At 43.3% G+C, this 141,361-nt stretch overlaps 9 protein-coding genes, 1 long non-coding RNA gene and 3 pseudogenes across 17 annotated transcripts; 8 read left to right on the top strand and 5 right to left on the bottom strand.

The window, feature by feature from the left end:
- Positions 1-6,053: 6,053 nt before the first annotated feature.
- On the bottom strand, positions 6,054-7,218 carry LOC130135715 (L-type lectin-domain containing receptor kinase IX.1-like; annotated as a pseudogene).
- A 23,378-nt stretch (positions 7,219-30,596) lies between these two features.
- Positions 30,597-34,171, bottom strand: LOC115677246 (G-type lectin S-receptor-like serine/threonine-protein kinase At1g61370). 2 transcript variants are annotated; one of them, XM_056305531.1, is made up of 8 exons: positions 33,113-33,259; positions 32,644-33,011; positions 32,458-32,568; positions 32,136-32,347; positions 31,843-32,053; positions 31,509-31,746; positions 31,198-31,345; positions 30,597-31,126 (listed from the first exon to the last, which is right to left on the bottom strand). In XM_056305531.1, the coding sequence occupies exons 1-8, from the start codon at positions 33,124-33,126 to the stop codon at positions 30,824-30,826; spliced, it is 1,605 nt and encodes a 534-aa protein (XP_056161506.1). In that variant the 5' UTR covers positions 33,127-33,259; the 3' UTR covers positions 30,597-30,823. The 2 variants fall into 2 exon arrangements, with proteins under 2 accessions (XP_056161506.1, XP_056161505.1); XM_056305530.1 differs by having other exon boundaries at positions 32,644-34,171.
- Positions 34,172-38,218: 4,047 nt separating this feature from the next.
- On the bottom strand, positions 38,219-40,484 carry LOC115677079 (L-type lectin-domain containing receptor kinase IX.1-like; annotated as a pseudogene).
- Positions 40,485-41,313: 829 nt separating this feature from the next.
- On the bottom strand, positions 41,314-47,201 carry LOC115677002 (L-type lectin-domain containing receptor kinase IX.1-like; annotated as a pseudogene).
- A 6,652-nt stretch (positions 47,202-53,853) lies between these two features.
- LOC115664810 (polygalacturonase-like) lies at positions 53,854-57,034 on the top strand. The gene is made up of 4 exons (XM_030586700.2): positions 53,854-54,545; positions 55,010-55,299; positions 55,707-55,935; positions 56,578-57,034. Exons 1-4 carry the CDS (start codon positions 53,889-53,891, stop codon positions 56,800-56,802), a joined length of 1,401 nt encoding a protein of 466 aa, XP_030442560.2. The 5' UTR covers positions 53,854-53,888; the 3' UTR covers positions 56,803-57,034.
- A 3,072-nt stretch (positions 57,035-60,106) lies between these two features.
- On the top strand, positions 60,107-61,942 carry LOC130135707 (2-alkenal reductase (NADP(+)-dependent)-like). The gene is made up of 5 exons (XM_056305320.1): positions 60,107-60,537; positions 60,636-60,813; positions 60,974-61,140; positions 61,249-61,331; positions 61,433-61,942. The coding sequence occupies exons 1-5, from the start codon at positions 60,310-60,312 to the stop codon at positions 61,809-61,811; spliced, it is 1,035 nt and encodes a 344-aa protein (XP_056161295.1). The 5' UTR covers positions 60,107-60,309; the 3' UTR covers positions 61,812-61,942.
- Positions 61,943-65,016: 3,074 nt separating this feature from the next.
- LOC130135813 (uncharacterized) lies at positions 65,017-67,421 on the bottom strand. Of its 2 annotated transcripts, none has more exons than XR_008815036.1 (5): positions 66,904-67,421; positions 66,681-66,755; positions 66,392-66,469; positions 65,800-65,889; positions 65,017-65,677 (listed from the first exon to the last, which is right to left on the bottom strand). It is a non-coding gene; the product is annotated as an uncharacterized LOC130135813 (long non-coding RNA). The 2 variants fall into 2 exon arrangements; XR_008815037.1 differs by having other exon boundaries at positions 65,017-65,649.
- Positions 67,422-68,689: 1,268 nt separating this feature from the next.
- LOC130135811 (2-alkenal reductase (NADP(+)-dependent)-like) lies at positions 68,690-72,142 on the top strand. Its single transcript, XM_056305587.1, has 5 exons — positions 68,690-69,174; positions 70,185-70,362; positions 70,811-70,977; positions 71,417-71,499; positions 71,618-72,142. The coding sequence occupies exons 1-5, from the start codon at positions 68,935-68,937 to the stop codon at positions 71,994-71,996; spliced, it is 1,047 nt and encodes a 348-aa protein (XP_056161562.1). The 5' UTR covers positions 68,690-68,934; the 3' UTR covers positions 71,997-72,142.
- Positions 72,143-75,079: 2,937 nt separating this feature from the next.
- Positions 75,080-77,487, top strand: LOC130135812 (2-alkenal reductase (NADP(+)-dependent)-like). Of its 3 annotated transcripts, none has more exons than XM_056305590.1 (5): positions 75,080-75,441; positions 75,612-75,789; positions 75,957-76,123; positions 76,698-76,780; positions 76,899-77,487. In XM_056305590.1, the coding sequence occupies exons 1-5, from the start codon at positions 75,163-75,165 to the stop codon at positions 77,275-77,277; spliced, it is 1,086 nt and encodes a 361-aa protein (XP_056161565.1). In that variant the 5' UTR covers positions 75,080-75,162; the 3' UTR covers positions 77,278-77,487. The 3 variants fall into 3 exon arrangements, with proteins under 3 accessions (XP_056161565.1, XP_056161564.1, XP_056161563.1); XM_056305589.1 differs by having other exon boundaries at positions 75,081-75,394; positions 75,631-75,789; XM_056305588.1 differs by having other exon boundaries at positions 75,082-75,390.
- Positions 77,488-84,423: 6,936 nt separating this feature from the next.
- Positions 84,424-139,753, top strand: LOC130135744 (2-alkenal reductase (NADP(+)-dependent)-like). Of its 2 annotated transcripts, XM_056305401.1 has the most exons (6): positions 84,424-84,548; positions 136,473-136,688; positions 137,844-138,021; positions 138,376-138,542; positions 138,923-139,005; positions 139,124-139,753. In XM_056305401.1, exons 1-6 carry the CDS (start codon positions 84,528-84,530, stop codon positions 139,500-139,502), a joined length of 1,044 nt encoding a protein of 347 aa, XP_056161376.1. In that variant the 5' UTR covers positions 84,424-84,527; the 3' UTR covers positions 139,503-139,753. The 2 variants fall into 2 exon arrangements, with proteins under 2 accessions (XP_056161376.1, XP_056161375.1); XM_056305400.1 differs by lacking the exon at positions 84,424-84,548 and having other exon boundaries at positions 136,080-136,688.
- On the top strand, positions 92,413-95,778 carry LOC130135745 (2-alkenal reductase (NADP(+)-dependent)-like). Of its 2 annotated transcripts, none has more exons than XM_056305403.1 (4): positions 92,413-92,717; positions 93,727-93,904; positions 94,353-94,519; positions 94,960-95,046. In XM_056305403.1, the coding sequence occupies exons 1-4, from the start codon at positions 92,478-92,480 to the stop codon at positions 95,044-95,046; spliced, it is 672 nt and encodes a 223-aa protein (XP_056161378.1). In that variant the 5' UTR covers positions 92,413-92,477. The 2 variants fall into 2 exon arrangements, with proteins under 2 accessions (XP_056161378.1, XP_056161377.1); XM_056305402.1 differs by lacking the exon at positions 92,413-92,717 and adding an exon at positions 95,161-95,778 and having other exon boundaries at positions 93,721-93,904; positions 94,960-95,042.
- LOC115667856 (2-alkenal reductase (NADP(+)-dependent)-like) lies at positions 115,495-117,952 on the top strand. 2 transcript variants are annotated; one of them, XM_030589394.2, is made up of 5 exons: positions 115,495-115,808; positions 116,029-116,206; positions 116,372-116,538; positions 117,094-117,176; positions 117,291-117,952. In XM_030589394.2, exons 1-5 carry the CDS (start codon positions 115,581-115,583, stop codon positions 117,667-117,669), a joined length of 1,035 nt encoding a protein of 344 aa, XP_030445254.2. In that variant the 5' UTR covers positions 115,495-115,580; the 3' UTR covers positions 117,670-117,952. The 2 variants fall into 2 exon arrangements, with proteins under 2 accessions (XP_030445254.2, XP_056161372.1); XM_056305397.1 differs by lacking the exon at positions 115,495-115,808 and adding an exon at positions 115,832-115,953.
- Positions 124,581-126,901, top strand: LOC130135743 (2-alkenal reductase (NADP(+)-dependent)-like). The gene is made up of 5 exons (XM_056305399.1): positions 124,581-124,869; positions 125,090-125,267; positions 125,435-125,601; positions 126,119-126,201; positions 126,320-126,901. The coding sequence occupies exons 1-5, from the start codon at positions 124,642-124,644 to the stop codon at positions 126,696-126,698; spliced, it is 1,035 nt and encodes a 344-aa protein (XP_056161374.1). The 5' UTR covers positions 124,581-124,641; the 3' UTR covers positions 126,699-126,901.
- Positions 139,754-141,361: the final 1,608 nt, after the last annotated feature.

Below are 141,361 nucleotides of genomic sequence, written 5' to 3'. Positions count from 1 at the left end.
AAGGGGCCAGACAAGGGTGAGGCTGAGGCTGGGGGCTGAGGTGGTCGGCGGTGAGGCACGGTGGCCGGCTGCGGTGCTCCGGTGGCCAGCTGCGGTGCTCCGGCCAAGCTTGGCCGAGAGAGAACAAGAGAGGGAGAGAGATTTCGGGAGGAGAGAGAGAGAGTGAACCGGCCAGAATGAGGAGGAGAGAGAGTGGGCTGGTCCAAGCAGTCAAATATGGTGAACCAAGGGCGCCGCGTGTCGCCGATCCGGGAGATTTGACCAAAATACCCCTAATCCGACGGTCCTCGATTAATCCTATCCAATAATTGAGGGCAAAGTGGTAAATAGGGCCAATAATTCAGCTGATAATTAAATTTAATTATCCCAAATAATTTCCCAAAATTCGGACCAAAAATAGCCCAGGGGCAAAATGGTCATTTTTCCGGTCTCGGGGCGAAATTCCAATTTTTGGCTAGATCAACCCCAAATGAGTGTGGCCAACATAATATGGCGTCAGAATTGCGAAAATAGCTTCTTAAGCCCTTGAAAATCGACTGCCAAGTTCTGGGAATAAAATAATATTATTTTTCCAATTTTTGTCGAAATTCCAATTTTTGGCCATAACGACTCCTGGTATGCGTGGCCACCCAAAAATGGCGTCGGCCTCGAAAAATAACCTCATTTGGCCTCGAAAAGCAACGCTGGCGTCCCGAGGGGCAAAATCGTAATTTTTCACCCCCGGATCGAAATTCCAATTTTTACTCGTACTAACTCCAAACATGTGTGGCCAACGTGATATGACGTCAGATTCCCAAAAATAGTCTCTTAAGCCTTCGAAAATCGACATCGAAATCCGAGCCCAATTCCGTGAACAAAATTCGCTAAACTTTCAATTTCAGAATCTCTCACTAACGGGCGGCAGTTTAGAGGTTACGCGTATCGACCTAGGGTTATCCGTATCCTAATGGTCTCGATCATTGAGAGAATGAGAAATTATCACTAGTTCCAGAGGTCACGATCGTTCGGTTCAAGTTCAGGACTGATTGGCCACGTGTACTTTCGGTCTTGCAGAATCACCTGCGTCCCTATTGTACATCGTAGGCCTTAGCCAAACCCAATCCATTACCCTTTCCTACGATCGGCCCACGTTGGCTCAAAATATTCCCTCAGCGTCTCTCGTGATCGGTGTCCGTTTCACGATAGGGTCCCTGGTCCACGTACCATTTTCTAGTTAGCCATACCCCATTGGTTAGTATCCCGGGAGTGATCAGCTCCGGGCGAGACTTACTAAAATGAAATGCGAATTAATATCAGTTTTATTAATCCCGGAACTACATCGAAATTCGGGCTGTTACAGAATTCCCCAAACTCCAGTAATTTGATGGCGCTACCAGAGTCCCTGCGATCTGAAACAAGATCCTACTCTTGCACGGCCCGGTGAACACCACCGGGCCCAGCACGAAGTTGCCCTGCAGGATGTAGACGGTGGCCGGCGTGGCCGACATGCAGGCCGACGACCACGCTCTTTGGAACGCTTGGGTCGAGTCAGACCTCCCGTCCGGCTTCGCTCCGTAGCTCAGCACGTTATACACGGCCGCTTCTGATTGTCTTAGAGACGTGGCCACAATGAGAGAATGAAACTAGGAGAAGAAGCCATGAACTGTTTGTGGAGCTATTAATCGCGACAGACGACGTCGCCATTTTCTTGAAGATTTGATGGGAAGTGTCAACGACGAGTTAAAAGAAGAGGAGGAGGCTACTTATAACCCACGGTGTGGTATGTCATAAGATGCGTCTTCACATGTTAAAATGCTAATATCGCACTATTATTATGGATTTTTATATTTCCATCGATGGTGCATGTATATAATGAGTAGAGTGCAAGTGAATTTGATGCTACGCTCACGTTATTACGTACTGGACGTAATTGCATGCGACGTACGGGGGTTCTGAGCTGTCTTTTCTTGCATATATGTTCATGTGATATGTGCTTTGAGGAAGTCCATGTGAGTGAGCTGTATCAAATAAAATGGCCAAGACAAAAGTTTGCGAACCGAGCATTGATTGTTGAAGGCAAGAACGTGATGCAAACTCGGAGAAGCACATCCTAGAGGAATTGGCCGATGAAGTTTGAATATTGTTCAGGAATAACGATCACAAGGTGTCACAGATCATAAGCCATTTAGACAGGACGATGCGGAATACGTTTTATATCTTCAAGCTTCCACGCCTAGCACTTGATAGGGGGACAAAACCTTAAAATGCACCTGATACATGTTCGATATGAGGATTTGCGGAAACCAAAGACACGGAAAGAAGCGAATCCATATACAGATAGAAGGGTTGAGAAATCGACCTCGACATGCTTGTCCTAGTACCATCCAGGAGTAAAGTGCGTGGCGCGGCGGTTCGTTTCAAAAGTTTGAAGTTATCAGAGAACGACGGAGGACACTTGATATCTCTGGTCCTGGAGACAAGGCAGACAACTGTGTGAGAGGTTGCTTAGCATCGGAGTTTCTTGACATCGCCAAGGAATTGAATGCGCATGTTCTAGTGTTCCTTCGATGATGAATCACACACCCATGAGCTCACTTTTGTATATTCAGACGTTCATGTCCGTGTAGAGGAAGGCCATGTGAGGCATGAAAAGATTCCGGAGAAGAAAAAGGAGCGCCAATCTTTGCAACCGTACAAGCCACCATATAAAAGACATTTTGTTTTTTAAGAAAAAGGGGCAAAGCTCGAGCAATACTTTAATACTTGTCTAACAAAGCTTAAACGGGACTGATCTCCTATCAACGGGGGAATCAAATCTAGTGGTGACCTATCTAATGCCGGAGTGACATTTACATCGCATGACTACGAATGATCCAATTTGCTAACCAATCTGCGCACGGATTTCCTTCCCTAAAATACGACCTTTTTAACTAAAATGGGGTGTTTAATTGAGGCAATGAAATATCTTATCAACCTCAAAATTAGGATAAGACATAAATCAAAGTCCGGCTGGATGGCCTAAACATGAACTGTTTTCCCTTGAAGGTTTGTGAAATCAAACCCTTTGCCGTGCGCCTAATCCATAAATACTATCTTATCAACCTCAAAATTAGGATAAGAAATAAATCAAAGTCCGGCTGGATGGCCTAAACATGAACTGTTTTCCCTTGAAGGTTTGTGAAATCAAACCCTTTGCCGTGCGCCTAATCCATAAATACTAATATTTTCCTCAATCGTTGCCTCAGTAGTTTGTATTTGACAGTCGTAATACACAATGTTGACTTAAACAAACAGCCTGGGGTGGCGCTTCGGTGATGATTTGTACACCTACAACTGGACTCAGCAGTTACGGCTCAATTCAAACATTTTGTGCGAGTGGCGAACTCTTATAGTATCCCTTAAAGGGTTACATTGATCGTCCCCACTAACCCCTTTACTTAATTCAGTTGGACCGGTGGTTTCATTTGGGCTTATATGAGGCTCATAGTCATAGCTCAAATACATATGATGGGTCACCTCTCAGCAAAAGCAAGAAAGAGCCCATTCTTAGCCCGTGCTAAACCATTTCTTTTTTGTTCTTGTTCTATTGGTAAAATGAGTAAATAGTTTTTTCCCCCCAGATTTTAGATTTTAACCCTACTTCAAATTTTTTAAATTTATAGATGTTATTCTAATCATGCTGACGTAAGCACATCGATCGGATTCACAGCCAATCTTAGAAGATTTTGAAATGTCGATCCGTTAAAATCGCGGAACCTCATTGAATAGTAAGATTCCAACCTCTTCTTTTAATTTAAGTTGAGCTCTTTGTGAAATGTGGTAAAATCACTAATTAAACTGTGGATCTTGATTTGCCCAAAAAAAAAATTTAACTGTAGATCTCGGGATCTCAGCTACAGGCTAACCCACCTCTTCTTTGATTTAAGTTGGGCCAAGTGTCCTTAATACTCCAAAGACTCAAGCCCACTTCATGAAAAGGGAAAATGGACTTACTCATGAAGAGTTGACCTAAACATATTCTTGCTCCATATGAAAGATTTTTGGATCATATGGCAAACTTGACGAGTATAACAAAATTGATGAAAGTAACAAGGACAATGAGAGGTTTTCTTACATCGATATGCAAAATCAATTAACTGAATGATCTGTCAGATTGTGGGTGGACCTTTAAACAATAACTAAGAGCAGTATGACATATAACTTAGTATACTACTTTTGTAGACCAATCTTAATTAAAAAAATATTTCTCAAATAAAAATGCCTATGATAAAAACAAAAGTGGACTGTGGACAATATTGGTAATGGGTTATTATAAATCTATATATGGGTAATGTGCATAACCTATGACCCACTAAATAGAGGCATGGTTAGAGGAAAATATTATAATTGCTTATTAGTGTTTTTTATTGGTGTGCATTTGTTGTTGTTGTTGTCGTAGGCGCGCTTTCAAGTTTCAATATTATATGAATTTTAGATTCCGTTTGTTTTACAAAATATTAACTTTGTTAGAATGTATTTTTAAAAGAACTTATTTGAAAGGAAAACGACTACATTTGGCAATACTTTACAAATAATATGGAAACCATTTTCTGACGTTTGTTACCGGATAATTATTAAGCACTAGGCGGGGAACCGGGCCCGTTCATGCCTATGCAGACAAAGTGAATTAACTTTCAAGGATTACATTACAAGATTATTATAGTAACCAATACCTTAAATATTAAAAAATTGAGAATGTCCGTTCATATTTATGCAGGTATTCTATTGTTGTTGACACAAAAAATAATCCAGTCATCGATAAGCACATGCCTATCACGTGAATGAGAACAAACACTCGAATAGCTCACGAATATGGACAATCACGTGCATGGTACATGAGTGTTATTGCACATATGCTAGCTTATCGACAGACATAGAGATTAACATGTGTTGATTGACATCGGATTTCATCAATGCCACGTATCTAGTTATCTAAATGCGATGACGGATAGTCAGTAGCCACTAATGTAAGCAATGGCGATGAATGATTATTGGAAGGACATTGAAACGCCGTTTTGAAACTTAAAATCGGCAAGACAGTTGAGGTCAAGGGCACACATTTTTGGTGGGAATGGTTATCGCTTAAAAGCAGGTTCGTGGGACAACCATCGTTACAAGAAAAGAAGATCATGGAGCAGTTCACATACGGCAGGACAACCATTTGAAAACATATGAAGGAGACTTGTGGAGATATAGGAACGTGGAGGCAACTGACGGAAGTTACTCAAGGAAATGCAACCGCAGGAAACCAGGCAGCTACTTTAGAACCATTTTAAATACCACCAATCGTCCATCAGAAGAGTCCCTTGCACAAATCAAACAAAATGTTATCTTTCAATTATCTTTGGCTTTCCTACATTGTACTTTAAATTGCCCCTAGCTATAGTTTTTAGATTTATGTCGTCGATTAAATTCCGGCGTGTATTTTTAGCCCGGGTGTTACGTTGTTGATTAAATTTCGGCATGATATCATAGTGTATTAAGGTTTTATCATCGATTAAATTCCAATATATTTTGTTTACATTTGTAATTACTTAACTTTCTAAGCCTTCTTGTCGATTAAATTATGGCACGGCTTGCGTGCCTACAGTTCACTTTGAAGTGAAATTGTTGATCCCCTAATTTGCTTAGATATTTCCTATCCGGAATTGTCACGGGACCTGTTTCCTTTATTTAGAAGCCGAAGAACGACTTTCGGTAAAAGATATTTCGTCGCGGGAGAAATTCCGACGAAACAGTTGTCCAATCTTACGGATGTGTCTATTTCATCAACTTCTAGCCACGAATTGGGCAGAAAATATATATAGCAGGTGTTAAGACAAACCATATTCCCCCAAAAGCTTTTCAACGAGGAGACGGGCTAACAACGCATTTATAAGACAAACGACCGGAGAAAATGAACAATGAACGAGTAGAAATGGTCAATGCCCCGAGTCTTATTTACGGGTAAAAGGACTGTGCAGGAGGAACCATTTCACTGGCTCTCAGGTTAGTCCTCCTCCATCCACAAATCCAACATGTGTTGTCGTGTGGCTTTAGGAGCCACGGTCTATCTTGCTTAACACAACTATTTCTTGACTAGAAGAAGAAGATCCTATTCTTAGCGCGGGTGGCTGGAATAATGTGGGAGCCTCGAATGCGGCGAGTGGAAGCTCTGGCGCCGGGACTTCTAGCTGAAGAAACCTGATAACTTGTCCTGGCTTTCTCTTGGGATCTGGATGCGCACACCACAGTCCCACCGTCATCAAGCATTCCATTTCCTTTCTATCGAAGCTCGAGCCCAGCTTCTCGTCCGCTGCTTCAAGCATATTTCCAGCAAGTTAAAGCTGCCAAACCCACTTGTATAGTGGGGCATGAAATTCTCCATCCTGATAGGTCTTCCTACCGCAAGCAATTTCTAGAACCACGACCCCAAAGCTGAACGTGTCAGACTCTCTAGTAGCCTTTCGTCCATCAAGATATTCTGGTGCCAGATAACCGTATGTCCCCACCACATCCGTCGTTTGAGTCCTGAATCGGGGGTCGATGAACTCAGATACACCGAAGTCGCCGAGCTTAGTGTTGAAATTCTTGTCTAGCAATACATTGGCCACTTTTATATCTCTGTGAAGAATGCATTGCTCTAGTTCTTCATGGAGATAATTAAGGGCCGATGCCAGGCCTAGAGCTATCTTGTTCCTTACATCCCAAGGAAGAACTTTTCGAGCTCCGAAGAGATGATTATCAAGGCTACCATTTGGCATGTATTCATAAACGAGCAAAAATTCACCTTCCTCTTGACGCCATCCAATGAATTGCACCAGATTTCGATGTATCGCACGGCTTAATATCTTCACTTCGTTGATGAAGACCTTCTCGGAATGTTTGGATTCCATGAAGATTCTCTTGACACCAACTTGGCAATCTAAACTGTTCACAAGTCCTTTATAGACATGGCAAAACCCTCCTTGGCCGAGTCTTCGATCCTGTGAGAAGCCACTTGTCGCTACAACCAACTCTTGATAAGAGAATTTGAGCGGCAATGCTCTAATCTCTTTCTCAATGTCGGTCAGAGCTCAAAGCTCATATTTTTTCCTCATTTTGATCATATATAGGCAAGAACCTGTTGAAATAATCAGCATTAGAGTTGCTATAGGAGCCGTGATAAATGTGAACAACCTATAGATCCTGTAGTTTGCCCACAACCTATAGTTCCTGGAGTTTGGCCCCTTCAGATCCTGTAGGGCCCACAACCTTCTCGGAATTGGTCGATGGGTGGCGTACAACATCCAAGTCCGAAGTAAACCCCTACGAATTGATGATGTGTCTATTCCCATGGATGCCACAAGAAGCTGAAATCCCAATTACTACCGATTCAGGAAGAACTTTAGCAAGGTTGAGTCGGTGAGATCAAGCGAGGGGCTTTGCTTGTCCGAAGAAACCGGCTCGCCATCAAACGACCAGAACACGCTAAGATTCTTGCTAGTAGAATTATAGGTCACCGCAACATTAGTTGCATTACCTCCGTGTGGTTCGGGATCCCAACTGGAATGAACAAGTGAAGAGAGCGAGTTTATGTTGATTCCTGTGTGCCGCCCGGAGGGCCAAAATACTGGTTCACAAAAGTATGGAACTCAACCATCACGATTTGGTTCCAAGGCCCATCATTGACTATGCTGGAATTGAACAATCCGAGGTACCCACCAGCCGAGTTGGGTGGGAATGTGAAGCCAGTAGGAGCAAGAAAAAAGGCCAAGCCGTCACTGTAATTTTTGGAATGGAAAGGTTCGATGGTGAAAGAAAAATGGGTAGAGAAGTCTGCTTGTCTCCCAGTTACAGAATCCCCTATATGGATTGGTTTGGAATACTTAATGCGGCCTACCTGAAACAGCTGTGGATCGTCTCCCTGGGGTGTTAGGTCAACAATTCCATGCGCTTCCGCAACTCCTTCGTAGATTATGTCGTTTGAGTTGCAGTCAAAACTACTTATATTGAACTGAACGGGACTGACAAAGGGGATAATAGGGTAGCAGACAAGGAAGAAGACAATGAAGCGAGCATGACGAGAAAGAGAACAACAGGTCGCACGCTGCATGCTACACATGGTTTATGCAAGTGCGAGGACGAGGTCCGCACTCAGTTGCTAAACTGGTTTGAGATCGGCGCATTACCGGGGTGCTTTATAGCGGACCAAATGTTCGGAACAGCCGCTTCGACAAGGTGGACAGATCGATGACGGCTTCTTCGCTGTTTCCGCTGAAGATTCTTTGTGGACAAGGGAGACCTTCTTAATTATTTATCCAACAAGATAGTTTTTTATATCAACATGGTCTCTGTCATTTTCTCATAACTACATTATGCTTAGGGCCGTCCTACGAAAGTTATTACTGTCATCTTGTCAATGTCTCTCTCTTGAGGGATATTACAGGACCGTCGAGACGAAAGCTGACCAACCCGAGTTCAATGAGTCGGCAGACCATGGATTGGAGACGAAGGCCGCGGAGATGCAAAGTCAATTTGACTTTGATCTACTATGAAACATATGTATGTCACTATCTGATCTAATCTAAACTCAGCATTACCATTGCTTGGATGATTGCCAAGGTCAAAGAAAAATTTTCCCTTTGTGTTCCTTTCTTTTTATTTTTCATTCTTTTATTAAGTTCTGGCCTTTTCTTTTTGTTTGTACCCCCACATTCGATTAATCGGAATAAAATTAAATTTAAAGGAATTGGAGTAATGCCAAGTAATCGGACTGATAAATAAAATTAGAATTACCATAATCGATAAGGTTTTTGTGATTTGAAATATGATTTCAATTTACAATAACAACAAGCAAGTCAATAGAAATTTATCTCAAAAGTTGCCAAAGAAGAAAGTGAAAAAAGGAACGAGAGAACTATTGTGCCATTTCGACCCCACAAAAAAAAAAAACAATTGTGCCATATTTCTTGATTTTGTTGTTTTCTTATTGTAACTATTCTTCAATTTATAAAAAAAAATCCATTTTTGTTAAGTCATAGACAATCCTTCTTATTCATTCCCATGCTCCCACACTTTAGTGAAATGGTTAATACCACAAAAAATCCCAAACTGGTACTCTTGTGATAAATATAACCAAAACTAATTTTTTGGCAGCCAAAAATCCCAAACTAGTACCTTTGTGAGAAATTTACCCTCCGTTAATTTCTGTTAAATTAGATTTATACCACAAAAGACTACAAACCGATACACCCTTGACAAATGAAAGGTAAAACACTAAATTAGTTCACCCGTCAACTCCCACGTTTCATCTAATTTAGTAATTTGAAAGTAAAATTTAATGAAAACTAACGGAAGATAAATTTGTCACCGGTGTACCAATTTGAAATTTTTCGTGATAAAAAACTTAGTGTGGAGTGAATTGATCACAAGTGTACCAATTTGAGATTTTTCGTGGTATTAACCTTTAATGAAAACATGGTAACGAAGAGTTTTTCATTCTCAATTTCCATTATCAATTCTTCTTATAGTAAACATGAATAAGATCGCATCCCCATTTCACTCTTCTTTTCTGCGAGGTGTTAAAAGCCAATTGCCTTCTTATGTTTCTCATTTTTCTCGGTTCTTTTTCTTTGCTTCTCTAGCATATAATGTTATGCACGTCTTTGATTATCCCTTAATGAAGCGGAAGCTACACTTATTTTAACAAAAAATATATGTAGGTATACATTATCAAAACATATCGTTATGTGTTTTAAGAACTGCAGGGAAAAAATCATTTGCATGCTACTCCAAACTTGCGTGATTTACATTTACTGAAAAGTGTAATACAAAGATAACATAACTTGCACTAAAATCCAAAAGAAAACAAGATCCAGTATTATTTATGACAAGAGCATAGGAGTTAAAAGCCCAAGTTAGGCAGCGTAAATCCCGAGTCGATAAAATATTGCATTAACCTCATAGAGTCGATAAGGCATAACTCAAAGTCCGGTTGGATGGCCTAAATCATGGATAATTTGCACTTGGAGGTGTGTGACATCAGACCTTTGCGTGCGGCTAATCCACAAATTCTAGTCTTTTCTTCAAACGCTACCTCAACGGATTGTATATGACTGTCAAAGTCAAAATTGTAAATGCATGCCGCGATTGTCAATCACAATCTTATACAAATAGCATGCGGTGGTGCTACGGTGGCTCGCACACCTATGGATGAAGTCAGTAGTCTTGACTCAATTTAAACATTCTATAACGGGAGACGAAACCCTTATAGTAAACCCCCAGAGGGGTACGTTATTCGCCTCTACTCACCCTTTTATTTTATGAAAAATATTTTGTTGACACCCAAAATTACCCCTGGTGGAAATGAGTCATCCACAAGTTACAGAAGATATAAAGTACGGCCCACATGGGAAAAATATTAGAAAGGCCGCAAGTCAGGCCCAGAGGCAGTTGTCGACAGGACACGTCATAAGGTGTCGACAAGTTTAAAATCACGAGCTTTGCACGTGATGTCGACAAATCTAAGCCTTGCACGTGACGTCGACGAATCCCAGATCATGAGCTTTGCACGTAATGTCGACAAAGTTCGAAATCGCGAGTTTTGTGCAAAATCATGGTAATACATTCATTTACACGTGTCAAAAGGTAAAGACACGACCGTGGGCATCAAGAATGACAAGAAGTAAAGTGACACGTGGAAGAAAATTAGCTATTACGTGAAGCCCAAGGAGCGTAAGCAATATCGACAAGTCAGGAAACAGTTAAAGCACGAAACATAAGGAAGTGGAAAACGACTTTCAAGGAACGGTTGCCAAGCTGCTCTATAAATACTCAAAGACTTCCAACGTAGAAGGCACTTCTTCAACAATACAACACATCATTTATTTAGCATTTATCTTTAAGCACATTAGGAGTAGCATTAGTCATAATCTTCAGATTCTGCGTCGTAGATTCAATTCCGACGAGGGTCTTTATCAGGTTCAGCATTGTTGATTAAATTCCAGTGTTGAGCCATTAGCTCAGTGTCGTTGATTAAATTCCGGCACTGTGCTTGGGGTATAGCTGTTGATTAGATTCCAGCCGTATTCATCCAGGTTACGTCATTGATTAAATTATGACGTACTTTGAAGTTGTGTCGTTGATTAAATTCCGACATAGCTTAATTTCAACAGTCGTTTCACGTCAAGTTCGACATCATATCGAGTCAGGGTGTAAGATCTACATTGGGATTAATAAATGCATTTGACATTCTCTGTCCAAGCTTAACTCAAGACCCTTGTCTCCTCTAATAAAATCCGAAACGCTGCGTTCGGTGAAAGATTTTTCGACGGAGTAACAAACCGGCGAAACATCTTTTTGGCACGCCTGGTGGGACCACTATTGAGTTAAGTCGAGAGAGTGCTATGCCACGCACCCGGAGTAGAACCAACTCGAATAATACTACTGACGAGCAAGCTGTATCGATGGCGGAAGATAATAACCGTGCTGAGACATCATCTGCTCAATTTCTTCATACCGAGGTGGCGAACCAGTCTCGAGAAGAGGTCGCCGACATACCGAGGCAGCGTGTTGACGAAAGAAGGCAAACCGAGCTCACACCAGTTGCGCTTTCTACCATGAGGCGAACTATTGAGGAAACTCAGAATGAGCTTGCTGATTATGTGGTAAGGCGTATGACTGAAGTGGTTAGGCCTTTGATCATTAACACTTATCATGAATGCACACAAGGTCAACATGGAGGGTCCATTGCACCAATCCAACTGAGAACAGGGTCCCCATCAGCATTGGGGGGTCCTGCTATACAGTTCGAAACGGTGATGCAAACTACTTCTACAATCCCACCCGTTCGTATATTACCAAGAGGTGAAACTTTGCCAATAGCAACCAGTGAAGGATTATTGCACGCTAGTGCAGACCCGAATGGAGTAATTGCTCGACAGTCGATGATAGACGAAAACCTCCAAAGAGGACATCAGGTTGCTCAGACACAAGACCCATCTGCTATCCAGGTAAGTCCTCTACTTGTAGTCCTAGATGCTCATAACCTTATAACGCCATTCCCTAGGGGGCAAGAACAAATTCAACAGATAAACATCCAACCACAACATCAGGCGCCCCAGCCTGTGGTGCCTAACGCGAATCAGCATTTTCCACTCCCTATGGGTCTAAATGTTCAAGTCCAGCAACCATTGCCAACACAATTAAACCTACTCGTTAACCCACCTCTGGTCGCTCATAACGTACCACCCCAACAGCAGCCACAGTTACCACAGCAGCCGCTCTACCAATTACCTCACCAAAATCTAAATCAGCCATTGCAACCCAATTATGTGGTAGCTCCTGCTCCCGTCGCTGGTCCAGTACGAAATCAATTGGTAGTGGACCCTGTAATGAGGGGATATGGCTATGATGCGGGATACCTCCAAAAACATTTATAGGAAACCATATCCTGATTGGATGGATACAATACCATATCCAAGAGGTTTTAAAATGCCAGAATTTACATTGTTCACTGAAGAGAAAGACCAGTCCACTTTTGAACATGTTAATCGTTTTCTGGCTCAATGTGGTGATGCGGCTCATGCTGATTATTGGAAATTGAGGTTATTTCCTTTGTCCTTGTCAAAAACCGTTTTTACATGTTATACTGCTTTACCTGCGAATTCGGTTACGTCATGGGAACAAATGAAACGGTTATTTCATTGTCAATTTCAAAGGGCCGTGCCGGATTTGTTTGTAGCTGACCTCTCAACCATGAAACAATTAGCTAATGAGTCTGTCGATCAGTTCATTTCCAAATTTAAGAGGGCAAGGAATAAGTGTTTAGTCCCTTTACCTGAAAAGACTTTTGCGAACCTTGCTTTTAATGGATTAAAGTTTGAAATCCGAGAAAGAATGGTTGGACAACCATATTCGGATCTGTTCCAGTTGTCAACCATAGCTACTAAGCATGAAAGTCTCCTCCAGGAAAAAGATAACAGGTATGGTCAACGGGGTGAAGTTCGTTGGGCCGATGCTGATGAGAGTGAGGATGAAACCGAATCAATAGATATAGCGGATATGGCTCTCGCGAAAATGGTGATTGATAAACAGTACATCTGCAAAGCTCTAAAACCAGCAAGAGTTAGAGAAAAATCTAACCTCATGTCAAAGGCTAAGGAACCCATTTTTTATTCTTTCGATATCAACAAAACAGAGGAAATATTCGACTTATTATTAGCTGATGGATAGATCAGGCTAACAGAGGGTCAGGTTTTACCCACCAAAGAGGAATTAGCGAGAAAGAAGTATTGCAAATGGCATCATTCGTGGAGCCATGCCACCAACGACTGTCTTGTATTTAAAAGAAACGTCCAGGAAGCTATTAAACAAGGGAAGATAAAATTCTCTGAAGATAAAGGCAAGTCCCCAATGGAAGTTGATGTCGATCCTTTTCCCGTAATGGCAGGAATGGTATCATTAAGAACCAAGACCAAGGGGCATCAGCCACGTCGTTTTTGCGAAAGGTGTGAACGATTTTTGGAACAAGAGAAACATTGCTCCAGAAGTCAAAAACGTCCGCCTAGTAAGATTGTCGACGAATTTCGTGATTTGACACTCATTGATTCGCATGATGGACGAATACTTTCTAAGGGTGCTAATCATCATAGAGCTCGTCGAGCCCGTAATAAGGCCATTAAGTCATTTAAGCAAAGGTACGGGGAAGGTGATCCGACTATTGGTACCTTGGGAGAGCCCAGTGGTAAATATGACTATTATGTAAGCTATACTCAACCACCTTCATACAATGCGAAGATCGAGCCAAGTGGATGGGGTCCTGATTTCCTTGATCGGGAAGATCTTCGCAAAGACTCTCACCCACCATATCGACGAACTCTGAAGGTGCCAAGAGACCTACTTGTAGATCAATGGTATGAGGCCATCCAAACTCGAAATCACAGTTCAAACCTAACGCAGACTCAAAAAAGGAGAATGTTGCGGAAAAGAAAAGAATATCAGCTCCAACAGCAAGTAAATCAAGTTCATATCAAGCAGGTGAAACCAGTCTTGATTGCCGAGCAAAAAGCCAGGCCAAAAAATCCTAAGCGGGGAAATCTAGTCTGGAAACGAAAATCAGGAATTCAAGCGTCGATATCTTGTCAGCAACCTTCACCAGAACAAGATAGTGAGTCTGCACGGTACGAACCTCAGCAATTGTCAAGATCAATCTCATCATTGAGTTCTTGTATGGTTCGAGTATGTCTTCCATCGAACCTTCGAGTAATGACAATGGAATCAGATCATCCGCCAGAGGGTACCATGAAAGAAAAAGAAAAAGCAGAATTCCACTTTGACATTGAGGAGGTAGTGGAATTTGAAAAACCTCCACCCAAGAATTCAAATCATTTAAGGGCTCTCAATATCAACGCAAAAGTTAATGGTCGACCGGTGTCTAGAGTATTGGTAGATGGGGGATCTACACTGAACCTCATCCCATATCGTTTCTACAAGAAACTGGGAAGACGAGATGAAGAGATTATCCCGTCAAACATTCAATTGTCCGACTTTACTGGAGAAATCTATGAAGTTAAAGGTATTTTCATAGCCGACTTGACCGTGGGTACCAAAACTTCTAGCACGTCTTTTTGCGTAGTTGATGCAGATGGATCTTACAATTTACTATTGGGCCGAGATTGGATCCATGGTAATCAATGCGTACCCTCGACCCTCCATCAGATGCTAGCATTCTGGAATGGGGATAAGGTAGAGTATATCAAAGCGAACACCAAATCACAGGTAACTTATGCATCTCCAATTCGTCAATCAGCACAGGAAGACAGTATATCCATCAGCAAGCCACCTCTTGTTGACCCCAATAGTATTGCGTTCTGCTGTTTTGACAAAGGGATCGTTGAGTGGGTCCCAAAAAGTCAACTGGCAGCACAATTAAATGAGGTTGTCTATGGAGAACCTTATATTATCAAAAGACCTCATTGAGAGGTACTCGGCCTATCGGGCCGAACTTGCAGAGTAATCCGCAGAAGTTGTTGACGGGATCCTTGAATTTGAAGAATCACCCATAAAAGAAAGTGAAAAATCGATTGAAGCTCAAGACCCGTTGCAAGAAGTCAATCTTGGGATAGGTAACGAACACCGTCCTATTTACATAAGTTCATTTATCGATGACAACTTCAAAGCTCAGTTGATAAGACTCTTGAAGAAGTATAAGGACTGTTTCGCTTGGGATTATAAAGAAATGTCAGGATTAAGCAGAGATGTCGTCGAACACCGACTACCCATAAAAAAGGGGTTCAGGCCTCATAAACAGCCACCCAGGCGATTCGCCTCGGAAGTAATCCTTAAAGTAAAAGAGGAAGTCGAGCGATTGCTGGTAGCAGGTTTCATTAGGACGGCCTGGTACGTGGAATGGTTGTCTAACATAGTCCCGGTAAAGAAAAAGAATGGGAAGCTGCGTGTCTGTATTGATTTCAGAGACTTAAATGCAGCTACTCCCAAGGATGAGTATCAGATGCCAATGGCGGATATGCTAGTTGATTCAGCTTCTGGAAACGAAGTTATGTCATTAATGGATGGTCATTCAGGCTACAATCAAATATTCATTGCTAAAGAGAACGTCCATAAAACTGCGTTCAGGTGTCCTGGGGCTATTGGTACTTTTGAATGGCTCGTTATGCCATTTGGATTAAAGAACGCAGGAGCAACTTATCAAAGAGCCATGAATTTTATTTTTCATGACATGATTGGAGAATTTATGGAAGTCTACATCGATGGCATCATTGTCAAATCATACCAGGTATGTCATTTAAACTATTTAGAGCAAGCTTTTATTAGGATGCAAAAATTCGACCTGAAAATGAATTCATTAAAATGTGCTTTTGGAGTAAGGGCTGGCAACTTCTTAGGGTTTCTGGTTAATCAGAGAGGGATTGAAATCGATAGGAATAAAGCTAAGGCTATCTTAGAACTGCCACCCCCCACGACCAAAAAGCAACTTCAAATAATTTTAGGGAAGATAAATTTTTTGCGTCGATTCATCGCTAACCTGTCAGGAAAAATTGAGGTGTTTTCCCTATTGTTGAAGTTGAAAAGTCATGAAGAGTTTGTATGGGAAGACAAACATCAATATGCTTTTGATCAAGTCAAACGGTGCTTGGTTAATCCGCCAGTCTTGATGCCGCCAAGAGCAGGTCAACCATTGAAATTGTACCTGGCCGCCACCGATACTACCATCGGATATATGCTGGCACAGGAGAATGGTGAAGGCAAAGAACAAGCGGTGTATTATTTGAGTCGGATGTTGAATGATCCTGAAACAAGATACACTACGATTGAGAAGCTATGCTTGTCATTGTTTTATGCATGTACAAAATTACGCCATTATATGCTAACGACTACGGTACATGTGATATGTAAAACAGACGTGATTAAGTACATGTTAACTCGGCCTATTGTTAAAGGCCGAATTGCCAAGTGGGCATTTGCTTTGACCGAAATAAATGTGGTCTATATGCCACTTAAAGCAATAAAAGGACAAGCCATAGCAGACTTTATTACGGAATACCCCGGAGCTCGAAATGAAAGCTGGGAGGGAGACGTTCATGTGGTCCCATGGAAGCTTTACTTCGATGGATCCAGTACCCCTGGATCTGCTGAAGCTGGGATCATGATAATATCCCCTCATGGACAGAAAACAAAACTTATGTTCAAAATGAATTTTGAATGCTCCAATAACCAGGCCGAATACGAAGCCTTAATTGTCGGCTTAATATATTGGCCGATATGAAAATACGTTTCGTCAAAGTTATAGGGGATTCTCAATTGGTGATAAAGCAATTATCTGGGGAGTACCAGTGTCTTAACGAGAATATCATATCTTATTATTCACTGGCCAAAGAGCTCCTAAATCACTTTGACGATTTTGAGCTGATCCATATTAAAAGAGAGCATAACACGGAGGCCAATGATTTGGCACAAATGGCTTCCGGTTATAAAATATCAAAAGAGCTTGTTGACAGCATGATTACTCAGACCAAGGTCTTACCATCAATGGACAATAGAGTCATGTTTACACAGTCGACAGAAATTCTTGTCGACGACATAACTGTCGACAAAATGGTAATCCAAGATTGGAGAACCCCATTTATAGAGTATCTCAAAAACCCAGTCTCTACTGATAGAAATTTTAAAAGAAAAGCCTTCAATTATTTCATGATTGGAGACGAGTTGTATCGTAAGACTGCGAATGGGCTATTACTCAAGTGTTTGGGATGACAAGAATCTGTGATAGCAATGGCTGAGGTTCATAAAGGCATATGTGGGGCCCATCAATTAGGGATAAAAATGAAGTGGTTACTCCGTCGGCATGGTTATTTTTGGCCAACTATTACCCGAGATTGCATAAGTTATGCTAAGGGGTGTGAAACTTGCCAAAGGTATGTACCTATTCAACATGTTCCTGCAGCCGTAATGAAACCTATTATCAAACCTTGGCCGCTTAGGGGCTGGGCTATGGATATAATAGGAAAAATCTACCCCCCTTCGTCAAGAAAACATAGCTTCATTCTGGTTGCTACTGATTATTTCATCAAATGGGTTGAAGCGGCCTCGTATAAGAATATAACACAAAAAATAGTGAAAGAGTTCATCAAGGAGCATATTATTCATCGATTTGGCATTTCAGAGTCCATAACTACGGACCAAGGCGCGGTTTTTACTGGGCAGGAGGTGATTAGTTTCGCCAAGTCTAGAGGCATTAAAATGATTCATTCAACTCCTTATTATGCCCAAGCCAATGGTCAAGCTAAAGCCTCCAACAAAGCTATCATTGCATTAATTAAACGACATTTGGAGGATAATCCCAGAGAGTGGAATGTGTTGTTGTCAACTGTATTATGGGCTTATAGAATGTCTAAGAAGACTGCTACCGGAACTAGCCCATGTATGCTTACTTATGGACAAGAAGCAGTTCTCCCTGTCGAAATTACGATTCAGTCTTTACGAGTCAGACTTCAGAATGACTTAGCCAAGGAGGAGTATGACGAGTTAATGTTTGCCAACGTCGATGAATTGGGGGAAAACAGAGCGATTGCCTTAGAAAAGCTAATCCTCCAGAAAGATAGGGTCGCTAAAGCATATAATAAACATGTAAAGTGTAAACAGTTTGAAATTGGCGACTTAGTATGGAAGACCATTCTACCGATGAGTTTGGACAGCGAAAAGTTTGGTAAATGGTCACCAACTTGGGAAGGGCCATTTATGGTCACCGAAGCATTTGTTGGAAATGCATATCGACGGAAAGGAATTTCCTCGTACTATTAATGGCAAGTATTTGAAGAAGTATTATCCTACTATGTGGGAAATGCGAGATATGAAGGAAGAGGAGACTGAAAACTCTGAGTAGGTTTCATTCATAAGCCAAAAACATATTTAAAAAAAACCCTGCGTCCATTTTCTTCTCCCTCTCTTTCTTCCTTCTTTTTCTCCTTCTTCTTCCTTCTTCCTCTTCTTCTTCTTCTTCTTCCTTCTTCTTCTTTTCCTTCCTTCCTTCTCTCCTTTTTTCCTTCCGAACCCAGACCTGCTAGCCATCCTCATTCTCCCAAGCCGAGACCGACGTGCTCTCTGAAACGGACCACGAAGTACTACATCCGCTCCTCTAAGCGCTGATTCGCCACTTCGGCCCGCTCTTTGGCCTCCTTGAGTTTGGGGAGCATCTCATCCAGGTTCGACAGCCGTTTGTTGAGCTTTCGGATAACTTCAAGGTGAGACTCCACCAGTTCATCCGACTTTTCGGCCATTCGGCCTAGGGATGTGGAAGCGGAGGTGATAAAGGTTTCGCAACGAGAGTCCATCGAGACGTCCATCTCGAGTTCATCCTTTTCAGGGCTGGGAATTCCTCGCCTCAGTTTTTTCTCCGCTCCTCGGATCCGCTCAACAAACGGCTCCTGGTATTTGTTAAGATGTTTATGGGAGGAGTGAAGTTGGCCCTGCGCGTCACAAAGTGTGTTGTATACCACATTGGCATGCTGAGCTTCCTCCTTGATGCTCTCGGACAAGCGGTCCATAATAAGGTACATACGGATGGCCCTCCCATTGTCCTGGAACTGGGACACCCCGTGCTCGAAGACAGTGACGAACTCGTCATAGTCAGTCCGGAAAGGATGATCAGGGGGCAGGTCATTGGGTCTCCCCTTGCGAAGCAGCTTCTCGACCTTGGTTACCGCCTGGGGTTTGACCACCAGAGCGGCATAGGTCAGGCTCAGGTAGGAGATGATCTCCTTCCATAAGGCCTTGAAATTCCGAGCACTCAGGCTTGGTGACGAGGCGCTGGATTCCATCGATGATCGGCACGACGAAAGAAAGGGGATTTTTTTGCTAAAGGCTAAGGGGTTGAAATTCAAAGTCGAATGGTGAAGTCCTGATCACAATAGGCGCGTTATTTATAGCCCGCAACTCGAACCCCGAATCATCACGAATCGGTACGAGAAGATAGACTGACGTGACGAATATCTCGGAGGACACGATCGTATCCGATTGATCAGTTCAAGATATAGGGATTGGAACGTTGTGAGTAATGGGTATTTACTCTTTGAAAATTACGAAGCAAGATTACAGGAAAAACGTGCCGATAACTACTCGTAGCCATCCGATGATTTACACGTGTACCGATGGGATTTAAATACTACTCAGACGGATATCCATACGACGGCGGAAGCAAATCACACCGATATAAAGTGATTACGTATTGTACTGATTCATTGAATGCAAGTACAGAAGATTGTGCACAGACGTCTTTTCAAAGATATAAAGAGAGGGTAGTTTGGTCAATAGTGCCATACAGATCATCAAAGCATGTGCAGACTATGATTATTCGAATAAGAGGAGAGGAAAAGCTGAGCAATAAAGATATTTACATCAAGGCCATTCTCGGCATTAATGACATGGGAAAGGAAAGCAACAGGTGACACTAGTCGAAAACTAAGTGAAATGTTGTTCAAGGCCTAGAACAAAGCCGTGAAGTTGGACTTCTCGATCACAGTTTAATTCTAGAATTTCATTCTTTCTGGCTTGACTGTCCTCCACCTCAGTGCTCAGCTACTTTATGGTCGCTTCGAGGCCTAATATCGCCCTGCTTTGGTCAAAGAGCGTCGACAGAGAAATATTTTCATCGACACGGAGTGCCTCAAAGACCTTGCGGGCCTTGACTAGTTCTTCTTCTTGAAGACTCAAGGTTTTCTCTTTGCCCTCGATGAGATTAATGTATTCAAGCCCTGCCTTAAAAGCCTTTATAGTCATATAAAGTGAATTAGATAATTCATGGAGTGCGAAATCTAAAGCTCTACAAGGTAAAGGGTATGGTAAAGTAGTCAGATAGTCAAGCAAGGACCTGACTTTGCTTTCTACCTCCGGGACGTCGCAAATGACGCCATACCCTTCCTTTAGGAGCTCACAAAGTTGAGCCCCCTTCGAGCGGACTTCATCATGATTGGCAAGGGGAAAAGAGTTGCTTACCAAACGTTTACCTCCAATGACTTTAATATTGTTAATTTGAGGAGTTTTAAAGGAAGAATGATCCATAGTAGAGCTCACTTCATCTATCGATTCGCCTAGAAATTTATCCACGTCGGAAAAAGATAATGATGGCGTGCTCGGATATAAGGGTATATCTGACGTAGGAAACCTCCTGAAAGGATGAAGCAACCCCACTGGGAGCAGGGTTATCCTCGACAAGACAGAATCTAAGTCTTCAGGAAAAATCAAGATCTTGTATTCATCCCACCATTGATTAAATGATATCGAACCATACGGAGTGCCAAAATTGTCGACAAGCTTGAACTGTCCGAGGATATATTTGACGACCTCATGGTAGCATGATAGAGCATCATTCTGAGGAGACGGAAGATAAGGGAAGTTCATCGAGTAGACAATTGGCATGGGAATACCCTGCACCAATCCAAATTGACGGGCACAGTAATGAGGGTTGTATGCCTCAAAGCCAATGGAAAATTTTCCCCCAAAAGTGAATTCCAGTGGAAGATCGGTAGGAACAAGGATGCTCGCCCAAAATATCGAGGTATCATGTTCCACGGTCGATGGATCACACATGAAGTTCACGCCAAACTTATGAAAAGTAAAGTCCTTCAGGGTAACCAGAATACCCAGAAAGTATTCTAAGACCGGAAGTCCTCCAATTGGCTGGAGAAAAATGCTGCAGAACTTCTAAGGTCCAAAAACAGTTTCAATGGGCTGCTAATGTGCATCATACCAGTCGACGGGTGTAGAACCATAAGATGTGAACAGATGAGGAAAATATGATCGAATCCAACCGTGCAATATCCACAGCGGACCAATGAAAGGGTCAAGATGCACACTAAATAATGAAGATTGTGCGTCAGTTAGGCCCTTGTACAAAGCGTACAAGGCCATTCAACCTAACCCCACATCGACACCCTGAGTAAGGGCATATGCGATGTCCATAAGTCCGAACGATACGGAGGCAGTACAAAAGATGTATCGACAGAGCCAATAAAGTAGGAATGCAACATGTTCTTGAGGTGTTACGGGTCCGTTTGGCTTGCTAAATTTCTTGATGAAATCAGGAAATGAGAGATTAACGAAAGAGGAGCCATAAAAATCTGGACATGACCATGACTTTTGATTATAAAATTCCACAAAAGGTGATAATCCAGTCAATGACCACATATCAAGCAAAGTAATGGTTACCGGACCAGGGGGTAGGAAAAAACAATTGGTCGATGGTGACCAAAGACAGCAAAGAGCTCCGATAAGCCCATATTCCACAAGATCTATGGAAAGACAGCTTAATGACAAGGCCTCCTCTATCTTTGCCGCTTTCCAAATGTTAGACATTTCTGGTTTCATTCTCTGGTACCACCAAGAAAATTGTTCGTCATAACACGGATACGAGTTGAAGCGAGTATTTGGCGTTGTCCATGAAGAGATGCTAAGTCGAGATCGACTAATGGAAAGTATCTCCTTGAAATGACGTGGAAAATGCTCGGTAAAGATAGATGGTGGGGGTGTTGATTTGAGGTACGGACCAAGGATCACATGGCGAGCTTTTGCGTCATAATCCATGAAGGATAATGAAAGGCGCCCTTGTCGTTCGAAACTTCGAAGTTTCTCGAAACAATTCAGGCGAAGGAGAGCTTGACCATTGGTTGGGGAAAAAAATAAAGCTAGCCATTATGATGAGCCAAGTGACGAAACTTGCCAACGACTATCAGGTATTTATACTAATCCATTTGGCCAATGAGTTAGGCCCACTAACTGGGGACGTGCACATAAATGAAGGCGCAAGACTCGGGATCCATTATTGAAATTAGTTATAAATGATCGTGACACACGTAGGACATTCGAGGAAAATAAAGATATTTTATTAAAGAGAAGATTTATCCGACAGAAAGTCATGAATCCCTCGTTGGAGCGAAAATAGCTGGGATTCTAATCTACTCATCTTTGAAGTACATGCGTCTTTATTTTGATGACGTTCTATCACGGAGTTCACTATTCGTACGTGCTCTTGTTGCTTCAAACTCTTCAAGACGCCGACATGGTGACGCAGTTCTTGCTCAATTTCTGCCTGTTGACGAAGCTTCGCCTCCCGCCGTCGACGGGTCCCTTCGAGGATTTCTGTAAGACGTCTTTCCTCCTCGACGAGGACACTTTCTTCGTCCGCAATAATCCAAAGAGACTCACGGCGAGTGCTTACTGTTTCACTAGCTTCCTTCACAATATCAGCTGGCTCTTCATGTACTTCGGTGGGAATGGACGCCTCTTGTACGTGGCCCAAGAGTTGTTGATACTTATCGAACATAGTCTGAAACTTTCGGGAGAAAACCCTGAGTTGTTCTCTGAGTGCTGAAGGAAGAATAGACCCAACTTTAGCATTGTCATTCCCAAGACGCTCAACGAGGAGTTTGAATTGCTCTAAGGTAGCAGCATCGTATGACATCCTCGCAAATCCTCCTATAGAGAAGTCTAAAAAGCGCGTCAACTCCATCTTCTTCTTGACAATGGCCAGTTGTGATTGGCCAGAATGAGGCGATAAGTCATATGGATTGAATGCCAGAATAAATTTAGCTTCATTTATAGCATGTATTGCCTTGCCCGTATAAGCAGTAGTCGACTGATGATCAGGAGTTGGTGAGACAGACGTCGACGATAAAGCCTCGGCAGAAGTAGTCGTGAAAGCCGAAGTCACGAATACTGGAGTAGACATCGACGGAGAAGTCGTGGAAGGATTGACCATAGTGGCTAGAATAGTGGTCCGTTGAGCCATAATACTCGTCGACGGGCCGCATGCTGTAAAACCGGAATGATACATTAGTATCAAGATTAGAATTGGAGACAAAGTAATGTTTGAAAGACATATACAAGTCTCAGGCATGGTTGTCCCACGTCCGACCATATGAGGAGCAACAGTGGTCCCTACGGTAGAATCAAGAATCGGGGCAGAAGTGGAAACAATAACTGGAAAGAAAAGAAGAATAAATAAATCCAATAAACAATACGAGCAGAATATACCAGACAACAACAAAAACTTATCATGAGTCAGAAGAGTAGATGAACCAGGCTGAGAAAAGAGATGTACTCGGGATGCCATCGAACTGGTAACAATGCCGTTGGGAGATATCAAGGTAGCTGTGACTGGTGTGGTGCTAGAAATACCAGTCGATGGAATTGAGACATTAATAACTCGCTCGATGGAAGGAAGGCCAATAGATGCTGAAAGGGTAACAGGATTCTGAATGGGAACGAAGATATTATCCCTTGGACCTTTACCTTTACCTTTATCCGAAGAAGCAACAGCTTCTGAAGAAACTACATCGCGTGCGACCAGCTCAGCAGACGGCTCGGCAGATAAAGTACTGGACTTCTTTCTCAGAGGGGGAGGAGATGATATTTTCCTTTTCCTTTTCAATGATGATACCATCTCTTCCGGTGTCTCCTCTTCATTTATCCAAAAAAAAAAATCCAACAGGGACAAAGACCTTGTAAATAACCAATTAACACAAAGAAGGACAAAGTGGGCTGGCACAGAGAAAGAAAGACAGATTTACCATCAGTAGGATTTTCTGCAATGTCGACATCCTCTGCATCAGAATCTTCTCCTGTTTCTAAGTTAAGAGATGGAAAATTAGAAGATGTACCAGAGTGAAACTGAATAGGAACATAGAGTGATGATGTCTATACCTTGAGCAGTTGGTTTCTTAGAACCACTCCGTTTCACACGACCAATCGCAGACCGGAGAGCCTCTTCGTATGTACTCTCAAATGCAAAGGAATACCACCAAGTCTGCCATTCAGCAGGGTGTCCTGGACGGGCTCTGAAAACATTAAAAAGGTCCGCACTATAACGGGTACGCATTGTGTTGGAAATTTTAATACAACAGAGAAGTGGACTTCGATTCTTGAGAGAATATTCCTTCTTCTTGGTTCCTTCCGAGAAGCCCATTGAGTAAGGAATTGGCATGAGAATTGCTTGCCATAGTCCAAATTGCCTGGCACAATATTGCGGAGAATATACCTCAAACCCAGGATAGAATCGACCCTTCAATGAAGTCCATATGGGAAGATCTACTGCAGACAAAGCACAAGTCCAGAAAAGCCTATAGAGGTTGAATCGAGTTGGATCGAACAAATAATTAAATTCTCTATGGCCATACTTAAAGAAAATGACTTGGTCATGATTCAATTCAAGAAGAATCCGAAGATAAAAGGTAAAAGGAGGTGCTGAAGAAGAAATATGTCGAGGAGAACGACTCAGCAATCGACAGCCCAGAGGTAAAGGCGTAGGTTATCTATACCCTTGCAGAGACAGATGGGGAAGATGACGAGTGTTTTTATAAAAAGAGAAGGGAAATGCAAAGCCATCCATGCTTGAAGTATCCAAAAGGCGCTTGAAATGGTACCAGAATCTCCGAACTTCATTGCTCGAAAGGCGTGGGTAAAGCCTCTATACAAAACTGCAAGAACAAGAAGGGCCAAGACAAGACGTTATCCCATGGCTAGAGCTACGGGAATTTGCAAATAGTCCTTACAAACTTTAAGGGCAGGACTGATAAACACATATTTTGATAGCCAAAAGAGCAAGAAAAAGAGACGCTCATCTTGAGTAACAGGACCCGAAGCTCGGTAAAATCGAGACAAGAAATTGTTATACGCCAAAACGTCTTCAGAGATGAAAGAAGTGGACAGTACGAGCAAATCCTCGATGGTATGACCGACCAATTCAAAGCCCTCTATGGCAAATACATCAAGCATAGTGACGGACATGTGGGCCCAAGGGAAAAAGAAACAATTGCTAGAAGAGGACCAGAAAGTGATGGCGGAGCCCAATAACCCACGTTCCAGGTCATAAGATGACATACTGACCTCAAGAGCGATGTCGATTCCGGCAGCTGTCCATAAAAGCCGAGTCTCTTGGTTAGCCTTCAGCCGAATAAACCATTTGTGAAAATCCTCTTCGTAAAAAGGGAAACTTCGAAATCGAGAAGACCCGGTGGACCACACATCCGTAATAGAAGAATGTTGCAGTGCCAAGGTCTCACTGTGTTTATACGGGAAGTGGAATTGAAGATTCACAGGTATATTGAGATGGTCCATGAAACTGGGACCCAGAGAGAAACAGTTGCATTTACCCTCGACAGCTTTCAGTAAATGAAAGGAGCAATTACCGGCACGCGGATCATCTTTAAACTTATCAAAAGCTGTGATGTAATCGCTGGATGAATATTCGGATTTTTTGGACGCCATGAGAAGCGATCAAAAAGGATCAAGAAAGAATTTTTAGGAGAAGATGCGACGATGAAACAAGGTTTTTACCAGGAGAAAAGATGAAGAAGACGATTTGAAAAGCCAAAACTTTTCGAGGAAGATACGAGGTGATGTGTCTAATGGGTATTGGATGAAGAATTCGTAGAGACTGCTCGAAAGGACGTCAAAGGACAGAAAGGCACGATCATCGCCTAGGGATTCGTACACAGACAAGGTACACATTTAAAAGAAATAAATTCAAATTTATTCCTTTTAAAAGGGGGCATATGTTGACACCCAAAATTACCCCTGGTGGAAATGGGTCGTCCACAAGTTATAGAAGATATAAGGCAAAAGGACACTATTGGTGCCATAACTTGTGTACGGAGATCACTTTGGTGCCATAACTTTTTTTCGGATCACTTTGGTGCCAAAATCGGAGAAAAAAGATCACTTTAGTGACTCCGGCCAAAATTCCGCCCAAAAAAAGAGCTACGTCAGATTTCCGGCGAGCCATGTCAGCATCGAAAATTAATAAAAAAAGAGCCACGTCAGATTTCCGGCGGCCATGTCAGCATTGGCACTAAAGTGATCGTTTTTCAAAAAAGTTGGCACCAAAGTGATCCGAAAAAAAGTTATGGCACCAAAGTGATCTCCGTACACAAGTTATGGCACCAATAGTGTCCTTTTGCCGAAGATATAAAGTACGGCCCACATGGCAAAAATATTAGAAAGGCCGCAAGTCAGACCCAGAGGCAGTTGTCGACAGGACACGTCATAAAGGTGTCGACAAGTTTAAAATCACGAGCTTTGCACGTGATGTCCACAAATCTAAGCTTTGCACGTGACGTCGACAAATCCCAGATCACGAGCTTTGCACGTAATGTCGACAAAGTTCGGAATCGCGAGTTTTGTGCAAAATCATGGTAATACATTCATTTACACGTGTCAAAAGGTAAAGACAAGACCGTGGGCATCAAGAATGACAAGAAGTAAAGTGACACGTGGAAGAAAATTAGCTATTACGTGAAGCTCAAGGAGCGTAAGCAATATCGACAAGTCAGGAAACAGTTAAAGCACGAAACGTAAGGAAGTGGAAAACGACTTTCAAGGAACGGTTGCCAAGTTACTCTATAAATACTCAAGGACTTCCAACGTAGAAGGGACTTCTTCAACAATACAACACATCCTTTATTTAGCATTTATCTTTAAGCACATTAGGAGTAGCATTAGTCATAATCTTCAGATTCTGCATCGTAGATTCAATTCCGACGAGGGTCTTTATCAGGTTCAACATTGTTGATTAAATTCCAGTGTTGAGCCATTAGCTCAGTGTCGTTGATTAAATTCCGGCGCTGTGCTTGGGGTGTAGCTGTTGATTAGATTCCAGCCGTATTCATCCAGGTTACGTCATTGATTAAATTCTGACGTACTTTGAAGTTGTGTCGTTGATTAAATTCCGACGTACTTTGAAGTTGTGTCGTTGATTAAATTTCGACATAGCTTAATTTCAACATTCGTTTCACGTCGAGTTCGACATCATATCGAGTCAGGATGTAAGATCTACATTGGGATTAATAAACGCATTTGACATTCTCTGTCCAAGCTTAACTCAAGACCCTAGTCTCCTCTAATAAAATCCGAAACGCTGCGTTCGGTGAAAGATTTTTCGACGGAGTAACAAATCGGCGAAACAGATTTTAATCATACACTTAATGTTGTTGAATCTAGATGGGGCTAGCCAGTTCAACTAGTTTGAACCGACACTTCTATTCAATCTAGTTAAACCTAGAAAAACAATTTGTCTAGACCGAATCAATTTCAATTGGATCGATATCTCCCAAGAAAATTAATGTTCAGGCTCATTTAGGCTAATCCTAGGCTCGTAGTCATAGCTCAAATAGATCTGATAAGACCACTTCTCAGCTAAAATAAGAAAGAGCCCCATAATTATTCACAAGAGATGCCCCAAAACAATCCCCTTTCTGCCGTGTAAAAAGATATCGATGGAGTTTGAATATACCTTATAGATATTAGAATGTTTAATTAAATTTTTAGCAAAACACCAACTGTATACCGGGCAAGCCCGTCAGCTCAGCTTCACTTGGTCTGGATGGGGAAGCCCGAAACTGGCGACACGACTAAGCACGTGCCAAGTAAATGAGCTCTGTTCTATTGATTTTTTTTTGGTCGAACTGTTCAATTGATTACTTGAGTTAATAATAGCTTTCAATCTTATTTCTTCCAAATTTTTCAAACTTATGAATAATTTCTAATCATGTTGACATAAGCACATTGGCCCAATCTACAACCAATCTTTTTTTTTAGGTTGAAGATCCACAACGAATCCACAACCAATCTTCGGAGATATTGAAATGTCAAACCGTTAAAACGGTTGAAACTGTAATTAATTTAAGTTGGGCTCTTTTCGAGATGAGGTAAAATCTATAGTTGAATTGCGGATCCTAAGATCTCAGCTAACAGCTGTAAAGTAAGACCAAGAAAAGGTCTTGCTCCAAATGAAAGATACTGGATCACATGGCAAACTTGATGAGGGAAAACAGCAATGATGCGCGGTTTTCTAAGATTGATCTGCAAAATTTACTAAATAATGTATCAGGCTGTGAGTTAATCTTCAAAAAGTAAACATCACCTATTAAACTACTTTTATAGACCATTTAATCCAACAAACCATGCATTTTGCTGTAGTAATCGAATAGTACACACTACGTCATTTTGTAAAAATTGACCATCTTATGTCCTCTCTCTTAATGCCCTTTTCTGAGGGAGGTTTGAACATAATTGTAGCACCAGTCACCTTTTCAGAACCTGGATATGAGGAACTTGATCCCTCCCTCACCTTTCTGACTGGACCGCGCATTTGTTGACTAGCGGTGCTGCGGCTTCAATCCCCCTTTCAAGAGCTAAATTCGAGTCTCCTCGCATACTTAACGCGGAAAAAAAAAATTTCTTTGGCAAGTAGATTTTGAAAGCAATAAAAGTAGAAAGAAGATTTTGACCAGGAAAAACAAAAGAACTTTGGGCAAATCTCACTAGGAGTGAGCGGTTGCAGGTTTCTTACAGGTTCAACCTGGAACCTATCTTGTCATAGGTTCTAGGGTGGGTTCCAAGATCTAACCGGTTCTTAGGTTTCAGGATTTAACAAGTTCTTTTTTTTTAATTTCATTTTTAGTTAAATAAAACAAAAGAACACAATAATACTAAATAAGCTTGTCGTTCACTAAAGAGAAGCATTGCTTGATGATAAGATGCTGAACCAACTTAATTTTATTTATTTACGGTAACTATTGGTCGTCAAAGAGGACAGGGCAAGCAGTTGTAGGCTTCAAGGGCAGAGTATTTGGCACGCAACAGCTCTTTTGATGTGGTCTTTCAGCTTCTCTTTTAATGGGTCTACACTGTGTAATATTGTTCGCTTTGGGCCTAAAGTGAACAATATTACACAGTGTAGACCCGGGGTGTTACAGATTGTATTAGAGCCGACTCTCGACCGTGTGTGGGGCCACAGCGAGGGCGCTATGCTCGTAAGGGGTGGAGAGTGTGATGACCCAGGCGGCAGTGTGCGGAAAGGAAGGAAGGCAGTACGTCCACGCCTCGGTCCTCGGACGTGCGCAGGGAAGGGGGGAGCCTCCTTTGTCCCACATCGTCTAGGGGGAAACCTAGACTAGCTTATAAAGCTTGGAGTTCTACATCTGTGTAACGCGTTTTAAAGCCGTGAGGATCAGTGGGTCCAAAGCGGACAATATTACACAGTATAGACCAGGGTGTTACGCGAGAAAAACTATACTATGACCGTGATAGACGAGGTTCAGTCGGTAGAACACCTTTTGATGTGGCTAATAATTCACCAAGTCAAGTCACTTGGCAACGGAGGAACCGCTCGACTGCATCTTCAAAGGTTCATTTAATTCCTCGCATTTCAGTGATAGTGCTTCGCGTATGATGATACAATGAAATGAAGCAATAATTGATGTTTTTCCTTCTTTTTAGAAAAATGCTTGAAGGAAAATTGTTACTGTAGTTGCTCATGGTGATCTTAACAGGATTGTAAAAGTGTTCTCATTTCGATTGTGCACTTGAACTGGAGTAGTGGTGCTTACAGGGCAGCTCTGCTTGAACTATCTATGCTAATTTACCCACCTGTTTCCTTAACGAAATCGAAGTTAAGTTTAGGTTTTCGATTCAAACAATTTTACATCAGCCTTAGACAGCTTCAAACCAAAGCCACTTGATCATGTAGCTGTTTAAGTGGCAAATCCCACAAAATGAATTTAACCCCTGCAACTGGCGTTCAAAGTTGACTTAACCTTCCAGTGCGCAAATAGTTTATGAGGGGTCGAAGCCACTTCCGATCAAATTTTGTTGATCATCTGTTTCTGTCAATGCAATAACGCAAGTTTCAGGTTCAGCAAAGCTAGATTTGATACTGGTTCCAAGAAAAAGGGTAACTCTTGAATCCTTCAATTTAAGGATAGTAGCTGACATTATAGCCTTCCATCTTCATGCGAAGCTTGTCCGAAATGAATTGTTCAGTCGTTGAAGCTTTTGGCCACTTTCTGCTTTCTTTCCTCTTGTTGGATAACCGAGAATTATTTTATGGCTGCGAGGCAGCAATATAGTTCCCATAGACATAGACAACTCTTATGATCAAATCTGGAGAAGGTAAATCGCATCTGTAAATCATACTGAAGCTGGAAATACTTTTGCTGTGCCAATACTAACGATTCTTATTTGGGAACTTTAGTCTAGCTTTAATAATGACGTCTTTCGTCTGAAATGCCATAACATAAAAATCTTCATAACGCAACTGTGATGAGACCTGAAGATGATTACTTGTTAGTTCTCCTTCATAATACCAACAGTTCCGGCTATTCCAAGCCCCTGCTTTACAGCCTAAAATCCATGTAAAAGTGGAGCAGTTCATTCAACCTTTTGCATAGAGCAGACTAAAGCCATTCTTGAATCGAATAAACACTGATGCCTTGGAAAATAACAACAAAATCATCTGCCAACAAAGGAAAATAAAAATTAAGAAAGATAGCCATCATCTTCCTTCGACCACTGTATTAGTGACAGTGTTAACAGACCAGATACTTGCTTGCTGCGATGGAATAGAACGATTTGGCATTTCAGTTTGGAAAGTGAATATAGGCTGTCTCGGCTGAGGAGGATCTGATTCACCACTTAGCATCAGAACCACATTGGTCATGTTTGGTCTATCCATGGCATGGTCCTGAACACAGAGAAGCCCGACGTGGATGCATCTTGTTACCTCCAGTGGAAAGCTAACAGCAATTGCTTCATCCATTAGGTCCAATGCTTTGCCTTCACTCCATAATTGCCATGCCTACAAGAGAACACTGTCATAATATTGCAGGGAACTTACAATATCGATTAAGGTTGGAATTTGGCACTTACGTAGGAAAGGAGATTGAGATGTCCCTGGTCATACAGGGCCGTGTTCTTTCTGCCACTAATGATCTCCAGTAGCAACACTCCAAAGCTATAGACATCGGACCTCTCGGAAAATATCCCGCCCATGGCGTACTCAGGAGACATATAGCCACTGCATTGAGTTGAACATATTTTGTACTCTTTAATTGTATTGAAGGACAATGGGATGAAACATATATAAAGTGACAGAGTCATTGTGGTAAATCAATCATTTCTGTCTACTTCAAAAGATTGACTCAAAGGATTGATAATTCAAGTAGGACTAGAGAACTTACAGTGTTCCAACAATTTTGTGAGTGTTCACCAAAACTTGAGTGCCCTCGAACATCCGTGCCAGCCCAAAATCCGAAATTTTTGGGTTCATCTTTTCATCCAAGAGAATATTGCTCACTTTTAAGTCACGGTGTATGACCCTAAGGCAAGAATCTCGATGGAGGTAGAGAAGTCCCCTTGCAATTCCCTCAATAATTTGGAATCGTTTGCCCCAGTCGAGTTCTGCCTTCTTTCTTGAATCTAACAAACATGACAAACAAGAACAGTTTTCAAGTTTTAGTGCTGTTTCGAAAATTACATTACCAAAAAATACTTATTCGGAGAGAAAAAGCCAACCAAAAAGAAAGGTGTCCAAGCTTTTGTTTGGCAAGTACTCGTATACCAAAATCTTTTCATCTCCTTCAGTGCAGCAACCAATGAGTTTAACAAGATTTCGATGTTGGAGTTTCGATATTAGGACGATCTCATTCTTGAACTCTTGAACGCCTTGGGCCGAGCTACTAGAAAGTCTTTTCACAGCTACCTCTTTCCCATCATCCATCTTTCCCTGTTTCGCAATTCACATAGCTTTTAGACCTTGAATTATCTCTATATTTTCATTTAACGAATGTCCTGCAGAATGGTTTTACCTTATAAACAGTGCCAAACCCTCCTTGCCCGAGTTTACTTGTCGTGCTGAACTTGTTTGTAGCAAGTAGTATGCTATCAAAACTGAAAAGGGTCAATTCCAGTGCATCATCTTGCTTCAACTGCTCTTTCCATGCATTTCCTTGTAGCAGTTCACCTGGCTTTTCAGGTTTATCTACCGAGTCAAGGGGCCTTGAAGTTTTTCTGAAGTTTCCTGTGTTTATTATTGGTGAAGAATCAGCTAACTATCTTCATAGCGATCGAAGATTAAAAAAAATAGAAGCACGATCCTCTGAAAACACTGATGTGGCTCTTGAATAGTACCTCTTGTCTTAGCTCTCCATTTGCAAAGACCAAAAACAAGTACTGCAAAGAACATCATCCCGGCAACAGTACTCAGGCTGATGATAACTACTGCTTTCTGTGGCGATCCTCCTGAAATGGGAAAGAGAGTTACATAAAAGACGATTGATGTTGACTCAAACGCATCTCAATGAAACCATTTCTAACCTTTTTTTACATGTGCAACTCGAACAAATAGATCTTCTCCAGCTGTGGAAAGTTCCTCAAGATCGATTAAGTCTTCTTTAGTCCAAACCATACACCCGATGGTGCTGACATAAGAATAAGCCAAGCAAGAACAGTTGCTCAGGCACCAGCTTAAACATCCTTCTTGATCTCCAATGTCTGATAAATAGTCCTCAGAGTCAGGTAGTTTCATCCGGCTCATTTGCCAAAAGGCATCTTTCTTTACGGTTGTTGAAGCCAATGTGCTTGTGTCTTTCTGGCAATTCAATGGTGTCTCTCTTACACATCCTCCGGTCCAGTTTCCACTGTTCCATTCTTCATTTGACTTTGGCACAAACCCATTTAAGCATCTGCAAATAGGCAAAATCGTTGAGTTACAAACTCCAAAAGGACCACAAGTTCCATAAATCTCGCAAGTATTGTTCGGTCCTGCCCAATCTGTCAACCACACCTTAGCTCCATCATCCCACTTCATTATCTTCAGAGATCCTCCAGGCGAAACAAACATGTATACAAAGAATGGGCTCTTGAAAAAATCGATAGAAAGGTAAGTGGTCCCCTGCTGAATATCTTGCTGGACATTGATCGCACTCGAGTATGATTGGTCCATGTTTTGTATGCCGATAAATTTCGATTTGTCCCATTGCCCGCCTCTCCAGTAAGGGGTTGAACCATTCCAAGTGAAAGGTTGAGGCGGCGTCTCCGATGTCATCCCAGTCAAGAAACTTCCAGGGGACGGATCACTGTCGCTTCTCCAGGAAATTAAATAGTGTTTCTCCCCAGTCCTGGCATTTACTCCCATCTTCATGCCCGGAAGAAGAGTGTCTGTCGGATCATCGAAGCTTCCCCATATTTCACTATAATTCGCATCTTGCAGTACAAAATTTCCACTATCCAATAGCGCCGCTGACGTATAATCAGACCGACCAGAGGCATTGGTAGACCAAACTATATTTTGTTGTCCATCCACGAGCTTCAAATTCCCATCGCTGCCTATCGTTAATTTCGCAGACCGATCCGTGTCCACGAGCGGCAAATCCCTATTGGCCACCCACACGACTTTAGAAGGCGTGAAGTTCTTGTACCATATCCCAACATACTGATTTTCTGAGCCATCCGGCGTAAAGAACCCAAGCTCGAATATGTGGCCAGAGGAGACAAGAGTTTGGTACGGGAAGAGTGGCTCCGATGTCGTGATATTGTAAACCACGCCGCTGGCTATTTGACTTGCCTGAAGTAGGATGAAGAAGACCAAGCAAGAACACCAACGAATCATAAGTGGCATAATAAGATGACTGAACGACCCTAGCGAGTTCTGTGGGTCGGTTGATTCTGCAGTTCCTGGCCGGAACAAGAATTGATGAAGAAGATTTTCTGAGAGTCAACCCTTGGTGCTCTAGGTAGGACGTCTTTTAAGTCCTTTTTCTGTGTTTGTTTAAAGTTCATTTCGTGCACAGACTAAGCACGATCCTGGGCGCCGATAATGCCTGTCTCAGATTACAACTGCATGCCCAAAATGACCCAGAAGATCAAGATTAACATCACAATCATTTGAGTCAAAAGGGCGGCTAAAAAATCAATCTTTTCAGAAGCATTTCTTCATTGACTAATTCAACGAGGGATGGTTCCTCGCCACTCTTCAAATTTGACTTGGCCTCTACAGTTGAATCTTCTTCCTCCACAAAAAGAGCTGCATTACGCGTGAAGACCATGTAAGAAGAGAGGAACTTGGAATTCAAAGTTCAAGAAATTTGCTACAAAAAAAGGAAACCAACAGCTTCCAAGCTTTCGCTGATGCAACCATTAGCACAAAGATGATTCGTTAATTTTCCGTCATTTTAGAAAGAAGTCTCATTGACATCAGAAATAAAGAGGCATAGATGCGAGGCAAAAATTATGCTTGGACGATAGTCAACGGTGAGTGAAGGAGCGCGAGATTACGAAGCCGCCGATGGCGATGGAGGATACATGCGATTCGTAGATGTCGTGTAGAGGAAGGACTTCAAAATCGAGCTAATTTGGTAGGATTACTACTATTAAGTTGGAGAGAGAAAGTAAGAGAGAAGAGGTAAGTTGAGTTGATAATTGACTAAACTTTTAGGATCCTTTTGTTTTATGGAAAATGAATGATTTGAAAAATATTTTTTTAAACTTGATCATTTGTATTGCTTATAAAAATGTATAAACGACAAATATTTTCATCGTCCACGAAGATGTTTAGACTTATGAGTAATGAAAATATTTTTATTGACTAATTATTTTAAGAAATGCAAGCAATCATTTTGAGGAAAATATTTTCCAAAACGCGAACTCCTCGCAAAACAAACAAACCCATAAATTAAAGGGGTTTATAAGTCAATTAATAATAACATGGGTGTTTTGGTCAACGAAGCGGTGGAAGTAACCCCACCCTTGAACAAATTCCAATATTATTTAGGGATAAGTGCACCAAAAGTTTTAAAACTTGTCAAGAAAGTGTAATTGAGCCTTAAAACTTTTAAAAACTGCAACAAATTGGTTTAATCAAACTCTTCCGTTAACTCCGTTTAACTAGGCTTAGGGAAAACGCTAATGCGTCTTCTTTTATTACTTTCATAAGACATGTGGTGACGATGTGGCATCCACCAAGCGCTATGATAGAAAGATATTCAAAAATTAAGAAGAAATATAAACTAAATTAAATTAAAAATATGAAAAGTTAAAAAAAGAACAAAAAACACAAACTACAAAAAAAGCAAACTAAATCAGAGCCCTTGCCATTGGCCGCCGCTGCCATCCATCACCGAAAAGGGCTGACCGAGGTTGCTTGGGCCTCATTGATGGCCAGCGAGGGTTGCCGACCCCGTGCAAGGCCCCGTTGGCCCTCGGCGAAGGCTTGCTAGCCCAAACATGGGGGAGGGTGCGACCCTCGGCTTAGATCTAACCGAGGGTCGCGGCCTCCCCCATATTTGGGGCAACAGGCCCTTGATAAGGGCCAGTGAGGGTCACCGAGCTTCAACGAGGCCTAGGTGACCTCCGCCAGCCCTTTCTAGCCATGGGCGGCGGCGGCCACTAGTGAGAGCTTGTTTCTCCTTTTTTTATTACTTGGTTTTAAAAAAATAATTTATCCTTTTTAATTTATTTAATCAAACATAAGTAAAATTTGATAAGAAATTAATGAAAAGTGGAATATAGGAGAGAAATAGCATTTTCAGTTTGCCTAGTTGGACGGAGTTAAGAGAATGACTTGATTGAATCAATTTGACAATTTTTAGGACTTGATTGTAATTTTCGAATGTTTTAGGACTCGATTGCACCCTCGTGATAAATTTTGGGAATTCCAATGCATTTATCCTTATTATCTAAAAAAACTTGTCATGATTTTGTTTGCGGGACTTCTAACTCCACCCGGATCAAATTCATATCCCGTTAAAATCGAGGTGCGTGGATTTTATTACTTTAGGTGACATTTATATATTTATAAATGACTTTATGCTAATTACTTGATCACTTGTCGAAGTTTTGAAATTTGATAATATATAAAACAATTTCTTTTTTTTTTTAATCAGGCTTTAACCCTGGGTAGCCGGAGCCGAACCGATTCAAACAACTTCTAGTGATTTAGGGCTTGGCCACTGATCGAGCCCTAATAATTTAGGCTCGACCTGTTTAGGCCCAGTCAAAAATCAGCGCGAGTTGTTCGACAACGAAGGATCTGGCGTCGACCAGGGTGTCTCCTCTGTAACGCTGGCTCCATTACCCGTACGTAACCCGTCATGGCTTCAACGCGCAAAGGATGACCCCGATGAATGACAGACCAAGATTCGAGACTTGACTGTGCAGAACGAGCTCGAAAGATCGCGCGGCTGCGAAAGTGTCGAGGGTGAGATTGTTTGAAGGTGGAAGAAGAAGAAAAGAAAGTGCGAGAAGAGAGAAAGTAACGGGAGAATAAAAGAAAAGGAGGAGAAATTTGAAGTTTCTGAAGAGTGGGGCTCAGTGGGTACAAGTGTCCATGTATAAAAAAATAATCACAATCATTAATGGTGTGGCACATAAGTGAGTCCACATGATCAACGACGATAAGATCAACGAATCCTTTGGCTGGCAAAGCAAATCCTTCGTAGAGTATGTCGCCTGAGTTCTTGTCAAAGCTAGTTATGTTGAAGTGAAGGGGACTGACAAAGGGGACAACAGGACAGCAGACAAAGGAGAAGAAAACTAAACGAGTGCGAAAAGAAAGAGAACAAGAGGTCGCACGCGGCACGCTGCACATGGTTTTGGTTGAAATTGCATTTATACAAGCATGAGAACGAGGTTCGCACTCGTTTCTCAACTGGTTGAGATCGGCACCATTCGGGGGTTGCTTTATATAATAACCAAATGTTCCCAGCAGCCGCTTCGACAAGGTGAATAGGCCGACAGCTTCTTCTCTGTTTCCGCTAAAGATTCGATATGGACAAGGAACCTTCTTCATTATCTAGCAAACAAGAAGATGATTATAGCAACGTGGTCAATTGGAGTGATCTTTTCATAACTGTATTCTGCTTAGGGCCGTCCTATGAATGTGACTCCTGCCATTTGTCCCTTGGGGAAAATTACAGGACCGTCGAGACAAAAGCCTGAGTCGAACGAGTTGGTAAATCATGGAGCGGCGACGCAGACCGCGGAGATGCACAGTCCTTTGCGACAGCACCGTGGAGAGAAAACCAACATGCAGCACTTCAAACAAACAGAATCGGCAACCTGAAAGATAACATAACTTGCTTCGTCATCAATCGTACCTCGACCGGCATGCGCGAGCACTTTCTAGACCGATTGTATTTGACAGTCAAAGTCAAAATTGTAAATGCACGTGGCGATTGTCCATCGCAATCTTAAACATATAACATGTGGTCGTGCTACGGAGACTCGCACACCTATTGGTGAACTCGGTAGCTATGACTCAATTAAAATATTTTGTAACGGGCGACAAAGCGCTTATTGTAATCTCCTAAAGGGTTACATTAGTCCCCCCAACTCACCATTTTATTTTATGAATTTTTTTTAATCAAACACTTAATGTTGCTGAATCTAGATGGGCCAGCCGGTTCAACTAGTTTGAAATCAGAAAAAAGATTTTGACCAGGAAAAACAAAAGAACCCTGGGCAAGTCTCGCCACTGGATGCTAGGAGAAGTTGCAATGACCCAAGGTGATGGATAAGAGTGTTGAACAAGCACTTTTGCACGATGTTTTTTTTCTTTTCTCTTAACTTGCACAAAGTGAATTAACTTTAAAAGAATATGTAAAGAATCGGCGTAACAGGCAAGACCTGAAATGTAGAAAACTAAAAATGCCCGTTCATTCCTATGCATGTGTTCTGTTCTACGATTTTGCCAATGTGTCTGTATCATCGACTTCAACTACTAATTGGGCACGCAGGAGAAAATATACAGAACAGATGTTAGACAAGCTAGCTTTCTCCCAAAAGATTGAGCTGCAAGGAGACGAGCTAACGATGCATATAACACATTACTAACAATGGGAATACATGAGGAACAACATGAATTAGCGGAAATGGTCGACGCCCCGAGCCTTATTTACGGGTAAAAGGACGGGGCATGAGGAACCATTTCACTGACTCTCATGTTTGTCAGCCTCCATCCACAAAAGCAACATGTGTTGTCGTGTGGCTTTAGGAGCCATGGTCCATCTTGCTTAACACAATTATTTCTTGACTAGAAGAAGAAGAAGAAGAAGATCCTATTCTTAGTGCTGGTGGCTGGAATAAAGTGGGAGCCTCGAATGCGGCGAGTGGAAACTTTGGCACAGGGACTTCTAGCTGAAGAAACCTGATAACTTGTCCTGCTTTTGGCCCTCTCTTGGGATCTGGATGCACACACCAGAGTCCCACCATCATCAAGCATTCCATGTCCTTCCTATCGAAGCTCGAACCCAGCTTCTCATCCGCTGCTTCAAGCATATTTCCAGCAAGGTAAAGCTGCCAAACCCACTTGTACAGTGGGACATGAAACTCTCCATCCTGATAAGTCCTCCTACCGCAAGCGATTTCTAGATCCACGACCCCGAAGCTGAACATGTCAGACTCTCTAGTAGCCTTCCGTCCGTTGAGATATTCTGGTGCCAGATAACCGTATGTCCCCACCACGTTCGTCGTTTGAGTCCTGAATTGGGGTCGATGAGCTTAGATACTCCGAAGTCGCCGAGCTTAGTGTTGAAATCCGTGTCTAGCAATACATTGGCCGCTTTTATATCTCTGTGAACAACGCATTGCTCTAGATCTTCATGAAGATAATTAAGGACCGATGCCAGGCCTAGAGCTATCCCGTACCTAACATCCCAAGGAAGAACTTTTCGAGTTCCAAAGAGATGATTTTCAAGGCTACCGTTAGGCATGTATTCATAAACGAGCAAAAATTCACCTTCCTCTCGACACCATCCAATGAATTGCACCAGATTTTGATGTATCGCATGGCTTAATATCTTCACTTCATTGATGAAGACCTTCTCGGAATGTTTGGATTCGGTGGAGATTCTCTTGACAGCAGCTTGGCGATCTAAACTGTTCACAAGTCCTTTATAAACACGGCAAGACCCTCCTTGGCCGAGTCTTCGATCCTGTGAGAAGCCACTCGTAGCTACAACTAACTCTTGATAAGCAGCAATGCTCTTATTTCTTTCTCCATGTCGGTCAAAGCACAAAGCTCATATTTTTTCCTCATTTTGATCATAATTAGGCAAGACCCCGCTGAGATAATCAGCATTAGAGTTGCTAAAGGAGCGGTGATAAATGTAAACAACCTACAGATCCTGGAGTTTGCTCCCTTTACTGATGAATTGGTCGACAGGGGGCGTACAAAATCCAAGTCCAAAGTAAACCCCCATGAATTGATGATGTGTCTCTCCGCAAAGCCGCCACAAGAAGCTGAAATCCCAATTGCTACCGATTCAGGAAGAACTTCAGCAAGGTCGATTTGGTAAGAAAGCGAGGAGCTTTTCTTGTCCAAAGAAACCGGCTCGCCATCAAATTACCAGAATACGCTAAGATTCTTGCTAGTAGAATTATAGGTCACCACAACATTAGTTGCATTTCCTCTGTGTGATTCGGGATCCCAACTGGAATAAACAATTGAAGAGAGCAAGTTTATGTTGATTCCTATGTGCTGCACTGGAGGGTCATAATCTGTGTTCACAAAAGTATCGAACTCAACCATCACGATTCGGTTTCGGGGCCCATCATCGACTGTGCTGGCATTGAACAATCCGAGACACGCACCAGCTGAGTTGGGTGGGATTGCGAAGCCAGTAGGAGCAAGGAAAAAGGCCATGCCGTCACTGTATTCGTTGGGATTGAATGGTTCGATGGTGAAAGAAAAATGGGTAGAGAAGTCTGCTTGTCTCCCAGTAATAGAATTCCTTATATAGATGGGTTCAATCCCTTAAAACGGGTGGAACCGTATAAAATTGTAAAATTCCAACCTCTTCTGTAATATAAGCTCGGCTCTTTTCTAAATGAGGTAAAATCACTAATTGAACCATAGATATTGAGATCTCAGCTAACCACCAAACCACCTCTTCTTTAATTTAAGTTGGGCCAAATGTCCTTAACAATCCATAAAGAATTGACCAAAAAAGAGTCTTGCTCCAAATGAAAGATATTGGCAAACTTGATGAGGATAACAAAATTGATGAAAATAAAATGCGAGGTATTCTAACATGGGTCTATAAATTAAGTTACTAAATGATGTGTCAAGCTATGGATGGAACTTGAAAAAATAACCGGTAACAGTTTGACATACCATCTGGTGTACTACTTTTGTAGACCAGTCTTAGTAACTCTAGCATTTCTCAAAAGAAAACACCTTTGATGGAACGATGCGGTTAGTGAAGAACATTGCTAATGGCTTATATCTGTTTTTATGTATATAATTTTCATAACATATGACGCACTAAACAGAGGTATGACTTGTTATTATTATCATTATCTCGGTTGCAGGAGTGCTTTTAATATTATATTGACTTTTAAGCTTCATATGTTTTACGACAAATGAACATTGTTACAAAGTTTAAAAAATTAGTTCCTTACCAAAAAACATTGTTACAAAGTATTTTCAAGAAAACTTATTTTATAGGAAAATGAACTTTGTTACGTTTGGCGGTCCTTTGTAAATAATATTAAAGTCATTTTACGACGTTTGTTACAGGATATTAATGAGACAGTAGGCTGGTAACCAAGCCTGTTCATGCCTATGCAGGCAAAGTGAACTTACTTTAAAGGAATGTGTTACAGCATCGGACTCCAGTGTGACAGGCAATACCTGAAATGTCAGAGAAAATTGAGAATGCCCATTCCTGCCTATGCAGGCGTTCTGTTCTACAATTTTACCGATGTGTCTGTATCATCAGCTTCAAGCCACTAAGGAGGATGCAGGAGAAAATATGTATTACAGGTGTTCGACAAGCCATTGTTCCTCCAAAAGCTGGAGCTGCGAGTAGATGAGCTGGAGCATATAACTAGCCATCGGGATACATGAGGAACAAAATGAATGAGCAGAAATGGTCGATGCCCTGAGTCTTATTTACGGGTAAAAGGACTCTGCGAGAGGAACCACTTCATTGACTCTCATGTTTGCCCTCCGCCATCCCAAAATTCAACATGTGCTGTTGTGTGGCTTTAGGAGCCACGGTCCATCTTGCTTGACTGAACTGAATCTTGACTGGAAGAACAATAAGATCCTATTCTTAGTGGTGATGGCTGATATAAAGTGGGAGCCTTGTATGCGGCGAGTGGAAGCTCCGGCACTGGGACTTCTAGCTGAAGAAACCTAATGACTTGTCCTGCTTTTGGCCTTCTCTTGGGATCTGGATGCACAGACCACAGCCCCACCATCATCAAGCATTCCATTTCGTTCCCATCGAAGCTCGAGCCCAGCTTCTTGTCCGCTGCTTCAAGCATATTTCCAAAAAGGTAAAGCTGCCAAACCCACTTGTAAACTGGGACATCAAATTCTCCTACTTGATAGGTCCTCCTACCACAAGCAATTTCAAGAACAACAACCCCAAAGCTGAACATGTCGGACTCTCTAGTAGCCTTCCGTCCATTGAGATACTCTGGTGCCAAATAACCATATGTGCCCACCACATCCATCGTCTGAGTCTTGAACCAGGGGTCAACTAGCTTAGCTACCCCGAAGTCACCAAGCTTAGTGTTGAAATCCATATCCAGCAATATGTTTGCCGCTTTTATATTTCTGTGAAGAATGCATTGCTCTAGTTCTTCATGAAGATAATTGAGGCCAATGCCAGGTCTAGTGCTATCCCATACCTTACATGCCAAGGCAGAACTTTTCGTGTTTTGAAGAGATGATTATCAAGGCTACCATTAGGCATGTTGTAACATCTTGAATTTCGACCTATTTCCGGGATCCGACGAAGTGGATATTATTTCTCATTTGATTTTAGTACGTCTCGCCCGGAGCTGGCCCCTCGCGGGATACTGACCAATGGGAAAGGCTAACTAGGAAAACAGTACGTGGACCGGGGACCCGATCGCGAATCGGGCGCCGATTCCGAGAAACGGCAGGGAAGTATTTTGGGCCAGTGTGGACCGATTCTAGGAAGGTGACGAATCTGGTTTGGCCAACGACGCACGATCAGATCGCAGGTGATTCCGCTCGACCGAGAGTGCGCGTGGCAAATAAATCCCGGACCTGAACCGAACGATCGTGACCCCTGGAATAATCAATAATTCATTGCGCTATCCCGGTAATCGAGACCGTCACGACTCGAGTGACCCTAGGTCGATACGCGTAACCCCTAAACAGCCACCTGTCAGTAAGAGGCTCTAAAATTCTGAATTGAGCAATTTTGATCACCAAATTGGACTCGAATTTCGATGTCGAAATTCTATGGGTGTTTGCGACTATTTTGCAAGGCCGACATCGTTTTGGTGTGGCCACATACATTTGGGGCTAGTCCAGCTGAAAATTGGAATTTCGGCCGAAATTGGAAAAATTATGATTTTACCCCTTTGGACTCCGACGTCGATTTTCGAGGCCGTATGAGATTATTTTTCAAGGCCGATGCCGTTTTAGGGTGGCCACGCATATCTAGAGTAGTTACGGTCGAAAACTGGAATTTCGGCCCAGAAGTGAAAAAATTACTATTTTGCCCCTCCAAACTTTGCAGTCGATTTTCGAGGGCTTAAAAGGTTATTTTTGCGAATCCGACGTCATATTATGTTGGCCACCCACATTTGGGGTCGGTACGGTCGAAAAATGGAATTTCGACCCGGGACCGGAAAATTACTGTTTTGCCCTTATGGCCTATTTTTAGGGTTTCAAATTTTGGACAATTTTGGAAAATTATTGTGGATAATTATGAGTCAAAATTCAGAATTATTGATTGACCAAAAGGGCCATCAATTATTGGATGAGAGTGATTAATGGCCATTGGATCAAAGAGTAGAATGGTCAAGTGTCCAAGTTTGTGACAAATGTCTTCCACCTTTAACCATTTGACCACTCTCTCTCCTCCTTCATTCCATCTTCCACGGCCACTTTCTCCTCCTCTCCCTATTTTTGCCGTTCACTCTCTTCTTCCCCCTCTCTCTCACGCCTCACTCTCTCTTCTCTCTTCCTTTGGCCGTAAGGGGCAGCCACCGCCAGAGCAACCGTCGCCGCCGCCGTTCACCGCCAAGCGCCGCTGTGAGGACGCCGGAGTGCTGCCGCTGAACCGGTTCAATCCAGCCACTGTTTGGCCCGTTTTTCCCCTTGTTCAGCCCACTTTTGAAGCTTAAATCTAGTGAGTGGAAATCCTAACCCTTAATTAGGATTAAGTGCACTTTGGACAAGTTTTAGGGGTTAATTAGTGGGGGCTGATTTGGGCTGATGTCGTGGTGATTTTAAGGGCCTAATGTGATGATTTAGGGATGGTTTTAAGGCTGTGGAGACTTGGTTTAGAGGTTATATGAGCTGGATTTGCTTAATGGTGCAAGTTTAATGATTCTCGGATTACTGATTTTACTGTACCTCTACGCTTTGTTATTTTTTTTATGATCATTGTGGGCCGAATCTAAAGAAGTGTTCTTCATAAAAATTGTTCCCAACATCTTTAATTATAACATACTTTAATTTGGGAATTTTTGGAAATCATTTGAGGCCATTCGAAAGTTCATCTTTGGACCGAAATGGGTCTGCCCGATTTACTGTTCACCCGACCTTCGGGTCTGTTCGAATTTTTATAAATTTTTCCAGGCCTATTTTCAAATTACTTCCTTCACAAAAATTGTTGGGAACATTTGTGGGTATAACATATAAAAATTTCAAAGCTTTCCAAAATGATTTGGGTACTGAATAAGTTATATTTTGATGGCCTGAGGGGCTGTCCGAGCGAATCGGATTTTGTCCGACTTTGAGTGTCAAAACGAGGTATTTACGGTTAGAACTGGGTTTCTAGTTCTTCACGGAAGATGTTCATCGAGATGTTTTGTACAACATATCCAAATTTCATAATTTTTGGAATTGATTTACCATTTATTTCAAATGGACTTCTGTCACTGTACAACTGCCCAGTTTGGACCCGATTTTGTATATTTCCGGTTTTTCTCTCTCTCGGACTGATTAGTGGCTGTCCTCTTTGGATCCGAATTTGATTAAAATGGACTAAGTTGAGGTTAATCGGATTCTTGCCATGAATGGTCCGAATTAAGCGATTCAGTGGCAATTTGGTACTTGATTGGATTCCATTGTGTGGTGACACGTGTGTATATTTGTTGGCCAAGATTGATAAGATATTAGTGGGCCTTGATTGCGCAAGTTTTTGTGTGCACCAATGTTGTGAATTGGGTGCCGTGCTGAATTATGTTTAATTGAAATTGGGCATGCCAATGAAATGCTGGTTAATTATGTTATGGCACAATTGAGTATGTTGGTATTATGGAAGTGCATGCCCGTATTTGAAATTGGTGCTCATTATGCATCGTGTGATTACCCGAGTGCGGGAATTTGCATGGCTACGCATTTTGTGTGTAGAGAATGAGCATGTGTGATCACCCTAAATGCCCAAATGCGTTTACGCGGGGCTCAGATAAAATTGGCAATGTGCCGTGTGATCACTTAAGGCCTTCGGGTCGTGGCCTTCGGGTCGTGCCGTCCTGATGCGTTTACGCGGGACGATGCCGGTTCGTCCGGATGATTAAGGAGATCGGTGTTGCGCCTGAGGCGTTTTACGCGGGCTAGAGACATTGGGCCATATGTGCTTCAGCGCGGGCCGCGGAGTGTTGTGGGCCTTCGGGTCGTGGCTTTCGGGTCGGAATATTTATTGGCCTTCGGTCGTGGCCTTCGAGTCGATTTACAAAATTGTTAAAATGAGCCGCATGCCAGAGTGCATTGCTTGAGGTAGTTCATGAGCATGGCAAATGTGTGCCAGAGTATGTGACTAATGTGTGTGCCGGTGATTTGTGTGTGAGGCAGGCACTATTGAGCATGAGCATGCGTGTGGCGTGCGTGTGACCAGTGTGTCGCGTATGTGCCGTGCTTTATACAAAATGCCTAACCTGCAGGGTCAGCGAGGTAAGTGATCCGGGCTCAAGGGCCTAGGTCATTTGATTGACGTTATTGTCCGTTGTTGCGTTGATTTGCTTGTCGGGAGGTGCATGTTAGCCTAGTTTCGGTTTAGGAGGCCTACTCACTGAGATTCGTCTCATAGTTGTTTAAACCCCGTTTTTCAGACTCCTGATAGAGGTTGCCTGGTGTACCCGATCCATATGAGAATCCGGAGCCCATAGAGCAGGATCCCGATCAGGTTGGCGAGATCGAGCAGATGGATTCGGAGGATGAGATAATCGAGGCTGAGTCCGAGTCATCAGGATCTGATCCCGATTAAGTTTCTTAGGATCAGCCTTAGCCTCCCTTAGGTCGGGCCAGTAACCCTTCTGATTATAGCCCCACCTTAGACTGCCCCTTGGCCACTTAGGGATTTTGTTAGTAGTGGCCGTTGACCTGCTTTTGTTTGGAGATTTGTATTGGTGTATCGTGGACATTGTATATGTTTTGAAGTTCCATGCAAGTCTTGATTATTAGGCTTTTAATTGTTCGTCGTTCCTGCTACCCTTGGTCATGTATTGTTTTGTACGGGTGTTTTAATTATTGCTTCCGCATGTGCCTTATGCTCTGTTTTGGGAGATGGGTCGGCGACGCGTCCTGGGACGTCGCATCAAGATAGACCGATACGTGGGATGATCGCGCTTCGAGGGGTTCGGGGCGTGACACATGTATTCATAAACAAGCAAAAGTTCACCTTCCTCTTGGCATCATCCAATGAATTGCACCAGATTTCGGTGTTTCGTGCAGCTTATTATCTTCACTTCATTGATGAAGATCTTCTCAGAATGATTGGATTTGGTGAAGATTCTCTTGACAGCAACTAGGCGACCTAAATGGTTCATAAGTCCTTTATAAACTTGGCAAGACCTCCTTGGCCGTGTCTTCGATCCTGTGAGAAGCCAATAGTAGCTGCAACCAACTCTTGATAAGAGAATTTGAGCGGCAAAGCTTTTATCTCTTTCTCAATGTCAGTCAGGGCACAAAGCTCGTATGTTTTCCTCATCTTGATCATATATAAGTAAGACCCCGCTGAAATAATTAGCAAGAGACTTGCTACAGGAGCCGTGATTAATGTTAGTGACCAATAGATCTTGGAGTTTACACCCTTTACGGATGTATTAGTCGATGGGGACGTACAACATCCAAGTTCGAAGTAAACACCCATGAATTTATGATGTGTCTCTCCCCATGGAGGCCATGAGAAGCTGAAATCCCAATTGCTACCGATTCAGGAAGGACCTCAGCAAGATCGATGGGCTGAGTAAGCGAGGTGTTTTTGTTGTCGAAAGAAACCGGCTCGCCATTAAACGACCAGAACACACTAAGATTCTTGCTAGTGGAATTATAGGTTACCACAACATTAGTTGTGCTTCTGTCGAGTGATCCGGGATCCCAACTGGAATAAACAAGTGAAGAGAGTGAGTTTTTATTGATTCCTATGTGCCGTCCTGGAGAATCATCATAACCTTGTGGATTTTCATAAGTATCGAACTCGACCATCACAATGTGGTTTCCAGGCCCATCATCGACTGTGCTTGTATTGAACAATCCGAGGTACCCACCAGCCGAATTGGGTGGGATTGTGAAGCCAGTAGGAGCAAGAAAAAACGCAATGCCGTCACTGTAATTTTTGGGATGGAAAGGAATGATGTTGAAAGAAAAATTGGTAGAGAAGTCTGCTTGTCTCCCACTAATAGAATCCCTTATATAGATGGGTTTGGAATACTGAATGCGGCCTACCTGAAACTCCTTGTGGAGCGGTGCCTTCGGGGGTGAGATCAGCGCATCCTTGCGCTGGTACGGCAACTCCTTCGTAGAGTATGTCGTTTGAGTTCTTGTCAAAGCTACTTATATCAAAGTGAAGGGGACTGACAAAGGGGATAACGTGATAGCAGACAAAGGAGAAGACTATTAAACGAGTGTGAAAAGAAAGAGAACAAGAGGTCGCACGCTGCATGCTAGACATGGTTATGGTTGAAACTGCATTTATAGAAGTTTGAGGACGATGTCCACACTGGTTACTCTTCTATTTGGGATCGGCACTATACCCAGGTGCTTTATAGTGTAACAAAAGTTCCTAACAGCAGCTTCGACGCATTGAATATATCGACAGATTTTTCGCTGTTTCTGCTAAAGCCTCAATATGGACAAGGGACCTTCTTAATCACTGCATACATTTGCTATCTAGCAAATAAGAAGATAATTATATCAACATGTCACTCGGTGTAGATTTTTCATCAATATATTATGCTTAGGGCCGTCCTAAGAAAGTGACTCCTGCCATTCGTTTAATGTCTTTCTTGGGGAAAATTACAGAACCGTCCTGACGAAAGCCGACCAACCTGAGTTGAATGAGTCGGCAAACCGTGCAGTGGAGACGAAGACGGCGGAGATGCAAAGTCGCTAGCGACAGGACCATGGAGAGAAAACCAACATTCAGTAATTAAAATGAACAAGTCGACAACCGGGATCGATGTTTTCGACTCATCCGGGGAAAAAGTCGATCTAGAAATACCAAATCTCTCTGCAGAAACCAGATAATTTTCCCTAAACACACAAAAGAGTTTTGTCGCTCGCCATTCTTCTGGCTCCAGCCTCACAAGTGCGTCTTCTTCTTCCACTCTCTCTATCTCTCTCTCTCTCTCATTATCCGATTTTGTTGAGCCCCATGATCTCTTCCGCCCTCATCCATTTTTGGGGGAGGACAAGATATAATGCTTTCTTCATATTTATCTGCTCTCTACTGTTGGTTCTACAGATATTGTTGGAGCCGGAAGATCAAATTGGATTTGTGATGCTTGTGATAGCAAGCCTACTAACTTCTTGCCAAAATTTCTCAAAGAAATCTGACTTAAAATCACGGTGATTTTGCTATTAGTCGTGTGAATTGGAGACGCATCTATCCAACACAAAACTATCAAATGAACAAAAACACAAATCAATTTTCTACTCCAAATGGCAGAAATCATTTTCCAACTCGTTTTTGGATTTGGCCCAACACGGGAAACCATCGTCGTTTTCCTAGAAAATGACTTACTTAGAAAATGTTTTCCAATTGCATTATATTTTTCCCGAAATAAACAAAGCCTCAAAGTAGTCTCTTGAACTCTTTTGAGTCATGAGCCCTCTTCTTCTTCTTTTGTACGTTCGTAGGTCGTTCTCTCTGCTTTGATTTTCATAATTTTATGATAGAACGCTTTAACAACTTTTGGCGTGGAGACACGAGTAAAGAGATCATTTGTAGGTCAACTATAAGGTTAAATATGAAATTTGATCATGTCGATAAATCTTGAGATGCTTATCAGTTATTTGACACAATATTAGGTGATCAATTTATTTTTGTCAATATGTTATATCATTGGTTAATATCGTATGCCACTTGAAAAACCCATTTAGGTGTCTATACCTACGAATTCACACAAGATTAAGGTTTTCGGAAATAGATCGAGCGATAAGCCAAAATAACGTAGCCACAAAATTCATCATGTAACGGTCATGTAATGATAAGTGCACGTGTAAATATAAATTTTTGTGGTGCCGATGCTAATTGCTCTAAAAGAAAAAGCTGCTGAATGAATGCGTGATTTAATATTTAAAAATTCTAACACTCCCCATCATGCATAGACTAGACTTTTGACATAAGATTAAGCGTGAAAAAATATGATAAAGGAGACAAATACAGTGCCTAGAAAATTTTTAATTCAAAACAACTTGCTCTGATACCATGTAAATTTCTAACAATATGGATTCAAATCCAAAACAATAAATTTTCCCTTAATTTAATCCATTCTTTTTTTGTTGTACTCGGTCTCGGTATAACAATTCTTTTTTGGACTGAGTTATGACCTAAAATAACGGGGATTAGATCATCTCTAAAATTTGCGGGCACCCATTATAATCTTATGATTTTACGGTCCAATTTTACAGCTAGCGAACTTATTTTCAAAGGGTGTTTTTTAGCAAACCTAGCAACGTCTGCTTATCTTCTACTTATAGCGTTGAATAAAGGAGGACAGTTGATAAGGTCAGCTTTTGCTTTGGAGTTAGGCCATCAAAAGCAATGCATGTCCGAGTACGAAGTCTCTGCGGCTCTTATCTTGAACCCTAAGCACTCCTTTCGGTGTATAATATGGGGTGATTAGTGCTTAATTAAGTTAAGTTAATCTCAGCAGTCATCCCCCAGAAAAGTCAAAATGATTTGGAAGAAATACAAATTGACCCGTTTTTGGAGGAAGGTTTTGAAATGATTGTGTGATTGATGATTTGCTACGAAAGCAATGGGCAAGTACGTCGGTCGTACGCACGACGACTATCGAGGTCTTTTGATGGCTTTTTCCACATATCGATGAGATGATAGAAATTTGCCAAGGAGGGTTTGGTTCTTGAATATGTCCTAGATAGCAGACACGTCACGGATCTTGTTTATTTTGGTCTTAGGCTGTGCTCGTTTGCGGAAAAATATTTTTCCGGAAAATATTTTCCGCGTTTTCCGGTGTTCGGGGGCGGAAAATGTTTTCCGCTTTCCCCACCCCCAAATCCTTCATTGTTTTGAGGAAAATGATTTCCTCTTTTCACAAAGAGGAAATCATTTTCCCCCAAATTGAAGGCAAAATTGCCCATGGGAGGGAAAATATTTTCCGTGGGAGAGGAAGTTGATCGCCGGTCGCTGGCCGCCCGCCGCCGCCGCCGGTCGCCGCCCGCCGCCGCCGCCGCCGGTCGCCGGTGAAAAATATTTTTCGAAACTTTTTCATATTGATCGCCGAACACCGGAAAATTATGTTCCGGGAAAACATTTTCCAGAAAAATGACTTCCGGGAGAATATTTTCCGCCAAACGAACGGAGCCTTAGATTATTATAAAGTCTATACATAAAAAGCGGGTTTTGTAAACAAGTTCCTTGTGGCACTTGCTGAACACCTAATTAAGAAAGCTTATTATTTTCAATGACCGTCTATTTCGTGTTATGTGTAATCGGTGTTATAATAATGAAAGCATTTCTTTAAAGGGCGTCATTAATAAGTGATTCAAGAATACTGATCAACATAACCCATAAAAATTATTTATATTGTGTAAAACTAGGCATAAGGCTTCTGATCCTAGGTGTTGTAAATCCCTAGGAACTAAAGATATTTTCAAACACAAAAATGTATCTATGTATTTGAATTGCTCCGCTTTAAAGGGAATCTATAATCAACAAAAAAAAATACTAGTTCAATACTAAACTTATTGTGTAGACGTCAATTTAGTCGTAAAATTTCTAATTTGGCCAAAATAATCCTTAAATTTGCACTAACTTCCAATAAAATACTTCAAACCAATTGCCGTCGAAAATCGCTCATGCGACTATTCACATAGGTTGTCATGTCTAGTAAAGTTGTTTACATTAGCGTATCATATAGAATGACGGGTGATAATTGAACGTCACGTTAGTCGTTAGGCCAAAATTGATCGGAATACCTACATCCGAAACTTATAAAAAATGTTTAGGATTATATTGCAAAATTTGAAATATTTAGAACTAAATTGATATTTGTACAATAGATTTAAAACTAAATTGGTCATCCCTCTCTCCCTCCCTCTCTCTCCCTCTTTTACGTTTCAACGTTTCTCCGTCTCTTCAAATTCTGGAGGGGAGAGATTTGACCTAGATATCTTCCTCCCCTCCCTCATTGTTTTTCGTTCTAGTTTTTTTTGTTTCTTTCCTTGCTCTCTCGATCTAGTTTTAGATTTGGGAGTTTTGCTCTCCCCATATTAGATCTGGGAGCTTTTCTCTCATATCTAATTCTAGATTTAGGAGTTTTAATGAATAAGTACTCCGCCTCCAATTTCAATGGTGTTTACAACAACTTTTATGTTAAATTTGTGCTTATTCAACGTGTTTTTGTTAAAACCTTCGGAGTCTCGCACTTGCTAAAAGGCTTGTTCTCACAGGTGTTCAGATCTAAACTTGTTCAACATGTTTATGTTGACTTGTGATGGTGTTGGAGACGCCGAACCTTAACGCAAACCACCAAAAAGCAAAACCGTAACTACATATAGAGATCTCGGCATGTACTCATCACTGATGAAGATGTGTGATTTGGTGATCGGCTACCGATCCTTTCGCTTAAATGCAGTTGCAAATCTGTTCTTGAAAGAAGAGCTTGTGATTATCTTTGTCAACTATGCTTTGATGATGTACCTTGATTTCTGATTTTTGGTTTGTTTTGGAGTTTTACAGACTTGCCTTGTTATGGTGGCTTTTGAGATTTTCTATGGATCATTTCATGTATTATTTTGATAATGAATAGAAATATCTTTTGACAAAAAAAATTCCTAACTTTCAATCTGAATGGAATAATTATATGTCACACGACATCAATATGACAAAAAAGATCATTTAGAGAGATATTAGTTTTCTTCCACGCATCGCAAAAAACGGGCATGTGATTGTCCATGGCCATCATTTATAAATGAAGGAATTTATTTGAGGTCTCTCAAAATTCATCGACTTTCATGGGTTTTGAACCTAAGTTCTATTGTGGACCTAATAATTTATTTCGTTAATTCTAGATGTTGTCTATGAACCAGGACCAATTAGTGTCAAGTCACTAAACATACTTATTTGTTTCATATGAAGACGGCTTTTGACATTTGAGTCTTGTTAACAAGTGCCTCCAAAGAAATTTGCAACCTCATTTGATGGAAAATTTAAGATATTGATTGTACATATCACGAGAGCAATCAAGGGCATTGATTCAATGCATTGAAAGTTATGATATTTTCCCGTTTGGCCGCTTAACAAGTGGCTGCACACATCTTTTTTACGAAATCCTTGATAATTTTAACAAGAATCGATCCGAGAGAATTCTCCGAAAGAAAATTCCTTGCAAAGTCCAATTCCAGCATTAATGACGCGGAAAATGGCGATGATGAAGCAAATGTGGCTCCCTTGGGGTTTTGAACTTAATGGTGGGAAGCTGCTTACGTGTCGTCATTTATGTCCATTGGATCCAGGTTCCAGCACGCACATTGAATGGGACACATCATTATGTGTGGATTTTGCTGCATAACTAAGTTGGATGGATATTGGGATGAAAATTGAATTCGAAGAGTCGATCTCTTGATTGAGCACACACTTGCGGCGCCGCCCGAAGAGTCAATTCACGTGCCGACTTTTGCTACGACCCATCTTCGAATAATCTCACGTTTCATCAAACGTGCGTCTGTGAACGAACCATCATGACAAGGACGAGAATGCGCTTGATGTCCTAATTTCGGAAATCATCCGTAATTGGAGAAAAGTAATTTTTTTTTAAGAAAAGGAAAGTTATGTCCATTTGAACACGTGGCCTCTTTTTTCTATTGTGATGGTTCGCGTTTTACCCTTTTAGGACACGTGTCCAAAAGAGATGGTTTTATTTTCTTTTGGGTTAATATCATGAAAACATCTAAACTAGTACACATGTGATAAATTTACCCCGAACTAATCTTTTTATCATCAAAAGCTCTAAACTGGTACACCTGTGATAAATTTACTCCAAACTAATTTTTTAATCACCAAAAACCCAAAATCGATACGCTTGTAACAAATTTACACTCCGTTAAATTGGATTAATATTACGAAAAATCACAAATTGGTAAACCCTTGACAAACAGAGGGCTAAAATCCAAAACTAGTATACACGTAATTTGCTACGTGTCATCCAATTCAGCAATTTGACTGTAAAATTTAACGGAAATTTACGAAGGGTAAATTTGTCACAAATGTACCAATTTGAGGTTTTGCATTGTTCTAACCATTTTCTTTTCATGTGAGTTACAAGTCTCACGCGAGGAGGAGAAATTAGCTAGTGCAATATATATTTCAGGGTTTGCCATATGAATTAATAATGATTATTGATCCACAAAAATATATCCTCGACTAACAACTAATTATATACCTCTACCGCCTCCACTCTTTGCAAAGCAAAATCAATTTATTGAGCACTTTATGGGGTAATTTTTCTATGTCATGTACATATTAGTATTGAAAGGTTTTTATTATATTTTTCATGAAATTGTAAAGTATTCTATATCCATACCATTAATCTAGACCTAACAAACGATATTCTATCAAGATTTCAATATAAACTGATAAATATAATGACAAAAGAAAAACACGTAGCTCATTCGAGTACATCCACAAACATATCGAGTTGTCCATAAAATGTCACGTGCTGAGATCGATTGTAACTCTAGCAAGCTCAAAAATTGAACGGTTTTCTGACAAAAAAATATTGAACGATTTATCTGAAAAGATCTCATCCGGTATCTGTAGTTCGATTAATCAACCGTGCCGATCATTTGTGCATCTCGCACAAGGAGCTAAACTAGCTAGTACGACCTTAGATCTCGATTCTCGATTGCTTGGCATATTCCGTGTTCTATCATCTAATTAATCAAATAATTACCGTGAGGGCTCACTGACAAATTAAAGAGCCTAATCGGAGCTAAAAAGAGGATTAAAGTGCCCGGAAGTACAGTGATGGCGCAGGTACGTCCTTGTGGACCATAAACGCTAGCAAAGTCCTCTAATTTCTTCGTTTTTGGACCAATAGCAAAGTCCTCCCGATTCAATCAATTGATGAGCAGCTTTCTTGAGTCGTCAACTTCATGCAATTCAATGCACTTAAATCCTTCGTCCAAAAAAAAAATGCACTTAAAATCCAATTCAAATTCCTATAAATCCCCCAAATTAACCGCCTCTCTACTCCCACTACTCCCACTACTCACCTCTCTTCCAACTGCCATCAACTCCCTCACATCTCTCTCTCTCTCTCTCTCTCGCGGCCAAGAGGAAATGGCATTAACGATGAGTAGCCATAGCACTCTCGGTGTGGCCTCGCTTCTCTTCATGGTGTTCTACATTGCCATCATCATCAGCTCGCAATCAGCCGCAATTGCCGTGGCCACGGCCGAGTACGACGTCATCTCTCTCGGGGCCAGGCCCGACGGCATCACAGACTCGACGCAGGCCTTCGTGGGCGCGTGGCTCAACGCTTGCAGCTCCGAGAGGCCGGCCACAATCAGTGTGCCGCCAGGGCGGTTCCTAGTGGGAGAGGCCACCTTCAGCGGGCCGTGCAAGAACAACGCCGTCCGGTGGCGGATCCAAGGGGTCATCACGGCTCCCGCAGATTACAACGTGCTCGGGAATGCCTGGACGTGGCTCTTATTCCAACACGTGGACGGCATGTCCATCTCCGGCGGGGTCCTCGAAGGGCAAGGCGCCGCTCTGTGGGCTTGCAAAGCCTCCGGCAAGAATTGCCCCACTGGAGCCACGGTACATACATATATATGTCTTTATTATAGTCGTTTGTAATTTCATTTGAATCACACAATAATATTGACATGAGTTTCTCCTAGTCTATATTGATCTCCATGATGCTAATGTTGCTAGAGTTATTTTGTCCAAGTATACTTTTCTAATACGTTCCAAACTTGCACAATACCAATCATAGCAAAGAACACATCCATAATCTTTTACAAAATATTTAATATTTTATGAACTCCTAGACCAATCATTATTTCGAAGATAAATAGATAAAATAATTAGCCTAAAGTATAATAAACAAGCAAGTGGTTTTAAGAAATAACCATCACAATTAGGGTTTTTCCTGCTTGTCAATCAAATGTGCTCTCTTTCGAGAAACTTACGTCTTGACTTTGTGGTTGTTTCACGAACAAATGATATTTTTTATTCTTAATTACTTGTTTTTGGGTGCATGCACACGAACGACTCTCTAGACAATACTCTTCAGCAACTCAAGGAACATTGCGGTGAGCAAACTGATGTCGCTCAACAGTCAGCTGTTTCATATTGTCATCTACGAATGCCAAAACGTGAGGCTGCAAGGAGTGAAGGTTTTCGCCTCCGGCGACAGCCCGAACACGGACGGCATTCACATCCAATTTTCTTCCGGCATCACGATCATGAACTCGAGAATCGGAACCGGCGATGACTGCGTCTCGGTCGGCGCCGGCACCACAAACCTCTGGATCGAAAACGTTGCGTGCGGCCCAGGCCACGGAATCAGGTAATTATACTCGCTAAACCCCAGAAAAAACCACAACTGGAGAATATTAAATTTGATAATTAACTTAGCATTCACGAAAGTAACATGTACCATAAGGTGAGGCCAAAATGTCAGGCCTGTTTGAGGGATTTTGAATCTTGCTTTAACTTTCTCGCCGAGACCAAAATATCGTATCATATTTAGAAAGAAAACATGAATGAATAACACGTTACTCAAAATAACTTCAAATTAGAATCTTCTTACATTTTGAGCATTCGAGTCCTCCCAATTTAGAAAAAAATTGAAGATCTTTAACACTAAAAGTAATTAATTGATGCAAGAAAGGTTGTGGTTTAAGTAAAAGATGGTAATTAATTTTATTTTATTTTGGAATTTATATAATATATTGGTTCATGAATTGTACACAGCATTGGGAGCCTAGGGAAGGACCTTGAGGAGGCAGGGGTTGAGAACGTGACCGTCAAGAACGTTGTGTTCGGAGGGACACAAAACGGGCTGAGGATCAAATCTTGGGGCAGACCCAGCACCGGATTTGCCAAGAACATCCTCTTCCAACATGCCATCATGTCCGACGTTAAAAACCCGATCGTCATCGACCAGAATTACTGCCCCAACAGTATAAATTGTCCTGGTCAGGTATGTGTTGAGGACATTAATCAATCGATCGATTAATTTGTTGTTCGCGTGTAATAAATGTCTAAAGAGTCTTTTCTTCATTAATTCGAAAGTTGACATGGATTACCCTAGATTTGGACAAGTCGTATTGGGTTAGATTCATAATGACATATATATTTGGGTAACCGTCGTTATGAACAATAATGCCTGCGACCTAGCAATGATCCTAGGGAAAACAACATGATTGAATAGATCATAGCTAAATCGAGATCGATTCGTTCTACCGTGATTTAATCATTGCGAGAACTCGTTTAATAGCTAGTAGATTAGTCCAAAGGACATGCAACTACCATCAAAACCATCATAGAGTGAGATCATGCAAGTTATTCTCACCGTAAATCCATCTATATTTACGTCAGTAAGAAAATGAAACAACCAATTGATTTTCATTTTTTACCAATTTTACTACACCGATCACAGTTCTAGTGTCATTCAAAACCCCGAAAATGACTAGCTCAAATGCTCCGTTAAACCGAAGTTCATTGCAATGAGCCCACGCATAATTTTGCTTTTCTTTTCTCCATTTTTCCGCGTCCATTTTTGGGGTTTATATATACAGTTTGTCTATTCTTACCGCTTCTAACATTGATGTCATCCAAACAGTTTTCGGGCGTGAAAATTAGCGACGTGACGTACCACGACATTCATGGGACGTCGGCGACAGAAGTGGCCGTCAAATTCGACTGCAGTCCGAAGAACCCTTGCACAGGAATAAGATTAGAAGATGTGAAGCTCACCTACAAGAACGATCAACGACCGGCTCAAGCTTCCTGTGTTAATGCTGGTGGGCTGGCCTTTGGCCTGGTCCAACCCTCCAGTTGCTTATAGTGCAAAACATTGAACATGATCAATCTGAGTGTTGTAATATATGTACTGTGGAGAAGTAGAAATATATAGTGGTAATAGATTGCATGTATCTTGTGAATATTGCTTGAGCCTGTGGCTGTTTCCCACCTTGATTATGAAAAGGCCGGTCTGAAGCCTGGCCTTGCAATGTTAGCTTTGTACTAATTGTATGCCGTATTCAACTGATCGATGAAATACACAAGGGTTTAAGTAATAGATACTGTTGAAAATGACCCCGGAATTATTACGAGGACTACACAAGATAGTGACTATCGATCACGAGGATGATATTGTTTCTGAGTATCATACAATACCCTTAAGTTCCCGTTTCATGTCGCACGCACCTAAGGGCATGGGGAATGACTTGACATGAGAAGTTGCGAGACAAGACCGCGATGTTCGGGTGAACACTAGTCGGATCTCCACGCATTGCTCTGAGCCTGTTTATGATCGTAATATTCTGTAAAGGTACATGAAATAATTAGCGGATCATAGATTTATATTTTAAGAAAATGAAAAGAAAAATTATTTAATCTCTATTATGTTGCCAGCCAAAAATAGTTATAAGTAGGATCTTATGAAGAAACCAACGAATTTATGAGAAGTTCTGCTACTACCGATATTAATATCGTTTAATCAGTCTTATGATTACATTGTTTTATCAGCTTAAGTAATTGACTCTCTCGAAAGATAATAGGATACTTTAATTATTCAATTACGTGTATCACAAGGCATAAATCATAACAGATGCTGATTAAATACTTCAATTAGTCCAATAAAAACAAATCAACACTGAAGGACGGCTACTTGCAATTCGTTAGGATAAAAGACATTTAGCTATCTAAATCTCTACACCTGTCCAATTTACGGGCTAAAGATCAAGGTCAATTTATATGCTCACTATTGTTAATAACACTATTTCACTAGCATGTCATAGAAATAGACTAAATTAAATTGAACATGTAATGTAAATTTGGTGGTAAGTAATTTGATAAGACCCATTTTGTGTTAGTTTCGGTTAAATTCGAACACGACTATATTCGCATATAATAAGCAATTAGCATAAAACCTAGACATCAATTTAAAGTTTCATAATAGTCATTAATAACAAAAGAAACATAGATTGAAAATAAAATAAACCTTGCTCATAAAATTAACCTTGCTTTTTTATCAAAAGAGTGGCCGTACTCTCGTGATTTCATTATAGTACACAAGCAGTATCACATCAACTCTTTAAGAGGAACAGCGGGCTGATAAAAGACTGCTTAACCACCCAATCCTTGGGGCATGGGCTAGGGTTAATCTCTGAAATTCATCCAAGAAATCTTTACAATCTCTTACAATATTCCTCATCTCCCAGGAAACTGCGGTTGTCTTTGAGGATGCACTTGTCTAGGGTAGAGTTATCTGACTCGAGGAAAGAGGTTAGTTTGCTTTGTGCCACCAAGAAAATCGAGGGTTTCAAATAAAGCGCAAGTTTCTGCTTGTAACGGTGAAGAGTAGTTGACAATTTTTTTCCATTGATTAGAACACCTCTCCGGTCTCTGCAGATGATTGCCGCGGCGCCTGGCTGAATATCTCCACGAAATGCAGCATGGAAATTCACTTTGATCGAGCTCATCATCGAAGGACGCCATGCAGCAGGAGGATCACTTCATCGAGTTTGAGTCAGAAAAGTGGCACAAAGGGACATCGAAATATCAGCAACTGAGGCAGCATCTGGTGTGGTGTCTTTGAAGATGAAGGTACTTCCAGCCTTCCATATATACTGTTGGGATTTTGGCACCAAAATCCCATAGAATTGAATGAGAAGTGTGTGGATGAAAGTGTCCCACATAGGGTAGAAGAGAGATGGGAGATGGGTTCAAATAGTTGAGCCTCACAAATGGGTTTGGGCCCCAAGGGGTACCCCACTTTTGTGGAAGAGAGAGGACCTACGTCAAGCTAGGTCAGTGCATGCGCCGCCGCCGCCGCCGTCCGGCCGGCTCGGTTCCGAGTCCACTCTCTATTAGTTTTTTATTTTTTTCAAACAGACACGTTGTTTAGAATTTATTTATTTATTTTTTGGACAAACAAACATGTCTGTTCGTGAGGTTCGGTTCGCCCGAACGGAAAACCGAAGCCCTTCGCGACTGTTCACGAACCGAACCGGTTCAAGTGAATCTTCGCTACTGTTCACGAAAACTCGCAACTCTTCATTTTTCGCCACTTGAATAAGACCGAACAGTTTAGTTCGGAATAATCATCACTTCGTGGCATTCATTTTTCCTGACGCACTCTACGCATATTCACTTCATCATTTTGTGCGATTGTTCTGCAAAATTGCGTTCGAAGGAGTCCTCCGGATACGTGCCGTTTCAGGTCTAGCTAAGAAATGCAAAAGCGAGTTTGTAAACATAGGAAAAGTTGACAAATCAAAAGAAAATAAAAAACCAAGTAAATGTCAATGAGTAACTCGAATGAGAGTTGATGATCTCATACTATGTAATAATTTAATAGGAAAAATTAGCGAGCCACGCTAATTTGGGTTGATAATTTGTAAAAAGATATAGTAAATGTAAAGAGTTGCTAAATAAGGCAAATAAACTTTCATGATATATAAAAAAAATTAACTAAATGCCAATAATTAACTCAAAAATGATAGTTTGTGACTCAAAAAAAGTTGATAGCTTAATTTGACAAAAGTTGATAAGACACCAAAATTGATATAGTTGATTTCGTATAAAAATAAAGTAAACTTGAAACATTAGTAAGTTAAGTGAATAAAAATTGGTAAGCTAGCACAAAATTGCTAATTTGCAACTATAAGAAAAGATTAGTGATTGCAAAAAAGTATTGATAAATCACCAACAGTCTATCTGGAAAAAAAGTTACTAGTCATTTTTTTGTACATATAGTGTTTTTGACTCTTTCCAACATTAATTTAAATGTAACGGCACGAAAAGAAATCCTTATTTTTGGGCAAGGACCAACAAAAATCCACCTCCGAAAATTAAATTTTTGGGGTAAACTAGTCTTCTAGCTGTTGAAAACTATTTTGTTAGGTTATTTTTTGGTAACTCTTAATATTACGTTATGTGATGTAAAGTTCCAGTCCCAGCAGCACATACGCACGCGATTACGTTAAAAATTAGCACTGTTTAATCAATCATCTACAGTCGAATCAACTATGGTGTTGAAGTGTACGATTTTGTTTTCATGTGGAAGCTGCCATTCATTACTTTTCGAAACAATTAATCTGAGTTTTGACCAAATTTTTTAAGCTGCCATTCGATTTGTACTCTGATGTTATCCACGTAACGATGAACTCATTCACCCATTATTACTCAAGCGCTGACGTAAACATGCGGCTGCTTCATTCATCCCTATAAATACACGCACGAAAGGTAAACAAGAGGCAACCAAAAATTTAGAAAGAAGGCCAAGAGAAAGAGACATTGTTTTGCAGAGTTGAACTTTGGGAAAACAAGATTGAGATAGAGAGACAGAATGGAGAAGAACAGTACAGCTTCGTGTGAAGTGATCGTGAGGAACAGGCAGGTGATATTGAGGGAGCATGTGCGAGGTTTCCCGAAGGAGGTGGACATGGAAGTGAGAGATGGCTCGGTGAAGTTGATGGTGGAAGATGGTTCATCGGGCGCCATGTGGGTGAAGAACTTGTACCTCTCTTGCGAACCCAAAACCCGCCACCTCATGGACACCATTCGCCCCGGTTCTGTAAGTACGAATAATGATGTTCTGTGTCGTAGCAATAATCGCAATTGTGTGTTTGTGCTTAATTTGATTCTGAAGTTGTATTGGCGCGTTGAATGTAGCCAATCACTGGATTTGGAGTGGCCCGAGTTGTGGACTCTGCGAATCCGAAGTTCAAGAAAGGCGACCTGGTTTGGGGGATCACCGGATGGGAGGAGTACAGTCTAATTGCTTCATCGGAGACTTTCTTCAAGATCGAGCACACCGACGTTCCTCTCTCCTACTACAATGGCCTGCTCGGTATGTTATTGCTCAGCTCATGTGGTTTCGTTCTCAATGCTAGTTTATGACTAAGGCCAATAAACCTATCTGAGTTTGTTCTTCACATATCGGTCCTCCAACTCTCTCTTCACCGTCCTTTTGCTTGTCATGTAATATCCAACTTTTATCGATTCCGCAGGCATGCCAGGTTTGTCTGCTTATGTCGGCTTTTTTGAGCTGTGCTCTCCTAAGAAAGGAGAGTCTGTTTACATATCAACAGCTGCAGGAGGAGTAGGTCAGCTCGTCGGGCAGTTTGCGAAATTGCTCGGTTGTTACGTCGTAGGCAGTGCCGGTAGCCAAGAGAAGGTAAATCATTTGCACATCATAACATGAGTCCTACCGTGCAATCTTGTTAGCCGGTCTCTTGATTCAATTCTGTTTAAATTTTTCTCTGCATTATATTACACGAAACAGGTTGATTTGCTCAAGAACAAATTGGGGTTCGATGAAGCTTTCAACTACAAGGAAGAAGCGGACCTTGATGCAGCACTGAAAAGGTCATTATTTGCATATGAGTTAAATGATATATTCTGAATGATGCACAAACGTGTATTTGATATACTAATTTATCGTCAACTTTTCGGTGTTTCATCTTTAGATATTTCCCCGACGGGATCGATATCTACTTCGAAAATGTAGGGGGAAAGATGCTGGACGCAGTGCTGCTCAACATGAAGAGCCACGGCCGAATCGCCGCGTGCGGGATGACCTCGCAGTACAACCTCGACCAGCCTGAGGGCATACACAACCTGATGAATCTCGTCCTGAAACAGGTCCGGATGGAAGGCTTCCTGGTGTCCAGCTACTACCATCTCTACCCAAAGTTCCTCGAGACGGTCTTGCCTTACGTCAAACAAGGAAAGATCATATACACGGAGGACATCGTTGAGGGGCTCGAAAACGGCCCCGCAGCTCTGGTAGGGTTGTTTTCAGGTCAGAATGTCGGGAAACAGGTGATTGTGGTTTCTCGAGAATGAGTCACTTAAAATTGTATATTCTGTTTTGTTGGGTATTGTATGCAAGGCTTCTCTAGGATGTCGATTGTGAATGCGTCTCCTTGTTCCGGGCCATATTACCTATAAATAAAACTGGCTTCAGATGTACCAAACAGCAGTTTTTTCCTCTCCGAGCGTGTGCACATGCACGGATGAATGTGCATTGACGATGTCCTCCTGTAACTCGTTAAGGGAAGAACTTTAGTGATCCCCGTAACATATTCAAACCCTGAATTTGGACATACAGCTAAACTAGCCCGCAGGGATGAATGTGCATTGACGATATCCGCCTGTAACTCGTTAAGGGAAGAACTTTAGTGATCACCGAAACATATTCGAACCCTGAATTTGGACATACAGCTAAACTAGCCCGCCAAATCAACCGTGGTGGCAATCCAAACATTCAGTAAGCTTGAGTCTGTTTAGCATGCCCAGAGTTACATTCTGCATCCTTGAAGAAGAGATCTGAATTCGGAGACATCTGCTTTCGAGCATCTGCGTAAGTTCCACCAAGAGGTCACGTGCTGACGTCGAAACACAAGCACAAGCACCACCCTCTCGAATTTCAAATCAATGTAATGGCATTTTCCATACCATTCTGTATCCGGAATAGCTAATATGAGATTCTTCAAACGATAAGCTAGGCGGTATCAGTGATTAGAAGTGTGCGAGGTTGAGTCCTGAGGCCAACCACTCTATCTTCCTATGTAACTCCAGTTGAGAAATATAGGCGCTACACAGTTCGTGGCCAATTAGAGGTTCAAATGACACTGCATTTTCACAAAGCATTCTCAATTACTTCCCCCACAAGAAGAGTACCGAACCGACATGAGAAACGCAAATCAGGTACATGGAGCGGGACAACTGAGGGGAGATACTCTCAGAGTGGACCATCTGGTGTACTTATTTCCCGGGTTTGGTAATAGACATCTCGTTCTCGCCTTTACATGAGTAACCGATCTGGAATCTCTGCTTGTACTATTCCTCTGCTTCAGCACTCAAACTTCTGCTTCGATATTTTACCTGTCCATCGTGCATTCTAAGGCTTCCTACTTCTCATACCAAATTAATGTGAGGTGGTGTCAACTGTCAAGTTAGCTATAATAAGCAAGTCGTCTTTGGATTGTTTGTTATGAATAAATTAACCGACAGGATTGTGTTTAGATTGACTTATACAATAATATGCACTTGCCATGACGTGGAATAAAGACTGATTATGAACACTGATGATGCAGAGTCTTTCCCAAGCTCCCTTGGGCTGGCTTGAACCACTTGTGGACTGGGTCAAACCATGCGCCCTAAGCAAAGGAAGCCTCGGAGACTTGGATTCAGGAGGACTTGCCGTTGCTTAAATCAGCAAACGAGGAATAAAGAAGGAAAGAAAGAGAACTGTGACAGAGAATTTATCTAGGGAAGAGAGGCAAAGGGGCAAAAATGTTCGACAGATCGCGTGGACCAGAAACGAAGATAGCTCATCGTAACTTAGTTGTAGAGGTGATCATGAACCAGATGGTCCAATGTAGCCCTTCGGGCCTAGTAGGCCTGAACCGCACAATGAATGTAGCCCTTTGGGCCTAGTAGGCCTGAACCGCACAATGGTCATGTCTAATTAAATTGCTCATTTTTCGGTTTGGCTTGGCTAGGCCTAGTTAGATCCGTTCGGACGCAACCAATTGAAAATTTAATATTTTCTAATCACGGCTCGAGGACATAAAAAGAAGGGAAAATTTCATTTTGGTACCCAAAGTGGGGGCCTTTTCTCAATTTGGTACCCAAAGTGGACATAGTCTCAAATTAATACCCAAAGTGCCCATTCGGTCTCAATTGTGGTACTGAGTTGTGGCGGCCGATCAAATGCTCACCAAATTTCTAAGAAGAAATTTATCGTTCGGCTCACCTGGAACAGATTATTTTTTACTTTTTTATTTTTTTTCTTTTTTCCTTTTTCTGTATTTTTTCTTTTCCTTTTCCTTTTCTTTTTTTTTTCCTTCTTCCTTCCGCTGCTATAGCTGTGGCCGGCGGAGGTCGCCGGTGTCGGCCCTCGCCTGCGTTGGGCGAGGGCCGACCCTGGCGAGGGTCGAGGATGCACTCAAGAAGCGAGAGCGATGGGCGAGAGAAGAGAGGAAGTAGGAGAGGCAGACAAGTGGGAAGCCACGAACCGGTCCCGCTCGAGCCCCATGACGATGATCCGGGCGTGCACCGGTGGATGTGGGCGGAGTTCTTGCGGGACTTGAGGAGGGTGACGATGGACGGCAGCTTGGCGGAGGTCGCCGGCGAGGGCAACCCTCGCCAGATCCGGCGAGGGCAACCCTCGCCAGATCCGGCGAGGGTCGGCCCTCGCCCCCCCAAGCGAGGGCGGCCCTCGCCCGACGCCGGCGACATCTGCCGGCCACGGCTATGGGCGGCGGAGGGAAGAAGGAAAAAAAAAAAAAAGAAACGGAAAAGGAAAAGAAAAAAAACAGAAAAAGGAAAAAAGAAAAAAAATTAAAAAGTAAAAAAAAAAATACTGTTCCGGTGCCGGCCGGTGAGCATTTGACCGGCCGGCGAACTCAGGCACCAAATTGAGACTGAATGGATACTTTGGGTACCAATTTGAGAAAAGGCCCAACTTTGGATACCAAAATGAAATTTTCCCTAAAAAGAACAATTTACCCAATTCATTATGCCAACACTAAGTTATGAACTCTCGTGTGCGTTGGGCTAATCAGGCACCAGTGTTTCGTAAGTATTTTGAAGAGCTCTCTGTTTAGGCTGAACCAATGAGAACAGGAACATCATGAAACCTTAGCCCAGACTCACCGGGACCCGCTTATTGATCCCAGGGTTTTCTTTGCATCTCGTCGTTGCTAAGGTTCGATTTTTTGTGAAAACTTCCGCAGAAAGTGTAGTACCACACAAACACTTGAAAATCAATGGTCATGGTTAGGGGTGAGCGGTTCCAGGTTTCGGGTAGGTTCCGCCTGGAACTTGGAACCTACCCTCGGGTACAGGTTTCTCAAAATGAGGAACCTGGAACCTACCCGTCGAAACGTGGAACCTGGAACCTACCCTGTCACAGGTTCTAGGGTCGGTTCCAGGTTCTAACAGGTTCTTTTTTTTAATTTCGTTTTTAGTTAAACAAAACGAAAATAAACGCACAATTACTAGTTATTGGAAAGCAACATTTCGCTTAATAGAAAGGGGATAGAACATACAAATAGTAATTGTTGGGATGCAACACATGACTTTAATTCCAATGCATGATTAGAGTCACTTCATTCATCCAAGCGGTGGCTACAATGTTTATATAGAAAATTCTCCATAATCTCTCTAAAATCTACCCAGTAATGACAAACCACACAAACACTTATAAAGTGCAACTGACTTGGATCTTAAGTGAGACCATATAATTTTAGGCGATGTCAAGGTAGGTCTATCATTTGGCAGATAAAATGAGCCAACTAGAGTACATGGAAGCAATTAAAACGCATGCACATATCGCAAAGGAGACTGGTAATGAACAAAGTCGAGATTTGTCTGTAAATCAAGCATTCTTTTCAGGCTATGCAGGCATGATCATATGGCTAAGATAACAAGAAATAACATATGCTTGTCAGTGGACTTGATGATGAACAAGTCTTTTTTTTTGGTATCTTCCATCCAAAGATCAGTTTGAACAGGAGGGACCTTCTTATAGTTAACATCAATGTTAAGCATTCCAGATTATCATGTCTGGCCAACAGACAAGTTACTTGAAGAAATTAAATCATAAAGCTACACCAACCTGCCAAAATAGCAGATTCCCCCCATTACCAGTGAGAACAGGGTAGCGCAGTCCCATCTGCAACCATAATGCTGCCCATCAACACCTACGAAAGTACAAAATGCACTTCAAAAATGTGCCTCATAAATACTAGTAAGGAACTATGCATCTCAAGAAAAAATTTAGCATGAAAACCAGGAGGAGAAAAGCTAGAGTGATGATCCATACAGCGGAATGTCGAGGGAATTTGTTAAAATATCTGAAGAACGAGCCACATAAGCAACGAGGAGGGCATAATAAATGAAAATGTACGGCCAACTGCGAGAATGAATGTAAAAATCAGAAAAGCAATATAATAAAGTCATGTATATATTTAAATACATGTTTCTAAGAATGCTAAAATCACATGGTCTATCATCACTTGATGCCCTCTTATTTCAGGGTTTGTACCCAGTCGAGTTTACAAGCTAGTGATGATAACGTTTTAAAAACAATAGTAGCATTATTAGAAATAAACCTCCTAAAACAACATAATGGAATGGTGTGATGGCCCAATAGATAATCCCCTATCTGAGCTCATTACAAAAACATGAATAGTGCCACATACATAAAACGTTTACAAAGACCAATAAAAGAAATCCTTCCTGGCCCATAACCATTTTGTTGTGGTACTGTTTTATTAATACAGAGACAACTAACAATGGCAGGCGGATTTTATGTTAGTATCAAACACTTTGTATACCAAGATCATCTAAAATACATTGACTTCACTTGCTAAGACATAACTCAAAGTGAAATCATAATAAGACATCACTCTCACCGAAAGAGTAGCCAAAGAAATTCTTTACCAAGCGACTTGCACTCCAAACTTCCCTATAGTTCTCATGGCTATTGATACCTGAAAGTTTTTTTGCATAAAGTTAATTGTAATTTGTATAAAAGTAAATAAAGCAGATCAATGTTCTGAATGCTGCAATAAAGTATGTTGACATTAAATGTCATAGATCGATCCAATTTCAAACTTCTTGCTGGGTTTGGGATAATCACAAGAAATTGCGTCAAATAAAAGCTTTTTTGGATGTGCAAGTGGTTACTCAAGAGCGGATTACCAGCGATACACCACCAGAACCCAGTTCACAGATTGTGTTCACATTGACTTCAGCAATGAGCAGCCCTGTTGCAACCTGCAATGTTTCAACACCCAAGAATTGCGGCCGTGAGTGATAATTTGACTAGCTTGTTGTCAATGATGAATTGACAATGGTTCATAAAAGAAGAAAAAGAAAAATTCACAAGGTGAATATGTTTACAAAGTATCACACAAATAATTACCATGAAGATCCAACAAAAAACACAGGTAACTGCGGAAGCTATAAATCCAGATTCTCGTGTCACGGCAGGTATGGCAACAATCCCAGCTCCTACGTATCAAACTTCGAATCATCAAAGCGAACATCGCAGCAAAAATGAGCCGCTAGAATTCCTTGACAAATACGACCAGACTTAACAAGCAATTTGTCATGCCCAGAATTTGGACCGGGCAGTAAGAGATCAGATTATCAGAGAGTCTGTGATCCAGACAAAATTGAACATAACCTACGTACGAAATTCACTCTGCACGCAATGTGACGCTAACTTAGGCCAGTCACTGCAGAAATCGCACACAAATTGGTAATCGAATCCTTACCGTAGGGCCTGCCACCAGAAAAACCGCACTGGACAAACTTCCTAAAAACAGCAAAACAAGAACACGAACGCCGTCACACTAGTAAAAAGCAACATCGGACAACGCAGCCACTAAGAAACGCGAGAGCCGCGCGAGGTCGGAGGATACCGTACCAGGTTCCCGGTTGAGATTCGAGAATAGCCGCCCCCCTTCGAGTTCGAGCGCACTCTCGTCGGCCGATGGCCTCTGCGAAGAGAATCTGAGCCTCACCATCCTCAAAAGCTCGGAAGAAGAAGAAGAAGAAGAAGAAGAAGAAGAAGAAGAGAGGCGGTGAGGACGAACGGACGGTCCGCATCCGGGGAACTGCGAAGCAGGGGGCGAGCGAAAGGAACGGCGGTTTCGGGGTTGGACCGAGAGAGAAGGCGATGGAAGGCAAAGAGACGAAGACGATGATGGCGCCATCGACGGCGTCTCCTCTCTTCTCCGCTGTGGTAAGCAATGCGAGGAGAGGCGAGAGGGTCTCGTCGAGTCGTGGGTGTCGGGAGTGGGAGAGAGAGCGCAATGGAGGAGCGACAGAGCGTGGGGAAATTTGGGAAGAAAAAGAAAGTTAGGGTTCTTGCTTCCGGTTCCGATTCCGGGTCCGGGTCCAGGTCCGGTTCCTATAGGAACCGGGAACCGGAACCGGAACTGGCGGTTCCTAAAATATTAGAACCGGGAACCGGAACCTTCCACCTTGGAACCGGGAACCGAACCGAACCCGCCGGTTCACTTCTTCAGTTCTCAGTTCTACCCTGGAACCGTGCTCACCCCTAGTCATGGTGCATTGCTGCAATACATTATGAGAGAGTCATGATATGGAAACAACCTTGATTATGACAAGCATAAGAAATAATTGTAAAAATAGACCTGTGAAAATTACATAGTATGAGAGCTTAAATTTGAGCTTGAGCTCGATCTCGATTTTATTCATGAGTTAATGGTAATTGAGTTGAGCTCGAGTATTTGTATTTTCAATCTCTAATCGAGTCGAGTTCAAACATAAATATCAATACTCAAGCGAGCTCGAGTAGAGTTTGAGCACCGAATGTATGACTCGGCTCGGCCCAATTACACCGGCACTTGAAGACCGTCTCTATGACCAATTATTAATCACCACCCCACTACTCCCCACGTCGCTAGCCTCCAATGTTTTTCGTCTTCTGCATGAATCTTTCGCTTTGACCTTTGTCCTTCTCTCTTCCCATAATGTCCTTCTGCCTATAAAACAGAAGAAATCATTCCCATTTCCTCTGGACATGAATCGTTATGCGAAAGTGTACTTTCACACCATTCTGGGTCGTCTCCGTGTTCATTCTCTCTGCCATGCTCGACCCGGCGACAAAAGCAGAGCCTCCATACAGCAAGAAGAGCGGCGTTGTTAACAACGGGATCGCTCTGGAATACGCCAAAACGTTGTCGTCTTCCTCCACACATCGCTATAGTCATCGTCATCGTCACCCGTCAACTCTTCCCACGTACTCGGACAGACACAAAGCAGAAAAAAAAGGGTCCTCTTTTGTCTCGCCATTCAAGGCCTCTGCACCCGCGTTCTCGGCTCAGTCCATAAGAACGGTACGCCATTCGCACACCACAACACCTGCTCGTCTTTCTCTCTTCTGGGTGTTACGCGTTTCGTCCAAAAGGAGTGGCGGAGAGCGATGGCTGGTGGGGATGGCGAGGGAGTGAGGAACAAGCAAGTGATATTCAGGGGCTACGTGAGTGGTTCCCCCGAGGAGACGGACATGGAGGTGCGCGAATCCACCGTGGAATTGCGAGTCCCGGAGGGCTCCAGTGGCGTTCTCGTGAAAAATCTCTACTTGTCCTGCGATCCTTACATGAGGATTCGCATGAGGAAGCTCTATATCCCCGGTTACCGCGATTCCTTCGAACCTGGTTCGGTGAGCAAGCCTAAGTCTTTTCGTGTCAAATTCTTTTCTTTTCCAAAACAGACTATCGAAAAAGAAAAATGGGTCATCCACTCGGCGTAAGCCGGTCTTCCTCGTTGTTGAAACTGGGGGAGGTGCTGAACAAAATGAGCTCCGAATGTCGGATGATGTGGGTTTTGTTGAGTATGATATTGTGTTGATTTTTTGTCCTTTTTTTTATTTTGACCACTTTGCTCTGGGGATTGATTATTTTGTTTCAGGAGAAAGTTGTGGTGTCTCTGCTGGTGATTATGTCAAATTGTGCTGTTCAATATGATTGTAGCGACTCTGTGCTCTATTTCTGTTCATTCTGCCTATCATGGCTAAATCTTTTTTATCTCTGTAAGTGCGATCCAATTGGTGGTGCCTTTGAAATTGTAGAAATGGTTTGCGATGTCGCCCAAAAATTCAGAATATGGATTAAAGAGCTTAGCGTGTCGAAAGAACCTCACTTATGCTATTTGGCATAGAGTTTCACATGTCTTTCGTTTGCACAGCCACATAAATCACGGTGTTAAACGATGTGAGTTGCTTAACCCTTCCATCTATGTGTCAGCATGATGAATGGTGACAGATAGCTTGCACGTGAAATAGGACGATGAGATGTATTCATTAAAAGATAAAATAAACACGGCTCTGGAATAAGCAGAGTTTTGTTTCCATCCTTTAGCATATTGCTTCGGATTCTAATGTATTGCCGTGAATTTCACTTCTATTCCTGCTGAGATGTTAAAATTATGCTGCTCTTCTTCTAGGTTTGTTAGAAGTTATATTAAGTGTTTAGGGAGCTGCATTTGACTTAGCTTACTTCAATATGACTGGAGCTGCAAACTTTTAAATTGAAAGGGTTTCTGGTTATTGCAGCGTATTTGATTATGAAATTCTTTTGATTTCCAATCATCCTTCTTGGGAGTTCAATGTCTATTTGTGTTTGCTAAATGTGTTTCCACTTATATTCGGAAGTATTTAACACATTGATGCAGCCTATTGCTGGATATGGAGTAGCTAGAGTTTTGGAATCTGGTCATCCAAATTTCCAGAAAGGCAACTTGGTTTGGGGCATCACTGGATGGGAGGAGTATAGTCTAATTACTGTACCAGAGACTTGCTTTAAGATTGAACACACCGATGTTCCTCTGTCTTACTATACCGGCCTTTTCGGTATGCTCTTTTATCATCTAATGTTAAATGTATGCTCTTTATTCATCAAATGTAATATATCTTTCAATGTTAATGAATAAGGGCAGTTCGATTGTTAAGATACTCTGTCCTGTATCATTCAAGTTTGGATAGCCTCCGGCTATGCAAGAAAAGAGTGTGCTTCCTTTGTATTTTTCTTGTAGGGATCTTCCTTGTTGATGAACCATATGCCCTTGTTGCATTGTCTAAAGTTAGAGCCCTGCAAACTGTCTTTACGCATTGAAAGAAGTGTGTAAATCGATTATTTCTCAATGAAATAGTAGCTTTCCTTGAGGAGTCAATACATTTCTCACGGGCTTCACCTATGGACAATAATCGGATCATTTGGGATGTTGCCATAGCATAACACTCCTCTTATGCTTCAGCAAATCTTGTGACTCGTCTAATTTCTACAAATTTAAACTTTCAGGTATGCCAGGCATGACGGCTTATGCCGGGTTTTTCGAGGTATGCTCTCCTAAGAAAGGAGAGACTGTTTTCATATCGGCAGCATCGGGAGCCGTTGGTCAGCTTGTTGGCCAGTTTGCAAAGTTGTTGGGTTGTTATGTTGTTGGCAGCGCTGGTAGCAAAGAGAAGGTGATTATCTCACATTTGTCGAGTCTTTCCTTGAATAGTAATTGTTTAAGCACAAGTACGCTGGCCCCTCCGTCTCTTTCATGTAGAAAGAAGCAGGTAATTGGGCAAATGTCAATGGTTCACCAATATATTTGGTTTCACTTTTGTTTCATACTAGAGTTACTAGACAAGTGTTTGAAATAGAGTGCATGTCCATGTTCTTACAAAACTTAATGGCTTAAATAGGCGTCTAGTACATAGAATTAGATCTAAAAGATGCACTTGAGGTATGATGAGTGCTGCATTTCTCAAATTTGAGAATGCTCAAGAGAGTGATGCAGTTTTGAATGTGTACCCTCATCATTTCGCTCAACATAAATGTTAAAAATACAGTCTTATCAGTCTCTTCCAAGGTTAATCTTAATTAAAGTCTTCTCGTGCTGTTATTTTTGCAAAAAAGGTTGATTTGCTGAAGAACAAGTTTGGTTTTGATAATGCTTTCAACTACAAGGAGGAACCGGATCTGGATGCAGCACTGAAAAGGTGAGCCATGTGTATCTTAAGGATGATTGAGCAAATAAATGACTGCTATACACGATACAAAAAATGTACCTGCTCCTGGAGACAACACGAGTTAACTTTTTCTGCCATAAATGTTTAGATGCTTCCCTAAAGGTATCGATATCTACTTTGAAAATGTCGGCGGAAAGATGCTTGATGCAGTGCTGCTCAACATGAAACTTAATGGCCGAATTGCAATTTGTGGAATGATCTCACAGTACAACCTCGAGCAGCCTGAAGGTGTACACAATTTGATGAGCCTTATCCTGAAGCGGGCTCGAATGGAAGGTTTCATAGTGTCCGATTATTATCATCTCTATCCGAAGTTCCTGGAGACGGTGTTGCCTCAGATCAAAGAGGGGAAGATTGTGTACGTGGAAGACATCGCCGAAGGGCTCGAGAATGGTCCGGCTGCTCTTGTCGGGCTGTTCTCCAGTCGCAATGTCGGGAAACAAGTGGTCGTGGTTTCTCGCGAATGAGTTAGCTTTCTGTTCTTCTTCATCGGCATAGTCTCTTTTTGCCTCGTGCTTTGGAAAGGAGTTGTTTTCCTTTTGTCTTTGCCCTGCCGTTCTGTCATGCGGGAACATAGAGCGGTTTCTTTGGTTTGGTGATGGTGCAAAGGACATTTGAGTGTAAATGTGTCTCTGAGATTTCGATGTAAATGCGTCTTTATGTACCCTGTCATCGGATATAAATAAAACTGGTTTGAAATACCAAACTGACAGGCTAACGTGGGAACATAAATAAACAAAAAGAGTGCAAAAAAAAAAAATAAATATAAAATAAAAAGTCGAACATACTTAATTTACGTGGCTCGGTAGCATGCCTAAGCCAAGAGAATAAATTGACGAGATATGCTATTATAATCAGCAAAAATGAGATTACACTAGCTTTTTCTTTTTTTTTTTTGGTATTGAAATGGGCTTTACAACAGCACTCGTCTAACGAAACTCAAACCAACCTCATCTCCTATCAATAGAGGAATCAAACTTCTCAGTGGTGTCCAGCACTAAGATGTCATTCGCATCACAAGAATCAATGACTCAATTTGCTAACCAGTCAGCACATGAGTTACTTTCCCTAAAATTATGTAGCATTTTAACATGCTGGAAACACCTTAAAAGTTTCTGAATCTAAGAAATGAGCGTGTCGCCAAAGTTGAGAGCAGGAGATGATCTCTGAAGCAGTGAAATGGCGACTTTCGAGTCCACCTCCACAATAAGTTTAGGTATGCCCAAAGAAATTGCCATTTTAAGACCCAAAAGGATACCCTATAGTTTTGCTTTGAGCAAAGAGCACAATCCCACAGTTTGAGCAAATCCAGCAAGCCAATTACCTAATTCGTTAATCAAAACCCACCTACTGAGGCGAATCCTGGGTTGCCTTTAGACGCCCTGTCGAAATTGAGCTTTACCCAACCAGTCGGAGGGGTAGTCCAACCCACAAGCTTATCTCTTTTCTCCCTTTGAGGTGACAATCTATGTTCTGCCAGTAGCGTTGAAGCGATATCTTTCATATGGCCTAGAATCATGCACAAGGGTTCGTTGGTGAGACAAAAATCCTTCTCAAATAATCGTTTATTCCTCTAGTTCCAGAAATGCCAACAAGCAACTGTAAAAATAGGTGACCAGTTATCCTGAACCCTAGTTGATGAACCATATAGGTTCAACATCAACCATGGGAGTAGATCTTGGGTGAAGAACTTGCCCAGAAACTAGCAGGTAGAATCTCCTGCCAAACTGCCTTTGCATATTTACAATCTCTGAGAACATGCATAATTGTCTTCGAATAGTGTGGGCACATAGTGCAGCAAGAGTCCGCTGTGAATCTACATCAAAATCTTTCATCATTAGTGAGCATGCACTGATGAGAGATCAACCACAAGAAGCTTTTGATTATTTGTGGCCCATCCCATTTCCATACTAAACTCCAAAGCGGTTAGTCATACTCATTCACAAGTGTTTTTTAATTGGAAAAATGATACAAATGATCTCTGAACTTTTAATTTGTTCAATGTGGTCTCTAAACTTTAGCTCAATGTGCAATGTCATCTCTAATCTTTTAGATTGTTCAATGTGATTCCTGAAATTTTGATACATGTTCAATTATATGAAAATATTTAATGTTATTCCTAACTTTGAAATAAATATTTTTATATAGTTTATAGACTAAATTGAATACATATCAAAAGTTCATAAACCATACTGAATAAATTAAAAGTTCATGAATCACATTGCACATTAGAGTAAAATTTAGGGACCACATTGAACAAATTAAAAATTCATAGACTATATTGCATACTGGGCAAAAAATCATGGATCATTTATATCATTATCCCTTTTTAATTCTAAGTTAATCTCGAATGCACAAGAATCAATATGAAGAAACGAATTTTCTCACTCTCAAATTCTCTTAGATGATGGTTCTCAATGTTTTTTTGGCTCTCTCGCAAGTTTCATACATATTAAGCGCACTTACCATGCACACCAAACGAAATTCAACAATGGAATAACTATAAGCACTTCTCCTACACCAACTTACACTTCATCTTCAACGAGGGAAAGAGGTCTCACGGGAAATTACATCAACATAGACTCGATCTTCAATGTGGGAAAGAATTCTTATTTTCCTTTTTGTATGACCCACGATGCCCGTACCTGCCTTTAAAATCCTGATTTTAACCGATTTCTTCCGAGCTATCTTATTTAAAGTTCATCTCTTGCTGTTATTTTTGCGAAGATAGTTGATTTGCGGAAGAACAAATTTGGTTTCGATGATGCTTTCAATTAAAACGAGGAATATTTTTATATAGTACAAGGACTAAATTGATCATGTACCAAAAGTTCAGGGACCACATTGAACAAATTAAAAGTTCATAGACGATATTACATATTGGATTAAAGTTCAAAAATCGCATTAAACATACTTAAAATTCATGGACCATATTGTACGTTAGGTCAACGTGCAATGACCATTTATGTCATCAATCCTTCTAATAACGGATGAGTCTAGATCAAAACTTTTACGCCGGCCCATTTAAGTTCATCCATCCCATCATTTGTTCTTTCAATCAAGGGTTATAATTTTCACCACCCCACTGTGTACGCACAATATTACGCTCGAATCAAGTCAAGGTGCTCAAATCCAAAATACCCCTCTCTAATCAACGTTTGATTATGAAGGATGAATGAAGCTCTTTTCTGGAAAGAAAAAAAAAAGTCAGGGTGCTCAAGGATGCGTGGAAAAGGGCAACTGACGAGTGCAGAGCTTACTTCTTAAGAAAGGCATGATTTTAGGATTTTCTTCAAATTCTTTGCTTCCACATAAAAAAATTCATGAAAGTTCTACTGCAAATCAGAGAATTTTCTAATGATCAGAATTCAATTGGCCACTTTGATAACCTTTTATGTTTCCCAAGGAATTATTCGAATAGTATTCCACCGATGACACAACGGCACACGTAAGCACGCATACAGATGACACATGGGCACACGTCAGCAACGTCTGCATATCTCATCACCCCCTATACATAGCTATATATACCCCGTGCAGTGTTTGGCTACGTTTCCCACCAATCAAATCCAAGAGCAAAAAAATCCAAGAAAAGAAGGGGAGAGAGAGAGAGAACACAGCTCTAGAGAGAGAATGGAGAAGGTGAACAAGAATGCTTCAGTGGAAGTGATGAGCAACAAACAGGTGATATACAGAGAGCAGGTACGAGGTTCCCTGAAAGAGGCCAACTTGGAAGTTAGGACGAGCTCGGAGAGATTGAAGGCCGACACCGGTTCGGGGGCCATCGCGGTGAAGAACTTGTACCTGGCTTGCGATCCCTACAATCTCAACCTCATCAAGTACTTCACTCAGCTCGGTTCCGTAAGTACCACCATCTCTCTCATTACATTTACTCGATTCATTATGGCGAGAGTAGGTTATGAACTCGCACGAATAAATCGAACTCAAATTTGCGACAAAGTACACTCGACAAGTAACATTCAAAGGGAGCAAACTCTCTCCTACTAGTAAGTTCAATGTCTATTCGCGTTTGCTAAATGTATTGGCACTTATATTCTGAAGTATATAACACAATGGTGCAGCCTGTTCCTGGATTTGGAGTAGCTAGAGTTTTGGAATCTGGGCATCCAAACTTCAAGAAAGGCGACTTGGTTTGGGGCTTGACTGGATGGGAGGAGTACAGTCTAATTACTGCGCCAGAGACTTGCTTTAAGATCGAACACGCCGATGTTCCTCTGTCTCACTACACCGGCCTTTTGGGTATGCTCTTTAATCATCTGGTTTAATATCTCTTTCAGTGTTAAAGAATAAGGGGAATCAGATTGTTAAGATACTTTCTTCGGTCTATTTCATTCTCAAGTTAGTACGGACAGCCATGACGGCTAATTTCGTGACTCGTCTAATTTCTACAAATGTAAACTTTCCAGGTATGCCAGGCATGACGGCTTATGCTGGGTTTTACGAGGTATGCTCTCCTAAGAAAGGAGAGACTGTTTTCATATCGTCGGCGGCGGGGGCTGTTGGTCAGCTTGTTGGCCAGTTTGCAAAGTTGTTGGGATGTTATGTTGTTGGCAGCGCCGGTAGCAAAGAGAAGGTAATCATCTCACATTTGTCTAGTGTTTCCTTCCTTGAAGAGTGATTGTTTAAGCACTAGTGCGTTGACGACGATCCCCTCCCCCCCCAAAGAGAAGGTAATCATCTCACATTCGTCTAGTGTTTCCTTGAAGAGTAATTGTTTAAGCACTAGTGCGTTGACGACGATCCCCTTGCCCCCCCCGCTTTCTTCTCTCTCTCTCTTTCTCTCGTGTTGAAAGAAGTACATAGTCACGTAGATGTTAATGGTTCACCCAACATGTTTGGCATCTGCAATTTTCACTATTGTTTCATAATGAGTGACTAGACAAGCGTTTGAAATAGAGTGCATGTTCATGTTCTCTTAAAGGCATAAACAGTCGTCTACTCATATAGAATTAAATCTAAAAAAAGCACTTGGGGTTTGATGAGTGCTGTATGTCTCAAATTTGAGAATCCTCAAGAGAGTGATGGCAGTGTTGAATGCATACCCTCATCATTTCACTAAACACAAATGCTAAAAATACAGTCTTAATAGTCTCTTCCGGATTTTATCTTACTTAAAGTTCTCTCTTGCTGTTATGTTCGCGAAAAAGGTTGATTTGCTGAAGAACAAGTTTGGATTCGATGATGCTTTCAACTACAAGGAGGAACTGGATCTGGATGCAGCACTGAAAAGGTGAGTCAGGAATATGGTAACGATGATTGAGCAAATAAGTGACTGATGTACAGGATATAAAATATGTACACATTCTGAAGCCGACTCGAGTTGACTTTTTTCTGTCTTAAATGTTTAGATGCTTCCCCGAGGGGATCGATATCTACTTCGAAAATGTCGGCGGAAAGATGCTTGATGCGGTGCTGCTCAACATGAAACTTCATGGCCGAATCACAGTATGTGGAATGATCTCACAGTACAACCTCGAACAGCCCGAAGGCGTACACAACTTGCTGAACCTCCTCCTGAAGCGGGTTCGGATGGAAGGTTTCTTGGTGTTCGATTACTATCATCTCTACCCAAAGTTTCTGGAGACGGTATTGCCTCAGATCAAAGAGGGGAAGATTGTGTACGTGGAAGACATCGCCGAAGGGCTCGAGAACGGTCCGGCAGCTCTTGTCGGGGTGTTCTCCGGCCGCAATGTCGGGAAACAGGTGGTCATGGTTTCCTGCGAATGAGTCAGCTTTCTGTACTTCTTCATCGGCATAATCTTTTTTTTTCTCGTGTTTTCAAAAGGGGTTGTTTTCTGTTTATCTGTGCGTTGCCGTTCTGTCCTGCGAGGTCGTTTGTGTATAGATGCGTCTCTTATAACAAGGGACCAGACCATCTGGTTGGGTTGTTTTCCGGCAGCAATGTTGGCAAACAGGTGCTTGGAGTTTCTCGCGAATGAGTCTAAAATATTATGCTATGCCTCTCTAAGATGTCGATGTAAAGGATCATCGCCTCTCATAAAACTGGTTTGAGGTACCAAATTGTTATGAATGCCGCGGAAACGTGAACAAATAAACGATTTGAACAAGAAATAAGTTGTAGAAATAAATTCTGAAAATAACGAATGTATGTGGTTCAGCGATGTGTCTATTCCTACGGGAGAGATAGACGGGATGATTCCATTATAATTGGCGAAGATAAGATTACAACCACTCAATCACGGTCACTCATAAGTGTTTTCCGATCCTAAAATGAATCCAAAATCGCAAGAATTAATCACAAGAAAAGAAGTTTTCCCACACTATCAACTCTCTTGTACAAGGCTCTCAATACTCTTTGTATCTCGCGAGTTTCGCACGTGTTAAGCAGACTCGCGATGCACACGATTACGCCTAGAGATACTTAAACATCTTCTAGAGATATTTAGAAGATATTGAGGGTATTATTAACACACCACACGAAACTTGACAAAAGAATATTTATACGCAACAAATTATGAGACATTAGCTGACATGGGACTTTATCTTCAATGACGAAAAGGGAGTGTTTTGGGAATCTCTCTTGCATTACACACAATCCTATAGCAAAAATCTACTTTGGGGCACAGGTTACCTTGCGATTCAGGTCCTGAGCATGATCTTAAAAGGTTTAAGGAGAGACAGGAGAATGAACTCCCCAATATGACGGAGGGACCTCCCTAATAAGTTCTCTCTATATTCCCTCTTTCGGGGGAAGAAAAATATTTGGAGAGAACTTAGGGAGACCTTGGGTGGTGGAGATAGATACTACGTCAGTTTCGACTAATTATTGCCGAGTAAGGCAGGCAAAGTAGCTTCCCGCGCCTAGAGTGACAAGGGAGTGTTTAAGCACCTATGAACTTAGTTGCTAATGTGAATCAACCCGCAAGACTAGGACTCCGTAAGCCCGGTTGATGACTTCAAGCCATCCTCAATAAATCTCCACCTCGGCAAGAAGTCCAACTTCATCCTCATGATTGTCGTCGTCCCCGACCCCCTCTGGGCTCTTGACCTGCTACAAACACTAACCAAGTCCGACTCATGCTAGAACTTGGTCATTAGTATGTCTGTCTGTCGTGTGCACATTCTCAACAGATGCGGTTCCCAATTGGACAATATCACGTACAAAAATAGTACCTAATATCAGTGTGTTTCTGTTCAATCACGATACATTCAATTTTTTATTAAATTTATTGCAATCTGATTGTCGTAGTAAACAATAATAATCTCCTACTGTAGTCCCACGTCACCAAGCAAACCTCTAAGTCATATTACTTCCTTGATTGCTCGATTGACGCTACGAACTCTTTTTCAGTTGTCGGCAAAACAATTATCAACTATAATTATGCCTTCTAGCTGAGAGCAATACCCGCAAAACTGAACACGTATTTTATCAAGGACCTCTGGGAGCCCGTCTCTTCACAAAATGTCTAACAGACGTCCATTGTCCCTTTAATTTCATAACTTCTTAGGGCGCGAATGATAATCATTTTATTTCAGAAATTAATTTCTAGCCAGAAATAAATTTTTCTATTTCTATTGCATATACGAGTTTTTGAGCTAAAATAAGCATTTGATAACGGCACAAAATTTCTATTTCTAAAATAGAACTTCGTTTGATAACGACACAAAATTTCTCCCTCCCGAGCGACCGGCGATTTGGAGGCGACGGAGCAAGCGATTGCAGGAGGCGGCCGGCAACGGGAGGCGACGAAGCAGGCGATTGTAAGAGGCGGCCGGCAACGAGAGATGGGCAGCAGCTGGAGGTGGCTGGCATTGGGCGACGGAGGAGGACGGCGACGGGAGGCGGGCGATGGGTGGGCGACGACGGGAGGCGGGCGATGTTGGGTGGCGATGGGAGATGGGCGGCGATGGGAGGCGGCCGACGTTGGGCCGCGACCGAAGGCAGCCGACAATGGAGGACGGCCAAAGGCGGCCGACGGTGGGAGGCAACCGGAGTCGGGCTGCGGCAGAAGGCAGCCAGAGATGGAGGACGGCCAATGGAGGCCGACGATGGGAGGCAGCCGGAGTCGGGCTGCGGCAGAAGGCAGACAGCGACGGAGGACGGCTAGTGGCGGCCGACGGTGGGAGGCGGCCAGCGCTGGGAGGCGGAGGAAGGCAGACATTGAGTGTAACAGCCCGAATTTCGATGTAATTCCGGGATCAATAAAATTGACAATATTTCGCATTTCATTTTGGTAAGTCTCGCCCAGAGCTGATCACTCTCGGGATACTAACCAAGGGGGTATGACTAACTAGGAAACGGTACGTGGACCAGGGACTCGATAGTGAACGGGACACCGATCTCGAGATATGATGAGGGAATATTTTGGGCCAACGTGGGCCGATCTTAGGAAAGGTGATGGATTTGGTTTGGCCAAGGCCAACGATGTACAATCGGATCACAGGTGATTCTGCAAGACCGAAAGTGCACGTGACCAACCAGTCCTGAACCTGAACCGAACGATCGCGACCTCTGGAACTAGTGATGATTTCTCATTCTCTCAATGATCGGGATCGTCGTAATTCGAATAACCCTAGGTCGATACGCGTATGTCCTAAACAGCCACCCGTTAGTGAGAGACCCTGAAATTGAAAGTTTAGCGAATTTTGTTCACGGAATTGGGCCCGGATTTCGATGCCGATTTTCGAAGGCTTAAGAGACTATTTTTGGGAATCTGACGTCATATTACGCTGGCCACACACGTTTGGAGTTAGTACGAGTAAAAATTGAAATTTCGGTCCGGGGTTGAAAAATTACGATTTTGCCCATCGGGGACGTTAGCGTTGCTTTTAGAGACCAAATGAGGTTATTTTTCGAGGCCGATGCCATTTTAGGGTCGCCACGCATACCAGGAGTCGTTATGGCCAAAAATTGGAATTTCGACAGAAATTGAAAAAATAATATTATTTTATTCCCAAAAACTTTGCAGTCGATTTTCGAGGGCTTAAAGGGCTGTTTTCGCGATTCTGACACCATATTATGTTGGCCACGCACATGGAGGGTTGGTACGGGCAAAAATTGAAATTTCGCCCCGGGATCGGAAAAATGACCATTTTGCCCCTGGGCCGTTCTCAGTTCCGAATTTTGGGAAAATTTTTGGGGTAATTAAAAATGGATTATCAGCTGCATTATTGGACCTAAAGACCATTTTACCCTTCACTTTTTGGATAGGGATGGGTTAGAACCGTTAGATTAGGGGCGTTTTGGTCAAATCGCGCGGATCGGCGACACGTGGCGCCCCTAGGCTGCTGTATTTGACCAGACCAGACCCATTTCTCTCTCCTCTATCCCCCCATTCGGCAGAACCATCCCAGACTAGCAGCTTCTCCCCCATTTTCTCTCTTTTTCTATCTTGGTTTGGCTTGGCCGGAGCTCACCGCCGGCCACCGGAGCGCCGCCGCCGGCAGCCGTGCCTCGCCGTCGACCACCTCAGTCCCCAGCCTTGCCCTTTGCCCCCTGTCCGACCCCTTTCTCTCTCTCCCTCTCTCTCTCTTTCTCTCCCTTTTCTCTCCCGGAGCATCACCGTCGCCGCGTCGGAGCCTTGCCGCCGCCGCGCCGGAGCTCGGATCGCCGTTCCGTCGCCACCCAGCCGTCCAGCCACGCTGTACGACGCCGACCGTACCTGTCCGTACAGTATCCCCCCATACGATCGTACTGTATCCGTACAGTCGTACTGTAGCGTCCGTACGGTCACTGTTCACCGACATCCGTACGGTCACTGTTCACGACGTCCATACACCGTCGCCCGGAACGCCGCCGCCGGTTCCACTGTTCACCAGTGATTGGCCGCCGTTCCTCGTCGTCGTGACCTTAGATTAAGTGAGTAAAATTCCTAAACCCGGATTAGGACTGATAGTGCGTTTTTCTGGACTGGTTTAGGTATTATCGGTGCATTTTGGACTGGCTTAGGTAGTATCAGTGTATATTTCAGACTGGGATGAGGACTGATTGGTAGGAATTATTATTGGGAAAATTTAGTGGATTAATGAGAATTATTTGGGGAGATTAATTGGATTAAATGACCAATTTAGGAGCCCATTGAAAAATTACCGGGTATGTCCGGGTTGACTGGTTGTACGTAATTTGTGCTTAATTGTGATTGACTTCGTACTGCCATGTCACATGTCGTGTGGTTGAATTATGTGGAGTGCGATTGGCCAATGATTGGTTTGAAATTAATTGTTGATTTGTGATTCGCACGTTAGGCCACACGGTATTAATTGGGTCAATTGAGCACGTGTTGTGATATTGAGTGTTTGAATTATATTGGCGCTCGTGGTGCATTGCATTGCATAACATGGACACGCATTGTGTATGCCAAGAGTGAGGCATGTGATGAAATTGTGCGAGAATGCGTGCCTGCCATGAGCATGTGATCACCTAAAATACCCCGAAGCGTTTTACGCTGGGTTCAGATAATAATTGATTGTGTGATCACCTAAGGACCTTTGGGTCATGACCTTCGGGTCGATACCGTCCTCATGCACTTTGAAGCAGACTCTGGTTCGTAAGGAGATCAGTGTTGCGCCTCATGCACTTTGAAGCAGGCTAGAGACACTGGGCCAGATCGGTTGCTGCGCCTCATGCACTTTGAAGTAGGCTAGACGCACCGGGCCGTGAATGTTGTTGACTCGAGTCGTCGTAATAAATAATAAATTGGGCGATTGCCAGTGTGGGCCAGTGGGCCGGAAAATGCACGTGACCTGTCGACGACATTTGCATGCATGAACATGCATGGACTGGCATGCGAGTGTGTGAGACTCGGTGCATGAGCATGTGATTGGCGTACGTGTGATAATGTGTACCACGTATGTGCCGTGACTATTATATGTTGATCTGTCTAACATGCAGGGTCAGAGAATGGTTTGATTATTGTTGTATTGTGATTTAAATATTTGTTTCCGGTCAGGAGATTGCATGCTAGCTTAGCCTAGGTTTAGGGGTTGAACTCATTGAGATTCGTCTCACGGTTGTGTAAACCGAAACTTTTCAGACCCCCAACCGTGAGGATGGAGAGACCACCGACTCTTTTTGGGATCCCTGTACAGATTCGGCAGTATACCAATACCTACCCCTCAGGTAATGGGGAGGCTTTCGTGAGGTATCGATCAATAGTATATGTGGAGATAGGCGAGTATTTTTTTACCAGAAGCAGGAGTACGTGGCATGGTGCCACCGGGATGCCGATGGAAATGTGGGAGAGCCCCTCAGGACCTTTGATATCCCGGTCGATGATGTTGGGTTGATGCAGCCAATTATAACTGATGGTGAGGTGATCGACCCTGAGGTTACACCCGAGTGGATGATGCAGGAGGAGGAGGTGAATGAGGAGCCTGATGTACTAGCGGAGGACCCCAAGAAGATGGATGAGGAGGAGGATGAACCCGAGGCCATGGAGCAGGACGTAAAGGAGGACGGAGAGGTGGCAGAGCTGGGATCAGATGAGGAGGGGTTCGAGCTTTACCTTGACCCGGAGTTGGAGCCGGACTCCGAGGATGAGCGAGCCCAGGCGATGGATTCGGAGGAGTCAGAGTCTAGTGAGGACGCCTTCGAGGAGTTGTCAGAGAATTCTTCCGAGTCGTCCGATCCTGATTGGGAACCTTAGGGTCACCCAATGTCCTTAGTTAGTAGTGGGGGCCATTACTTTTTGGACTATAGCCCTCCCCCTGAGTTTTAGCCTGATCTCCCTAGCCACTTATCCCTTTTTGACCAAGTGGCTACTGATCATGTGTGCCTTTTTGTTTGTACTTGTAAATATTGTACAAAGGGTTTTTAATAGTAATATAAATGTGTAATTATTTTCTATGATGGTGTTTGATGTATGGCTATCCTTGGCTCATATCGTAGTTGTCTGAGTTTGTTTATTTTATGCTTCCGCTTGTGTTTGATCTCTGTATGGGTGTGGGTCGGCGATGCTTCCTGGAACGTCACAGTCAAACGATCGAAGGTGGGATGCTCGCGCTTCGTGAGGTACGGGGCGTGACATTGAGCGGCAGGAGATGGCGGCGGGAGGCGACCGGCGGCGACGAGGGGCGGCGGGTGGGTGGCCAGCTAGTAGTGAAAGCAAGTGATGAAAAGAGTTTTATTTCTCATTTCTGTTCTAGAAATAGACAAGTAAAAAAAAATTTACTTCTGATTTTATTTCCAAACCTATTTCTGGAGTAGAAATTTGTTCCAGAAATAGAAAAATGAAATTGCGTTACCAAACGGATTTCTGTTCCAAATCTGTTCCGGAGAACAAAAAAATAAAAGAACAGAGAAACATAATGATTATCATGAGCGCCCCTAGTGTTTTCTTTCGAGATAATTCATGTAATTGCTCGCAATACCAATAGTATGCGAAAATATCTTGCATAGCACAAATCATAGCACGCGAAATGCCAACAACACTAGAATAGATGACACACGAGAAGTATAGAGTCTCATCCTCTTACCGTGGTTCAAGATTAAAGTTTAGTTTAAATCAAAGTTCATGAATCACGTTAAACAAATTAAAATTTGGAAATGACGATATACGTCGGGTCAAAATCCATGGACAATTCGAGTCATTTTAGCTCAAGAGAAGGTGATTCAGATCACCTCGTAGAACCTTGGAAGGGCCATGATCAATCTCGGCCACATTCGAGCCGACGATGAAGGAGAAGCCCCCCACCGACCAAGAAGAGCGGCGCCGTAATGACCAAATGATGTCGTGTTCCTCGCGGTGCATCTCCAGAACCATCTCGCTCGCGCTCCTCATCATCCTCCACACGCGCATCTCCATCGTCGCCGTCCCCCTCGACAACCGTTCCCACCGACCGACACGCACGTAAGGTCAACCTTTTTTCCTTGTCGCGCAGGCCTCCTCACGCGTTCCACGCCCAAAGATCCGAGTCGCTAAAGCGGTACCCGCATTCACGCACTCCATAGCGCCCGCTCACCTTCTCTCTCCTTCCGGGTGTCTCGAGTTTCGACGGAAAGAGCAACGGAGGGAGCGATGGCGAGCGAGAGTGGAGAGGTAAGGAACAAGCGGGTCACTTAAAATTGTATATTCTGTTTTGTTGGGTATTGTATGCAAGGCTTCTCTAGGATGTCGATTGTGAATGCGTCTCCTTGTGCCGGGCCATATTACCTATAAATATAACTGGCTTCAGATGTACCAAACAGCAGTTTTTTCCTCTCCGAGCGTGTGCACATGCACGGATGAATGTGCATTGACGATGTCCTCCTGTAACTCGTTAAGGGAAGAACTTTAGTGATCCCCGTAACATATTCGAACCCTGAATTTGGACATACAGCTAAACTAGCCCGCCAAATCAACCGTGGTGGCAATGCCAACATTCGGCAAGCTTGAGTCTGTTTAGCATGCCCAGAGTTACATTCTGCATCCTCGAAGGAGAGATCTGAATTCGGAGACATCTGCTTTCGAGCATCTGCGCAAGTTCCACCAAGAGGTCGCGTGCTGACGTTGAAACACAAGCACAAGCACCACCCTCTCGAATTTCAAATCAATGTAATGGCATTTTCCATACCATTCTGTATCCGGAATAGCTAATATGAGATTCTTCAAACGATAAGCTAGGCGGTATCAGTGATTAGAAGTGTGCGAGGGTGAGTCCTGAGGCCAACCACTCTATATTCCTATGTAACTCCAGTTGAGAAATATAGGCTCTACACAGTTCGTGGCCAATTAGAGGTTCAAATGACACTGCATTTTCACAAAGCATTCTCAATTACTTCCTCCACAAGAAGAGTACCGAACCGACATGAGAAACGCAAATCAGGTACATGGAGCGGGACGACTGAGGGGAGATACTCTCAGAGTGGACCATCTGGTGTACTTATTTCCCGGGTTTGGTAATAGACATCTCGTTCTCGCCTTTACATGAGTAACCGATCTGGAATCTCTGCTTGTACTATTCCTCTCCGTCAAAGACTCAAACTTCTGCTCGATATTTTACCCGTCGATCGTGCATTCTAAGGCTTCTTACTTCTCATACCAAATTAATGTGAGGTGGTGTCAACTGTCAAGTTAGCTATAATAAGCAAGTCATCTTTGGATTGTTTGTTATGAATAAATTAACCGACAGGATTGTGTTTAGATTGACTTATACAATAATATGCACTTGCCATGACGTGGAATAAAGACTCGATTATGAACACCGATGATGCGAGTCTTTCCCAAGCTCCCTTGGGCTGGCTTGAACCACTTGTGGACTGGGTCAAACCATGCGCCTAAGCAAAGGAAGCCTCGGAGACTTGGATTCGGGAGGACTTGCCGTTGCTTAAATCAGCAAACGAGGAATAAAGAAGGAAAGAAAGAGAACTGCGAGAGAGAATTTATCTAGGGAACAGAGGCAAAGATGAAGGGACGTATCGAGAACCGAAACAGAACGATCACGTAGAAAATCAGAGAAAAAATAGACGATGCACAAATTTACCCAGGTTCACCCTCGATTAGGGCTACGTCCTGCAAAGAGATTTCACTATGTTTTCGGTTTACAGCCACTCAACTCGTTACAATGATCAAAAAAACGAGCAAAATATATATATGCCCCAAACGGGCCCAAAACCAAAACCTATATGAAATCTCTTAATCTCGCACTATACGGGCCAGCCCAAACCCGTTGAGGTTTCGGGGGCACTGCCCCCGAGCCCCTGCCCGCTCACCGGCGAGCGGGGCAGCCGTCCGCTGACCGGGCAACGGAACCCCCGTCGGGGGGCGCTGCCCCCGAACCCCCGCATTCCGCACGCATAGGTCACATGTCGTCGGACAACACTTCAGTTTCCCTAAGTTCACGTGGGCGTACCCGGTGTGAGAAACAAGGGTCCCCGAAGTATTCGCCAACTCCAACATTCTCCCACTTGGTGGATACTTCGCGCAAATGAGGGCCTTTCCAATATCATTCTTCTTCAATCCAATCGCAGTAGAGCACCATTCAAACTTCGCACCTGTGACGGCTTTAGTAAGGAAGTCAGAACTATTTTCTACCGTGTCGACCTTTACAAGCCGAACCTCTTTCTTCTCTACCTTTTCTTGGATGAAATGATATTGTATATCAATGTGCTTTGTGCGTGAGTGAAATGCTGGATTCTTAGCTAAATAAATAGCCCCTTGATTATCACATCTCACCTCTATGGCACCTTGCTCAAAACCGAGCTCCAAGTACAACCGCCGTAACCATATGGCCTCTTTTCCAGCATGAGTAAGAGCCATATACTCAGCCTCAGTAGAAGAAAGCGCTACCACGCTTTGCCTCCTGCTCATCCAACTCAATGCAAAGACCAAACAATGTGAAAACATATTCGCTAGTGGACCGTCTACTATCAATATCTCCACCCCAATCAGCATCTACATGGCCTACGATATCAAACATGTTTCCATTCCCCGTACCTTCAAAACATAAAGAAAAATTTAAAGTTCCACGAAGATACCCGAAAACTCTTTTGATCGCATTCCAAGGTGTTCTCTACCCGGGTTAGACATGTATCGACTCAAGACTCCCACTGCTTGGGCTATATCCGGACGCGTGCACACCATAGCATACATCAAGCTACCCACTGCACTCGCGTATGGAATTCGGGCCATCTCTTCAGCTTCTTCATCCGTTTTTGGACATTGTTCCGCAGATAGCTTGGTCCCTAAAGGTATAGGGGTACCAACAGGCTTGCAGTCTATCATATTGAATTTCTTCAATATTTCTTTTATGTATTTCTCCTGCCCTAGCCACAGCTTCCGTTTCTCACGGTCCCTCCTAATCTGCATGCCCAAAATAAAATTTGCAGGCCCCAAGTCTTTCATTTTGAACTTTTTGGCCAGCAAACTCTTCACAGAATTCACCATCTTCACATTATTCCCGATCAACAACATATCATCCACATATAGCGTGAGAATGACAAACTGATCGCCCGTTCTCTTCACATAAAAGCAATGGTCAGAATTTGAACGCACAAAATTAAGCTGGAGCATGTACGTGTCAAACTTCTGGTACCACATCCTCGGTGACTACTTCAGCCCATATAAAGACTTTTTCAATTTGCACACCAAATTCTCCTTTCCTCTTACTTCAAAGCCTTCTGGTTGCCTCATATATATCTCCTCCTCCAAGTTCCCATGAAGGAATGCCGTCTTTACATCCATCTGTTCTACCTCAAGATCATATGCAGCTGCTATAGACAGAACAAACCGTATTGAGGTCAACTTCGCCACAGGAGAGAAAATCTCGTTATAGTCAACTCCCTAAATCTGAGAGTACCCCTTGGCTACAAGCCTAGCCTTGTACTTCTCTACAGTCCCATCCGGTTTCAGCTTTCGCTTGAACACCCATTTACACCCAATTGCCTTTCTATCCTTAGGCAATTTACATAAGCTCCATGTTTCATTTTTATCAAGCGACTGCATCTCATCTATCATTGCGAGCTCCCACTGATTCGCATCATCCATAGATCTCGCCTCTTTTACAGAACTAGGATCATCTCCGGTAATGCTCAAAGCATGAAACGTACTTAAAGCACTAAGTGAGTATCGAAGTGGTACCTTTCTTTCCCGCGTCGATCTCCTGAGAGCCGGCATGCTATCTGTATCCAGTCTTCATCTGAATCTGCATCCTCGACTTCATTAACCGAGTCCCCTTGCTCCGATTCAGAATCAGACTCTACTAGCGTGCCTTGTGGAACCATCTCCACAGTTTCAGTTTTAGGACTTTCTTCAAGCACTACCACTTTCTTGGGCTCATCACCTTTCTGTGTGCCAACCTGGGGTTGTGATTCACGAAAGACAACATCCCTGATGTATACAATGGTCTTTGATTCTGGATTCCACAGCTTATAGCCTTTGACCCCTTCCTTGTATCCGACAAATATGTTCTTCTCAGACTTGTTGTCAAGCTTACCCCGCTTCTCCTTGGGTACATGAACATATGCGTCACACCCGAACACCCGAACATGTGACAGATTCGGCTTCTTCCCAAACACTGCCTCATATGGTGTACGATCCTTCACTGATGAGGTCGGTGACCGGTTCTTTAAATAACTGGCTGTGGCTACAGCTTCTGCCCAAAATTCTGTCCCCAAACCTGCCCAACTCAGCATGCATCTTGCCTTTTCTATGAGTGACCGATTTAATCTTTCGGCTACCCCATTCTGTTGAGGCGTATATGGAGTCGTCTTCTGCCTTGCAATACCATTATCCACACAAAATTGCTCGAACTTATCCGAACAGAATTCACCTCCGTTATCTGTACGAAGGACCTTGATTTTCCTGCCCAATTGGTTTTCAACCAAAACCTTAAATTCTCGAAATTTCTCGAATACATCTGATTTACTTTTAATAAAATAAATCCAACTATATCTCGAAAAATCATCTATGAACGATACATAGTACCTGGATCCTCCAATAGATGGAGTCGGAGTAGGTCTAAAGACATCGCTGTGAATCAGCTCGAGAATCTCAGTTGCTCTTGTACCAGTGTATTGGAAGCTAACTCGGTTCTGTTTTCCATGGAGACAGTGTTCACAGAACCCGAAACCCATAGAGCATTTTGGAATTCCTTCTACCATCTGACTTGAAGCTAAGGTAGACAGTTCCTTTTCACCGATATGCCCTAACCTCTGATGCCACAACATGGACGTATCATGTCCATCTTCCTTGGCCTCTTCAGAAACGAACCCGCTACCAACAGTCACTGTTTCCCCGAGCAGCTTGTATAATGTCCCGTAACGGACTCCTCGTGCAATCACAATAGAACCTCGAGTCATCTTGCACGAATCCTTATCACAGCTAAAAATAACCCCCGAATCAGCCATCGTACCGACTGATAACATATTTCTACTCATCAAGGGTATGTGCATCATGTCTGGAATAGTCTTCACCGTGCCATTACTCATCCTCAGCTTCACCCTGCCACGCTCGACAATTTGAACTGCAGTATCATCTCCGAGCATGACATCCCCACTATTATATTGCTCATATTCACAAAACCAGTGTCTATGAGGCGTCATGTGGTATGAAGCACCGGTATCGATCAACCATATATCCTTGTCTGACTGCGCCATACACGCAGCAGCCAAATACATATCTCCCGCATCGACCTCCTTTTTACCCGAGGATGATTCAGCTTCTTTCTTAAAAACTGGCTTGTTTTTACAGTCCCGCTTCACATGGCCCCACTCTTGACATTTCCAGCACTGTACCCTCCTCTCCCTACTCTTCGATCGCCCACGAGATTTGGATCTGGATCCTCTCGGATTCAGAGTCTTCTCTGCTGGCCTTCCCCTAGCCGCCAATGCCTCTTTACCGGAATTTCCCGATCCCTTTCTTCATGTCTCCTCCGATAACAAAGCAAAACACACACTTTCATACGATAATTCCTTATCCCCACCACCGATCACCACAATCAGGTTATCCCATGAATCCGGCAGTGAACAGAGTAGTGTTATTGCCTTATCATCATCCTGGAACTTAACACCGATTGATACGAGTTGACTAATCAATGTGTTAAAGTTATACAGATGTGCAGAAAACGAGTCGCCCTCATGCATCCGAAGATTATACAGCTTTTTTTCTCAAAAATAGCTTATTAACCAACGATTTACTTTGATACAGCGACTCCAGTTTCTGCCATAGGTCCCTGGCTGTAGGTTCCCCCATCACGTTTGTCAGAATCGAGTCTGCGAGACAAAGCCGAATCAAACCCTTTGCTCTCCGATCAATCCGATTCCAGTCTTCAATCTCCTTTGGATCTGCTGGTTTGGAAGTTGAATCCGTTTCCTTCACCGCTTCCTTGCCTATCACGACACCAAAGTTGCGCAAGAACGGGCCTTTCCGTTTCGATTGCCGACCAAAGATCTCGATCACGGAGAAGATCCTCCATCTTCATCTTCCACAGATCAAACCGCGTTCCGTCGAATTTTTCTATCTCAATTCATGATCCTCCTGACATCTCGAATAAACCCTAATTCCTCGAACAACTCCGGCTCTGATACCAATTGAAGGGACGTATCGAAAACCGAAACAGAACGATCACGCAGAAAATCAGAGAAAAAATAGACGATGCACAAATTTACCCAGGTTCACCCTCGATTAGGGCTACGTCTGCAAAGAGATTTCACTATGTTTTCGGTTTACAGACCACTCAACTCGTTACAATGATCGGAAAAACGAGCAAAATATATATATGCCCCAAACGGGCCCAAAACCTAAACCTATATGAAATCTCTTAATCTCGCACTATACGGGCCAGCCCAAACCCGTTGAGGTTTCGGGGGCGCTGCCCCCGAGCTCCCGCCCGCTCACCGGCGAGCGGGGCAGCCGTCCGCTGACCAGGCAGCGGAACCCCCGTCGGGGGGCGCTGCCCCCGAACCCCCGCATTCCGCACGCATGGGTCACTCGGACAACACTTCAGTTTCCCTAAGCTCACATGGGCGTACCCGGTGTGAGAAACAAGGGTCCCCGAAGTATTCGCCAACTCCAACAAAAGAGACATAAATGTTCGACAGATCGCGCGGACCAGAAACGAAGATAGCTCATCGTGACTTAGTTGTAGAGGTGATCATAAATCAGATGGTCCAGTGTAGCCCTTCGGGCCTAGTAGGCCTGAACCGCACAATTGTCATGTCAAATTAAATTGCTCATTTTTCGGTTTGGCTTGGCTAGGCCTAGTTAGCTTCGTTCGGACGCAACCAATTGAAAATTTAGTCTTTTCTAATCACGGCTCGGGGACATAAAAAGAACAATTTACCCAATTCATTATGCCAACATAAGTTATGAACTCTCGTGTGCATTGGGCTAATCAGGCACCAATGTTTCGTAAGTATTTTGAAGAGCTCTCTGTTTAGGCTGAACCAATCAGAAAAGGAACACTATGAAACCTAAGCCCAAACTCACCAGGACTCGCTTATTGATCCCCGGGGGTTTTCTTTGCATTTCGTCGTTGCTAAGGTTCGATTTTTTTTGCAAACTTCCACAGAAAGTGTTGTACCACCCAAACACTTGAAAATCAATGGTCATGGTGCATTGCTGCAATACATTATGAGAGAGTCATGATATGGAAACAACCTTGATTATGATAAGCATAAGGATGAAACCAAGTCGAGTCTCTCACGAGCCTTGTACTCGAGTGAAATGTAGTTTTTTTATGGTATTCTTAGAGAGATCTAATAATTGTACAAACAGATCAGTGAAAATTACATAGTATTAGAGCTTAAGTTTGAGCTCGAGCTCAAGCTCGATCTCGATTTTATTCATAAGTTAATGGTAATTGAGTGGAGCTCGAGTATTTATATTTTCAATCTCTAATCAAGTCGAGTTCGAACATAAATATCAATACTCAAGCGAGTTCAAGTCGAGCTTGAGCACCGAATGTATGACTGTACACCCGCACTTGAAGACCGTCTCTACGACCAATTATTGATCACCCCCCCGCTACTCCCCACGTCGCTAGCCTCTAATGTTTTTCGTCTTCTGCATGAATCTTTCGCTTTGACCTTTGTCCTTCTGTCTTCTGAATAATCGCCTATAAAACAGAAGAAATCATTCCCATTTCCTCTGAACGTGAATCGTTATGCGAAAGTGTACTTTCACACCATTCTGGGTCGTGTTCATTCTCTCTGCCATAGTCGACCCGGCGACAAAAGCAGAGCCTCCATACAGCAAGAAGAGCGGCGTTGTTAACAACGGGATCGCTCTGGAATACGCCAAAACGTTGTCGTCTTCCCCCACACATCGCTATAGTCATCGTCATCGTCACCCGTCAACTCTTCCCACGTACTCGGACAGACACAAAGCAGAACAAAAAGGGTCCTCTTTTGTCTCGCCACTCAAGGCCTCTGCACCCGCGTTCTCGGCTCAGTCCATAAGAACGGTACGCCATTCGTACTCCACAACACCTGCTCGTCTCTCTCTCTTCTGGGTGTTACGCGTTTCGTCCAAAAGGAGTGGCGGAGAGCGATGGCTGGTGGGGATGGCGAGGGAGTGAGGAACAAGCAAGTGATATTCAGGGGCTACGTGAGTGGTTCCCCCGAGGAGACGGACATGGAGGTGTGCGAATCCACCGTGGAATTGCGAGTCCCGGAGGGCTCCAGTGGCGTTCTCGTGAAAAATCTCTACTTGTCCTGCGATCCTTACATGAGGATTCGCATGAGGAAGCTCTATATCCCCGGTTACCGCGATTCCTTCGAACCTGGTTCGGTGAGCAAGCCTAAGTCTTTTCGTGTCAAATTCTTTTCTTTTTCAAAACAGACTATCGAAAAAGAAAAATGGGTCATCCACTCGGCGTCAGCCGGTCTTCCTCGTTGTTGAAACTGGGGGAGGTGCTGAACAAAATGAGCTCCGAATGTCGGATGATGCGGGTTTTGTTGAGTATGATATTGTGTTGAATTTTTGTCCTTTTTTTTATTTTGACCACTTTGCTCTGGGGATTGATTATTTTGTTTCAGGAGAAAGTTGTGGTGTCTCTGCTGGTGATTATGTCAAATTGTGCTATTCAATATGATTGTAGTGACTCTGTGCTCTATTTCTGTTCATTCTGCCTATCATGGCTAAATCTTTTTTATCTCTGTGAGTGTGATCCAATTGGTGGTGCCTCTGAAATTTTAGAAATGGTTTGCGATGTCGCACAAAATTCAGAATATGGATTAAAGAGCTTAGCGTGTCGAAAGAACCTCACTTATGCTATTTGGCATAGAGTTTCACATGTCTTTCGTTTGCACAGCCACATAAATCACGGTGTTAAACGATGTGAGTTGCTTAACCCTTCCATCTATGTGTCAGCATGATGAATGGTGACAGATAGCTTGCACGTGAAATAGGACGATGAGATGTATTCATTAAAAGATAAAATAAACACGGCTCTGGAATAAGCAGAGTTTTGTTTCCATCCTTTAGCATATTGCTTCGGATTCTAATGTATTGCCGTGAATTTCACTTCTATTCCTGCTGAGATGTTAAAATTATGCTGCTCTTCTTCTAGGTTTGTTAGAAGTTATATTAAGTGTTTAGGGAGCTGCATTTGACTTAGCTTACTTCAATATGACTGGAGCTGCAAACTTTTAAATTGAAAAGGTTTCTGGTTATTGCAGCGTATTTGATTATGAAATTCTTTTTATTTCCAATCATCCTTCTTGGGAGTTCAATGTCTATTTGTGTTTGCTAAATGTGTTTCCACTTATATTCTGAAGTATTTAACACATTGATGCAGCCTATTGCTGGATATGGAGTAGCTAGAGTTTTGGAATCTGGTCATCCAAATTTCCAGAAAGGCGACTTGGTTTGGGGCATCACTGGATGGGAGGAGTATAGTCTAATTACTGTACCAGAGACTTGCTTTAAGATTGAACACACAGATGTTCCTCTGTCTTACTATACCGGCCTTTTGGGTATGCTCTTTTATCATCTAATGTTAAATGTATGCTCTTTCTTCATCAAATGTAATATATCTTTCAATGTTAATGAATAAGGGCAGTTCGATTGTTAAGATACTTTGTTCTGTATCATTCAAGTTTGGATAGCCTCCGGCTATGCAAGAAAAGAGTGTGCTTCCTTTGTATTTTTCTTGTAGGGATCTTCCTTGTTGATGAACCATATGCCCTTGTTGCATTGTCTAAAGTTAGAGCCCTGCAAACTGTCTTTATGCATTGAAAGAAGTGTGTAAATCGATTATTTCTCAATGAAATAGTAGCTTTCCTTGAGGAGTCAATACATTTCTCACGGGCTTCACCTATGGGCAATAATCGGATCATTTGGGATGTTGCCATAGCATAACACTCCTCTTATGCTTCAGCAAATCTTGTGACTCATCTAATTTCTACAAATTTAAACTTTCAGGTATGCCAGGCATGACGGCTTATGCCGGGTTTTTCGAGGTATGCTCTCCTAAGAAAGGAGAGACTGTTTTCATATCGGCAGCATCGGGAGCCGTTGGTCAGCTTGTTGGCCAGTTTGCAAAGTTGTTGGGTTGTTATGTTGTTGGCAGCGCTGGTAGCAAAGAGAAGGTGATTATCTCACATTTGTCTAGTCTTTCCTTGAATAGTAATTGTTTAAGCACAAGTACGCTGGCCCCTCCGTCTCTTTCATGTAGAAAGAAGCAGGTAATTGGGCACATGTCAATGGTTCACCAAACATATTTGGTTTCACTTTTGTTTCATACTAGAGTTACTAGACAAGTGTTTGAAATAGAGTGCATGTCCATGTTCTTACAAAACTTAATGGCTTAAATAGGCGTCTAGTACATAGAATTAGATCTAAAAGATGCACTTGAGGTATGATGAGTGCTGCATTTCTCAAATTTGAGAATGCTCAAGAGAGTGATGCAGTTTTGAATGTGTACCCTCATCATTGCGCTCACCATAAATGTTAAAAATACAGTCTTATCAGTCTCTTCCAGGTTTAATCTTAATTAAAGTCTTCTCGTGCTGTTATTTTTGCAAAAAAGGTTGATTTGCTGAAGAACAAGTTTGGTTTTGATAATGCTTTCAACTACAAGGAGGAACCGGATCTGGATGCTGCACTGAAAAGGTGAGCCATGTGTATCTTAAGGATGATTGAGCAAATAAATGACTGCTGTACACGATACAAAATATGTACCTGCTCCTGGAGACGACTCGAGTTAACTTTTTCTGCTGTAAATGTTTAGATGCTTCCCTAAAGGTATCGATATCTACTTTGAAAATGTCGGCGGAAAGATGCTTGATGCAGTGCTGCTCAACATGAAACTTAATGGCCGAATTGCGATTTGTGGAATGATCTCACAGTACAACCTCGAGCAGCCTGAAGGTGTACACAACTTGATGAGCCTTATCATGAAGCGGGCTCGAATGGAAGGTTTCATAGTGTCCGATTATTATCATCTCTACCCGAAGTTCCTGGAGACGGTATTGCCTCAGATCAAAGAGGGGAAGATTGTGTACGTGGAAGACATCGCCGAAGGGCTCGAGAATGCTCCGGCTGCTCTTGTTGGGCTGTTCTCCGGTCGCAATGTCGGGAAACAAGTGGTCGTGGTTTCTCGCGAATGAGTCAGCTTTCTGTTCTTCTTCATCGGCATAGTCTCTTTTTGCCTCATGCTTTGGAATGGAGTTGTTTTCCTTTTGTCTTTGCCCTGCCGTTCTGTCATGCGGGAACATAGAGGTGGTTTCTTGGTTTGGTGATGGTGCAAGGGACATTTGAGTGTAAATGTGTCTCTGAGATGTCGATGTAAATGCGTCTTTATGTACCCTGTCATCGGCTATAAATAAAACTGTTTTGAAATACCAAACTGACAGGTTAACGTGGGAACATAAATAAACAAAAAGAGTACAAAAAATAAAATTAAAATTAAAAAGTCGAATATACTTAATTTACGTAGCTCGGTATCGTGCCTAAGCCAAGAGAATAGATTGACGAGATATGCTGTCATAATCAGCAAAGATGAGATTACACTATCTTTTTTTTTTTTTTTTTGGTATTGAAAGGGGAAAAGCCCAAAAATTACAATAGAACTCGTCTAATGAAACTTGAACCAACCTAATCTCCTATCAATAGAGGAATCAAACTTCTTGGTGACCTGTCTAGTACTAAGATGTCATTTGCATCACAAGAATGAATGACTCAATTTGATAATTGTGACATCCTTGAATTTGGACTTCGGTGGCCAAAGGTAAATGGTGATAGATTGGGCAAGCAGTCCGAGCCGAGGGTCGGTAATGGAACGGACAATATGGTTGGAACGAGTGTACTAAGGGTTGGTCATGGTTCGATCGAAAGATTGTCCATGAATTGGCCTAGAGATCGATAGTGGAATGACTCCCCGATCACGCAAGTCGATTAGAGTGATACGACTATGGATTGACCCTTCGACAATAAGGGCCGTTAGTGGGACAGTCCGGGATAGCTATGGATCAGTGTCGTGACGGCATGTGTCGGTCACGGGGTGATACCGTACGGCCATGCATGGGTCACTGATGACCATGAGTTGATTACGGGATACTGGATTCCACGAGGCTACATGACAACCGAAGGTCGACCATGGGTCGTCAACACTGGAACGTGGACCGGTCGTGAATCAGCCATAGATCATTGCGTCAAGTCGGGTAGGCCATGGACGAGCCATGTGCCAGGCCACGAGCCTAATGGCTTGGTCGCGAGCCAGGCATTATGCCAGCCGCGCCGGCCAGGCCTTGTGCCCGGACATGACCGGCCATTGTGCCCGTCAACTAGGCCACGGACTGGCTACGTGCCCAGCCGTGTGCCAATCATTGTGCCTGACCTTTGTGCCAGGCAATGTGCCCGTTAGATCCGGCTCTGACCTAGTTCCATGCTCCAACAGACTTGGCCATGAGCCATGCATGGTGCTTATTTATGTGCCAATGCATGTGTTTAGTCCATGGACCAAGCCCTTGCCCGTGTGGCTTGGCGTTGTGCTCGGCACGCCACTCGTGCAGCCCAGCACCGCGCCCGTGTGCTTGGCCACACGCCAAACCATGTGCCCGGTCGTGTGCCCTTGTAGCCCGACAGTGTACCCGGCCCTGCACCCAGCCAAGCCCGATTGCACAGGCCATGCGCTTGGGCAACCCGACCAGCCCAAACTTGCATAGTTGAACTTAAACTTTTGCTTGGATGTGTTTGGTCATATTTGGAGGTTTTCCTACACCAAATCTTGGATCGAACGGGATTAATGAGCATGAATTATTGTGAAAAACCCTCAAAAAAACAAGTTGAATGAATATGATGTGGGGTTAAGAGTTAAGTGTCGTTTAGTCGGTTTTGTCTAGCCCGATTGATCCAAGTTATTTATGAGTAGAACCAGCACTTGTAAAGGACCTAGGATTGGCCTCACGCTTCAAAAATGAAAGGAAACTAGAAGACAAAATTTTGACCAAGTCAAATTTTACTCTAGAAACCACCATTATTAGTGCTTTGCTTAGGTGTCCTCCCTCCATAATTGATAACCAGCTGAGTTATCTACTGCTACAAATGAAACATGGTGACTCATTGTCACCAATAATAAGCAAAGGATAAAGAAGTAATCGGTCGAGGGGGGGAAGCCACGAGAAACCAAGAGAGGAGAAAGCCACGTTAAGAGCACTTAATGGCTTAGATTTGGCAATATCACTTTATCATGCTCTTTTGGCCATTGTTCGTTAATATCCAAGATTTCCAAATCAAGATAATGATGACACTTGACTTTAAGGGCCATTTCATGATGACCTTGTCTCTTTTTCATAACTCAAGCATGGACCATGGACCATTATATATAGAGAAGGCCCCCACTTGATTTGAAAGCCCCACATGCACTCACACACACACACCAACCGGCCATCATCTCTTCCACTTACTTCCTTGCTTTCTTGTTCACGCCCAAAAGGGCCTCACCGACCATCCCCTTCTTTTATTTTCTCTTGTTCGGCCAACTAAGGAGCCCACGCCCAAGAACCGTGCTCAAGCCATACGCTACTTACTTTCTTTGTTTCTCACATGTTCTTGTTTTATCATTTGAGTAAGTGAATTCCCTAATATCGAGAAAGGAAGATGAGAAGCGTTGTAACGTGGTTTGCTTGGATCGTGTTTGATCATTTGGTTGATCGTAGTTGGTTCTTTCTATGGCATGCTTATGTTTCATGTTCAATGTTCACATCTCGAGATAGAAACCGGAACTTGGCTAGTGATGTTCATATATGATAGCTATGCTTGATGTTCTCTAGTTATTTGTTGGCATAAACTTTGCTAATAATTTGTCATCGACACTAGTGCGATAAGAGCCAACTCATGTTAATGCGATTGATTCATCCTCGCTTGACAATAGTTGTCACGCCCCGTACCCCACGAAGCATGAGCATCCCGCTTATAGGTCGAAATAGTAGCGCGACGCTTCCAGGTTACGTCACCGACCCGAAAACCAAAATCAGAGAAAACACGCCACATGCAGAAACGACGTTTATGTAATAAATATACATATACACCTGGATAATTTAAAAGCAACCACGAGTGGCAAGAGAAAAATAAATTACGATTGATTAAACCCCCATATACATTATCCGTCTACAAACAAAAGGTACATCAAAAGGCCACGAACAAAAAGGGATCGGTGACCTAGGGGTGTCAAACTAACTACCGGAGGGGTACGGTCAAAAAGTGTCGACCCTCACTCCTATGCTGATATCTAACCTACGGTACCCAGTCAGGATCGAAACCCGACGACTCCGAAGAACTCTCGAGTCGCTCTTGATCCTCCTCGAGACTCATGGCCTCCAACTCCATCTCGGCTCGGGTCTTGTTCTTCGTACTCGTCTACGTCCATAGGCTCAGGGGCTTCTGCGTCCACCTGCTCTGGAGCTGGATCGACTATCTCCGGCTGAAAAGCTAATCCACCAAGCTCCTCGTGCTCTTCCTCTTCTTCCACAATCTCGTACTCAACCTCAGAATCAGGATTGCCCTCCATATCGACATCTACTATATCACCGTCTGGACATTGAATATCTAGCAGACCCTCTCCCACAAACGGAACGTCGGCGGACCTGATGGGACCGAACTCTACTCCAAAACGATCCCGGAAACACCAGGCTAGATACTCGTGAGTCTCAAAGTGAGCTAAGCCTACGTCTACCCATACTAAAGCATAGTGTCTATAGTACTTCTCCCCGTTCCCCACGGGGTGCAGTGCCGCCGTACGCCTATATGGTGGGGAATCCCAAAGCGTAACGGTGCGTTGTCGAAGTTCATGGCGGGAGATCTGAAAAGTCGGTTTTACCACAACCGTGAGAAAACTCAGCAAGTAAAAACCACTAATCCTAAACTAGGCTAATGTGCACCTCCAGAGGGTAAATAAAACACATATATAGATAAATAAACCAGTACAACAATCAATAAGCTCACCCGGGCCCACAGCCCAATTCACTACTTTGTCCTGCAGGTTAGACTTTTAATATAAATATAAAACATATGCGAGTAAATCGACCCGAAGGCCCGACCCGAAGGCCACAATTTCTCCCGACCCGAAGGCCCGACCCGAAGGCCACAATCTCTCTCGACCCGAAGGCCCGACCCGAAGGCCACAATCTCTCTCGACCCGAAGGCCCGACCCGAAGGCCACAATTTCAATCACTTCAAACATGTACACCAATGCGTCCAATATTGATAAATCAACGTCACGAGAGATGAATACAAGCCAAGGCACTCAAGGTTAATCGCCCACACTAATGTACCAAGCATACTCATTCTCGACTTAGACGCATTCAACTCATCCTCAAAACAATCAATTTACTTCCGTTCTCACCCAATCCACTCGACATTGATTCGCACCTTTATTACAATTCAATGTAATGCACCTAAGGCCCGCCTTGGGTAATTCAAACTTAGTCCTCATTCTCATTGGTACGGGGTCACAAGATAGGATTTATATAAGTCCTAAGTACCCTCTAAAATGCCTAATTCCTTGCCATTAACCAATGACTCAACTAAGTATTCAACTTGGATAAATTGCACAAATTCGGTACTCAATGAACAGTACCAGGGGAGGACACATTTTGCCCACTAAACCACAATTAAACACCCTCATTAGGCTCCAATTTCAAGCCCCAATCACCCAACAACCAAATCCACTTAAATAAGGTTCAAACAAGCCTAAATAATCCCCAAAATGTCCACTTCCAAGTCATTAGCACTTGAACTCAATTAGTGAAACACTTAGACAAAATTTCACAAATTCGGTGCCCCATGAACAGTACCAGGAAAATCAACACTTTGGCACTAAACCACCTTTAAACCAACTCATTAGGGCCTAATCACTTACCCTAATCATTCAACCACTAAATATACATAATTAAGCCTCAAATAAGTTTAATTGATCCCTACAATGACCAATCCAAGGTCATTATCAATTGAACCCAAATAATTTCACACTTAGACAAATTGCACAAATTCGGTATTCAATGAACAGTGTCAGAACAGGACTCCAATTAGGCCATAATCCACCTCTAACTTACTTCATTAGGCACTAATTAGGCCCCCTAATCACCCCACACCACATTAGGCATATCTAGACCATGATTAGGCTTAATTAACCCCCTAATTACCCTCTAAAATGCACAAATAAACTAATTAAGGGTTTAGGGGTTTATACTCGCCTAAAATTGACTCGAGGCGACGGGAGCGGGCGGTCGATTACCGACACGCGGTGAGAATCGACGGCGGCGCTCCGGTGGCAAGCCGGCGGTCACGGCGGCGCCGGTGTGATTCACGGCCACACTCCCAACTGGAACAGGGGAGCTGGCGGCGGACGGGGCTGAGGATGGTGGAGAGAGAGATGGTGAGGGGTGAGGTGGTCGACGAGGGCGGCGCACGGCGGTGGACGGCGGCGTGGTGCCTGGGCGAGGTGAAGACCGGCGGTGTTTCTCTCCTCCTCGCTTTGGAGCAGTGCTGTGTGGGCGGACAATGCGAGGGAGTGGGGCTGGTCGACGGGGTTGGGACGGTGCCGAGGGTCTTTGTGCGGCGGCCGAGAGGACGGCCGCCCGGCGCGCGGCTGTTCCGGCGTGAACAGTGGCCGGCGGAGCAGAACGACCGAGGAGTGGCGTGAAGAAGACGATCGTGAGGCCGCTCGGGAGAGAGAGAGAGAGAGAACGTGAGCTGAGAGGTCTGAGGAGAGAGAAGAAACAAGTCAAAAGTGGTCAAACTTGGGTGAGTGGAATCCAAGTGTCAACAATCCAAGGGTTTGGACAATTTGCCCTTGAATCCAATGGCTTAGGTTCACTTCTCTCCAATAATTCAAGGGTGAGAAGGTCAAATGCCCCTAACCAAGGCTGACCAGGTCTGGTTTGGTCCACTTAACCTTAGTTAGTCCCCAAATTTTATCCAAATTTCGGAATAAGTTAAAATGGCCTAGGGGCATTTTCGTAATTTTCCGATCCCGGACCGAAATTTCAATTTTTGTCCATACCGGTCCTATATGTTCACGGGAGACATAATACGGTGTCGGATTCGCGAAATTCACTTTCTAAGCCTTCGAAAATCGCCTGCGAAGTCCCGGGAATAAAATAATATTATTTTTCCAATTTTTTTGCCGAAATTCCCGTTTTTGTCCAAAACCACTCTAAATGTACGTGGCCACTCCAAAATGACCTTGGCCGCGAAAAATAAACTCAAACGGCCTCCGAATCCCGCCCCGGTGCCCACGGGGGCAAAACCGTAATTTTCCCAATTTTTGTCGAAATTCCTATTTTCAGCCGGTCTTGTCCCAAACTTACTTGGCCACTATAAAATGACGTCCGTCCTATAAAATAGTCATAATTACCCTTGAAATTTTGATATCGGAGTTCGGCTCAATATCGCGATCAAAATAACTCGTTTTGAAATCTTAGGATCTCTCACTAACGGGTGGCCATTTAGGTGTTACGCGTATCGACCTAAGATCTGTCCGAGTCTCGATAGTCTCAAATCTCGAGAGAAGGTGAGAGATTATCACTAGTACCGGGGTCGCGATCGTTCGGATATAATTTGGGATTTGTTTGTCAGGCGTACTTTCGGTCGTGCGGAATCACCCGCGATCCAATCGTACGTTACTAACTATATCAAATCTATTATCTTTCTAAGATCGGCCCATATTGGCTCAAGATATTCCCTCGACGTTTCTCGAAATCAGTGTCCAATCGCGATCGTCTTTCTCGGTCCACGTACTGCTCCTATTTTAGCCTTTCCCATTTGGTTAGTATCCCGTGATTGATCAAGTCCCAAGCGAGACTCACTAAAATCACACGAGAATTAATATACGCTTTACTAGTTCCGATAGCGGGTCAAAATTCAGGATGTTACAACTCTTCCCCCCTTACAAAAATTTCGTCCCCGAAATTTGTACTCTAAACTTGTTCCTCGAACAACTGGGGGTGTTGACGTCGCATGGCCTCCTCGCTTTCCCATGTAGCGCCTTCCATCCCATGGTGTTCCCAGACTACCTTGACCATCGAAATCGTCTTATTCCGTAGTACTCGATCCTTCCGATCTTCAATTCTGACTGGTCTCTCCACGTACGATACCCTGTCGTCCACGTCTATTTCTTCATATCTTAGGACGTGTGTCGGGTCTGGTTCATACTTTCTCAACATCGACACGTGGAAGACATTGTGTACCTGGGACAAGTTAGGTGGCAGGGCAAGCCTATACGCCATATCGCCAATCTTTTCTAAGATCTCGAACGGTCCGACAAACCTCGGACTCAGCTTCCCTTTCTTGCCAAATCGGGATAACCCTTTCATAGGTGACACCTTGAGGAATACATGGTCTCCAACTTGGAATTCCAAATGTCGTCCGTCTCCGATCGGCATAGCTCTTCCCGGGCGACTTTGGGTCGTCTTCACCTTTCTCGGATAATCTTGACGACTTCCACTGTCTGCTGGATCAACTCGGGGCCAGTAATACTCCGTTCACCTACTTCATCCCAGCACACAGGAGTCCTACATGCTCTGCCGTATAAGGCTTCAAATGGGGCCATCTGGATACTCTGCTGATAGCTGTTATTATACGCAAACTCTACCAAATGCAGGTGTTCTTCCCATTTACCTAGGAAGTCCAATACACAAGCTCTTAACATATCCTCGAGGGTCTGAATCGTCCTTTCGATTGACCGTCGCCCGTGGATGGTAAGTCAGATCGAACCGCACTTTTGTTCCCAAGGCCGTCTCGCAGACTTTTCCAAAAATTCGCCGTAAACCTCGGGTCACGATCTCGATGTAATTGTTACCGGCACTCCATGCGATCTAACGATCTGTCTCACATACGCTTACGCATACCTTTCCACTCGAAATCCTTTCGTACAGCCTAAGAAATGTGCCGACTTCGTAAGTCGATCCACAATCACCCAAATGGAATCATGCCCTCTTTGGCTCCTCGGCAATCCGGTTACAAAGTCCATGGTGATGTGTTCCCATTTCCACTCGGGAATTTCCAACGGTCGCAGCAGTCCTCCAGGTTTACAGTGTTGCGCCTTTACCTGCTGACATGTCAAACACTTAGCTACATACCTGGCCACATCCGTCTTCATTCCATTCCACCAATAATATTGACGTAGATTCTGGTACATTTTCGTACTGCCAGGGTGGATACTATAATTGCTGCGATGAGCTTCTCTTAGTATCTCTTCCTTAAGCTCAGTATCATCAGGTACACACCATCGCCCTCTAAATTTCAGGATTCTATCCTCTAATACTTGGAAATCTGGCTTCCTTGTAGCGGCATCCATTTCCACGATTTTCTGAATTTCCTGATCCGTGGACTGCAGCGCCTTAATCTTGGCCTGGATCTCCGGCTCGATTCTCAAAGTAGCCAGCAGATTTGACACATGGCCTAATTCAAATTTAAATTCTGAGTCTCGAAGCTTTTCTAATAACGTCCACTCCTTGATCATCATATGCGCCATACTTGATTTGCGACTTAGCGCATCCGCCACTCGATTCGCCTTCCCAGGGTGGTACCTGATGTTGCAATCATAATCTTTCAGAAGTTCCATCCATCTACGCTGCCTCATATTTAGCTCTTTTTGCGAAAACAGATACTTGAGGCTCTGATGATCCGTATAAATCTGGAACTTTTCCCCACATAAATAATGCCTCCATATTTTAAGTGCAAAAACAATGGCAGCCAACTCTAGGTCATGCGTCGAATAGTTCGACTCGTGTGGTCTCAACTGACGTGACGCATATGCAACTACTTTTCCATGCTGCATTAGTACACAACCAAGTCCTCTGAGTGAAGCATCACTGTAGACCTCAAATCCACCAGGTCCAGATGGAATAATTAAGACTGGAGCTGTTGTCAGTCTGTGCTTAAGTTCCTGAAAGCTTCGTTCGCACTTGTCATCCCACTCAAACTTAACCTCCTTTTTCAGTAATCGCGTTAATGGCATGGCTAGCGACGAGAATCCTTCCACGAAACGTCGATAATAACCGGCCAATCCCAAGAAGCTCCTGATTTCCGTCACTGATGTCGGTCTGGGCCACTTAAGCACTGCTTCAATCTTAGTTGGATCCACGGATATTCCTTCTCCCGATACAATATGTCCAAGGAATGCTACCTTGCTAAGCCAGAACTCGCATTTGCTGAACTTCGCATAAAGTGCGTGCTCCCTCAACGTCCGTAATACTTCAGTCAAATGCACTTCATGTTCTTCTGGACTCTTCGAGTATACTAGAATATCGTCGATGAACACAATGACGAACTGGTCCAGGAATTCCTTAAAAACTCTGTTCATCAGATCCATGAAAGCTGCAGGGGCATTCGTCAAACCGAATGGCATGACTGTAAACTCGTAATGCCCATACCTCGTCCTAAATGCAGTCTTGGGTATATCCTCCTTCCGAATTCTTAACTGATGATACCCGGTCCGTAGATCAATCTTGGAGAACACTGACGCTCCTTGCAATTGATCGAACAAGTCGTCAATTCTGGGCAGTGGATACTTATTCTTTATAGTCACCTGATTCAACTGCCGATAGTCTATACATAATCTCAACGTCCCGTCCTTTTTCCTTACAAATAGGACTGGCGCTCCCCATGGAGACGCACTAGGACGAATGAATCCTTTATCCAGCAGTTCCTGCATTTGGACTTTCAACTCCTTTAACTCCGATAGGGACATCCGATATGGGGCCTTAGAAATCGGTTCAGTACCTGGGGCCAATTCTATTACGAACTCCACTTCCCGTTCTGGCGGTAAGCCTGGCAATTCCTGAGGGAAAACCTCGGGGAAATTGCACACAATAGGGATTTCTTCCAACTTGGATTCCGCTAAGGTCGGATCCTTAACATTAACCAAATATCCCTCACAACCTTCTTCGAGCATCTCAGTTGCCTCTACTGAGGAGATCCAAGGGATTGAGGTTCCTCCTCGGTTTCCCTGAAATTCAAACCTAGGATGTCCAATCGGATTAAATTGGACTGTCCCTATTGCCGCAATCCATAACGGCTTTACGTTTCGTTAGCCAATCCATACCGATGATCACATCGAAATCATACATGGCTAACACAGCCAAATCAATCCTTTCCTCTACATTCTCAATCACGATTTTACAGTCCAAGCACCCCAATGATACTAACACCCTATCATGCAATGGGGTCGTCACACATAACATGCTTGCAAGTAATATAGGTTCCAGACCAACCAATCTAACAAACTGTTCTGAAATAAACGAATGGGTTGCCCCGGGATCAAATAACGCATAGGCAGCATGATCACAGAGAGAGATGGTACCTGTGACCACGCCTGGCGCGTCCTCCGCATCCTTACGCGCCATTGCGTATACCCGTCCTTGTGCAGGTGGTCTGCCTTGAATAGCCGGTGGGGGATTCCTGGCATGATTTCCTATTCTGGGCTGCTGATGTTGTCCTGGGGGTCCTAAAGGTCGTTGTTGGGGACAATCCTTTATCTGGTGTCCCAAACTCCCGCAACGAAAACAAGCCCCGAATTTATTTGGCGTCTGGCTGGGTTTCCCTATATTCCTCCTCGGAAGTGGAACAAACCGTCTACTGTTAGCCATCGGCTTCTTGCCAAAGCGACGATTGTCCCGATTCTGATTAAACCTTGAACCCGATGCTGCTGTCCTTTCCATCTGATCTCGCTCCATCGTTTGGGCTCGCTCATACAATTCTCTGTAATCTTTGATATTCAGTAAAAGCATCTGGGTACGAAGATCCGACTTCAGTCCATCCCGGAATCTTCGAGCTTTATCCAGCGGATTCTCAACCATCCTTGGGGCGAATCTGGACAGTCTTGTGAACTCTGCTTCGTACTGAACTACTGTCATCGACCCCTGACGAAGTCTCATGAACTCCGCCATCTTCTTCTCCTGGGCACTCTCTGAGAAAAACTGCCCATAGAAATGCTCGACAAAATTGCCCAGGTCTGTTCCATATTTTCCGGAAATACTCTATCCTTAACTGCCTTCCACCAGTCGTGCGCATTATCTTGCAGCTGGTAAGTCGCCAACGAAATCTTTTCTGTCTCAGTACATCCTAACAAGTCGAATGCTTTCTCTAACTCCTCCACCCAACGTGGGGCGGTTTCTGGGTCACCTCTGCCCGTGAACTTGGGCGGTTTCAGCTTAAGAAACTGTTCCACCAACTGGTGTATTGGTCTAGCTGCTACCATTGGTTGAGCCTGAGCTTGCCGGGCTTGGGCTTGATTCCCATTGATGGCGGCGCCGCTGCAGACCCAGCAGACTCTCAAAGAATGATCATGCTCTATCTTGGGCTGTCTACCCATGACATTCCCTATTTCTCTTAGGGTTTCAATCACTTGTTCCATTCCGGGGTCTACCGCAGCCCAAAGATTGACTCCGTGGTTTCTGCCGCTCTAACACCCGTCTCGAGGTCTTCTACGGCTCTCACTCGAGCACGACCTCCACCTCTAGTTCCTCTTCCTGTGCCCCTCCTTGGGACTCTTCTCACACTTCCTCCTTCGCTGCTCATCCTTCCAAATCTGAGTGCTCAACTACCTAATATAATTCCGTCCAGGAATTAGAGACCTAAACCAAACAATCCGGTCTAAGTCCTAGGCAGGTATCAATACAAACACAATGAAACACTCAGCATGCAGCTAGCATAACGGCACATAATTTTCACCCAAGAATTCGCACATTTACCTTGGATCCTGCCGCACCTGCATAATACTGGTTCAAATAACCACCACAACATTCAAACACAAACAATCTGGAGGTACACTTAGCACACTAGGTCACCCTATGGCTACCCATGGTCACTCCTCCTTATCACTCCAGGGCTCGACCAGAATGGACCGAGCTGTCCTTGCTCTGATACCACTTCAAGCGGGGATGTCACGCCCCGTACCCCACGAAGCATGAGCATCCCGCTTATAGGTCGAAATAGTAGCGCGACGCTTCCAGGTTACGTCACCGACCCGAAAACCAAAATCAGAGAAAACACGCCACATGCAGAAACGACGTATACGTAATAAATATACATATACACCCAGACAATTTAAAAGCAACCACGAGTGGCAAGAGAAAAATAAATTACGATTGATTAAACCCCCATATACATTATCCGTCTACAAACAAAAAGGTACATCAAAAGGCCACGAACAAAAAGGGATCGGTGGCCTAGGGGTGTCAAACTAACTACCGGAGGGGTACGGTCAAAAAGTGTCGACCCTCACTCCTATGCGATATCTAACCTACGGTACCCGGTCGGGATCGTAACCCGACGACTCAAAGAACTCTCGAGTCGCTCTTGATCCTCCTCGGAACTCATGGCCTCCAACTCCATCTCTGGCTCAGGGTCTTGTTCTTCGTACTCGTCTACGTCCATAGGCTCGGGGCTTCGCGTCCACCGCTCTGGAGCCGGATCGACTATCTCCACTGAAAAGCTAATCCACCAAGCTCCTCGTGCTCTTCCTCTTCTTCCACAATCTCGTACTCAACCTCGGAATCGGATTGCCCTCCATATCGACATCTACTATATCACCGTCTGGACATTGAATATCTAGCAGACCCTCTCCCCACAAACGGAACGTCTACGGACTGATGGGACCGAACTCTACTCCAAAACGATCCCGGAAACACCGGGCTAGATACTCGTGAGTCTCAAAGTGAGCTAAGCCTACGTCTACCCATACTAAAGCATAGTGTCTATAGTACTTCTCCCCGTTCCCCACGGGGTGCACGTGCCGCCGTACGCTCTATATGGTGGGAATCCCAAAGCGTAACGGTGCGTTGTCGAAGTTCATGGCGGGAGATCGAAAAGTCGGTTTTACCACAACCGTGAGAAAACTCAAAAGTAAAAACCACTAATCCTAAACTAGGCTAATGTGCACCTCCGGAGGGTAAATAAAACACATATATAAATAAATAAACCAAGTACAACAATCAATAAGCTCACCGGCCCACACAATTCACTACTTTGTCCTGTGGGTTAGACTTTTAATATAAATATAAAACATATGCGAGTAAATCGACCCGAAGGCCCGACCCGAAGGCCACAATTTCTCCCGACCCGAAGGCCCGACCCGAAGGCCACAATCTCTCTCGACCCGAAGGCCCGACCCGAAGGCCACAATCTCTCTCGACCCGAAGGCCCGACCCGAAGGCCACAATCTCTCTCGACCCGAAGGCCCGACCCGAAGGCCACAATCTCTCTCGACCCGAAGGCCCGACCCGAAGGCCACAATTTCAATCACTTCAAACATGTACACCAATGCGTCCAATATTGATAAATCAACGTCACGAGAGATGAATACAAGCCAAGGCACTCAAGGTTAATCGCCCACACTAATGTACCAAGCATACTCATTCTCGACTTAGACGCATTCAACTCATCCTCAAAACAATCAATTTACTTCCGTTCTCACCCAATCCACTCGACATTGATTCGCACCTTTATTACAATTCAATGTAATGCACCTAAGGCCCGCCTTGGGTAATTCAAACTTAGTCCTCATTCTCATTGGTACGGGGTCACAAGATAGGATTTATATAAGTCCTAAGTACCCTCTAAAATGCCTAATTCCTTGCCATTAACCAATGACTCAACTAAGTATTCAACTTGGATAAATTGCACAAATTCGGTACTCAATGAACAGTACCAGGGGGAGGACACATTTTGCCCACTAAACCACAATTAAACACCCTCATTAGGCTCCAATTTCAAGCCCCAATCACCCAACAACCAAATCCACTTAAATAAGGTTCAAACAAGCCTAAATAATCCCCAAAATGTCCACTTCCAAGTCATTAGCACTTGAACTCAATTAGTGAAACACTTAGACAAAATTTCACAAATTCGGTGCCCCATGAACAATACCAGGAAAATCAACACTTTGGCACTAAACCACCTTTAAACCAACTCATTAGGGCCTAATCACTTACCCTAATCATTCAACCACTAAATATACATAATTAAGCCTCAAATAAGTTTAATTGATCCCTACAATGACCAATCCAAGGTCATTATCAATTGAACCCAAATAATTTCACACTTAGACAAATTGCACAAATTCGGTATTCAATGAACAGTGTCAGAACAGGACTCCAATTAGGCCATAATCCACCTCTAACTTACTTCATTAGGCACTAATTAGGCCCCCTAATCACCCCACACCACATTAGGCATATCTAGACCATGATTAGGCTTAATTAACCCCCTAATTACCCTCTAAAATGCACAAATAAACTAATTAAGGGTTTAGGGGTTTATACTCGCCTAAAATCGACTCGAGGCGACGGGAGCGGGCGGTCGATTACCGACACGCGGTGAGAATCGACGGCGGCGCTCCGGTGGCAAGCCGGCGGTCACGGCGGCGCCGGTGTGATTCACGGCCACACTCCCAACCGGAACAGGGGAGCTGCTGGGCGGACGGGCTGAGGATGGTGGAGAGAGAGATGGTGAGGGTGAGGTGGTCGACGAGGGCGGCGCACGGCGGTGGACGGCGGCGTGGTGCCGGCGAGGTGAAGACCGGCGGTGTTTCTCTCCCTCCCTCGCCTGGAACAGCTGCTGTAGGGCGGACAATGCAGAGGGTGGGGCTGAGTCGACGGGGGTTGGGCGGTGCCCGGGGGGTCTTGTGGCGGCGGCGAGGAGGGCATTGCGGCCCGGCGCCTGGCTATTCCGGCGTGAATGCAGTGGCAGCGGAGCGAAACGACCGAGGAGTGGCGTGAAGAAGGCGATCGTGAGGCCACTCGGGAGAGAGAGAGAGAGAGAGAACGTGAGCTGAGAGGTCTGAGGAGAGAGAAGAAACAAGTCAAAAGTGGTCAAACTTGGGTGAGTGGAATCCAAGTGTCAACAATCCAAGGGTTTGGACAATTTGCCCTTGAATCCAATGGCTTAGGTTCACTTCTCTCCAATAATTCAAGGGTGAGAAGGTCAAATGCCCCTAACCAAGGCTGACCAGGTCTGGTTTGGTCCACTTAACCTTAGTTAGTCCCCAAATTTTATCCAAATTTCGGAATAAGTTAAAATGGCCTAGGGGCATTTTCGTAATTTTCCGATCCCGGACCGAAATTTCAATTTTTGTCCATACCGGTCCTATATGTTCACGGGAGACATAATACGGTGTCGGATTCGCGAAATTCACTTTCTAAGCCTTCGAAAATCGCCTGCGAAGTCCCGGGAATAAAATAATATTATTTTTCCAATTTTTTGCCGAAATTCCCGTTTTTGTCCAAAACCACTCTAAATGTACGTGGCCACTCCAAAATGACCTTGGCCGCGAAAAATAAACTCAAACGGCCTCCGAATCCCGCCCCGGTGCCCACGGGGCAAAACCGTAATTTTCCCAATTTTTGTCGAAATTCCTATTTTCAGCCGGTCTTGTCCCAAACTTACTTGGCCACTATAAAATGACGTCCGTCCTATAAAATAGTCATAATTACCCTTGAAATTTTGATATCGGAGTTCGGCTCAATATCGCGATCAAAATAACTCGTTTTGAAATCTTAGGATCTCTCACTAACGGGTGGCCATTTAGGTGTTACGCGTATCGACCTAAGACTGTCCGAGTCTCGATAGTCTCAAATCTCGAGAGAAGGTGAGAGATTATCACTAGTACCGGGGGTCGCGATCGTTCGGATATAATTTGGGATTTGTTTGTCAGGCGTACTTTCGGTCGTGCGGAATCACCCGCGATCCAATCGTACGTTACTAACTATATCAAATCTATTATCTTCCTAAGATCGGCCCATATTGGCTCAAGATATTCCCTCGACGTTTCTCGAAATCAGTGTCCAATCGCGATCGTCTTTCTCGGTCCACGTACCTGTTCCTATTTTAGCCTTTCCCATTTGGTTAGTATCCCGTGATTGATCAAGTCCGGGCGAGACTCACTAAAATCACACGAGAATTAATATACGCTTTACTAGTTCCGATAGCGGGTCAAAATTCAGGATGTTACATTAGTGAGTTTACTTATTGAGTCCCCCGACTCATTCCCCGTTATTTTTCTCTTTTCAGGTCCGTAGAATGGTGTTTCCCCCAACCTGTTTCGGCAACCTCATAGAGATGCGAGCTGAGTTGCTTACCGTGATCGATGATCGTGAAGGCCACGCCTACTGTCGGATTACAACTTATGTTATGGTGGACGAGGGCCTCGAGGAATTAGTCCCCCACACGTATGTGGCGTGGTACCGCTTATCTAACTGAGACTGGATTGGACCCCTGTGCGGGTTCAACGGCCCTTTTGACGGTATTGGCGGGCCGGCTCCAGGGCATACTACGGGTGGGGCGTGAGACGACCAAGCGGACAGGTCGCAGGGAGGAGTAGCACATGTGAACGGGAGCGCGAGTAGATGGAGTAGTGGGAGTAGGATTACCCTAAGCCGAAATTTTATTATCTATAGTCGGCCTTTGCACAAAAAAGCCTTTGGAATAGGCGTGTGAAATATGTATGATGTTTGCAATGGCTCGAGAGACGGGCTTGTTAAAATAAGCACGATCCTGTAAATATAACGTGCGATGGTTTGCTCATGTTGTTCTTGTGATTACTCATTTAGATTTGCTTCCGCTTGAGCATTTGAATAAAATGAACGGGTCGTACTAACTTGTTTCCGGAAGTCACGAGCTCGTTCTGGTCATGATCAGTCATCACACATTGATCGTGATTCCGTGTCGGGGCGTGACACTAACGAGTAAGCACATGAGTTACCTTCCCTAAATTATGTAGCATTTTGACATGCTGGAAACACCTTAAAAGTTTCTGAACCTGAGGAATGAGCGTGTCGCCAAAGTTGAGAGCGGGAGATGATCTCTGAAGCAGTGAAATGGCGACTTGCGAGTCCACCTCTACAATAAGTTTAGGTATGCCCAGAGAAATTGTCATTTTAAGACCCAAAAGGATGCTCCATAGTTCTGCTTTGAGCGAAGAGCACACTCCCACAATTTGAGCAAATTCAGCAAGCGAACTGCCTAATTCATTTATCAAAAGCCCACCTACTGAGGCGGATCCCGGGTTGCCTTTAGAGGCCCCGTCGAAATTAAGCTTTACCCAACCAGTCGGGGGGCAGCCCAACCCACAAGCTTATCTCTTTTCTCCCTTTGAGGCGACAATCTATGTTCTGCCAGTTGCACTGAAGCGATATCTTTCACATGGCCTAGAATCATGCACAAGGGTTCGTTGGTGAGACAAAAATCCTTCTCAAATAATCGTTTATTCCTCTAGTTCCAGAAATGCCAACAAGCAACAGCAAAAATAGGTGACCAGTTATCCTGAACCCTAGTTGATGAACCATATAGGTACAATATCAACCATGGGAGTAGATCTTGGGTGAAGAAGTCACCTCGGAAGCTGGCAGGTAGAATCTTTTGCCAAACTGCCTTTGCATATTTGCAATCTCTGAGAACATGCATAATTGTCTCTGGATAGTGTGGGCACATCGCGCAACAAGAGTCCATTGTGAGTCTACGTCAAAATCTTTCATCATTAGTGAGCAGGCACTGATGAGAGACCAACCACAAGAAGCTTTTGATTTTTTTTAGCCCATCCCATTTCTATACTAAACTCCAGAATGGTTAGTCACACTCATTTACAAGTGTTTTTAATTGGGAAATGACACAAATAGTCTCTGAACTTTTAATTTGTTCAATGTGGTCTTTAAACTTTAGTTTAATGTGCAATGTTGTCCCTAATTCTTTAGATTGTTCAATGTGATTCCTGGACTTCTGGTACATGTTCAATTTAGTCCATGAATTATATGAAAATGTTCAATGTTATTCCTAAACTTGAAATAAATGAAGGACAATATTAAATATTTATATATAGTTCAAAGACTAAATTGAATACATACCAAAAGTTCATGGACCATACTGAACAAATTAAAAGTTTGGGAACCACAGTGCATATTAGGGTAAAGTTTAGGGACCGCATTGAACAAATTAAAAATCCATGGACTATATTGCATATTGGGCAAAAAATCATGGATCATTTATATCATTATCTCTTTTTAATTCTAAGTTAATCTCGAATACACAAGAATCAATATGACGAAACGAATTTTCTCACTCTCAAATTCTCTTAGGTGATGGTTCTCAATGTTTTTTTGGCTCTCTCGCAAGTTTCATACATATTAAGCGCACTTACCATGCACACCAAACGAAATGCACTTACTAGTTACTATGCACACCAAACGAAATTCAACAATGGAATAACTATAAGCACTTCTCCTACACCAACTTACACTTCATCTTCAATGAGGGAAAGAAGTCTTGTGGGAAATTACATCAACATAGACTCTATCTTCAATGTGGAAAAGAACTCTTATTTTCCTTTTTGTATCACCCACGATGCCCGTAGGTGCCTTTAAAATCCTGATTTTAACCGATTTCTTCCGAGCTATCTTATTTAAAGTTCATCTCTTGCTGTTATTTTTGCGAAGATAGTTGATTTGTGGAAGAACAAATTTGGTTTCGATGATGCTTTCAATTACAATGAGGAATATTTTTATACAGTCCAAGGACTAAGTTGATCATATACCAAAAGTCCAGAAATCACATTAAACAAATTAAAAGTTCTTGGACGATATTGCACATTGGATTAAAGTTCAAGAATCATAATGAACATACTTAAAATTCAGAAACCATATTGCACATTAAGTCAACGGTCAATAACCATTTATGTCATTAATCCTTCTATTAACAGATGAGTCTAGATCAAAAATTTTACGCCAACCCGTTTAAGTTCATCCATCTCATCATTTATTCTTTCAATCAAGGGTTATAATTTTCACCACCCTACTGTGTACGCATAATATTACGCTCGAATCAAGTCAAGGTGCTCAAATCCAATATACCCTCCCCTCTAATCGGGTCTCTCATCCACCTCGAGAAAATATTAGGTACCTCAGTGATACCAGGTCAGCAAAATATTAGTCCACTTAACGTGCGACACGTGGCTATTTCGGGCCCACATGTCAGATTTCTCTCCCCCTTTGTCTCTCTCCTCTCTCCCCTGCTTCTTCACGACTCCGTTAAAATTTTTGCGGGGGCGAGGGTCGCCCTCGCTGCCTGAGCAAGGGCTAGCCAGATCCAGAAGCTGCGGAGGGAGGGGACGACATCGGATCCGCAAGGGACCTCGAGGATGCAGGAGCTGTGGGAGGGCTCGGGGTTGCGGGTGATGAAGACCGGGGGGGGGGTGGGCGCTTGGGCAGGTTCTTGAACCCAGGGGAGCGGCGGACGAGGCGGAGTCCGCGAAGTCGTCGCCGTCGCAACCAGTTCCTTCAAGAAGAACACCCAACAAAAACCCTCTTCAAAACCCAGGACTCTCTCTGTTTTCTCAGCCTCTGCAACGCACCCAAATCCAACAAATTTCTCCTCTTTATCTCTGGGACACACATGGCTGAGAAAAATGGGATTTTGGAAAGTAGTGAAACTCCCAAAGACCAGAAGAATGCCTTCCCTTTCTTCCCCAACTTTGGTTTCAATTTCCCATTTCAATTCCCTGAGAAGGAGCCGAAACCAGTGAAGAAATGAAAAAGAGCAAAATTTTAGCGGAGTCGTGAAGAAGCAGGGGAGAGAGGAGAGAGACAAAGGGGGAGAGAAATCTGACATGTGGGCCCGAAATCACCACGTGTCGTACGTTAAGTGGATTAATATTTTACTGACCTGGTATGTACCTAATATTTTCTCCTGAACAAAGCTCTTTTTTGGAAAAAAAAAAAGAAAAAAAAAAGAGTGAGGGTGGTTAAGGATATATGGAAAAGGGAAACTGACGATGTGCAGAGCTTACCTCTTAAGAAAGGCATGATTTTAGGATTTTCTTCGAATTCTTTGCTTCCACGTAAAAAGATTCATGAAAGTTCTACTGCAAATCAGAGAATTTTCTAATGATTAGAATTCAATTGACTACTTTGGTGACCTTTTTTTATTTCCCAAGGAATTATTGGAATACTATTCCACCGATGACACTACGGCACACGTAAGCATGCATACAGATGACGCATGGGCACACGTCAGCAACGTATGCATATCTCATCGCCCATCTCCCCCCATACATACCCCGTGCAGTGTTTGGCTACGTTTCCCACCAATCAAATCCAAGAACAAAAAAATCCAAGAAAAGAAGGGGAGAGAGAGAGAGAAAACAGCTCTAGAGAGAGAATGGAGAAGGTGAACAAGAATGCATCAGTGGAAGTGATGAGCAACAAGCAGGTGATATACAGAGAGCAGGTACGAGGTTCCCTGAAAGAGACCAACTTGGAAGTTAGGACGAGCTCGGAGAGATTGAAGGCCGACGCCGGTTCGGGGGCCATCGCGGTGAAGAACTTGTACCTGGCTTGCGATCCCTACAATTTCAACCTCATCAAGTACTCCACTCAGCTCGGTTCCGTAAGTACCACCATCTCTCTCATTACATTTACTCGATTCATGATGGCGAGAGTAAGTTATGAACTCGCACGAATAAATCGAACTCAAATTTGCGACAAGTACACTCGACAAGTAAAATTCAAAGGGAGCAAACTCTCTCCTACTTGTAAGTTCAATGTCTATTCGCGTTTGCTAAATGTATTGGCACTTACATTCTGAAGTATATAACACAATGGTGCAGCCTGTTCCTGGATATGGAGTAGCTAGAGTTTTGGAATCTGGGCATCCAAACTTCAAGAAAGGCGACTTGGTTTGGGGCATGACTGGATGGGAGGAGTACAGTCTAATTACTGCGCCGGAGACTTGCTTCAAGATCGAACACGCCGATGTTCCTCTGTCTTACTACACCGGCCTTTTGGGTATGCTCTTTAATCATCTGGTTTAATATCTCTTTCTGTTAAAGAATAAGGGGAATCAGATTTTTAAGATACTTTGTTCGGTCTATTTCATTCTCAAGTTAGTATGGACAGCCATGACGGCTAATTTCGTGACTCGTCTGATTTCTACAAATCTAAACTTTCCAGGTATGCCAGGCATGACGGCTTATGCTGGGTTTTTCGAGGTATGCTCTCCTAAGAAAGGAGAGACTGCTTTCATATCCTCGGCGGCGGGAGCTGTTGGTCAGCTTGTTGGCCAGTTTGCAAAGTTGTTGGGCTGTTATGTTGTTGGCAGCGCCGGTAGCAAAGAGAAGGTAATCATCTCACATTCGTCTAGTGTTTCCTTGAATAGTAATTGTTTAAGCACTAGTGCGTTCACGACGATCTCCCCCTTCTTCTCCTCTCTCTCTCTCTCTCTCTCTCTCTCTCTCTCTCTCTCTCTCTCTCTCTCTCTCTCTCTCTCTCTCTCTCTCTCTCTCTCTCTCTCTCTCTCTCTCTCTCTCTCGTGTTGAAAGAAGTGCATAGTCACGTAGATGGTAATGGTTCACCCAACATGTTTGGCATCTGCAATTTTCACTGTTGTTTCATACTGAGTGACTAGACAAGCGTTTGAAATAGAGTGCATGTTCATGTTCTCTTAAAGGCTTAAACAGTCGTCTACTCATATAGAATTAAATCTAAAAAAAGCACTTGAGGTATGATGAGTGCTGTATGTCTCAAATTTGAGAATCCTCAAGAGAGTGATGGCAGTGTTGAATGCATACCCTCATCATTTCACTAAAAACAAATGCTAAAAATACAGTCTTAATAATCTCTTCCGGATTTTATCTTGCTTAAAGTTCTCTCTTGCTGTTATGTTCGCAAAAAAGGTTGATTTGCTGAAGAACAAGTTTGGATTCGATGATGCTTTCAACTACAAGGAGGAACTGGATCTGGATGCAGCACTGAAAAGGTGAGCCAGGAATATGGTAACGATGATTGAGCAAGTGACTGATGTACAGAATATAAAATATGCACACATTCTGAAGCCGACTCGAGTTGACTTTTTTCTGTCTTAAATGTTTAGATGCTTCCCCGAGGGGATCGATATCTACTTCGAAAATGTCGGCGGAAAGATGCTTGATGCGGTGCTGCTCAACATGAAACTTCATGGCCGAATCACAGTATGTGGAATGATCTCACAGTACAGCCTCGAGCAGCCCGAAGGCGTACACAACTTGCTGAACCTCCTCCTGAAGCGGGTTCGGATGGAAGGTTTCGTAGTGCCCGATTATTATCATCTCTACCCGAAGTTCCTGGAGACGGTATTGCCTCAGATCAAAGAGGGGAAGATTGTGTACGTGGAAGACATCGTCGAAGGGCTCGAGAACGGTCCGGCAGCTCTTGTCGGGGTGTTCTCCGGCCGCAGTGTCGGGAAACAGGTGGTCATGGTTTCTTGCGAATGAGTCAGCTTTCTGTACTTCTTCATCGGCATAATCTGTTTTTTTCTCGCGTTTTCAAAAGGGGTTGTTTTCTGTTTATCTGTGCGTTGCCGTTCTGTCCTGCGAGGTCGTTTGTGTATAGATACGTCTCTTATAACAAGGGACCAGACCATCTGGTTGGGTTGTTTTCCGGCAGCAATGTTGGCAAACAGGTGCTTGGAGTTTCTCACGAATGAGTCTAAAATATTATGCTATGCCTCTCTAAGATGTCGATGTAAAGGGTCATCGCCTCTCATAAAACTGGTTTGAGGTACCAAAATTGTTATGAATGCCCCGGAAACGTGAACAAATAAACGATTTGAACAAGAAATAAATTGTAGAAATAAATTCTGAAAATAACGAATGTATGTGGTTCAGCGATGCGTCTACTCCTACGGGAGAGATAGACGGGATGATTCCATTATAATTGGTGAAGATAAGATTACGACCACTTAATCACGGTCACTCATAAGTGTTTTCCAATCCTGAAATGAATCCAAAATCGCAACAATTAATCACAAGAAAAGAAGTTTTCCCACACTATCAACTCTCTTGGACGAGGCTCTCAATACTCTTTGTATCTCGCGAGTTTCGTACGTGTTAAGCGGACTCGCTATGCACACGGTTACGCTTAGAGATATTTAAATATCTTTTGGAGATATTTAGAAGATATTGAGGGTATTTTTAACACACCACACGAAACTTGACAAAAGAATATTTATACGCAATAAATTATGAGACATTAGCTAACATGGACTTTATCTTCAATGAGGAAAAGTGAGTGTTTTGGGAATCTCTCTTGCATTACACACGATCTGTAATGTTCTGAAATTTCGATTCGATTTGGTGATTTTTGGAATGGTAATTTGAATGACAAAATTTAGGAAATTGAACAAAAAAAAAAGAAAAAAAAAAGGAAAAATTTTGGTGGAAGATTTTCGTGTGGAGACAATCGTTGACTTTCTCTCCTCTCTCTCACTTTTCCCCTTCGTTCGGCAGACCACCCCACGCACTCCCACCAACTCCTCTCTCTCTCTCTCTTCCCCTTCCCCGCTAATTCCCCCTTCTTCGCTGACCTCTCCCACGCCTTTGACTCCCTCGCCCACTCCCACCAACTCCCCATCATTTCCCCCACTTCTTCTTCTGCTTCTTCTTTTCTTTCTTCTTCTTCGTTCTTTCTCCTTTCCGCTCGGCTCCTCCATTTTTGCTGCTCACCGCCGGCCTGTCCTCATCGGACCAGCCGCCGCCGTTCGCCGCTCCTCTCCGCCATCGAGCCACTGCCACCCCAACTCCATCTCAGACTGTGTAGCACCGCCCCTGGCCCCCCGGAACCTCCCGTCACTGGCCTGCTTTCCAGCCAAGGCGAGTGCACCTCTCGCCGGTCTCGCCCTCCGTCCGCCTCCGCTGCTTGCCGCCACTGTCCGGCACCCCAAGCCACCACCACCACCAGCTGCCATTACATCCTTAGATTAGCCCCCGATTTGACCCGAGCAGCCCCGAACAACCACCTACAGCTGCTCCTCCGTCGCGCCGTCCACCGCCGTTCTCGCTCGCCGTTCGTCCTACATGCTTGAGTTATGATGCTTATTCTATGAATGGCCGTGTTGATTAGCTGGAGTAGCTAAATGAATTTAATGCCTTAAGGATGAAAATTATGTTTTGAAATGAGGTTCACAAAGTCGATTGACCATTTGCATATGTGACCACTTGGCATTGGTCCGTGGCATTGATGTAAGCACGACTCATGCATGCATTGGCTAAATGAAAAGATAAGAATTGGCTTGAATGTTCGAGTGCTCGTGTGGTCACATGTTGGAGCCATCTTGCTGGACACCGCTTGACGATGCCTGACTTATCGGGGACTACTATAGATCGTGCCTGATTTGTCGGATGCCTGACTTATTGGGGATTGCTGTAGATCGCGCCTGATTTGTCGGATGCCTGATTATCCGGGACTGCTGTAGATCGAGCCTGATTTGTCGGATGCCTGATTATCGGGGACTGATGTAGATCGCGCCTGATTTATCGGATGCCTGGTTTATCAGGGTCTGCTGTAGATCGCGCCCGATTCATTAGATGCCTGATTTGTCGAGGTCTGCTGTAGATCGCGCTTGATTTATCGGATGCCTGATTTGTCGAGGTCTGCTGTAGATCGCGCTCGATTTATCGAATGCCTGATTTGTCGAGATCTGCTGTAGATCAAGCTCGATTCATCGGATGCTCGGTCATCCCGGAAGACTGCCATCTCGCTGTGTATCACTTGACGTTGCAGTGGACCTGAGAGGTCATGAGAAATTAAGAAATGGAACACGCATGTTGCATAGTATTCGATTATGGGGTGAATATTGCTAGGTATGGTATGAGACGTGCCCAAGTGATTTTACCTTATAATCGAGACACGCACGAGTATGGACGCATGATGCATGGGAAATCTCTTTATGTGTTCCGACTACGTCTTGTGCTGTGTGCATTGTTATGACATTGTTAACTGATGTTATGTATGACACGTGTGCTAAAGCGAGGTAAGGATGCCTATGGTTGATTACTGACTTGTGTCCAATGCGTGGTCATGTGATTAGGGACCCCCGAGGTGAGTTGGCCTTCTAAACGGGGCTTAGGCCGTTAACTTATTGAGACTTTCGTCTCATTTGTTGTTGTTAACATTTTTCAGGCCCTTAGCATGTTGATGCACCCAATATGGTTCGGGGTGTCTGGAAGCTAGCTTTTTGAGATTGACCTGTTGGTGAAATAGATTGGCCCCAGCCTGGTATCTTTTTGTTGGCTTTTGTGGTAATGCCTGAAGTGGGCTTGTAAAAATGTTCCCATGGGTTAATCAAGTGAATATTAAAAATGGTGTTGTTGTTTAACTGTTGCGAATCGTTTTCCTGTCTATCCTTATTTATTGTAGTTGTTCGGGTGATTATTGTTATCGCTTCCGTATGCGTAATTAAAAGATAAAATGAAGGATCGACGACGAGTCCTGGGACATCGCATCGTGATGACAGTAGTGGGATGTTGTGCATCCGTAGGGTTTGGGGCGTGACACGATCCTATAGCAAAAATCTACTTTGAGTTACAGGTTACCTTGCGATTCAGGTCCTGGGCATGATTTTAAAAGGTTTAAGGAGAGATAGGGGAATGAATTCCCCAGTATGATGGAGGGACCTCTCTAATAAGTTCTCTCCGTATTCCCTCTTTCGGAGAAAGAAAAATATTTGGAGAGAACTTAGGGGGACCTTGGGTGGTGAAGGTAGACACTACGTCAATTTCGACTGGTTACCGCCGGGTAAGGCAGGCAAAGTAACTTCCCGCACCTAGAGTGATAAAGGGGTGTTTCGGCACCTATGAACTTAGTCGCTAACGCGAATCAACCCGCAAGACTAGGACTCCGTAAGCCCGGTTGATGACTTCAAGCCATCCTCAATAAATCTCCACCTTGGCAAGAAGTCCAACTTCATCCTCGTGATTGTCGTCATCCCTAACCCCCTCTGGGCTCTTGTCACAAACACTAACCAAGTCCGACTCATGCTAGAACTTGGTCATTAGTATGTCTCTTTGTTGTGTGCACATTCTCAACAGATGCGGTTCCCCCAACCCATTTCGGCAACCTCGTAGAAATGCGAGCTGAGTTGCTCACCGTGATCGATGATCGTGAAGGCCGCGCCTACTGTCGGATTACAACTTATGTTCTGGTGGACAAGGACCTCGAAGAATTGATCCCCCACACGTATGTGGCACGATCCTGCTTGTCTAACTGAGACTGGATTGGACCCCTGTGCGGGTTCAACGGCCCTTTTGATGGTATGGGCAGGCCGGCTCCAGGGCATGCCACGGGTGGGGCATGAGACGACCAAGCAGACGGGTCGCAGGGAGGAGTAGCACATGTGAACGGGAGCGCAAGTAGATGGAGTAGCGTGAGTAGGATTACCCCAAGCTGAAATTTTGTTATCTATAGTTGGCCTTTGCACAAAAAAGCCTTTGGAATAGGCGTGTGAAATATGTATGATATTTGCAATGGCCCGAGAGACGGGCTTGTTAAAATAAGCACGATCATGTAAATATAACGTGCAATGATTTGCTTATGTTGTTCTTGTGATTACTCGTTTAGATTTGCTTCCACTTGCGCATTTGAATAAAATGAACGAGTCGTACTAACTTGTTTTCACAAGTCACAGGCTCGTTCTAGTCATGATCAGTCATCACACATTGATCGTGATTCCGTGTCGGGGCGTGACACTAACGAGTAAGCACATGAGTTACCTTCCCTAAATTATGTAGCATTTTGACATGCTGGAAACACCTTAAAAGTTTCTGAATATGAGGAATGAGCGTGTCGCCAAAGTTGAGAGCAGGAGATGATCTCTGAAGCAGTGAAATGGCGACTTGCGAGTCCACCTCCACAATAAGTTTAGGTATGCCCAGAGAAATTGTCATTTTAAGACCCAAAAGGATGCTCCATTGTTCTGCTTTGAGCGAAGAGCACACTCCCACAATTTGAGCAAATTCAGCAAGCGAGCTGCCTAATTCATTTATCAAAAGCCCACCTACTGAGGCGGATCCCGGGTTGCCTTTAGAGGCCCCGTCGAAATTAAGCTTTACCCAACCAGTCGGGGGGGCAGCCCAACCCACAAGCTTATCTCTTTTCTCCCTTTGAGGCGACAATCTATGTTCTGCCAGTTGCACTGAAGCGATATCTTTCACATGGCCTAGAATCATGCACAAGGGTTCGTTGGTGAGACAAAAATCCTTCTCAAATAATCGTTTATTCCTCTAGTTCCAGAAATGCCAACAAGCAACAGCAAAAATAGGTGACCAGTTATCCCGAACCCTAGTTGATGAACCATATAGGTACAATATCAACCATGGGAGTAGATCTTGGGTGAAGAAGTCACCTCGGAAGCTGGCAGGTAGAATCTTCTGCCAAACTGCCTTTGCATATTTGCAATCTCTGAGAACATGCATAATTATCTCTGGATAGTGTGGGCACATCGCGCAACAAGAGTCCATTGTGAGTCTACGTCAAAATCTTTCATCATTAGTGAGCAGGCATTGATGAGAGACCAACTACATGAAGCTTTTGATTTTTTGTAGTCCATCCCATTTCTATACTAAACTCCAGAGTGGTTAGTCACACTCATTCACAAATGTTTTTAATTGGGAAATGACACAAATAGTCTCTCAACTTTTAATTTGTTCAATGTGGTCTTTAAACTTTAGTTTAATGTGCAATGTTGTCCTTAATCCTTTAGATTGTTCAATGTGATTTCTGGACTTTTGGTACATGTTCAATTTAGTCCATGAATTATATGAAAATGTTCAATGTTATTCCTAAACTTGAAATAAATGAAGGACAATATTAAATATTTATACATAGTTCAAAGACTAAATTAAATACATATCAAAAGTTCATGGACCATACTGAACAAATTAAAAGTTCGGGAACCACAGTGCATATTAGGGTAAAGTTTAGGGACCGCATTGAATAAATTAAAAATTCATGGACTATATTGCATATTGGGCAAAAAATCATGGATCATTTATATCATTATCTCTTTTTAATTCTAAGTTAATCTCGAATACACAAGAATCAATATGAAGAAACGAATTTTCTCACTCTCAAATTCTCTTAGGTGATGGTTCTCAATGTTTTTTTGGCTCTCTCGCAAGTTTCATACATATTAAGCGCACTTACCATGCACACCAAACGAAATGCACTTACTAGTTACTATGCACACCAAACGAAATTCAACAATGGAGTAACTATAAGCACTTCTCCTACACCAACGTACACTTCATCTTCAATGAGGGAAAGAAGTCTTGTGGGAAATTACATCAACATAGACTCTATCTTCAATGTGGGAAAGAACTCTTATTTTCCTTTTTGTATCACCCACGATGCCCGTAGGTGCCTTTAAAATCCTGATTTTAACCGATTTCTTCCGAGCTATCTTATTTAAAGTTCATCTCTTGCTGTTATTTTTGCGAAGATAGTTGATTTGCGGAAGAACAAATTTGGTTTCGATGATGCTTTCAATTACAAGGAGGAATATTTTTATACAGTCCAAGAACTAAGTTGATCGTATACCAAAAGTTCAGGGATCACATTAAACAAATTAAAAGTTCTTGGACGATATTGCACATTGAACTAAAGTTCAAAAATCATAATGAACATACTTAAAATTCAGGAACCATATTGCACATTAGGTCAACATTCAATAACCGTTTATGTCATTAATCCATCTAATAACGAATGAGTCTAGATCAAAACTTTTATGCCAACCCGTTTAAGTTCATCCATATCATCATTTGTTCTTTCAATCAAGGGTTATAATTTTCACCACCCTACTGTGTACGCATAATATAACGCTCGAATCAAGTCAAGGTGCTCAAATCAAAAATACCATCCCCTCTTATCGGGTCTCTCATCCACCTCAAGTTCTTTGAAATTTATTATGTTCTGAACCCTTGGTGTATCTATTAACTTTTGATTATGAACTACGAAAGAAGCTCTTTTTTCGAAAAAAAAAGAAAAATAAATGAGTCAGGGTGGCTAAGGATGCATGGAAAAGGGAAACTGACGATGTGCAGAGCTTACTTCTTAAGAAAGGCATGATTTTAGGATTTTCTTCAAATTCTTTGTTTCCACGTAAAAAAATTCATGAAAGTTCTACTGCAAATCAGAGAATTTTCTAATGATTAGAATTCAATTGACCACTTTGATCAACTTTTTTTATTTCCCAAGGAATTATTGGAATAACCCACCAATGACACAACGGCACACGTAAGCATGCATACAGATGACGCATAGGCACACGTCAGCAACGTATGCATATCTCATCGCCCATCTCCCCCTATACATACCTATATATACCCCGTGCAGTGTTTGGCTACGTTTCCCACCAATCAAATCCAAGAAAAGAAGGGGAGAGAGAGAGAGAACACAGCTCTAGAGAGAGAATGGAGAAGGTGAACAAGAATGCTTCAGTGGAAGTGATGAGCAACAAGCAGGTGATATACAGAGAGCAGGTACGAGGTTCCCTGAAAGAGACCAACTTGGAAGTTAGGACGAGCTCGGAGAGATTGAAGGCCGACGCCGGTTCGGGGGCCATCGCGGTGAAGAACTTGTACCTGGCTTGCGATCCCTACAATCTCAACCTCATCAAGTACTCCACTCAGCTCGGTTCCGTAAGTACCACCATCTCTCTCATTACATTTACTCGATTCATGATGGCGAGAGTAAGTTATGAACTCGCACGAATAAATCGAACTCAAATTTGCGACAAGTACACTCGACAAGTAAAATTCAAAGGGAGCAAACTCTCTCCTACTTGTAAGTTCAATGTCTATTCGCGTTTGCTAAATGTATTGGCACTTATATTCTGAAGTATATAACACAATGGTGCAGCCTGTTCCTGGATATGGAGTAGCTAGAGTTTTGGAATCTGGGCATCCAAACTTCAAGAAAGGCGACTTGGTTTGGGGCATAACTGGATGGGAGGAGTACAGTCTAATTACTGCGCCAGAGACTTGCTTCAAGATCGAACACGCCGATGTTCCTCTGTCTTACTACACCGGCCTTTTGGGTATGCCCTTTAATCATCTGGTTTAATATCTCTTTCAGTGTTAAAGAATAAGGGGAATCAGATCGTTAAGATACTTTGTTCGGTCTATTTCATTCTCAAGTTAGTATGGACAGCCATGACGGCTAATTTCGTGACTCGTCTAATTTCTACAAATCTAAACTTTCCAGGTATGCCAGGCCTGACGGCTTATGCTGGGTTTTTCGAGGTATGCTCTCCTAAGAAAGGAGAGACTGTTTTCATATCCTCGGCGGCGGGAGCTGTTGGTCAGCTTGTTGGCCAGTTTGCAAAGTTGTTGGGCTGTTATGTTGTTGGCAGCGCCGGTAGCAAAGAGAAGGTAATCATCTCACATTCGTCTAGTGTTTCCTTGAATAGTAATTGTTTAAGCACTAGTGCGTTGACGACGATCCCCCCCTTCTTCTTCTCTCTCTCTCTCTCTCTCTCTCTCTCTCTCTCTCTCTCTCTCTCTCTCTCTCTCTCTCTCTCTCTCGTGTTGAAAGAAGTGCATAGTCACGTAGATGTTAATGGTTCACCCAACATGTTTGGCATCTGCAATTTTCACTGTTGTTTCATACTGAGTGACTAGACAAGCGTTTGAAATAGAGTGCATGTTTATGTTCTCTTAAAGGCTTAAACAGTCGTCTACTCATATAGAATTAAATCTAAAAAAAGCACTTGAGGTATGATGAGTGCTGTATGTCTCAAATTTGAGAATCCTCAAGAGAGTGATGGCAGTGTTGAATGCATACCCTCATCATTTCACTAAACACAAATGCTAAAAATACAGTCTTAATAGTCTCTTCCGGATTTTATCTTACTTAAAGTTCTCTCTTGCTGTTATGTTCACGAAAAAGGTTGATTTGCTGAAGAACAAGTTTGGATTCGATGATGCTTTCAACTACAAGGAGGAACTGGATCTGGATGCAGCACTGAAAAGGTTGGTCAGGAATATGGTAACGATGATTGAGTAAATAAGTGACTGATGTACAGGATATAAAATATGTACACATTCTGAAGCCGACTCGAGTTGACTTTTTTCTGTCTTAAATGTTTAGATGCTTCCCCGAGGGGATCGATATCTACTTCGAAAATGTCGGCGGAAAGATGCTTGATGCGGTGCTGCTCAACATGAAACTTCATGGCCGAATCACAGTATGTGGAATGATCTCACAGTACAGCCTCGAGCAGCCCGAAGGTGTACACAACTTGCTGAACCTCCTCTGGAAGCGGGTTCGGATGGAAGGTTTCATAGTGTACGATTATTGTCATCTCTACCCGAAGTTCCTGGAGACGGTTTTGCCTCAGATCAAAGAGGGGAAGATTGTGTACGTGGAAGACATCACCGAAGGGCTCGAGAATGGTCCGGCAGCTCTTGTCGGGGTGTTCTCCGGCCGCAATGTCGGGAAACAGGTGGTCATGGTTTCTTGCGAATGAGTCAGCTTTCTGTACTTCTTCATCGGCATAATCTTTTCTTTTCTCGTGTTTTCAAAAGGGGTTGTTTTCTGTTTATCTGTGCGTTGCCGTTCTGTCCTGCGAGGTCGTTTGTGTATAGATGCGTCTCTTATAACAAGGGACCAGACCATCTGGTTGGGTTGTTTTCCGGCAGCAATGTTGGCAAACAGGTGCTTGGAGTTTCTCTCGAATGAGTCTAAAATATTATGCTATGCCTCTCTAGGATGTCGATGTAAAGGGTCATCGCCTCTCATAAAACTGGTTTGAGGTACCAAATTGTTATGAATGCCGAGGAAACGTGAACAAATAAACGATTTGAACAAGAAATAAATTATAGAAATAAATTCTGAAAATAACGAATGTATGTGGTTCAGCGATGTGTCTACTCCTACGGGAGAGATAGACGGGATGATTCCATTATAATTGGCAAAGATAAGATTACAACAACTCAATCACGGTCACTCATAAGAGTTTTCCGATCCGGAAATGAATCCAAAATCACAAGAATTAATCACAAGAAAAGAAGTTTTCCCACACTATCAACTCTCTTGGACGAGGCTCTCAATACTCTTTGTATCTCGCGAGTTTCGCATGTGTTAAGCAGACTCCCTATGCACAAGGTTACGCTTAGAGATATTTAAATATCTTCTGGAGATATTTAGAAGATATTGAGGGTATTTTTAACACACCACACGAAACTTGACAAAAGAATATTTATACGCAACAAATTATGAGACATTAGCTAACATGGACTTTATCTTCAATGAGGAAAAGGGAGTGTTTTGGGAATCTATCTTGCATTACACACGATCCTATAGCAAAAATCTACTTTGGGGCACGGGTTACCTTGCGATTTAGGTCCTAAGCATGATCTTAAAAGGCTTAAGGAGAGACGGGAGAATGAACTCCCCAATATGATGGAAGGACCTCCCTAATAAGTTCTCTCTATATTCCCTCTTTCGGGGGAAGAAAAATATTTGGAGAGAACTTAGGGAATATATTCCCTCTATATTCCCATTTCCCACAATGACACCTCACCCTCTCGAAAAACCGACATGCCAGCACAACCAAGAAAGAGAAAAGGAAATGTAACCAATATTAATTTCGTAAACAATATTCCCAATTAATGTCCATCTCTCTCTATCATTCAGCAATGGACTAGTTAAAGGTAACATTAGCAGGATTGCATTCTTCATCAATCAACAATGTCAAAGTATACCCTCATTAGTATAATAAGTATATTGCATCGCCAAATTTTATTGAACATAAGAGGCAACAGGCTTGTTCATATTCACAATAGATAGAAAATACAGATGTTACCCAAAAAACAGGACAGGAAATTTTGACTACGTTGTATATCTGTTGATGCAAATCGAAAACCAATACCCAAATAGAAGGTCTTGTACAAACACTACCTTGACAACAATATGGCAGAAATAAGACAAAACTGACCTGGTGATCTATATGAGCTCCCAGGGGGCAAATTCTATAAGGAGATCCTGCAACCTGAACTTCATCTGTTCTTTGGCCAGCCATTCGAGAAACAACATTGCGAATATAGTTCAACTGCAATGAGATAGGATTACATGGAGCACAATCCCCCAAGAATTTTGACATTCGCAAGACTGACTACACTCTTCTCAAGATGGTCAAATAGAGAGATGATGTTCAACTGAACACAGAGAAGATCCACGAATTTCCTACTGACGCACCAAAGAAGTCGAAGCAAACCCCACTGGCATTTGACTCTTTCATCGCTCTTTTCAAGGCAATGAGTAGGAAACAACGATACTGCCCCGCTAGATCATCCCACATCACGATCAATCATCTCAAAAGCAACAAAATATCAGACAAAATGACCAGAGAAGGACGCCCAACACGCACAGACTATCTTCTAGTTCAAGGAAAGGAACAAAAGAGACCAGGCATCATCCTTTGATTCTCAAGCTTCAAATAGCATTGGCGAGAGAACATCACAGCAAAAAATGTGGACTGGATTTAACCAAAGAACAATTTCCGACAATGCGGGTCGATTCATCGGCGTTCACGAACTGCAGAGGAGATTCAAAAACGAAAAAAAAAAACGAGGTGGAGAATGCGCACACCCCATCTTCTACTTCAAGAAGAGGAAGAAAAGAGACCATTGCAGCAGAAAATGTGGGCATTGCTGAAAGAACATCACAGCAAGAAACGTGGGCCGGCTTTGATTGAAGAAGAGAACAAATTTTCGACAATGCCCATTAACCGGCTTTGACGAACTGCAGAGGGATTACCTGCGCGCCAGAAGGCCAAGACGACTCGCCCATCTTCCTTCCAGATCGTTGTCTGACACTGCAGCAAACGGGACAACGAACGTGAAACCTCGGCGGAGCATAGAGAGTTGTGCATATACACGCGGTCTCTGTCTGCAACTGAACGAGAGAGGGATGTAGCAGCGGTGGCGAAAGGGTTCAGAAGCAATGGTGGAGCCGGTGGCGGTGGGTGAGGGGGGCAATCATCATTTGAAAAGAAGCAGAAGAGAGAGAGAGTTGCGGTCAGTCGGACGTCGCTCATCGGAGGCAGGGTCGGCGTCGGCGCGAGGAGGCGGACCTCGGTCGTGGGAGGCGACGGACGTCGCTCGTGGGCAGCGGCGGACCTCGGTCGTCGGAGGCGTCATCGGCGTCGGCGTCGGAGGCTAGGGGGGCGGAGGCGGAGGCTAGGGCGTCGCTCGTTGGTCGTCGGAGGCAGCGCGGCGTGAGGTGCAGAGAGAATTGGAGATCTGGGAGGAGCGCGCAAGAGGAGAGAAAGGAGGACACCTTTTGTTCAAAATTTTTCTCTCCCGCTGCTCTCTCCTCTGGCCTGTGCCGACGAGGAGAAACCGGGGGAAAAGCGTATATTTGAGCAGTAGAGGAGGCGAGACGACGGAGGGTTAACGGAGGATGGAAGAAAGAAGGGAAAGAGTCAGATTTTTTAATAAATCTGATTTGTGGGCCCGTTTGCCACGTGTCACGCACCCAATGGAATTGTGTATTGCTGATGTGGAGTATTCCACTCATGCAATATTTTCTCGAGAAGTGGTCGCTATGTTCTCTCTCTTTGCCGATTCAATCTTTGTCTCGCGCGCAGGCATGCCACTGCGACTTGCGCCTCGATCCAAGGTCGCCCATTATGTTGCGATGAGGGATCGAGGCCGCCGACGCCATGGGCAACCTCGTCAAGGTCGCCATTTGGACATGGAGACCCTTTGATTGAGGCCGCGACCGCCGTTGGCGACCTCGGATCTCAGTTGGCCATGGCGTCGCAACCTCGATTCTTGGTCGCAACTGCCACCGTGACACCCTCATGGTGACAAGGAGCTGAGGTCGCGGAGGTGTGGAGCAGGTCGAGGATGTGTGGAGCCGAAGAGGTGTGAACTGTGAAGTCATGATCGTGCCGTGAATGGAGAGAGAACTTAGAGAGAAAGAGAGAGGGAGGGGAAAGAGAAGGTGAGTTTAAAAATTCTGACAGTGGGCCGTTCTCGCTACGTGTCAGCTGCCGGATGGTTCAATATATGATTGACGTCGAGTATCTTATGCACCTAATATTTTCTCGAACTTGAGGGAGACAACTTGGAGAGAGAGAACAAGCAAAAAGAAGAGCAAAGAGAGAGAGAAAACGGGGAAAAAAGAAGCGAAGAGAAGATGTAAATTTTTTAAAGTCTGACAGTGAGCCTCCTTTTTTTTTGCCACGTGTCATGCACCGAATGGTTCAATGCATGACTGACGTGAGTTTTTCATGCACCTAATATTTTCTCCCTTGATTGCTCGATTGACGCCACGTACTCCTTTTCAGTTGTCGGCAAAACAATTATCAACTATAATTATGCCTTCCAGCTGAGAGCAATACCCGCAAAACTGAACACGTATTATATCAAGGACCTCTGGGAGCCCGTCTCTTCACAAAATGTCTAACAGACGTCCAATGTTTATCATTTTGTTTCATAAATCAATTTCTGATTAGAAATAATTTTTTCTATTTCTATTGCATAGACGAGTTTTTGAGCCAAAATAAGCATTTGAAAACGACACGAAATTTCTATTTCTAAAATAGAAATTCGTTTGATAACAACTGTCGCGATCTAACCTCCGCGGTACACACTAACGGATTGTTAAGTCTAAGCCTAACTCGGGCTCTCCCAAGAACTTATCGACTCGCGACTTAAGGTTTAAGTTCTCAACATGCAAATCGTTGCAATCGAGAGTCGCCACTAATCTATTTTTGGTGGGTCGATTAGAAACCCAAGTAAAGTATTGGGAGAATTACTTTACTTCTACAAACCAGAGATTATGGACTCGGAGACTTGATTACACTAGATTACTCTAATGCCCTTTCGGTACCTTTTCTCTTCTATTTCAAAAAATATTTGTAGGCAGCTATCCACTAACATGCGAGGTAATCATACGGGTGCGCAACCAATAATATAACACTCAATAATGCAAAACGATAAATAAATTGCAAATATAAGGAGGAAAACTTACCTCGAAGCAACGAAAGCTTCTACAATGTTAGTTAGAAAATCACATAAACAACTCTAATATGATTTCTAATTAACACGCAATTTCACTCAATCTATCTTAGAAATAGACTATTCTAATATGACGGTTAAATAGACTATTCTAATATGACACACAAATGAACCTAGACGTGCAATTTCTAATGACACGCGAGCAATGACACATGGCAAGGTATGAATGATGTGGCAAGATGACGTGCAAGCATGATGCAATTAATCTATATGACATGCATATGATATTTTTGTATTTTTCATGAAATTCGAAATAAACTAAATACTTTAATTAGGAAATAATTCCTAATTTAAAGTTTACTTGGGAATTTCATGGATACGGCACTATTGCTAAAAGATTCACAAGAGATCGTAATATCTCAAACAAGAAAATAATATACTCGAAAATCAAATTAGATGAGATCTTTACCTAATTTAAATATTTGCTTCCAAATTTGGACAATGAACGGTGGATAACGCAGTGATGGCTTGCGGTGATGCTCGGTCAAGGCAGGTGATACTCGAGCGGCTCACGTCAAAGATCGCGGTGAGGATGACCAGCGACGATGCTTCGCAAGAAAGCTGCAAAACAAAGTGTCTCGCGGTGATGGTGGGGAGATCACTAGCGGCTTCTCTGGGAAACTTACTGAATGATTTTTGTGTAGGTTGACTCCTCAGATATTTGACCGTGGAATGTCAGGGCTTTGCTTGACGTGTCGGTGAGGAGCAGAGCGTCACTGAACGAAGAACAGCGACAGGGACGACTCACGAAGAACAGCAACAGCAAAAGGGAATCGTCGGACTGGGGCAGCAGGTCGTCGGCAGGGCTTCGGGACAGCAGCGTCGTCGAGCTAACAACAACGGCTCTTCGACGCGGTTGGGTGGCAGCGGTGGTAGGCGGAGATCGATGCGGGAGCCACGGTAGCTCCGGAAGCGGCAGCAGCGAGAATGGCTCGCCAGGGACAGTAGCGGCGGCGCGGCGGTGGGCGTCAGGCAACGCGGGCATGACGGTGGGGCATCACGAATGCAGCGGAGGGGCGGCGCGGCGTAGCGGCTGCACGCGTACGCAGCCAACTCTCTCTCTCAATCTCGTGTGTGCTTTTTTCGTGTGTTCTCCATCCAAAGGAGAGAACCCCCTTGTCTCGGACGAGTCTTCTTTTATAAGCAGGGCCGACTTAGGCCCCGTTTGGTTCAGCTTTGGGAAGGGGCTTTCGGCCTCGAAAGCCCCTTCCCAAAATGCTGAACCGTTTGGTTCGGCTTTCCGGACTCGGAAAGCCGAAAGCCAGCATTTGAAATGCCATTGGAATGCTGAAAGCCCAAAGCTGGTCCGGACCAGCTTTGGGCTTTCAGCATTTGTGAAATGCTGAAGCTTATTTTTTCTTCCCAAATTGCCCTCACTCAAATTTCAATTTTCCGGTTTTGCCCATCACTTGTTCATCTTCTTCACGTGGCCGGCGAGGGTGGCCGCGAGGCCGGATCTGGCCGGCGAAGGCCGGCGAGGTCGCTCGACCTAGGCGACGGGCCGCCTGGGTCGGGCGGCCGCCAGTAGCGCCGTCGCTGGGTCGGCGGTCGCCCGGAGTCGCGCGACCCGGGCGGCGCTCGCACTGGGTCGCGCGACCTCGGCGACGGCCGCCCTGGGTCGCGCGACCTCGGCGGCCGTCGCTGGGTCGCGCGACCCGGCGACGGCCGCCTGGGTCGCGCGACCCGGCGACGGTCGCCCGAGGTCGCGCGACCCAGCGAGCGCCGCTGGTCGCGCGAGCCTGGCGACCGCCGACCCAGCGACGGCGCACTGGCGGTTGCCCGACCCCAGCGGCCGTCGCCTAGGTCAGGCGACCTCGCCGGGCCTTCGCCGGCCAGATCCGACCTTGCCGGCCCCTCGCCGGCCACCTCGCCGGCCACCCTCGCCGGTGAAGAAGATGAATAGTAATAGGGGCAAAACCGGAATATTAAGAATAAAAATTGCCAAAGCCCATTGCAAAAAAAAATTTACCAAACACTACATAGGCCAAAGTAGCTTCACAAATTTTTTTTTACCAAACACCACTTGCATTTCCCCAAGTGGCTTTCACCTAAAGGTATTTGCATTCCCCCAAGTTGCATTTGAAAAGCCGAACCAAACGGGTCCTTAGGCCTTCAGAATAAGGGAGTAGTGTACTCTTTCTTGTTTTGAGAAAGATATATTGCTCAAATAATATATGCCCTCACGTGAATATTTCTTTCCCAGTTGCTCTTCTTTTTTACTAGTTTCCATTGACCGACGAAATCTTGCCTGTTCCACAAATATCCGAAAAAAATAAAGCCCTATGAAATCATGGACATCTTCAGCAAATCATGAAAGATATTTTTGCACATGTGCCCAACCAAAAATATATTGACCGATAATTACGAATCAAAATTTGGGAAAGTTTAACATGCACACAAATGGAAATATAGGCTTTCCCACGAGATTTCTTGCACGTTATATATTCCACTCATGATCGCATCTCCCGAACCTCCATGCATATATTCCGGAAATTCTTCATAACCTTTCTAAGTGTAAGCATCCCACGTGCAAAAAGTTCAGCCATGATAATGAACGGATTTGGCGAAAATCTTTATCCATGGGCTCAATCCACAATTTAGCTCAAAACCTTTCAACTAAGTTCATTCACCGTTGATCTAATGCAAACGCAACTAATATGAGCCTATTACTATAAATGCTCCTAAAATCTATATGCAGTGTAATTATTATTTTTGCCAGGTGTCGGGATCGACTCCTAATTTTCCTATTCAATATGTATCTAAATGGATCGCCAAAATTTAGGTGTCAACAATGACACAAAATTTCTCCCTCCCGAGCGACCAGCGAACTAGAAGCGACGAAGCAGGCGATTGTGGGAGGTGGCCAGCAACGGGAGGCGACGGAGCAGGCGATTGCAGGAGGCGGGCAACAGCTAGAGGTGGCTGGCATTGGGCGGCGAAGGAGAACGGTGACGGGAGGCGGCCGATGTTGGGCGGCGATGGGAGGTGGGCGGCGATGGGAGGCGGCCGGCGTTGGACGGCGACAGAAGGCAAACGACAATGGAGGACGGCCAGAGGCGGCCGACAGTGGGAGGCAGCCGGTGTTAGGCTACAGCGGAAGGCAGCCAGCGGCGAAGGACGGCTAGTGGTGGCCAACGATGGGAGGCGACCAGCATTGGGAGGCGGAGGAAGGTAGACAATGAGCGGCAGGAGATGGCAGCGGGAGGCGGCCGGCGACGAACGATGGCCGATAGGTAGCGGAGGACGGCAGCCTACGGCGGCGAGAGGCGACCGGCGGCGACGGGGGGCGGCACATGGATAGCCGGCTAGTAGTAAAAGCAAGTGATGAGAAGAGTTTTATTTCTCATTTCTGTTCAAAAAATAGACAAGTAAAAATCTGATTTTATTTCCAAACCTATTTCTGGAATAGAAATTTATTCCAGAAATAGAAAAATGAAATTGCGTTACCAAAAGGATTTCTATTCCAAATTTGTTCCGGAGAACAAAAAAATAAAAAAACAGATAAACAGAATGATTATCATAAGCGCCCCTAGTGTTTTCTTTCAAGATAATTCATATAATTGCTCGTAATACTGATAATATGGGAAAATATCTTGCATAGCACAAATCATAGCACGCGAAATGCCAACAACACTAGAATTAGAGGTGTCAAAATGGGTCTTAAACCCATATATAACCCATTTAAAAATAAATGGGTCACTTTAATTTTAAAGAGTCAACCTTAAATGGGTTTTAAATTTTAAAGTTTAAAGATAAATGGGTTTAAATGGGTTGAGTTTGGAACCCATGTCCAACCCACCTACTACACCCATCCACATACTCTCTCTCTTTACAAAAATGTTTAAAAAAAATCGAAATTTAATTTTTTTTTCTCTTTTTCTTTTATTTTTTATTTTTTCGTTTCTCTTCTTTCTTTTTCTTTTTTTTTTATTCCGGCCGGTGGTCGGCCACGGCGACCGGCCACCGGGGCGGGACGACCTCGCCGGAGGCCGGCGAAGCTCGAGCTCGCCGGCCTCGAGCGAGGCTTGCCCGATCCCGGCAAGGCTCCAGCCTCGCCGACCTGTGGCGAGGCTCCAGCCTCGCCGATCTAGCGAGACTCGAGCTCGCCGGCCTCAGGCGAGCTCGACCTCGCCTGTGGTCAGTCGCCAGCCACGGCGGCCGGCGATCGGCCAAAAATAAAGAAAAAAAATAAAAATAATTAAAAATTCGATTTAAAAAATAAAAAAAAATTAATTTTTTTATTTTCTTGGATAATGACTTTATGGAAAATATTTTTTAGAAATGTCGCATTTTTGGTAAAACAAATAGAACCTCAATTTTAAAAAAAATTATAAAATTTTTTCACTAGTTTTGTATTGCATAAAATGTTTTAACAGTATAATTTTAAAAAAAAATCATAAGAAACAAGTATTCCTAGATTAGGTTAAATATAAAAGTGTTTTAGCAATATGGATCGGGTCGGGTATGGATTGGGTATGGGTCGGATCGGGTATGGGTCGAGATATTTACACTATGAATAAATGGGTCATAAACGGGTTAATTGGTCAATTTGGATCGGACCATTTATAACCCGACCCAAACCCGACCCGACCCACCCGTTTAACAGGTCTAACTAGAATAGATGACACACGAGAAGTATACGGTCTCATCCTCTTACCGTGGTTCAAGATTAAAGTTTAGTTTAAATCAATGCTCGTGAATCACGTTAAATAAATTAAAATTTGAAAATGACATTACACGTCGGGTTAAAATTCATGGACAATTCGAGTCATTTTAGCTCAAGAGAAGGTGATTCAGATCACCTCGTAGAACCTTGGAAGGGCCATGATCAATCTCGGCCACATTCGACCCGACGACGAAGGAGAAGCCCCCCACCGACCAAGAAGAGCGGCGCCGTAATGACCAAATGATGTCGTGTTCCTCGCGGAGCATCTCCAGAACCATCTGGCTCGCGCTCCTCATCATCCTCCACACGCGCATCTGCATCGTCGCCGTACCCCCTCGACAACTGTTCCCACTGACTGACACGCACGAAAGGTCATCCTTTTTTTCCTTGTCGCGCAGGGCCTCCTCACGCGTTACACGCCCAGCATCCGAGTCGCTAAAAGCGATACCGGCATTCACGCACTCCACAGCGCCTGCTCTCCTTCTGGGTGTCTCGAGTTTCGACGGGAAAGAGCAGCGAGGGAGCGATGGCGAGCGACAGTGGAGAGGTAAGGAACAAGCAAGTGGTGTTCGGGGGCTACGTGAGCGGTTTCCCCAAGGAGACGGACATGGCGGTGCGTGAATCCACCATGGAGCTGCGCCTCCCGGAGGGATCGAGCGGCCTTCTCGTGAAAAATCTCTACTTGTCCTGCGATCCGTACATGAGGACCCGCATGGCGAAGCTCGATGTCCCGGGCTATGTCGATTCCTTCAAGCCTGGTTCGGTGAGCAACCTTAAATACTCTTTTCGTGTCAAATTCTGTCTTTTTTCCCAAAAGAACGTAGAAAGAGGAAATGGGTCGTTCACTCGGCGCCCAATGGTCTTCTTCCTCGTAGTTGAAATCGGAAGGTTTTGAATAAAATAAGCTTCGACTGTCGGATGATGTGGGTTTTCTCGACTATGATATGTTTGTCCTTTTTTTTTATTATTAATTTTGACCAGTTTGCTCTGGGGATTGATTATGTTGTTTTAGGAGAAAGTTGCAGGTGCCTCTGCTGATGGATGGCGGATATTATATTAGTTTTCCTGAGTGGAATTTTACATGTTTGACTACTGTTCTTGGATTATGATCTCAGGTCTGCCTAATTTAATATACGAGGGCTTGTCCAGTGTTAGTTCTGTTCATGTCCAATCGTTCTAATCAAAGGATTGTAGCGACTCTGTGCTGTATGTCTATTAATTTTTTCTTTTGCTGTCATGGCTATATCTTTTTTATCTCTGAAGTGAGCCAATTGGTGGTGGCTTTGAAAGTGTGGAAATGGTTTGTGATGTCGCTATAAGATTCGGCAAATGTATTGAAGAGCTTAGTGTGTCTATAGAGACTTGCTTATGCTATTTGGCGTAGGAATTTTACATGTCTTGCGTTTGCAGAGTCTACATAAATCACGGGGTTAAGCGATGCGAGTTGCTTAACATTCCCACTCATGTGTAAGCAAGACGAATGGTGACGATAGCTTGCACGTGAAATAGGATGATGAGATGTATTCATTGAAATATAAAATAAACATGACTCTGGGATAAGCAGAGTTTTGGATGGATCCTTTAGCATATTGCTTAAGATTCCGATGTATTACTATGGATTTCAATTTTATTCCTGCTGAGATGTTAAAATTATGCCGCTCTTCTTCTAGGTTTGTTGGAAGTTGGTTCGAGTGTCAAGAAAGCTGCATTTTGACTTACCTTACTTCAATATGACTCGAGTTAGAAACCTTTAAAATCGGAAAAAAAGTTAAAGTGAAATGGTCCCTGGTTATTGTAGCGTATACGATTATGAAATTGTCTTTATGGTCCAATCATTCCTTCTTGGAAGTACAATGTCTAGCTGTGTTTGATAAATTATTTGCACTTATATTCTGAAGTATTTAACACATTGATGCAGCCTATTACTGGATATGGAGTAGCTAGAGTTTTGGAATCTGGGCATCCAAACTTCAAGAAAGGCGACTTGCTTTGGGGTTACACTGGATGGGAGGAGTATAGTCTAATTACCGCGCAAGAAACTTGCTTTAAGATTGAACACACCGATGTTCCTCTGTCTTACTACACTGGCCTTTTGGGTATGCTCTTTAATCATTGAATGTAATATCTCTTTCGTTGTTAATGAATAAGGAGAATCAGATAGTTAAGATATTACTTGTAGGGATCTTCATTGTTGATGAGCCTTATCGCCTCGTTGAATTGTCTGAATGATAGAGCCCTGCAAAGCTGTCTTCTCGCTTTGATAGAAGTGGGTAAATCAGTTATTTCTAGAGAAATAGTATCTTTCCTTGAGAAGTCAATACATTTTTAACGGGCTTCACCTTTGGGCAATAATAGGACCATTTGAGATTTTGCCATAGCATTACACTCCTACTCTCATGCTTCAGCAAATCCTGTGACTCGTCTAATTTCTACAAATTGAAACTGTGCAGGTATGCCAGGCATGACGGCTTATGCCGGGTTTTTCGAGGTATGCTCTCCTAAGAAAGGAGAGACTGTTTTCATATCAGCTGCATCAGGAGCCGTTGGTCAGCTTGTTGGGCAGTTTGCAAAGTTGTTTGGTTGTTATGTCGTCGGCAGCGCCGGTAGCAAAGAGAAGGTAATCATATCATGGTTGAAAGAAGCACAAAATTTCATACATGTTAATGGTTCACCAAACATTTTTTGACATCTGCAATTTTCACTTTTGTTTCATACTAGAGTGACTAGACAAGCGTTTTGAAATAGAGTGCATGTTTTTTTTGGTAAGATAAAAATAGAGTGCATGTTCATGTTCTCATAAACCTCAAAGGCTTAAACAGTCGTCTACTCATGTAGAATTAGATCTGAAAGAAGCACTTGAGGTACGATGAGTGCTGTATTTCTCAAATTTGACAATGCTCAAGAGAGTGATGGCTCTGTTGAATGTACCATCATCATCAATTCTCTTCCGAATTTCATTTTTCTAAAGTTCTCATTGCTGTTATTTTTGCGAAAAAGGTTGATTTGCTGAAGAACAAGTTTGGATTCAATGATGCTTTCAACTACAAGGAGGAACTGGATCTGGATGCAGCACTGAAAAGGTGAGCTATGAGTTTAGCAATGATGATTACGCAAATAAGTGACTGCTGCGCAGGATAAAAAATATACGCCCATTCCTGAAGCCGACTCCAGTTGACTTCTTCTGTTGTAAATGTTTAGATGCTTCCCCGAGGGGATCGATATCTACTTTGAAAATGTTGGCGGAAAGATGCTTGATGCGGTGCTGCTCAACATGAAAATTCATGGCCGAATCGCGGTATGTGGAATGATCTCACAGTACAACCTCGAGCAGCCCGAAGGCGTACGCAACTTGATGAACATTATAATGAAGCGGGTTCGAATGGAAGGTTTCTTGGTGTTCGATTACTATCATCTCTACCCGAAGTTCCTGGAGATGGTATTGCCTCAGATCAAAGAGGGGAAGATTGTGTATGTGGAAGACATGGCCAAGGGTCTTGAGAACGCTCCGGCAGCTCTCATCGGGCTGTTCTCCGGCCGCAATGTCGGGAAACAAGTGGTAGTGGTTTCTCACGAATGAGTCAGCTTTCTGTACTTTTTCTTGGGCGTAGTCTCCTCTTTTCTCATGTTTTCAAAATGGTTTCATTTCTGTTTGTCTTTGTGTTGCCGTTCCGTTGTGCGAGGACATAGAGGTTGTTTCTTTCTTTGGGGATACAGAGGACGCTTGGTTGTAAATGTGTCTCGTGTAACATGGGACCATCTGGTTGGGTTGTTTTCAGGTAGCAATGTTGGAAAACTGGTGGTTTGTAGCTTTTCGCGAATGAGTCGCTTTTTGGTGCATTGGCTCTCTTTAGCTTTCAGGAGGATTGTTCTCTCTATCGGGTATTATATGCCTCTCTAAGATGTCGATGGAAATGTTTCTTCTTGTACTGTGTCTTTGCCTTTTAATAAGACTGGTTTGAGATACCAAATTGTTACAACTAATACGGAAAGTGCGTGAACAAATTGAACATTTTGAGTAAGAAATAAATCATAGAAATAAAACTCGAAAATAACGGATTATCGTGGTTTGATGGTGTGCCTACTCTATGATGAGAAATTGACGAGATGAGTCGTACATAATCAACAAAGACATGATTATAATCGTTTAACGTGATACGGTCGGCACTAACGTGAATAATTTTTGAATTTTCTTAAAAAATATTCTGAGTTTTTTTCTTTTTTCCTTTATGTTTTTTCTTTCTTTTTCCTTCTCTTTGCTTTTTGCAGTGGCCGGTCATCGACCACCGGCCACACGAGCCACAAGCGATGACCAGTGAGAGCAGGTCTCGCTTGGGCAAGGGTTGCGGGTGAGGGTCGACATTGCTTAGGCGAGGGTGAGCCCCAGCAAGAGCGAGTCTCGACAAGGCCGCCCTCTGCTAGGCAAGGTTTGGCCTTGCCTAGGCGAGGGCGTGGGCGAGGGCGAGCGCCGGCGAGGGCCCTCCTTGCTAGACTTGGCTAGGCCGATTCTCACCAGGCCTCGCCTAGGCGAGGGCGAGGGCCACCCTTGCCAAATCTAGCGAGGTCAATCCTTGCCCGGGTGATGCTCGACGAGGCCGCCTTAGCCTAGGCGAGGGTCGGCCTCGCCAAATCTAACGAGGGGGGCCTTGTTCAATAATCAGCCACTAGCAAAAGAAAAGGGAGAAAAAAAAGAATTAAAAAACTATAAAAATTGTCCATGTTAACGTCGGCTGTGTGCTGACCGTGCCACGTTAGACGACCGGTCGTGCCACGTTAGATGGCCGGTGTTCACGTCAGCGATTTTTGGCCAAAATAGACTGAATAAACTACATTGGTAAATCATTAAAATGTTTATGACTCAATTATCAAATTTAAGACAAAAAATATTGGTCAAATTGAAAGGATTATGACTGAATTTGCATAAATACAATAAGTGTAGGATTTTCTTGGTAATTTCGCCTTCATAAGTGTTTTCCAATTCTAAATTTAACCCCGACTCACAAAAATTAATTACAAGAAAGGGATTTTCTCACACTCTCAACTCTCTTGAAATATGGCTCTCGATCTTTGTATTTCTCGCAAGTTCTACACATATTAAGCACAAAATGCTACAACAACAAAATATTTATATGCGGAAAATTCTATGAGCATTTCTTCGACATCAACTTGGAAAAGAACTCTCGTGGGAAATTAGTTTCCATTTTGTTCCATTCACGATCCCGTTGGCAACAGTTCAATTCGGACTTTCCTAATATGGCTCGGGTTTTGTCACACTTCATGGATCGAATTTCAAATCAATTCAGGATTAATTTCGGGCTATAATCAACACAAACTTCCGACTTTCCTCTTGGAGCATGCGCACGATGTGCCTATGGCGCGTGCAAATGAGCAGTGTTTGCATTGTAAAGGTTGAAGTTTCACTTGTAATGGCGGCAACAT

Source organism: Syzygium oleosum, unplaced genomic scaffold (assembly GCF_021117445.2).
Source record: "Syzygium oleosum isolate NSW1041296 unplaced genomic scaffold, Sole_v2.1 Sole_v2.37, whole genome shotgun sequence".
Lineage (NCBI taxonomy): Eukaryota > Viridiplantae > Streptophyta > Magnoliopsida > Myrtales > Myrtaceae > Syzygium > Syzygium oleosum.
This window is presented reverse-complemented; position numbering and strand designations above follow the sequence as displayed.

Bases quoted from the DNA above. Each gene is read 5' to 3' on its own strand.
- LOC130135812 (XM_056305590.1), top strand. From the start codon at position 75,163: ATGGAGAAGGTGAACAAGAATGCTTCAGTGGAAGTGATGAGCAACAAA. The intron at 75,790-75,956 runs GTATGCTCTTTA...TAAACTTTCCAG, and splicing joins TCACTACACCGGCCTTTTGG to GTATGCCAGGCATGACGGCT. The intron at 76,124-76,697 runs GTAATCATCTCA...TTCGCGAAAAAG, and splicing joins GCGCCGGTAGCAAAGAGAAG to GTTGATTTGCTGAAGAACAA.
- LOC115667856 (XM_030589394.2), top strand. From the start codon at position 115,581: ATGGAGAAGGTGAACAAGAATGCATCAGTGGAAGTGATGAGCAACAAG. The intron at 116,207-116,371 runs GTATGCTCTTTA...TAAACTTTCCAG, and splicing joins TTACTACACCGGCCTTTTGG to GTATGCCAGGCATGACGGCT. The intron at 117,177-117,290 runs GTGAGCCAGGAA...TTAAATGTTTAG, and splicing joins CTGGATGCAGCACTGAAAAG to ATGCTTCCCCGAGGGGATCG.
- LOC130135744 (XM_056305401.1), top strand. From the start codon at position 84,528: ATGGCGAGCGAGAGTGGAGAG. The intron at 84,549-136,472 runs GTAAGGAACAAG...GACAGTGGAGAG, and splicing joins TGGCGAGCGAGAGTGGAGAG to GTAAGGAACAAGCAAGTGGT. The intron at 138,022-138,375 runs GTATGCTCTTTA...GAAACTGTGCAG, and splicing joins TTACTACACTGGCCTTTTGG to GTATGCCAGGCATGACGGCT.
- LOC115664810 (XM_030586700.2), top strand. From the start codon at position 53,889: ATGCACTTAAATCCTTCGTCCAAAAAAAAAATGCACTTAAAATCCAAT. The intron at 54,546-55,009 runs GTACATACATAT...ACGACTCTCTAG, and splicing joins ATTGCCCCACTGGAGCCACG to ACAATACTCTTCAGCAACTC. The intron at 55,300-55,706 runs GTAATTATACTC...AATTGTACACAG, and splicing joins GGCCCAGGCCACGGAATCAG to CATTGGGAGCCTAGGGAAGG.
- LOC115677246 (XM_056305530.1), bottom strand. From the start codon at position 33,946: ATGCCACTTATGATTCGTTGGTGTTCTTGCTTGGTCTTCTTCATCCTA. The intron at 32,569-32,643 runs GTTAGAAATGGT...TTCCCATTTCAG, and splicing joins AGTTGCACATGTAAAAAAAG to GAGGATCGCCACAGAAAGCA. The intron at 31,747-31,842 runs GTTGGCTTTTTC...CATGTTTGTTAG, and splicing joins CTTGGACACCTTTCTTTTTG to ATTCAAGAAAGAAGGCAGAA.
- LOC130135743 (XM_056305399.1), top strand. From the start codon at position 124,642: ATGGAGAAGGTGAACAAGAATGCTTCAGTGGAAGTGATGAGCAACAAG. The intron at 125,602-126,118 runs GTAATCATCTCA...TTCACGAAAAAG, and splicing joins GCGCCGGTAGCAAAGAGAAG to GTTGATTTGCTGAAGAACAA. The intron at 126,202-126,319 runs GTTGGTCAGGAA...TTAAATGTTTAG, and splicing joins CTGGATGCAGCACTGAAAAG to ATGCTTCCCCGAGGGGATCG.
- LOC130135811 (XM_056305587.1), top strand. From the start codon at position 68,935: ATGGCTGGTGGGGATGGCGAGGGAGTGAGGAACAAGCAAGTGATATTC. The intron at 70,978-71,416 runs GTGATTATCTCA...TTTGCAAAAAAG, and splicing joins GCGCTGGTAGCAAAGAGAAG to GTTGATTTGCTGAAGAACAA. The intron at 71,500-71,617 runs GTGAGCCATGTG...ATAAATGTTTAG, and splicing joins CTGGATGCAGCACTGAAAAG to ATGCTTCCCTAAAGGTATCG.
- LOC130135745 (XM_056305402.1), top strand. From the start codon at position 93,721: ATGCAGCCTATTGCTGGATATGGAGTAGCTAGAGTTTTGGAATCTGGT. The intron at 93,905-94,352 runs GTATGCTCTTTT...TTAAACTTTCAG, and splicing joins TTACTATACCGGCCTTTTGG to GTATGCCAGGCATGACGGCT. The intron at 94,520-94,959 runs GTGATTATCTCA...TTTGCAAAAAAG, and splicing joins GCGCTGGTAGCAAAGAGAAG to GTTGATTTGCTGAAGAACAA.
- LOC130135707 (XM_056305320.1), top strand. From the start codon at position 60,310: ATGGAGAAGAACAGTACAGCTTCGTGTGAAGTGATCGTGAGGAACAGG. The intron at 61,141-61,248 runs GTAAATCATTTG...TACACGAAACAG, and splicing joins GTGCCGGTAGCCAAGAGAAG to GTTGATTTGCTCAAGAACAA. The intron at 61,332-61,432 runs GTCATTATTTGC...TTTCATCTTTAG, and splicing joins CTTGATGCAGCACTGAAAAG to ATATTTCCCCGACGGGATCG.